This window comes from Corvus kubaryi, unplaced genomic scaffold (assembly GCF_017639235.1).
Source record: "Corvus kubaryi isolate FWS band 111438036 unplaced genomic scaffold, C.kubaryi_AGA036_p1.0 37394, whole genome shotgun sequence".
In the NCBI taxonomy this organism is placed as follows: Eukaryota; Metazoa; Chordata; class Aves; order Passeriformes; family Corvidae; genus Corvus; species Corvus kubaryi.
The window spans coordinates 13,525,473-13,628,414 of NW_024581133.1; the positions used below are offsets into that span (position 1 = coordinate 13,525,473).

At 38.1% G+C, this 102,942-nt stretch overlaps 2 protein-coding genes across 15 annotated transcripts in view; both read left to right on the plus strand.

Moving 5' to 3' along the window:
* Positions 1-465, plus strand: part of TCF12 (transcription factor 12) — a 160,690-nt gene extending 160,225 nt beyond the window's left edge. For all 8 annotated transcript variants that reach the window (XM_042039741.1, XM_042039743.1, XM_042039742.1 and 5 more), the window contains one exon: positions 1-465. This exon is cut by the window's left edge and continues 1,828 nt beyond it. The gene's annotated coding sequence lies outside the window, so the exon portion shown is untranslated.
* Positions 466-35,934: 35,469 nt separating this feature from the next.
* On the plus strand, positions 35,935-91,503 carry CGNL1 (cingulin like 1). 7 transcript variants are annotated; one of them, XM_042039453.1, is made up of 20 exons: positions 35,935-36,201; positions 37,092-37,129; positions 50,553-52,152; positions 52,677-52,771; positions 53,700-53,793; positions 54,698-54,799; positions 55,179-55,327; positions 55,816-55,951; positions 57,755-57,967; positions 72,603-72,809; positions 73,129-73,233; positions 76,457-76,609; positions 77,241-77,411; positions 79,184-79,345; positions 80,156-80,245; positions 85,853-85,936; positions 87,086-87,210; positions 87,757-87,865; positions 88,751-88,914; positions 89,258-91,503. In XM_042039453.1, exons 3-20 carry the CDS (start codon positions 50,572-50,574, stop codon positions 89,400-89,402), a joined length of 3,885 nt encoding a protein of 1,294 aa, XP_041895387.1. In that variant the 5' UTR covers positions 35,935-36,201; positions 37,092-37,129; positions 50,553-50,571; the 3' UTR covers positions 89,403-91,503. The 7 variants fall into 7 exon arrangements, with proteins under 7 accessions (XP_041895387.1, XP_041895386.1, XP_041895390.1 ...); XM_042039452.1 differs by lacking the exon at positions 37,092-37,129 and adding an exon at positions 49,582-49,718; XM_042039456.1 differs by lacking the exon at positions 37,092-37,129 and having other exon boundaries at positions 50,553-51,233; positions 51,405-52,152.
* The last annotated feature ends 11,439 nt before the right edge of the window (positions 91,504-102,942 follow it).

A 102,942-nucleotide genomic window follows, 5' to 3' on the forward strand; every position in this document is an offset into this window, starting at 1 on the left:
TTTTCACTGTAGCTAGTCTTTTATACAATAATCTTGTAAGAAAATTTCTTGAATTCTAAATATTACTCTTTCTAGATTTTTGAAATCAAAAAAAGTTTTCAGTAAAAAGTTTCTTACTTTATTTTACTATATTAGGTAGTAAAAATGTAGGGTTATTTACCATAACCTGTTCATTAATATCAGAAATTTACAATAGCATTGTAAGACCATAGTAGGGTTCTAGCATACCGTGTAGTACCTATGGAGTATTGTAAGAGCTAATTGTCCGAGATGAATTGCTTCTCATCTTGTTCTCCAGTTTCCATTGTTGGTTTATTGCAGATTTGTACCCTGTGTCAAATTTCAAGGTATTGCTGATAAACCTTTCCAACCAGCAGCAAGAAGTTCAAAAAATTTCTGTCAATGTAACAGAAAACACTATGTATATAACATTTATGTAGCAATAAATGTGCCATCTTTTTTTAACATGGTAAATCAGTGAGTTTTTTACATTTCTCTCTCCTCATAGGCAACATGTTGTTTGAAAAACAGTGGCAAAAGTCTCTTCTGCCTTTATCAGAACAAAGCCTGACACATTCTCAAGGAGCAGAGTACGTTGCAGGCACAAGAAGTGTTGTTGCTCCTCCCTGTGAAGCCAGGCCACCAATGCCCAGTGCCTGAGGAGCAGCAGTGCCTGAGCTGCGTTTGCTGCTGCAGGGCAGAAAGGGGATTGCACAGGCAGACAGCAAACCAGGAGCAGCCGATCCCATAGGCACAGCCTCTTCTACAGCTCACTCCTTTCCTTTGCTTGTCCTGAAGACAGGTTGCTTAGATCTGAGCTCCCTTGTGCAGGGAAGTTCAGTGCCAACTTATTTCTGAACTGATTGATGCATCTGTGTATGTTTTGTGGGCAGGGGGGAAAAGTCTGTAGTTCAAGCACATCAAAGACAAAAGCGTCTGTGTGCAGTGCTGATGTTTGAGTGTGGGGTGTCAGTACAGCTGCTGTGCTCGGCACCGCTTCCGACTCCCGACTCAGTCCTTGGTAACCTTAGAAACTGCTCTGATCCCACTGAGATCCAGTGCCCAGCATGCAGATCCAGGCACGTGTTTGTTACAGCAGCACTTCTACCAGAGACAAAGCTCTGACATGGTCTGGCCAAACGGGGGGTCAGACCCAGCCATGTCAGGCTGCCTTTTAGAATGGCTTTAGCAGCAGCAGTGCAAGAGGTGCCCAGTGCCTTCCCCAGCACACATTCCCAATTTGAACTTTACTCCAGTAATAATTCTAAATCCAGCCTTTGAACATCCATCAATACTCATTTTCCCTTTTCTGAATTAGACTTACTCATTTGTCAACTCTTTCAGAGAAGTAAAAATGGCCATTTGCCCATCTTAATCTTTTTTCTACCACACTTCTGCTGTCCTATTTGCATATACTTTCTGATCACGAGTCCTTCATCTTTTTTTTCCATGTTTCCTTTATTTTTTTCATTTTGTTTGTGTGTGTGTGTGTGGAAGAGATCTATGTTGGGATACCTTTGTTAAATACAGTTCTAGAATTAGCATTTGGAATATTGTAGAAAAGCTCTCCTGTAAATCTAAATCATTGGGAAAGTCTTGAAATGGACTTTCTTTTTTTCCTCCAGCTACTGAGTAGTTGCTGCTATTTAAAGGATTCTGGATTCTTCATTAATTAACATTTCCCCAAGAATTAAACATTTTCCCCCAGCATCTGGAAATCATGGCAGACCAAAAGTAAAATGGAACCATCTGTAGAAGACAACCAAGATAGTGGGTGCTAAACTTGGCTGTTTGTTTGTAACACCAATACCTTCTGCCTCCTAATACCCCTTGCCTGTGGATACTGAAATGTCCTGTAAAAGGAAGAAACTTTAAAGCACTTTAAAGCCTGGCAGCGTATCAAGAATGGGTCTCCAGCAGGCCCAGCAGGGAGCAGGCTGGCACCTTCCTGCCTCTGCACACAGGCCCTGCTCTCAGTGCCCTACTCCCAGGGCATCACCAACCCAGGGCTGCAGGGGTGTCCCTGGGGCAAGGCAGGCCCAGCTCCTGCCTTCCTGCTGCTCATCTGCCCAGTGCAACGAGGTGAAAGTTTCCCGGGCTGGGGGAGAATGGTGCTGAGAGGAGACTGCTACAAATCCTTTCTTCCCATTCTGCCCCTCAGGTCTGTGCTGCCACAGAGCAGGTAAGTCAGGTGCCATTCGGGAGCTATTTTGTACTGTTCAACCTTCATTTCTTTTACTGAAGTTCATCCCTCTGTCAACCTGGATGCCTTGGCAAAACAGAGAGCTCAACTGCTACCACAAGCACTGCGTGTGCATGTTCAGTACTTCAGCTGCTTCAGCAGCTGACTGCAGTCACCTCAGGTTCTTTCTATCAGTCAGAAACTGTCCAGACCAGGCTCTGAAACTACAAATTGTCTGGGCTGTAAACAGAATCCCTTTCAATTCTCTCCTAATCCCAATTTTTTAAATGTTTTGATGCAATTAAAAACACCTGTTAAATAGAACCTGATTTTTAAAAACATACAAAATTATACCAGCTGAGATAAAAATCTTTCCCAAAATATTGACCATAACTGATCCTGGAGAGACAGATCTGTTAGAAAGTCAGTGGCTGGGCTAAATACTTGGAATTCTGGTTATTTCAGGTGAACTAGAGAAACAGAAAAACCAAGGCTGGTTCATTTTCAGGAAGGATCCACTGTAGTTCTAATAGTATCATCTAAACATATAGAGACAAAATGAGTTAAATGTAAACTGTATCAATCAGAGCAGTAACTGCTGTCAAGTGAATGGATGAGAAAATAACTGACAATGTAACTCAAAGTTCAGTCTATGTTAGATGTAGAGCCCTGCTAGTCATGGATTTCAGAAAAGCATACAAAATGCAGATCCTATAGCTGGAGCAATTTCTTTTCATGAAAGCACTGAATACCATACCAGGTTTTATTTGTTTTGGAAAATTCTACATTTTAGCTCTTAAAAAAATAAATCCAGGAGGAAATTATTCAAAGTAAATGGAATCAAACTCTTGTACAAAATGGACATAGCAATGTCTTGATAACCTAGTAGTGTGGATTTTGGCTCTACTTTATTTTTGTGCTGATGCTTTTTCACTGTATCTTGATGTCAATGGAAGACTTGGAAATGCCAGAACAGGCTGAATTACCAGTTTGCTGGATTATTTTTTTGTATACGAGTAAGTTAAGTGGTTCCTTATGCTCATGGAAGTTCTGACACACAACATTGCATTAAATGCACAATCTCTCTGTCTACAATGCAGAAAGGAAAAAGAAATACTTGTGATGGTCCAACACAACTAAAGAAATTTCATGAACTTGAATGAGTGTGTATCAATTATAAAAATAAATTCTCCAAACTTGAAATTATAAACTCATCTGTAGAATGAAAAGTCTGAGGAGTACAGCTGTGGCTCTGCATTTTACTTCACACCAATAAATGAGCAGAGATGATCAGAAGCATTAGTTAATCACAGAAGCAGAATTAATCACCAGCCCTAGTTGTGTTTGCTTGGAAGAAAGCAGATAGCCAATTGTTTGCTGCACAGCCAGATCAAGTGCTCCAGACTGCTCCCAAATGACTTTCTCTGACTGCTGAAATAACTGCTTTCACAATCAGGTTCTTTAGGACATTCGAGGGCTTAATATTTCCTCATCAGCTTTATTTGCTCAGACTAGAACCTGGATGTGCCAGAATGAGAGTCCACTTCTCAAGACACTGAATAGCCACTCTGTGGAAGAGAAATCTCCTGTGTGTAAATATGAAATGATAAGGTAGGGGAAAGTTTAGAATGATGTTTTGAATGTTCAGTTCACACCTGCAAAAGCTAAAGAGAGTATCAGTATTTCCTTTTCAAGGCGACAAAGAAAGTAAGTCTTGCAGATGCATCTCCCATTCTGTTTGTACAATACAGAGCAGGAGAGAGCTCCTATCTGAACTCATCTTCTGTGTGCCACAAAGACACAAATGCTAATGCATTTGATTATGAATATAACAGTTAAAGTTCATTAATCCCTAACACTACCTGACTAATTAAGATAAATGCATGCAATATTGGTTTTAAAGTCGATGGACTCTGCTTCCAGTTTACCCATTTAAATGGGTAACATTTAATTAGATAAACATTTAATTTGTTTATGTGTCTAATTAATAGCTGAAAGTTTAATTAAACATAAAGGTTTTAAAATGCTTATTCCTTTCCTAGCACACAAGAACAGTAAATGTGAGCATCATAAAATGCAAGTACAAGAGGGCAAGAATGCTAAAAATTAAAAGAAAAAAAGGGTAACAGCCTACAGAATCTGAAGGTAGTAACTGTCATTATCTGTAGCCAGCTGTTTTTCATTATCCTGTCATATAGAAGTAGAACAAATGTGTCAATAAAGCTCTCATTAAAAAGTGTTTTGGATATAAATGCAGATTCTGCATTTACAGGAGTATCAGGGAAAAGAGTGTGAATGACACCAAAATTGACACATCAGGCTTTGCCGTCTGTTTTTTCTGGTGTGGCCATTTTGCCTGTCTGGGATAACTGATGAAAAATAACTGCACACAGGTTCAGTCCCATGTTTCTGTACCCCTCGACTTTTCAGCTGGAAATTTACTTCAGCTTTTCAATTTACTTTTCAATTCTGTAAATTGAGCTGGCTGTGCATGCTTCCACAGGCCCTCCTGAACTTCCTTCCTTGGCCCTTCCCTGCCCCACCCCATCCCTAGTTTCTGTTGCACGAGATATGGTCTCCAAACTATGGGTTGTAAGCAAGTTTAAATCTTCTGCTCCTCCCAGGCCCAGTGCTGGGGCTGCCTCAATCAGGTAAAGCAGCAGCCACCTCTTCCACAAAGAGCAAGGGCTGGAGCAGCTAGCTCTCCAGTGCAGACAGGCCAAGAGAGCTGGGGTTGTTCTGCCTGCAGAACATTACAGCACCTTCCAGTACCTAAAGGGGCTCCAAGAGAGCTGGAGAGGGACTTTTTCAAGGACATGTAGTGACAAGACAAAGGGTAATGGGTTTAAACTGACAGAGGGAGGTTTAGATTAGATATAAGGAAGAAATTCTTCCCTGTGAGGGTGGTGAGACACTGACACAGGATGCCCAGAGGAACTGTGAATGCTCCATCCCTGGAAGTGTTCAAGGCCAGGCTGGATGGGCCTCTGAGCCACCTGGTCTAGTGGAAGCTGTCCTTGTCCATAGCAGGGAGGTTGGAAGTCAGCCCCTCCCAGCTCAAATCATTCCATGAGTCTATGAGTGACAATAATCTGTTCATTGGAAAAAAACCTGTAATTTATCCCACATTTGTTTTTAATTTATTTCATATTGTTTAGTAATATTTTAAGCTCCATATGGAATAAGAAGGAAATCTGAAGGAATTTTCATCTTAGATCTGAACTGTTACATTATAACCATATAATTCTTCTCTTCTGCACATTTGCTAGAGTAATTTTTTCCTCCCTAGCCTATTAAAATTCCCTCTGCCCAACAGCCCTTGATCCTACAAAGAGATATGCAGTTTATGCACAGGATAGCCCTTCTCATTTCAGTGGGCACACTTCTGTACTTCATACTGGGTTTGTATTGTTTCTTCACAGGTCATGAGTCTGATGCTTGCAGATTTTTCTGGGTTTTCTACCGCACCCAAGGTAGGAATCTGTGCAGCAGAAGCTTCACTGCTTCTTTTCTGTTAGAGGCCTGAAGCCAAAACCGCCAATACAGCTTCTTTCTGTACTTCTCTGAAAGTGAAGCAAACCCAGTATTTTAGAGTAGGAGGCTGGGTGTGGAACGTAAGCACGTTGTATCTGTGCCTTTATAAAGCAATGTGGACACATCTATTTTGCAACAATTGGGAAGAAACTGGGTGGGTGGTGTAGAAGAGGGGAACTGTGAAGACCAAATGTTTAGCTGTATTCAACTGTAAACAGAGTGATAGTCAGTAAACAGTCCCTCTGAAGAGAGTAATTAATAGGCACATGTGAAGAGATGGAAAGAAGATGTATCCTTCCTCAGCAGACATCAAAGGGCAGGCTGGACAGTGAGAAATTGCGCATACCCCAAGGAGGCCACACAGCTGTATGTACATTCAGCTAGGAAATGTGATGCAGTGTAAGGAGCTAGGAAAAAGAGGAGCGAGGGGTAAGACAGGCAGTGAAAAAGGAGCCCGACAGTAACAAAGGAAGGAGCAACACGCTCTGTGGGGATGGGACCAGGAATGGAGAAGCAGGGAGGTCTAAGCAGGTCAGCTCTTTCTGCAGAGGGGTCAAGTTGCAGAGAAGTTTTGCAGGATTAGAAAGAGTGATAAGACAGCACAGTAGGTAGCCTCAAAATAAGATAAGGAAACAGAGGAGGAGCCACTGAAATGAATGGTTCTTCATTGTGATTCTCCTGCATCGTGCTACATCTGAAAGCAGAACCCTGTGGCAGTTGGCCAGTTTGACAGGGAAGGCGATAAAAATAAATTACATCCTCTGTTTCCAATACAGACTGAGATGTTTCCAAAAGAATGGGGGAAGGGAACTTATTTGCAGGGAGAAAAGGTACTCAAAAGATCCAAAATTCATTGTCTGTTCTTTATAAAGTGGTGTCACCACTGACTCCATAACGTACGTACTTGGCTCCAAAATGGGATTTTGGAACATTCCACCTCTGGGACCAGCTGCTTGCATGAATGTTTCATTGGAAGAGAAGTACTAGTTCAAAATGAAGGAAATGCTCTTTTCTGTCTCAAAGAGCACAAATGAAGCTGGGAAGAACAAATCAGAGAAACTGAGGCCAAGAAGTTTGAAATTCCCAGTGTCCTGGGTGGTCTTTGCTGTTTAATTCTGTTTGTGTCATCTGTGGAGAATGTTTCCCTTCAAAACCTGACTAACACTTGGACAAGATAGATTTTCCCAGTGAATTTGATTTACAGTTGAGCAGAATACATGCATGTCAGCAGTGTGGTTTTGGCCTATTTTTTCAAATCAGGTTTTGTGCCCCAAATAGAGCCTAAGGAAACAGGCTATCTTCAAATGTCTTGGCCCAACTGGACAGGCATTTTTGCTGTAAAAGCAGCCTTAGCAAGGACAAATAACCTCTCTTGGATACAGCACTACAGGAGTGTTTTTGCACAAAACAAAACAAAAAAAAAAACAAACAAAAAACCAATGAGAAGGCTGGACCCAGTATCTAAGCTGAAATGTTTGTAGCACTGTTGTGATAGGACAAGGGGAATGGTTTTAAAGTAAAAAAGGGTAGATTCAGACTAGATATAAGCAAGGATTTTTTTTACTATTAGGGTGGTGAAACACTGGAACAGGTTGCCCAGAGAGGTGATAGATGCTCCATCCCTGGAAATCTTCAAGGTCAGGTTGGATGGAGCACTGAGCAACCTTATCTAGATGAAAATGTCCCTGCTCACAGCCAGGAGGGTTGGATTAGATGGCTTTTAAAGGTCCTGTCCAATCCAAACTATTCTATGATCCTAAGAAACACCCCCTGTCCTCTTGCATGGGCATTCGTCTTGGGTTGTGCTCTGTGCAAAGTGAGGACTGCCCTGCCTTCTCTGATACTTCTGGCTGATGTGTCAGGTGACACATGGAGGGGAAATGTATCTTGCAGGGACAGTAACTGTGGGTCATGCAAGGCAGGGGATACTTTGCACTCTACCCTGTGCTTAGGCCATCAAGGCCATTAGGCCCAACCGAAATCAACCATTAGGCCCAGGCAATTGCCCTGTTAGTAATTTACTCTCCCATTAAGAAAGCAGTCCAAGTTCTTTGTTTAACCACTTATTGTGGAATAAGCCATCAGCTCCCCATGAACTGGAAATCAAAATGTAGATCTCTCCTTACAGATTCAGAACAAATATATTATTCATCTTACCTGGATATTGGTCCCATACCACTAGTGATTTTTCCAGAGAAAGATGCTGCATATGACTAATGGCATTTTTTGAGAGTTAGACATTCCAAAGATGTCTACTCAAGGGAAGAAATTTCATGTTCCAGCAACTTAGAAACATTGGCTGCAGTTACTGCTAAGAACGGAATTGCAATTAGTCTTCTACAATCTTTACAGGCATGCCTAAAAAACAGAGATGTCAATATTGCAAATCTGAGAGGTCAGTGAGGCAGTGTCCTTTGCTGATAGACAACAGACCATTCCACAAAACTCCCACTTGCTGGGCTGGTGAAGATAACATTTGGTGTGAGACAGAGCAGCTTTAGTTTTAGGGCAGGGGTGCTGCCTCTGTGGTTCTTTGGAATCCTCTTTGCTGGAAAAGAACGTTGTATTATCCTCCAGAGATCAGCCAGGGCTGGTCTCCCATCTGTTCGTGTATCTGCACCTGTTTTTCATTTCACCAACAGTGGCCACATGGCCTAAGATTGTGGGGAAATACAGAGAAGAAAATGAGGGGAAATACAGAGAAGAAAATGAATGTGTGGCTCAGGCACTGGGGTTGTATTTAGAAGTTCTGACTTTAAATCCTGACTGTGTAGCATAACCTTGGTAAATAATTTCGTTTTTGTCTGCCTTAACCTGCTCCGTAACGGAGACAAAGGAGTGAATATTATTCTGGAGCCTTCTCCTTACCTTTTTTAAACAAGAAATTGGAGAATTTTTTTTTTTCTTCTTTGCTTCTTTCTCACCCATCACAGAAGTCTTTACAGACTGTATAAAACCTGTCACTTATGATTAGGAACACCAAACATGTCTCCCATCCATTTCCTTTGCACTTGGAAAATTGAAGGGAAGTTCCTCAAAGAAACTGCTCAGTTTCTGCCTGTGTGAATGACAATGCTGCTTGGAGATTGCTCCAGTAGCAGAGAACCAGAATACAGGTGTTTTGAATGTTTTTTTGCAAATGGTGCATGGGAATCCAGAGTAGCCCCTGTTTGTTGATTTGAGACTGAATACATTCTAGCTGCAGCCAGCTTCAGAGACATAGAGAGGCAGGTGTGTATCAATTCCCTGCCTCTCTCATGTCTTGCACTGGGCATGCCATAGATGTGGCACTGTACATTTCACAGTCCTTACACTTGCTTAGAAAAAAGAGGCGAAGTTGTTGCCCCTGCTCTGCCCACTCATTCTATTCATTGCTTCATCAACCACACTCTGTGTGTTTATGCTCCAGTACAACAGTTTGGCTGCAGCTTTTGTTGACAGTCTGGAGATTGCTTGGGACTAAATAAAGAGGGTAACTGCTGTCAGGTTCCATGTAAGTTCTCACTGGGCATGGCAATACCATGAAACCTGGGAACATGCTGACCTTGCCAAATCCTATCAGCTTCTGCAAGTGTCCCTTAAAATGCTCAGTGTCACAGATCCTTTCAACTCACTCTTTGTGAATTCTCAACTTGTGCACTGCTGGCAAAAAAATTCTCTCACATTTTTTCTGTCCTAACTGGGGATTGAGTTGATTATAACTGCTCTCACAGTTGTTTCTCACCTTGAGCCTCACTCAACTTCTGTTGAAATCTGCTGGGGTTTGTCATTGACTTCAATGGAATTAGTCTTAGGCCTTTATCAGAAAGTTTGCTGCTTGCTGCAAGTTTGATTTCCATGTGATACATCTGGAAGCTTTCAGTTATCATGCTGCCTTTGAAATGGAAAATTGACAAACTGTTATCTCTGGGAGCTTGTTGGGTTCAGATTTGTTCTGTCAGATCACAAGTAAATTGGCACCAAGCAAGGTTGCTATTGAGTTCTTTATGTTTGATCCTCAAAAGCTACCTGTCTCGTTGGTGTGCACTTGAGACTATCAAGTGCACTTGAGACTAGCTGTTTTTTTCTGAATTTTGCAACAATGGAAAGGGCAGGTCTTTTGCATGACCCCTGGATTAGGAGTTTTGTGTCAGCTTCAGAAAACCTCTAGAGGTCTGAGATACAATGTTATGCTGAACACTGCAAATTTGCAGGTGCTGTGGCCAGAAGAGACAATTATGATAATTTATTTTGACTTTCTGCAAACTACAAAAGTGCTTCCTGTAGTTTTTATAAAGGACTATACCTATCAATTTAACCAGTCATTAGAATTTTAGGTTGATTTAATTTCCTCCAATCATGGAAAATTGGTTGCAGTCTAAGGTTTCTTTTCTTAGTTTTTAAAATTTGTTCCTCATCTCTCGTCTGAACGTGTTAATTTTATTTCATGTAACTGGATGTTGCTGGATGCACATTCACCTGTGCCTACTGCTGGACTCTGGCTCTGTAGTATCCCATGTAGACCCTGATGCACTGCAGTCAATCAACTTTTTCTTCTCAACCATTTTCAGAGTCAGGTATATATTTCAGGACTCCATTCACTCCGCACTCCAGTATTTATATTTTCAGAATTCCTATTACACTATTTTATCCAGCTTCTGGTGGCCCAAATCACCATACTATTTTTAAATATTTTCATTGAAACTCTTGTGGTTCACACTCTCTCAGCAGTTTTGTAAGGCCTACTATAAAATCAGTTCTTTCACACTCAGATGTGTAATCTACATTGGACTCTGTGGAAACATCCTTTTTACCCAGGAATGGCAAGACCAGACCTTAAACTAGCAGGCAATTCCAATATGGTGCTAACCATGAAGATGTTAATGTTGAAAGAGCCAGCTACTGAGATTTTCTCTCTATTTCATGACTCAGCTTTCTTTTATGGCCTACCTTTAAGTTAATTCCATTACATCAGGTTTTTTCAGAGAATGCTATAAATGCATTTGCTAAAAGGTAAACTAATTTGGAGCCAATGCTCTCAAGGTATGGAGTAACTGAAATGGAAAGGAACCTTTGGATGTCACCCTGTATAAAACCCCATTGAGAGCAAGGTGGAGTTTGAAGTTAGATCCAAGTGTACTCATACGTACAACTGCAACTGCAGGAAAAGGTTGAATTCACCTCATAAAATTAACCATTCATAAAGGATGGGACCTACAAATACTATGGCAGATTATTGCAACAAGGATGTTGCTATTATATTTTGCTAGGCACCTTCTCACTGTGCATCCTTAACATAAATTTTGGAGCAAAACTCTACTCATGACTCTGGAATCAACATAAACTCTCATGGAAGTGTAAAAATTACTTTGAAGTCTTCTGTCTCATCAATGGCCCAAGAAATAACCCTTATTTTAACCATATAATGTGCAACAAGCTGACTTAAAATGTTTTCATTATCTATATGCATTTGTATTTTAATTCTACCTTGTGGGAAAAAAAAAAAGAATTAGTCTTCCCCCTTATGGAATGATCTTAGTAAAATTAGACTTTTGACAGAAATCTGTAAAGTGATTTTTTTTTTTTAATATAAAATACTGTTGTAACATTTGCTCTTCTGGTCTTATTCTTTATTTACTACAGTTTTTCGACATCTGTCCCTGTCTCTTTTCATCAAATATTTATCCGCAACAGCTGAAAGAGCCTCATTTGTTTTAATTAAGAATAAGACCACCAAGCTGGGATCACTTCCTTGGCTCTTCCATGGCTTGCACAGACAGACAGTAGATCTTGTGAGGTTTCCTGAGGGTGGCCCACTGACAGGCTTTCCCCCCCTCCCCATATCCTTTTCTTTTGCACCATGTTTATTTTGGGATAGAGAAATGTAATCAGAGCCACATTCCGAGCAAAGAAACTTTTTACAGTTAACACGCATGAGAAAGGAGCAAGATCATGTTGTGTTTCATTTGGTGTTTCACTGGAAGAGACTATTTTCTGATTTGTGACTTCTGGGATGGAATTATCATTGCCACATAAACACAGGAATAGCAATAAGGCCTCTAGTTCAGCATGTCAATACTGACAGAGGCAGCAAGTGCATAAGGAAAAATTGTAGAAATTCAGCTGAAGAATATGCTACGGACTAAAAACATTTTTTGCACTTTTCCTCACTAGCTGAGATCCATTACATCTCTTTTGTTTTTCCCCCTGTTGATTTAAGAAGAGGAAAAAACAAGGAAGCGACATAAAATAACTTCTTTGTACAAAGTTAGTATTCTAAGGTAGTGGTACAGGCTCGTGCCTATTGCTACTAAAGTGTTCTAAAGAGTATTTGGGACAGGCTATTTTCAGTTTTATGTATTCTAGAGAAATACTTTTGGAGTACATAGACTGCTCATGACTTCTAGAGATGGTCAGATGTCTTCTGGCCTTGGGATCCCAGTTAAGTTGCATATATAACAGACCTTTCTCAGCCATCTTAATTATCTTAGTCCTTGCTAATGAGACAGTTTTTTAAAGTAAGCTTTTACATTTATTTAAGATGAAGGAGACTAATAAGAAAATCTTGGTTTTTTCATACCCCATTTTCACTTCAAGTTTCATCTTACAAGAAAAATAAACATTAAAATAAGCCATCCCTGTGAATCAGCAAATTAAGGCTGTAGTATCCTCACCTGGCAAAAATTACCTTCAAAAAAGATCCTGCTCCAGTCTCCCTTGGCAATACATTACAGCAGAGTCATTAATGCTTACACAGATATTTCTTACAGTTGTTAGTTAGATACAAAACACTGATTACCTTTAAGATGAGACAATCTCCTTTATTTGTAGATTTAATCAGCTTAAAGCTTTACACTCTGGATGTTGGAATTTTCTCAATTCTGAAAAAAAACTATCCTATCAGACTGAAAGCCTGACAGTAATTTCTGCACCTCTTAGTTGATTTTGCAGGCAAAGTGGAAGGAAAGCTAGGCTGATGTGATCTTAAGTATCAAAAATTACCTCATTACAGCTATTTTTTTCCTCATAATACACACATGCAACAGGCATATATACACCACATTTCCTTACACTTATATAAAAGTTGTTGACTTACCAAGAGGTCAAAGGAGATTTTGTCTCAGCACCTTTTCCAATTCACTCCTATTCCTATTATCTCCTATTCCACAGGACGTGGTAACGGGGCTGCATAAGGTTCTCATGTAGATTGGTTCTGGATTTGAGACATATGGGTAAAACTGACATGGAATTTTAAGGGCAAAGTTTTCAGAAGTATATTATGAGTATAAATTAAAATAAGAAGTTGATCCCTACATTGTCCTTTACTGATACTTATTCTTTAAGTAACTTTTACAGTCAATGACTCACTATATTGTATTTACAGTACCATACCATAGCTTTCTAAGATCTTGATATTGGCATAAAGGAAAAGAATCAATTATGTAACTTGGAATCAGAATTTAATCCTTTCCTTGCAAGATACTAAGACAGGAGACAGCACCATTGCTTAATCAATTGCACAACAGACGGGCATGCAGGAACCTGGATTTTCTTTCCAGCACTGCCACTGGGTTGAGGGTGACCTTCATCAAATACTCTTTCTGCTCTGTAAAAGCTAACTATAAATTCTCCTTCTAAAGACATCTGAAATTAGAAAGTACTGTTAAGTACTCTAGATTTGATACCGATTGCTTACAACAGTAAGTGAAATCAGAGTTAAACTAATTTAAGGGAGACTTTATTAACTGGAAAGATTATGAGCTTGTCAAAGAGATATTAATTAAAGTCTGGGGACTGCTTGCCACTGTCATTCTAAATTAATTGCTAATAGGTTACTCTTAAAAGTGGAGTGCAGCTGCAAGAACATCAGGCTCAAAGGAAACTGGATTTTGTTTATCATTCATCTTTACTTTGTTTAGCAAAGGATTTCTAAATACCAAAGAAACCTGAAACTGTTTCTGGCAAGGATATTTTCAATTACAAAAGTATTTCTATAATCCAAATGGCAGGATTCACACACTTACTATAGAACTTTCTACACTTTTCTCTCTTTCTGTAAATTTCTGATCATATAAAAACCTTTAGGACTGTATCTTGTGTGTCTTTTAAGAGGCAAAGAAGCCAAAAAAGCTAACATAAAGTTAGCAGCACTTCTAGTGACCCCCAAATCATGTGTGGGTGGCATCATTCTCTTTGGGGATAATATTACCCATGAGAGCAATTCAGAACAGGCCAGGAATTTCAAGGCCTCCAGTCTATAGTTACATGTGAAGGCATGGGGTGGGCATGGGGGTGGGAAGTGGTTCATGCCCACTTCTGTCCTTATTTCCAGGCTGTGCGTTCTAGCTTTCTGTGTATGAGTTTTGCTGCATTGTCTCACAGAAATAAGTGCTTCAGGAGGACAGATAGTTAAAGGCTGTATTCTGATCAGACTTAAACTGGGGAATTTCTTTGAAGACAGTATAGCTCCACTGGTGAAAAATGTGGGAAAATAGAACCTGAAGAGTGCAATCCCTGCTGGCAGGCTGAGGCTGTGCTGGCAAAAGGCCTGCCCTACACTGAGCTCCCTTTCTTGTCAGGGATAGAGACTCCCTGATTCTGACTCTTGGACAAGACTTAGTCAGGCTGCCTTTCCGGTCTGGGCATGCAGAGGGCTTCTGCAGGTACTTTATTTTCCATTCAACAGTAGCGAGCAGCCACCCACGATACAGAAAAAATGTACCCCACTGAACATCTGTTGAGTTATTTATTTCGTTATTTTATGCTACCTGATAATATAAGCATTTTCATCAGTCCCTGGGTTAAACAGAAAAACAGATCACTGTTTTAAAGGAAGTTGGAGAGCTCTGTGCTACCTCACACAGGAATTTTTGAAAGAGTGGGAGTTCAGTGAAAGCATTTATTTCTTTTTTTTTTTTTTATATATATATATATATTTCATATATATTTCTTCTATTACCAAAGAAGGAAGTGATAAACTGTTACTTTTTTTATTCCTACAGTTTCAATCTGAAAATACGAAAGCTATGACTACATATAATTCTGCTTATTCAGGTAGGTTAAATCCTGACAAGACTGTCAGACCCAAAAAACACAGTTGGGGCTTTGTGGAAATCAGTGACAAAAATACCAACTGATTTTAAAGGTGTCAAAATTGTACCAAAGTGCTTTGGTTTTTGACCCCAGAAAATAAGAGTGTGATTTACACCTTCCCATATTGATCTTTCTGTTTAGACAGTCATGATCTTCATTATACTGGGACACTTCAGTGCTTTGTCTTTTATTTTGGATGCTGCCATTTTAGCAGTGTAAATATGAAGTGATATGGGAATATAGTACTTTGAAGTGCTGATGACTATTCTGTTAATGGCTTAAGAATATGGCTAGCACAGCTGTCTCCATATTGCTTGTGAACAGAAGTCCTCTTCTGTTCGCTTCACAAAATTAGATGACAAAATACTACTATTAACTTTCAAGACTCTTTAATATACTAATTAAAAGTCATCTTCCTAATAATTACAAAACCATCTCAGGAAAGAGCAATGTAGTACTGTTACATTAACTGTCCCATTTGAAACATCCAGACTCTAAACCTATGGCTTCAGAACATCTAGCAGAATCTGCCAGACAATTCTGTTCAATACTGACACGACCAACTTCACAGCATTTTACTTAAGGGGGATTTGAACCATGGCCTGAAGTTTCCCTTCCTATCTGGTCATCTATTTATCCTTGAGCCATTGCTTCTCTACTTGTACACACATACACTTGTGGTTTTCATAGCTGATACGTGCAGTATGTGGTATGTTGAACCAAGCAGGGGGAGCACCGGCAGCTAGAGAAATCTTTATTGACAGAAACTTTAAGGAGTGAAGTACTAAGTCTTCCCTGGAAGTGAGATAAGCTGGAATGATGGAATAACTTTCTGTGTGCCATGTTTGAAGACTCCACACTCGCTATTGCACTGAGAAGAAAAGAGGAGCACCTGTAGTGCACCATGTTGTGACTCAAGAGACACTGTACAATGCAGAATGAATTGACAACAGAGTAAGTCCTGTAAGAATGCCATAAAAAAACATAGCTGTGCTTACTGATCATAATGTAATTAAGTAATATGGACATGCTGCAAGGTGGATGCCATGCAGTGTCTGGTTGGTATCAGGATTCCTTTAGATCCCATGGACAAGAAAACTGCATGATTCACAGACTGAGCTCACAGGAGATGTAGCACCCTGGCTACATGAAAGTTGGCAGCTGATCGTCATGAAGAAAAGCTACCAAGTTCCTTAATGTTAAAAAATGTATTCAAAAAGAAGGGTCAGAGAAAACACAGTTAATATGTCCATATTGTCCTACCATGAAAGTATCTTTGAACAAGTGCTAAAACAACTTACACAAACCTTATAAGTGAGGTTTATAGATACATCTTAACTCAGATTCATGAGAAGTCTTACTTTACTGGATGCTCCAATTTAAGATTTCCAAGCATCCCATCTAATATTCTAATCCAATAATCCTAAAATCCAGCAATTAAAGAATGTTTTGACAAAGCAACCTGAGGCTCATTCCTCTAATCATGCTGCACAGTTTAGGCTCACTGACTTCAAATACTCAGGTTTACTCATGTAAAATATGCATTCTTTGTGTCTGGATTCACTGGAATCACAGACACTTCTGCAGAACTCAGCCTATTAACAGCTTCATCCAAACTGAGACTGTATCAAGGCTCTGAGGGAAGCGTTAGGAAATTCTGTTTCCTTGCTGAGAGTTAATGCAATTATACCTCTAACACAAAGTCATAACCAAGACCCAACAATGTTTAAAAAACCCCAGAATTTAATAAGCAGCTTTTAGAAATCCCTCTTATTCTGCCATGTGTGTTGGATTTCTCCTTAATATCTGCCATTTTGCTGGTGTTTCCTATCAGAGGGTGCAGAGTCTGATGATTCAGAGTGACAGACATTAAATGTTGTTCAAGTACTAAAGTAATGGAGAAATTGGAAACTTCAGCGATGCAGGGAATTTATATTATGTGTTGTTTGATTTAAGATAATAATGGAGTGTATAGGGTTTGCCCCAGAAGCCAGAAGAGAAATTAAATAATATATTGAAGTTGTTGTAGCAAAAACCTGTAATAGAATCATAGAATCATTTAACTTGGAAAAGAACTTTGAGACCATTTGGTCCAACTGAGCTGTCTTTTCAGAATTCTAAACAGGACTCAGGTTAAATATGAAGTCTGCACTATCACAGTCTGATACAGTATGTGTCTCCAGTAAAGTACTAGTTTGCTAGCAAAACAAATTACAATATTTTCTTTGTGAGTTCTGTTGACCTTCAAACTGGTAAGAGGATAAAATGTTAAAAAGCACAGAAATAGACAAGAGTGGTTTTTACAAGTGGAACCTTTGTAATAGCAAGACTGTATGAACGGAAGGCTTGGATTATTTGTTGTTTGTTTTGGGGATTTAGGGGGGTAATGAACAAAGCACTTACAAGAGACAAAGATATGCAGCTTTTTTCTTCTCCCAACAATCTAGAGGAATTGAATCCACTGGCTGCCTGAAGTTCATTCTTATAATCCCTTCCTTAACCCTTTCATTTAGTGAGCTCTCAATTTTCCACTAGATGCAACTACTATTTGCTTGCGTCTCTGCCCAGATTCTTGCTTCATTTTTATGCTGGGCAAGAATCCTTCTCTGTCGTGTTTGGTTCCTTTTACATGCAGTAGTCTATTCTCAGACCATGTCCAGTTTTTCCGGTGTTGGCAGCATTGCTATCAAAAATACAGAGTACGGTGACATTAGTCATCTGTTCACATTGAATCTTTCATATTTTCCTAATGATCTCCCATAACTTCACAGATTTATAATTTTTCTATTGATTTTATATATGCTTTTCACAATCCTTAAGCCAGGAGCTAAGGGGTTAATTGGTTTTTCATCATATATATATTGTACAGACCAAGATGAAAGCCATGGCTCAGCAAAGGCTTGCTAAAAAAGGTTATTAGCATCAAACATTCTAAAGAGGTGTTGCTATGCACCTGCTATTTTAATGTGTATTAGGTTTATTAAAGTCAAAACAAAGTGTCAGACTAGAAACAGAGCAGTGCTACGATCTGCCAGAAGATATAAAATATAGACAGATTATGAAGTCTGATACGGCTACTGAATAATGTCTTCATTTAGACTAGTCTTTCTGTGTAAAATTTTTGGGTAATATCCTCAGCAGAGATAATTGGCACTGAAGCCACAGTGTCTATATCAGCAAGATCTCGATCCATTTTTTCTTGCATAAAACATGAATTAATAGCTTTTATGCAGTTGTCTTGCCTACTGTGGTTCTCTAAAGAAGAGGTGCGAAGGAAATAGTTTTTCTAAGTAAAAGCTGAAAAGCGTTTCCCTCTTGCAAGGCACCCACCCTTGAGCACTGTTCACAACAGGATACTGAGCTAGATGGGCTTTTGGGTTGACCCAGCACTGGCGCCCTTAACTTCTTACATATTCCCTCCTGTCACCTGGAACAATGCCTGTTGTTACTCTTTTGCTTCTAGCCCTGGTCAGACAGAATCAGGGACGCAAACAACTGTACTGCAGTAACTACGGAAAGAGTCTGCTGGGATCAAACCCCTTGTGTGAGGTACTGAAATGGATCCTTTCTGCCAGAATTCTCACTACCAAGTGAGAAGTTGGTAGATGTTGGTATGCTTTGGATCTTCTCTCTGCCAACAGGAGAATCATGCATTTTTAAATTACAGAGTGGGGTACACAGTTTGCCAACTGGACACTTAAAATACCGATCAGGAGTTATTCCAAGAAGTTCTGACTGCCTGTTGGAATTGTATCTTGCAATGCTGCTGACATCCTGCTCTGTGTCCCAAAATATGAGATAATAATATGTATTACCTCAGCTAGGAAAGATGAAAAAGAAAACATTGCTTGTCAATAGACATGGACGAAACTGTTTCTCAGAAATCAGGTGACCTGAAACTCTGCTATAGCAGCTCTAATTCTTCAAGATTGCATTAATTTTCATAATTTGAACAGCACATGAATAAAGAATTTTAAAGACTTAAGATGAGCAAAGAAGACATTTAAAAAGTATAGAAGTATCAACCAAGCCTGGGGATCCAACAGATGCTTAATTGCAATGAGAAAAGGAATGAAATATAAATGTCAAAGCATACATACAGAATACTCTGGTAGTATCTGTAACTACTTAGTGAAAAAACTGAATAGATCAGATCTTTCCAAGTCTAGAGATGTTTTAGTACACAGATGGCCTAGAATTCAGTGGAAACAAAAGTATCACATCATAAGTCAGTTGTTTAACATACTCTGTGTTTATATATACTATGAGTAGACACAGCATTACTGTAATACCGTGGTTGAGCAATCAGGCACTCGGGGGTCAGAAAACGCAGCACAGGTCAAACCACAATCATAATTCTCCTCTTTTCTTGCTTATGCATAAAAATATGAGTCTGGATGTTCCACTGACTTATGTCAGGGGGGCTGAGTGAACCAATAGGGTTTAACAGCCCTGACCAACCTCACCTGGGGCCTCTACCCATACCCCTGCCCATGGGCCCAGGGGCTTAATTTAAGCTCAGCCATGGATATTTAGTCTCTACCTGAGCCACATCTCAAGTGTGCCTGTGCTTGGCCATTGAGCCTGCTGATCAGATCATGAGCTGGGCTGATTTTCCAGCTTCCTTTCATATGTATAGTCCTGCCTGATGATTCCTGACTCTGTGATGAGCTGACTCTCCGTGCAGACTGCCTACCTTGATGCTGGACCTGCCTTGACACTGCAAACTCGCCTGGTACCTGGACTTTGCTTAACCCCTGCTGCCTCCCCTACTCTCTTGTTCTGGTATTGTGGGACAGGGCTCTGGCTGATGAGCCCTCTGCCATACTGGCTGTAATATTATGTTTAGCTTCTTTGGTGGGAGCCAGCCCCTGCTGTTACCTGAACACTTTATCTTACTATTTCTTAAGAGCGAGAGTGTGACTTTCCTATCAAATCCTACTTCTCCAGCAAGACTTGGAGGCTAAGTCGGCATTCAGAGTTTGCAGCTATGGATTACTGGTTAAAGATGAAATTCAATTAGTAAAATCTTACAACTAATGCCAAGTGTGGTAACATAATGCTAATGACTTGTACATTGAAACAAATTCAGGTATAATTTTCTCAAAGCCTTGAAGACCATTTGAATGACATTTTGTAAGAGATTTCACAAAACCATTTTTTTTGGCCTACTAAAATTTGGCTCTCTCTTTGAATTTGTTTTCAAAAAGTTCTAGATTTCAGTTATGAACACTAGGATTTTTTTTAACAAAAAAATTTAATTATTTGGAGGTTGTTGTGTCAGAAATACAGGAGTGTTCCACCTCTGCCATTAGTTTTTCTAAGACCAACAGTTCCATAAAAAATATCAAGAGAAGGCTGGAGCAGTTTCAAACTGGTGAAGCATTGCATGTTTCTAGTCTTTAGTGGTTTTAAAGAGAAGAGGTGCAAAATTCTAGTATCTTAGAATTTGGTGGCTCCTGTTGATTTTAGGGGAAACAACATCTTGCCCAATGGCTAAAACAGCGAGACCACTCTGTTGAATGAAACATTGCCAGAGACAAAATAAAATAAATAATAAGAAGAAAAAAAGTTAGGAGATGGCTCCTGGGAAGATTTACAATGCACAAGAGAAACCTAACTGACAAAAGAGATACTGCTCATGGACAAAATATGTGCTTACTTTGTGAAGCCAAGGAAACTTCAAGTACTTAAGGGTGGGGGTGTGTGCATGTGTGGAGATCTTAACCTGTTGTATCTCAGCAAAGTATGGTTAGAAAGCAACAATCAGTGGCTTTGGCATTGGAAAAACTCAGGCCAGTACCTAAACAGTCTCTAGTCTGTTAAAGTTCATTTGCCAGTTTCAAGATGAAATTGCAAAGGCTTTTTCAGAGCTGGAGAAATTTGAAGTCAGAAGAGACTGGGGGGAGAGGAGGGGAAGCAATAGATAGGGGAAAAACAGTCTTTTGAAGTTTTGTATTCAAGGCAAGACCTGGATTTGTGCCTTTAAAGCAAACCTTCCTGATGTTACAAATTCCAAAAAAATCATTGTGGCCAAAAGCCACATGGCACACACTTATCTTTGAGAGGAAGGGGGAGGGAGAACAGTTCACAAGCAGGAAATGGCTTCCAGGTGTCTCCCTACTCCACTGCACAATTTGATCGCTACAAACCAGTGATGCCAGGTTTAGTAGTCCCAGCTGTCTTGCTTCTTCTCAGGGATTTGGACTAATCATGCATTATCACAGCCTTTCTCCTGGTGACAAAGCATAACCCTGGCTCTGGAGCTATGCTTGAACAGCTTACAGGCTGTGGGTGATTGAAAAAGTTACAGGTAGTCCTTCTCAATCAAGTATGAGCATGTGGAAATAAGCAGGGTACCTATACCTCAGTCTGCATAGGCACTCAGGCCCACGTGCATAGAAATTCAAACCACATCTGTTTATGAAAGTGGACAACAAAATCAGCTACTCTGCTTCTTGGTGTGTTGTGAAAGGAAGTAACTGAATGTGGCGCTCTCTTTCCATCACTGAGCTCTGTACAGCTGGAAAAGAGGCAGGAAAAGATACACTTAATTTCTTCTGCCTCCATGTTGGTTTTAGGTTTTTTCCCTCCCTTCTTTCAACAGCAGAAACATTTCTTTGTTGGGCATTATTCTTTCACTGTACAAATGTGGTAGGAGGAGCTTTACAATGCCTCATTCCACCTTGTTAGTTAAGAACATAACAAAAAATTAATTAGCTTGTATCTGACAGAAAGGAAAGTTAGTTTTAAGGAGTACTGTTTAAACATTATTTTGGCCTTTTCCTCATGTAGAAGTTCGAACTTGTAGCATTAAGCTGACGGAAGAGTGCTGTATCCATTCGACTCTATTATTTACATCAGTAGGAGATCATGGTGCAGTAGAACAGTGTTGTTCTATTTGGCAATGCAGTTTTTTTCCCAGCTGGGTAACTCTACTGTTTTCTGGTTAACCAGAATAAATGTAATATTCAACAGGGAACATGACATCTTGAGGAGGAAAAAGGAAAAATAAAGAAAACTAACAGTAATTTTATTTTGATTGAGTATATGGTGTCACAAAATAGTGATCATCTACTTGGCTATAGAAGCGATGAATATTTGTATTCTTAGTGCTGGTGAAAGCTTATCCATTGCTTCCCCAAGAGAATCTGTTTTCAGTGTGTTCTCTGGAGGACCATTTTGAACAAAACTCTTGAAATTTGCATTTAAATATAAAATTTTTAGTGACTATTTCCCTTTCAAAGATGAGTGAAAGTATAACAAGCAGTTCCTTGGTGTGGAAAAGGCTGTACATAATGGCATTTTTCTCAAGATACAACAGCAGTTTCCCCGTGCCAATGGATGAATCGATTAGTGAAAAGCTTAATGAAGTAAATATTTTAGCAAAAAGCAGTCTGAAGTGCAGGAATTAGCACTGTATTTTCATGGCAATACAAAAGGTGAGATGGATGGCATGACACCAGCCAGCACCAGCCACACTCATGCTATGCCTGTAGGTAGTGCAATGGCAGTTGTTGCAAGCCTGCGTTGTGGCTTATGAACAATTATTTAATGTGACAGATTGCATTATATTGGGCACATAAGGAGCCAAGCAACCACCTTCTCTCCTTCTCAGTCTTTGTTTTCTGACAGTAACAAGCACCCTGATGATAAATGCTCTTACATCACTGTGTGCTGGGTCTATCAGCACTCAATATTCAGCTGATGATTTAATGAAGCCCTGAGATATTTCCACAGAGGTGTAGGGTCATGCTTTTGTTTTTCTTGACTCACTATTTAATATTGTAAGTTTTAAACTTTATTTTTCAGTGTGTGAGAAACCCTAAAAAGCTTTAAGCTGTAATCACAAATTCTATTGTCAAAACAGGAAAACTCTGACTCTGTATATCCAAGGTTTTATTACCTACTTTTTGTCTAACTGCCTAGTTTCTTCCCAGATCAGTCTGTTTCAAAATTAAGCAGACTGCTCCTGCACCAGATGTCCAGATGCTCCTAGGGAGAACGGAGTTGTTTTTCAATTGGCTCACTGTCTTTTAATGAGGCAGGGGACTTGTGACCTCAGTGCATTGTGGCTGATAAATGGTAGGACGTACCCACACAAACTCACAGAAAACCTGCAAACACAAATGAGTTGTGGGTAATCTCTAGACTTGCCTAGGGAAAGGCAATCATGTGGGCAAACACTTAAGCAGAAAGCTAATGCTTAACAATATGTGATTTTAAACTGCCAGTGCACAAGCCTGTCAACATTTATTTCCAGGTCCTCTGATCCCTTTTATTAGTTTCCTGTCTTGCTTTCATCTTAACCAAGTCACAGAAAGGAATGATTTTCTTTTGTTAACAAATATTCAATTTTTTTCTTCAAATCTGTTTGCATTTCTCAAGGATCTGAACAGGTTAAAAATGTTGTTTGTGCTGCTTGAAAGTAAAGTATGCTCTTAAACAAAAAGTTATGTAACTCATACAAAATAATATCACATGCTAGACCATTATGCTAAAATCTGATCAGATAAGTAAGCTTTGCCTTCATTAAGGGCTTTAATCTTCACTATACTCAGGGCAGCCTCTAAACAACTTTGGAGTTTTTCTCGAAAGGATCTTTCATGCTTTGGTCTGGAATTTTTCAAGTAACTAACACAACGTTTTGAGAAATCAAAAGCAACATTTTTTCCCCTTTGCTTTCAAAAGTAACAGGGTGATGACAGAAAAACTTCCCTTTGGCAATAAACTGGGTGTTATAAATACCCAAAAGTTAAATCCTAGTCTGGGTTGAGGGGTTTTTAAAATTTTATTTTATTTTAATTTCTTTCTCCAAGATCTCTTTTCTGGAGATGAGTTTGAGCTTTAGATCTCTTTGCTTGCATTGCTACAGAACTGATGAAAGTCTGAGATCTCAATCAAAGGCTTAACAAAACAATAATCCTCTATTGCCCTAATTCTTCTCGGAAACATCTCTCTCTGACAAGAACAGTCCCTAAGCTTTTACATCTATTTTTCTGCTTAAAATTACTTTCCTAATTAGAAGGAATTGTTTCCTTCCCAAGTCTTTGTGCCTGAAGAACACTGTATTTATGGGAGAGATCTCTCAGACTCTTTAGCTCCCTGCCCTCAAACACCATGATAGTGATCACACTCTACATCCTCCAAAAATTCCAACTTCCTTTATAAATGAACAGAAGAATTCAGTAACATTCTTCATAATCAACCCAGTTTCATTTGAAGCAAAAATCAGAAATAGCAGGAATAATCATGAATCACATAGACTTTGTGCATAGTGTAAACACTAACTCTCAAGCACAACTTTACAATTTAAAATTAATTTTCTTTCCCAGATATACTTACTTTTTACACTTCCATATTAATCCTGACTGAGTTTTTACACATCATACTAAATAGGAATTAGATTCAGAGTGTGTGAATGCAGTATAGGTAGAATTAGTTAAGTATTGGACATTAAGAGAATGTAAAACAGATTTCCATACCAGAGGGTTTTGGTTTTTTTTTTTTTGTTTTTTTTTTTTATCTCAGCAGCTGCCCATCCTTACGGGTGATAAAGGCCCCATTTAAAGAAGGTATTTCTGCAGGAATAGAATCAGTAGTTTCAAATATCTGAGTAATTCTGTCCACCTGGGTTGGACACATGCTCAGATGTCATCCTGACTTGGTTTGTCATAATAAATTTACCTGCCAGCAAATTTGAGTGTGCTAACTGCGGACAGGGACTATGCTCATGGAAGAAGTTCTTGACAAGCTGCAGCAGGATTTGGAAGGTCATGAACAATCAATTAAAGCAGCTGAATTTGAGTACCGCTGAAAACCAAATAATTTATACTGAATGAGATGACTACGTAGTGTGGTTTGGAAGAGCACTGAATGAAATTTGTTGGTGCCTTTATGAGGATGTATTCAATGTGAAGATATAATGATGGCCATGGCTCCTGCATCTAAGTGGTTATTTAAGCATCTATCCAATAAGCATGGCTGCACCTGATACTCTTTTTTCAGAGGTGAATGGAAATAGCTGCTCTAACAGCTGACTGTCTCTTTCTATGCCCGTGAATACCATTGTTTAAATGTGAGAGGAGTGTTGAAGCTGGAGAAACGATCTGTCTTGCACTTAGCAGGAACCCATGTTAGAAGGGCCACCACTGACTCATGGCAAGGTCTTAAATTCATGTCCACTGGATATCGAAATCTGGGAATGGACCATTTTTCCTCATTCAAATTCACATCTCAGTAAGCATGCTGCAATCACATAAAAATTCCAGATGTTGAGAGTGATTAGAAACAGTCGGAAGAGACTTTTGTTATGCCAGATTTGTGAAAACTTACGCTACTGAGCTGAGACAGAAAGTAACTAAGATCATGAGGTTGCATAAAGCAATGAGTATCAGTACCAATGTTTTCATTGCTGTCCTATTGAATAAGAAAAGAGCATACAATAAAAAAGATCAGATATTAAAACAGGGTTTTACAAGTATCTCTTTCCCTCATCCAGGTAGCTAAATGCAACAGGACATTAATCTGATGGGATTAAAAATATGACTAAATAGTTAAATGAATTACAATATCATCTTCTTATGTTCACTAGGTCAAGTAACTTTATTTTTCAGAAAAATTCTTGATTATTAGTTGGGAATGGAAAGTGCTGCATACTTTGGGTATACATCATCTTTTTAATTAAAAAAGAAGTTCTAGAAAATATTTTTTTTCATTCTGAAGTTACTCTCCTTAATTAATCCTAAAATTGCCTCTGAAAATCCTTGAACACATGGATTTAGACCCTAGAATTTAAAGTTCTGTTTCTGTAAGAGATGCTACTTATGCCCTTCTTTTGACATCAGAGGATGAACGTGGAAGATGTTGCTTTTGTTGGCATTGTTACTGCTCACAGCTCTATGAAGAAGTTATATTTCCGAGTAAAGTTTGAGATGTGTCATTAATGATAAACATGCACATCTATGCTCTAACAAGATCTTCTAAATGAAGGGTCACCCCATAGTTTGTATAGTTTCACAGGTATGCAGCTGGAATACAAGAGAAAGTAGAGGAAGGATTCGTCTTTCTCACAGTTTGAGTCTGCCAAAAGCTGGCAGACTGAGAAAAGAAACTTGTGCATCTGGACAAGCCATATCAGAACAGAGAAGTGCTGAACTGACCTGAAAACAAGCAAAATCTGTGAAACAGATCTGATCTTTTGAAGAGCCAGTGCAGAGCAGCAGAAATGACAGAGCAGAGGGGCCATACTGAAAACTGACTGCATCATCAGCACTCATGGCAATGGGAAAACTCTTTGGATTGACAACAAATAAGCTGATCAGGCAAAATACACTCAGCTGCTTCACAGGTCCACATGCAAACTTGGAGGAAGCTGAAATGCACAGCAGAGCCAGCTGGCTGTTCCCGAGAGTGGGCCCACTGCCAGGCAGCTGTGACAGGGGGAGCCAGACTCGGTAGCTACCCCCTGATGACCTGGGCTACCCTGGGATTGACTAATACTTATTTATTAGGAAGGGAGAAGCTGACTACACTTCATGAAAATAGCCATTGATTTTGTTAGTTATTATTTAAAGATCTCTATACAGCCCATGTCCCACAGTCTGAGTTTGCATTACAAAATAATGAAGAGCAGAAGAACATCTCCGTAAAAGCACAAGAAAAGGTTTAATTCACTTTTTCCCCAGAGGGAAGTTAGAAATGAAACTCTAAGCAAGAGCTTTGAGACATTGCTATCTTGCCAAGAAGAACTGTAGATATTGAAACTGAACCTCTTCGCTGCCAATTCAGAAATTTAAGTTTTGATCCTCTGCTATGTTTTTTTTTTAATTTTCTAATGTGATTGATTGTTTATTTTCTAAATATTTAATGCCTCCATTAGTTCTCTAGTTTCACATGTGGAAAAGTGTATGCCTGGATGTGGCTGGATAAGGACACGTTTCAAAGACAGGGTAACCCTGATCACAGAAGGAGGCTGTCAAAGCCACTGCATAAGCGCAGGTCAGCACATTTGCAAACCGAGATATTTGTCTTTCTTCAAGAATTAGGGGTATCCCTTCAGTGAAGTACTAGAAGATGCATAAGTGCAAACACTGCCAGCTGCCCCTGCTATTGCAACAAAACAAAACAAATATTTTCACTGTACCTCAAAAAGGAAACATCACTGACACCCCCTACCACTCTTGTGTTTTGCTATAGGGTATGAAAATACAGGCAACCACAATGTATGTATGAGGATGCCATCCCTTCTCACCTTCGTGGATTTCAGAGAGGAAAAAATGAGTGTTTCCATATATTGTTTTTTCACTCCAGAAAAAAGAATGAAAATAATTTTCTGCACCCAGTGTCTGCACCTGGGGCCTAAATGAAGGGAAGTAGGTAAATAGTTCCAAGTAATTAATGTAATGACTCAGAGGGGCCACAGAAGGAAAGGGGAGTTTCTCCAGTTTAAATGTTTGCATTCATGCATTGCCTAAAGGAAAACAAACTGTCTGTCTTCTGGTTTGCATTTTCCCAATGAAAGCTTCCATTTGTCTTATTGTCATTCCAACATGTGCATCATTTACAGCTTTCACTGCTCGAAATATGCAAGTACTGTACAATGCAAGTTTTTTTCTTCCTGAGCTTTTAAGATTTTCTAGAATTGTAGAATGTGCTGTAAAAAGTGAACCAGTAAAGGCAGACTCAATGTAGAATGTGATGGGTATTTTTTGTAAGTGGCTACAGCTTACAGGTACTGTGATATTTGCTGTATAGTGGAGTCTCCAACCCAGAATGAAATGCATTGGTCTTTTCACACTTCAGGAAAAGAGAATCCACTACAGGAATGACTAAAGTTGGTAAGTTACATCCAGACTGGCCATTATAAAGAAAAGATGATGGGTCTTTAATTCCATCTGTTTCTGATATTCTGGTCCTTTAATGTGAGCTGCAGAGGTGTGAAAATCCACAAAGTACATTCCTGAACTCTCTCCTAGAGTTAAAAATTTATGCCAACTTTTTCTTACAAAATGGGAGGAAAAGTATTATCTGTTTTATCTAATAGCTCAGTGAAGAGAGGAGGGGGTCTGTGTTCGAGTCTTGACTCTGAGCATACAAGATCTGCATTTCTAACTTTCCATTTGAAGAACCTCAGCGTAAGGGATGTTTAGGGGAAACACTTCTCCTAGGGAAGTGCAAACACTGCCCACCAGAAATACTGTGATGGAAAGAGAACTAAGCATGACTATTTGTCTTAATAGTTTGTGTACTTAAGGTTGAAAGAGGCCTAGGTTTTGTTTGGTCAAATCGCTACTTAAGCCTGAGGAAGGAGAGCTCTATGAGACAAAATCCTTGTCTCTGGCCAATCATTGCGTTCCCCTATTACATGACTTGCAACAGAAATATTTTCTACTATCAGACCTCAGGCAGCACCATTTCTTCTGTTGAAGAGACTTGCCTGATGTGTGGGGACAGTAAATTTTTTCCAGCTCTCACAAAGAGAGATTTTCATTTGACTATGGCAAGCCTGCAGTCACAGTCCTAGGTAATGTCAAGTCCCCTTTGTATGACCGAGGGACATGCTCTAACCTGCAAGTTGCTAGTGATGAATTTGATGTGGAAGATGGAGATTGGAACAGGTTAAGTCCATCTCAACAGAAGCCAGCAAACAGCTATTAAGCTTGGTCTATGCTTGCAAGGTTTCCTAATGTAGTGGTCTTGGCAAAGTCTCCCTAGAATAGATGCTGCTGAAATTGGCCAAAAAATGCTCAGAGGGCTTCCCCAGGCAAAACAAGCTACACTGACTTGTATGCACTGAACTGGGCCTACAGTAGAGCTGCTGTAAAAGTGAATAGTCACAGCCTTTGTGACACTGAATCTCAAGGGAGTGATAACTGGTGAAGTCTGAGAAAATAGACTGAGTTCGCATCTAAGAGTACCTTCTCAGGGTAAGTATATAAATGCAGTGTAAGAAGCAGAGTAGCTGTTGTTAAGAAAAGTTTGAACTGGGAAAACCCTGCTTCTGTAGTATCTGTTTCGTCTCCCGTCAGTATAATGACCTCCTAGGACAACGGGCTGTTCTGCTGTTGCAGTGCAGTTCCGGCAGAGGTTTTTGACAGCCCGGTCAGTCAAGGATCACACCTCCCCAAATCCTGGACTCAGAGCAGGGCTGGCACAAGTCCGTAGACTCATCTTGGTCTCACAGTAAAGGTCTTGACCTAGGGAATGTTAGTCCTCCTTACACTGCTTTAAAATGGGCAGTTCTGATTTTTAAAACAAAATTCTTATCTTTCTGAAGTTTATAGACTTCACTCTCACTGGAAAGAAACAACATTTCTTAAGCACACAGGACTAACTCAACTGTTTATTGGCTGTACTGAGGGGAACATAAAATTTTATATTTTAAAAAAATATTGTATTGTTGAGAGAAGAGTATAGCAGGATATATTTTGGTTCAGTCTATTGTATCTAGGATTTTTTTTTCACTTGCTAATTCAATTTAAAAAGTATAAGAAAACAGATAGCTTGGGAGTGTGGTAAGGCAATCAATAAAACTACAGACAAACTAAAGTAAAATAAAGTTAAATCCCTCCCAACAGAATACCAGATAGCACAATGTGGAAGCATCAACTTCATGTAACTAAAGATATTTCTTAAAATATTTAAACGGCTTATTTGGGCCAATAAGCTCTTATTCAACTCTCAATGGCCTTGCAACTAAAAATACACTCTATTTAGTATTTATTTCAACTTGTTTTAGAGCACATCAATAGTTTTCTCAGAAGATACTATCACTGTTTGGCAGAAACATACTTGCAAAAATAAACTAAATCCAGAAAAGTTTCCAGGGATGTTTTTGGATGCAAATGTGGATAGTGACTCTTGCCCACATCAAAAATAAAACACACTAGCTCTACAATGTTCTTTGCTAAATATAAACATCCTAACATTGATAAGCTTTACAGAAAAAGAAACTGATTGCCATATATTATTACCATCTCCAGTATTTTAAGAGCACCCTCTACAGTCACAAAACACTAACGAGGAAGAGTTGTTCCTCCTAAAGAAAACAGTATTAACTGAAAACTGGAGTAGCAGTTTAGTTCATCAGCATATTGTCAGATCTATATGAACATATCTCTCCTGGTAAAAATGAGCAGACTTTGCATTAGTGCCAAAGAGAATATATTGCATCACCAAAGCCTCCATATTTGAGAATTTAAAATACCTTATATATTCTGTACTGACTCATAATTAGGCTGTATGCTTCCTCTCTTAAACTAATGGATGGCTGTGGGATCTGAAATGGAAACACATAAAATACAGTTTGTTATTTTCAAAGGAAAGTGAGGAACAAACCATGGTAAAGGTCAGGATGAACTAGTTCCCCTGAGTTCATTTGATTTGTTTGTTCAATTCTTTCATAAGCGTTGTGAAAATTGAGTACTTAGTTCATATGTGGAACTTAAAAATTTCAAAAAAATTTAATTGTCCATGAAATGCTTATTATACACATGTACATTCTAACGTTGAAAACTCCAGTCCTCTAAAACCTGTCTTAGTTGTCTTTCCGTGTTTTGCCTAGATTCACAAGATACAGTTAAAGTCTCCAATGCATCAGTAGCTAAGTTACTGCAGGTGAATAAGGAGTGATTTTCTTTCAAGGAGAAGGTTTAGTATCTCTAAGTCGATTCTTAAAGTAATTGGACATTACTAAAATGCTTACATCTCTTCGAAAATATTGCTTCACGAAACTGTTTAAATGGTTTCCTCATCCAATTAAGAAAAGTGGCTGGAAATAAAAACAAACGTAAAAATCTCAAAGATGATCCTTTTCCCCGGTCTTTTATTTTCAAGCTACTCGGGAATGTGTCAAAGCACCAAACTGTTACAATTACCAAGGCCACCAGGTGGTGCTATTACCCCACAGCACAAAAGGACCGTGGCCATTCCCCCCAAACTCAGCAGGAGAAAGGGCTTGGATCGGGTACTGCTTTAGGCTTTCACAAACGTTTCCTTATCTTTGTCCAAAACTAAAAAAAAAACCCACCCCAAACCGTAATGACTAAGACATCCATGCATGCCTATAAGAAAAAAAAGAGTTAATTTTTACTTGGGATAGTGATGCTTAGGTTTAGACCCAGGTAATTTAACGTTTCACCTCTGTACTGAAATAAATAAGAGCTACATGCATAAAGAGCATAAAAGCCATTTCATTTACTACATTACTATTTCTGTGATAAATTAATCAATATTTACATCTGCAATGACTGAAACAATATACCCTTTAAGCTTTCTTCAAATAAATACATTGATAATGCCAACAAATTACTAACTTTATGTATTTGTGGAAACAGAGGCTCAGACTATGCTACTCTTAAAAAATAATTTCCTGCAGCCTGGACACAGCTAAATCCCAGCAGCCCGGCTTGGCCAAGGAGAGCTGCACAGACCACAGCTGAGCAGGTAACAACTACAATGGTTTCTGGAAGCTTAATGTAGGTGCATTTGGTAGTACTTAGGCTTTTTACAGGCTCCTGGAAAAACACTTTTTTCATTGCTAGGATTAGTGAAATAAGAGTAGTGGGAGCAAGGCTGTGTCACTAAGGTGAAGGAAAAAATATTGCTTTAGCCAAAAGTTGTTCAAGGAGAAGAATGGGAGATCAGAAAGCCTCATTGTGGCTAGATGCTGAATAGTGTCCAAAATCTTCAACTTAAAATTCATATCAGTATTAATTACTTAATTACTTGATTGTGTATTTTTTCTTAAATGAATATTGAAACTATCATATTATTTGTGATCAAACTTTGTGTTGCATGTGTTTTCCCCTCAGCAGCTTTTAAAGTCAATGGTACCTTCATCTCACTCTTGATTTCTATGTGCATAAGTAAGGTTAATAATTGTACAGTCTTACATTCAACATGAAGAGTATTTGTAAACTTGAGCTAACCAAAATGAAATTAAATTCTATAGAAGACAAGTTACAATTTAAATCTTCATCTCCTAAGTTTTTCCTTACCATGCATTAGCTAATATAAAGCATTTTCCAGTGTTGAAGTGATCTGAAAATATTAAACTCTTGGTTTACAATTTAATCTTTTTATACCTTTTATTTAATAAGTCTTATTCTCCTGCAATGTAAATATGTTCTTGAATATATGGCTAGGCCTAATGGCTAGGATTATTCAGGCTGTTTTAGAGCACACTGTGTGCTAGGGTTAGAGGTAAAGAGAACCCCGTGCTCTGGGTTCTGTCAGCAGTACTTTGTTTGACAGCTGTACGTGAGAGAATAGAGAAATGGGAGAAATGTAAAAGATGGGCTACCCCCAAACAAAAAGAGGGAGGGGGGGAAGAAGGAGGGAAGAGACAGAGAAGAGGAAGAAAGAGGAGAGAGAGAAGGTCCTCTGTGAAAAGGGGGGGGGGGTGTGTGTGTGCAGAATATAAGAAAGGTGGAAAATGAAAGACCACCTTTTTTGGTTAGTTGTCTTTTGAGGAAAAACCAGAGATCATACATTAAAAAGCATCTGATAAGAGTGTACAATTACATTTCTTCAAATACCTCATCTCCTTCTCTGAAAGTAAAGACCTGAATTTTTAAGATTGTTTCTTGAAATAAGAAATAAATTATAATAAGAAGTAAGATAAAAATGTCTATTTAGTAGCTTATTGAATACAGTAGTAAGAACGGTAACTGTTATTTCTTAAGCAACAGACATCTAATCTTTGATAATAAAGAAAATTTCCAACATATATTGTAAAAAACAAGTCAGAAGCAGTGCTTCAATGGAATTATATACCAGACTTTTTTTCTCCCCTACTTTCTACTGTGATTATTGGATTAGATCCTTTCCTGAAAAGGAAATCAGGGACTATAACAAATTGCCAAAACTCAGTTAAATATGTAGTGGAAGAGCAGAGAGAGAGAGGTGCATCCTGCTAGGAGCCAAGCACAGCTCTAATACACCAGCCTTTCAACACAGTGGGACTCACTGCACAAGCAGAAACGAATGCAGGAGTACTGCTCAGTTCCCGAGGTGTGCTGGAGTAGCCAGCAGCTGGAATTAATCTACAGCACAGGCTGCTAGGGCATTACTGTTTGTTTTTGCTTTAGCTGCAAACTCCACTTTGTATCGTGTTTCACAACTGCCTGATAATACACTGCCTGAACAGAGGGACATCAATCATTGTGTCGAGCCAGTTTTGTAAACAAGGACCAAAACCTTCACTTAAAAGCAAGGAAAAGAAAAATAGGTGGATGAGGGGTGGGAAAGGAAATGGCAGCCTGCACAGAGAAGATATTCTGTATATGACCTAAGTCTGTCCTCAGTGCAATTTTAGCTTATTGCTGGGTTTGTATACATTCCTTCAAAAAATTCTTACCTCACTGGATAACCTTGTACTTTTGCAGTTTTCCAGCTGGACTATGGCTCTTACTGAACAATTCATGTTTGCAGCATTAGTATAATCAAGTACTTGTAAAACTCATGTTTAGCATATGCCAAAGATATGTAAGAAACTGTTTGACAAAATGTTTGACTTAAACTACAGTTTTAATGAAGTATTAAAGGTTCAAAGGTTCAAAATAAACTTTCCTTGAAGGCTCAAGAAGTGTTGGATGGAGCTTTGAGGAAGCATAGGACAGAGCTTGTGAAAATCCGGTCAAAACTCTTCGGTGTGGATGCTCACAGCCAATACAAGTAATTTAGCAATTGTGCTTGTCCCACCTTTTTCTTTTTTTTCACCCCCCCATCTTTGATACAAAAAAAATAAATGAAAGAAAGAAAAATGCCTTGGCATATTTTTCTGAAACTCAGCACAGAACAAGAGAACAGTTTTCTGAGCTGTTTAATGCTGAGCATGACAGATAGCAACTGAATTGTCTCCTGAGCTGTTACCTGAGAGGTATATAATGAAAAAAAAATTAATTATAGACTATAGAGTAATGACCAGAAGTCATAATAGCCTGGTTGTTCTAGCAAGAAATTAATCTTATGTTTTTTCCTTTTTCTGATTTGCTTCTAAATGCAATGGAAATGTATTATTGTACAGCATCATTGATTAATACTGTTTTCATTAACCTCTAACAACAATGTGAAAATTATAGGTGTATACACCTCTTTAATGAAGCATTTTGTTTTCTATTAAGTGCAATTCTTTCACGTTACAAAACTACAATATGAGGCTGAACAAACTGTCAGCAAGTTTCTTAATACTCTAATTGTAATAAAATACAGCCTTTACAAATGTCTGTATAATATCTGTGAATTCAACTGAAACGTTGTCACGTAATTCATGTAACTGAGGGGAAAAAAAAGTTCAATTACTTTCTTTTCTATTCACTGTTTCCCAGTTTTTTCAGTTGGGGTGAGGGGATAAACTTCGTGTGCTTTCTTAAAAACTACAGGGAAAGGAGCTAAGCAAATGATATGCATCTTTTACCTAAACAGTTCCAAGATTATGGGGTTATGTGGAAAAAATGCATATGAAAAGCAAATGTTAAATGGTAAAGTATGTAGAAGATCAAGATGGCAGCACAAATTTGGGCTGTTCTGTCTCATAAACACTTTGTTGTTAATACTAATGGCAGAAAAGTCCATATATCTATGACTTTCCTCTCAATAACCATTGTGAGGGAGAACCAACTTAATGCTTTATGTAGACATGAAACAGAAGTCCACAACAGAAGTCTTTATAGATCTTGTCACACCAAGTACTTCCATCCTCTCAGCAAACAGTCAGTTGTCTGCAAACACCTCACTAGCTGCCTCTTTAGTTTATAATTGGTGCAATTCCTACACTTTACAGTTCTTTCTACTGATTAACCAGCAGTATAGTATTTTACCACAAGCAGTTCCTGTCAGACACTACTCTCTATCCTTGTTTTGCTTTTGACTGTTTCGTGAAGAATCAGTAGATCCTTTTGGAATACTGACTTGTAATACTACCAATATACATATTTTTTAAAAATTATTCCACTGCATTTAATTTTCTGGTGTGAATTTGTGAGAACTTTACCTTTTTTTTTTTCCCAACACAGAACCCAAAGCTGGATACAGTGTCCCAGCAGTGTTAATATTGATGTTGTATCTGGAACACTGCCTTTTCTAGTTGAATCTCTTCTGTTCATACATTCTAATTAAGAAAGGGCCATTCTCTACAGAAAATTAATACAATTATACAAGATTCCATATATATATACACAGTAGTGTTTGCTTATTGGGCTTGTTTTCACAGACGTGTAACAGGTATCAGAGCAGCTCTGATAGAAATTTGAGCAGTGACCTCCAGCACCGCTGGATTTGAAAAGAGGATGTGTTCCTATTCATGCTCCTCCTGTTGAACAACTTTGACATGGCTTTCATGACTCATATACTAAATTTTTCCTTCTCATGTTCACTGCCCAGCATTTTTCTATTGTAGACAAGGATGTATCACATTTTGCTGTGTTTTTTTCCCCCTGTAGATTCACTATAACCTTTCTTCTGACAATGATCCTTGGTTTATGTTGTTCAAACCTTGAGAAACTTGTAAGCATGGAAAAAACTGTCTGAGGCCCATTTCTTGTGACATGGTTGTAGACATTGGTTTTTGCGTTTTTTGGACGACACCTGTAAACCCCCAGTCTGTACCACCTACCTTTCCTTCACTGATGGATCAGGGAGAGAGACACGCCACAGTATGGCAGCAGTTCAGTTCCCACTCTACGTGTAGAATATTCTGGAATCACCGTGTTGTGATATTTCTAGTCTAGCTGAAGACAGTGTGGAAATCACCCAAAGTGCCCGAGGCACCAAGGTGTGCCCAGAGGTGCTTGTGACGCTGCTCTGGGAGCAGCACGGACACGCTGCCTCGTTTGAGCGTTGCAGCCCCGCTCTCCGTGCTTCCCTCACCTCCTCCTCACGCCCAAGGGCGCGCCCGCCCTGCCCCATCCTTGTGCCGCCTCAGCCCTTCCCGCCGACCGGGCGGCTCGCCAGCCGCCTCCACACGGCGAGGGAAAACAAACCCGACTGTCAGGCGGTCTCGAGCCGACACCACCCGGGCCCAGGGCTGGGTTTCTTCTTCAGAGGGTTGTTGTGGCCACCCCGTTCCGTCCCGGCGCGGTTGGCCGCAGCCCGAGCTGAGGAGGAGCAGGGCGCCTTCCCCTCTGTTTGCAGCTGTAGGTGTCTGTCGGGGGGCTCCGGGCGCGCCGCGCGCTCCCTCAGGGAGAGCAAAGGTCGCGGGCGCGCGGGCGGGAAAGCGGCGGAAAGCCTCGGGCTCACCTGCGGGAGCGCCCCCCGCCTGGCTCCTCCCCGGCCCGGCCGCGGCGCCCCCTCCCCCGCTGGAGGGGGCGGGCAGTGCGCGCTCGGCTCCGGCGGCGAGCTCGGCTGGTAGGGCGGCGGAGAGAGTGGCGCGGAGTTGGCGGGGATCCCCTGCGAGAATCGGCTCGGGACGGGTGAGGAGAGCGAAAACGGGCGGTCTGGGAGCTGAGGGGGGCACCGCGTTACCCATTTTTCCCTGCCGCGTTGGCTGGGGCCGGGTGGGCACAGGACTGTGGCGCGACCGGACAGAGCGCGCGGGCTCGGGGGACGTCGCCGTGCGCTGGAGCTCGCGGCTGTGGCGGTGGCTCCCGGCGCCGAGGCGCCCTGGGTCGCTGCTTTCCTCAGCTCCGTTAAACACGCGCCTTTCCAAAGGCCGAGGGCGCCGGGGCCTCCCGGGCGTGAGGAGAGACCACGGCGGCTCTCCCCGCACGACCGGCGGGTGACGCGCGGGGAACTGGCGGAGCGCCGACCGTGCCGGGGCAGCCCTTCCCCCGGGCGCTTCTCGGGGCTGCGCTGGCCAGCGGAGCGGGGCCGCCCCGGGGCGGGCGAACTCAGCGGCCGAGGGGAGAGGGAGCTGCCGGGAGAACAGACTGCGGTAAGATCGGATTCCGTCTTCGGAGTCCTTCTTCGTAGTCTCTGGGGCTGTCAGGAGCGGGGGTCTTCCCCGCGAGCGGGGCCGGCCGTGGCTGCCCCGGAGCTGCGGCTGCGGTGCCGCAGCTGGAGGTGCTGCTGCCGGCCTTGGGTTCCAGGTGGGCGGGCGGGGCCTGGAGCCCCCGCGGGGCGCCGAGACCGCCTGCTCGCACGCATTCCTCCGGGGATTCCTGGCATTCCTGGGCAGAGGGCACTCTTGACTTCTTCATCTCCCTTTTATTCCGGGAATTAGCGTATTTTTTGCGAAAGGGTGTGTCCGCATTGTGTGTGTTCTTTTTCATGGGAAAAGTTTAGAATGGCAGTTCTGCCATTTGTTCTTCTTCCAATTAACTTTGCATCTGATATAATTTATATCCTTCCAATTTGATGACAGCTTTATGGGGAGATCAGTGCTGCGATAAAACTTCTGTGGTGAGTTTGCATTAGATTTGCAGTTAACCGTTGTTGCAGCTTTTATCTTTCCTTTTTTTTTAGCATGCATACATTTTTAAAAAACTATTGCAGTGCAAGTCAAATGATTATCAAAATAGAAATAGTGGAGAACTCTTGTTCTATTTTTCTGAACATCTGCACTGTGTTTATCTTGTGTGGACTCCTAGAAGTGAGTTCTGTAGGTGAATTAGAAATCCCCATAGTGTATCCTGACTTGTATCCTTGACCATGGGAACACCCATGGGAACTTGATAGATTCAGTGTCTGACGCCTCTGCTGACAACTGTCATATGTCTCGTAGTTATGAATCTCTTTATAGAGCTGGTTTTAACACAACTTTAAGATTTCTATAAAAATATAATTAAAATGGCAAAACCAATCTACTGTTTACTTTTTAAGGGTGGTTTGTAAGAACTTGTTCGACTAGCAGTTACAATTTCTGCAAGTGTCATAGTCATTGAATTGTCTTGGGGTTTTTTCTCATGTTAGACCCAGGAGAAATTTGCTTATGCTCACATTGTGTTCTAAGCCAGATGTGGTTACTGATGATTAATGTAAAAGTGTAACAAGTTGCTATGATTTTTTTTTTTTTAAATAATTGGGAGTGTTAGTTTGAACTTCAGTCTTTGGAAAAAGATAATAAATTGAAATGAAAACTTTCATACATTATTGAAGCCTACGATTAACTGTGTAGTAAGCATTAAGTTTTAGAAGTTTGTTATGTTGTGGAAGGCAATTATACTGAGACAGCTGCACTTTTAAAATGGAAAACTGTAAAATAGGAAAACAATGCTTCTAATTTTTGTTAAAATTCTCTTAGGGTATTAAGATAATCTTTCACATAAGAGAAGATGATGGTTTTTAGCAGACAGTTTGTTGTTTAATATTAATGAGGTTTTTTTAAATTAATCTGAGATAAACAAAAATGCAGTGCTTCAAATGAAGTATCTTATAAAGGGACTGATATTTTTACATGTGTGTGTTTACAAGTTAGAGGTGTTTCTGAAATATGTCAATCATAGGAAAAGTGTTCGTAGTTGGTTTACATACACCTTGAATTGCCGCTAACATTAACTGTTTCTAAATGCCACCTAAATGCAAATACACACTACAAAGGTAACTAGTGTTGTGACAGTACTAAAAAGGCCTTATGTTGCTAACCCCTTGATTTCTGAGTTTGTGGTGATATTTGGAAGAGCCTGTCTACTCCAAGAGTGTATCATACAACTGTTTGGTGTTTTTTTGTTTTATTCTCATTATCTGATTTAGTTGCATTTTACTTTTAAATCTAATGAATCTAGACTGCTTAGGCTGCCTGAATTGCCTCTAAGCAAACCACCTTATTTTAATTTTTGTTAATTGCATTATTAGATCTCACTGTCATTACTAAAATGTCTGAGAACACACTTAGGTTCCCCTGGCAGGGTTTATATGGGAGATGTGGAATTTAATTCACTGTAGAAATAGTCTGTGGCATGTCGTGTATAAGGAATTTTACCTCAATAAAAGGATGACAAAGTTGAAGAAAAGAATTGGTGACAGTTCCTTCTTCTGGTCTACATTGTGTAATAGGAAGTTGATCTTTCTGAGGGTATTGGTGAAACTGGTTTGTCTGGGTTCTGCAGTGTCATCTGAAATGTGCCGGTGAAATGACATGACCCCAAACGTGGGTTTTTAAATCTTTTGTCATGGAGCAATGCAAGATGAACATATGTGCTATGAATTTATTCAGCCTGGATCATAGTGGGAAGGTTGTTATTTAAAAATAGCTACTGAAGTATTTTGAGGCCAAATAATTCTGCAGATGTAAAAATTTAAAACAAAAGTAGATCATCACAGATTCATTCTGTAGTCTGCTGTTTTACTATTTCTGCTTTTTGAAGTCATAGTGATGATGATGATGTCATTATTATTATAGCCTTTTGACTATGGAGGTAACCTGAAATCTGTATATTAATATCGAGCACATAAACACGGAACAATGTTCAGCCTATGGCAGTATCTACATATGTTGATGGAAAGGAACTGGCAAGAATCTGGTCGACATCACTGGTACTAATAGATTTCTGAGAAATGGCAACAAAAGCTAAAATAATGGGGCATTTCTTCCACTTCTGCACCCTCTCTATGCAACTCTGAATGGCAGCAGAAATGTTGTAGCTACCTACTGGCCATGTGTTCAGATAAAACAGGCTTAAGAAATTTGTATTTCTTTTATCTGTCCCACTTCTCCATCTTTTCTTAGGGGTAGGAGGAGGTTATCTTCTACCTGATCAGTTCAGTGATACCATTCAGAGGCAGGCTCTGCAAAGGATTAGATCCTTGCAATGTTGAGATTAACAAATGTTTTGAATGGCCAGGATGAGAAGAAGGTGTTAGAATTTCTCTGGTTTTGTTGCTAGGTCTCAACAAACTGTGTACAGAGGAAGGTGGTACAGACTTGATGCATCCTGAACTTAGGTTTGGTAATTCTGTTTTTAATGCATCTTGACTGTTGTGTTGGAAGGATATGCAAAAACACAACAAATAGGTTGGTTTTGCTATTTCTGTTCTTAATTGGCAGAAGAATGGAGAATCCACTCACCGAGAATGCTACGTTACCAGGTTATTGTATGAGGGAAGGTGTTTCACGTGCTTATGGAGTGTTTATGCCAGGCATGTTTATCTGGAAACATGAACGCATTTCAGAAACTGCTTTGACCTTGACTCTGAATGGTGTTAAATCAAAATGGTAGTATTTTTCAGTATAGCCAAGTATGAAAATTTAATCTTAAACTCACAAAAATTAACATGTTAAGAATGCATGTGCTAAAGATTTAGTGGCGTGGTAGTCATGGAGTTGCTGTTGTTTGGGATTAGAGCTCACTGTATTTGTTCTGATCTTGTACCATCTCTGCCAACAGACCTGGCAGCCTCATTGGAGGATTTTATTCAAAGGTAGGTTTATAACCTTTCATTTTATGTGAAATAAAGTGGATGACAAAATCCATAACCAGACGTTTTAAGTATATAGTTTCATTTTTCCAAGAATGCCTCTAAATTTTTAGCCAAATGAAATGTTTTGATTTCTGTTGGTCCATCTTTTGTATTTATGAGTTTCATTAATCAGGCTAACAGTATGAGATTTAAAATTAAGATTCTGTATTAGCTTTTCACATTCTTCTTGATTTTGGTAAAAATAGAGAGCGATGAGGAATAAATGTAATTGGAGAAATGTCTCAGAAAGCACTTAGACTGCAAAAAACCACCAGGGAGATTGGTAAGACTGGAAGATGCTTCAGTGATTACCACAGTGTCCTCTTTCTATGAGGGTCCCCAGGCAAGCCAGGAGTCATTACCACTCAGTAATGACTCTCAGTAGTCTGAGCATGACCATATTTTGACTCCAGGCATTTGCAGCAGTTTGTAATACTTTAGTTGCATGTGCATTGCACACACCTTTTAAAAGTAGCTAAAATGTGGATCTGGACACTAAATACAGTGTGAAAAGGAGATACATTGTCCAGGCTGCCCCTGCTTATTTTTTCATACCAACATGTGTTTATGTGTTTGTGTGTGTGTATACATAAACTCTCATACACACTTGCAGAAGCCTGAGAAGTAATTACCAGCCATTAGCAATGTTTTAACCCTATTTTAAATTCTATTGAAAGATACCTCTAAGACCTGTTGGAGTTTATTAGAATGGAAGATGTATTTAATGTACATAAAGATACACAAAAGGGGGTAGTTATTTGCATTCTATTTCAACATAAGCATAATGCAGAAGTAGGGTAAAATTTAAACTTTTATATAGAGATGGGGGAGTGTTTTCAGTGATGTAAATAAAGCTCAGAATATTTTGTAGGCCTTGTTGAAATTAGTTGGGGTATGCCTTCACACGTTTATTTGCACGTTATTAGCTGTTATATGCAGGGAGCAATGTTCAGCAGTAGCAGCCTTTATTTACAAGAACAATTGGCATCTAATGTTGCATTATAATTCCACAAACACTTCGAGCTTCATAAGGAAGCAGCCCTGCCTCTCTCATTTCCCCCAGTAATTATGCTATCCCAGTGTGAAGGTGAGAAGTGTGGCAGTGTATGGGAGCTGGTTAAGCCTGTGCTCGCAGAGCCCAGACCAGGTCACTTTGGCTGCACAGGCCTTATAAGCCCTTTTAAGTGATTCAGTCCAGCGCACTATGGAGCTTCTTTCCTCTGTGGGGTTTTCTAACCTCTCTCTTCTGTACTCAGCTTATGTCTCTCAGACAGAGTGTGATGATATCATCTTGTTCTCTGGTGGGGCCTGGGCTCAGGGCCTGCAGTTCTGACTGCATATTTAAATTTGAAAACGCATGGCTGAGTTAGTTGAAAGAAGCTAGATGGGTATGAAGCCAAGTATTTAAAGAATACAATGTAATTAAGACAAAGTTTAACAGTTGAAAAATGGGAGGCATAACTAGCTTGAATACACATGAAGCTGTGGCCTTACATTGGCTGTATAAATATGACTCCTACAGCCTATTTTACATGTAGCTTTTGTACTTAAATACTTGCATCTCCATAGAGATTAACTCTGCTCTGTGTCTATATAGGTGAGACATTGGTCTTCGCAAGCAGCTGTACTCATAGCTCATCATTAATTTTGTTCAGGAATAAGTTGTGCACATATAATCAAGGTTATGCAAGTTGCATCTGTCTGGTTGCTGTAAATGTAACTCATGTAGACAAGATTATAGTTTTTGGTGGGAATAAAGAGAAGAAGGCCCAGTGAAATGTCACATTTAAAGTGAAGGAAAAACGTTTGGAGTATAGGAACCTTTTATTATTTAATTATGCTAGATAATTTTATAAATAACTGTGTTCCTGAAGCACTTGTAAAACTTTTTAACAAAGGTTGCCCTAGCTGTGTCCCTTCCTTTGAGAAGGGCTTTCTAACAGACTTTTAACAAACCTGACATTTTTTGCTCAAGCCTCTAAAAATATGAACAGGATGCTCTCTTCTATTTAAACAATAATGATATCATTGGGATGTACTAAGATAATTTCCTTTGGAACAAAATACAGTTTCTAACACTGACAATTGGAGGAAAATGTAGTGAAACAACACATAATCTCTTGTGGAGTGAGTGTAATCATGTCAGATGTTTGGATGCAAACCAACTATTGTATTTGAAATCACAAACCTCTTTTAGAATCTGTAAGTATCCTTGTGTCCTCAGCCATCATTTCTCTCAACACTTAACACATATGAACATTATTAAGAATTTGATAAAGTAGAAGAGAGTATATATAATAACATTTCCTCTTGATGACTTTATTTTTTTTTTTTCCTTGTTTTTAACCTTCTTTGCAAGTTTGTAAGAAAAATGAGGGAAAATTGAGTGTGGTTGTATCGTGTATATAGTCAACTCTGAAGTAAGTATTTATAAGGTTCTGTTGTTTGCTTGCATTTTGTATTTAAAGTTTATAAATATTAATTGTAGTGCTGTAATGTCAGGATACTCACAAGATAACCCCAGTAATTGGATCCTGTTAGTGGCAAGACCCAACTTGTACAGGAGCTTGTATCTGAACCCGTATGATGAGATGAGACAGTAGCATGGCACAAATACACTCGGGCAGGTGTTTATGTCCATATAGAGCTTGTACCACAGTAACCATGAATAAACAAGTGCAGCTCTCCATCTCCCTCCAGTGATTTAACTATCACATTCTGCAGGACCTGCGACTACTCACTACAGATCACATGAATTAGTTTCTTGGAACTGTGTTTCAGATACAGGTAGATTTCTGCTTTAGTATACTTTTATTATGTTTGGTTTTGTTTCTGATTCCCTTTTATTTATGATTTGGGAAAATCGAAAACATTCCTTCAGTAAAGAAAAAGAGAAGTTTTAAATAATGATGCAAAGTATATAATGCAGTGGTAATAGTTTAGAACATTACATGAGAAATTTGGGGGTTTCTTAGCATTTTCATCATAAACAAAATTAAGCCTTTACTTTGCACTCAGTAAGCGAAGTTATTAGGTCATGTGTTACTTCCTCTGGGGATAAATCCTGTAAAATTATGACCACGTGAATTCATACATAGCAGATAAAGAAAATTGGATATATATATATTATGTCCTTGTTTTTAATAAAACTCTGAAAATTTATGAGACCTGAGGATCTGCCAAAATGTGGTGTTGTTGTCTTACAGCCATTGAAGCAGATTTTCATTTGGAAAAAAAATAAAAAACAGCCAACAAATAAGCCAACAAAACCTGCTAGTTGTCACACAGCTCAAGCATTTGGCTGATCTGTCACATACTTTCATAGGACTAACAAGATGTTCTACATTTCAAACGTGGAGACTTCCTCACACACAACATTTTTCAGCCAGAGGGAGTATGAACCAAGTTGTAAGCAAGTGAACAGTATCTTTTACTCTAATTGCTTTTAGTTGTTTCTTCTACTGACAGTCTTTATTAAATACAGCCTCTTCCTGTCCTTGGAAAGGTGACTACTAATATTCTGTTTTATTGGCTGGCTATCTGAGTAGGGTTGTATAATACTTGGGGGGAACTGAAACTGAAATTCTCCTTTCTAAGGCAGCAAAACCAAAGATCATCCACTTTGCTCCGCTGCATTTTGGGAGAACTTGATAAAATAGTATCTGTAGTGCATACTAACCAAAGCATGGCTGTTGGCTTTCACTAACAGCTATGGAAGAAAAGAATTACTTGGAATTTTCATCCTGCAGGAGGAAGTTCTAACTTGTCATCTATAGGCTGCCATCTGAAATCAGAATAGAGAGTGGTATTTTTCACAGAATAAAAATGAAAGCAATTAATTCAGAAATGTTGACATACTTCCTATAAAAAAGTATTTCTCTGGGTCAGTGTTCCTGGCTGGACTTCATTTTTCATTATGCACCCAAAGCTATATGACTACCGTATTTAATCACAGCTTGTCAAAGGAAAAAAAAACAACTCACGTTGCATTTATGAAAGGCACAGACCTGCATGGCTTCTGGTGTGGAGGCTGGAATTACTGCTTTTGGAGGGAGGCTTGCATGGCCCACTTGCATTGTGGGTGTGTGGTCCTCCAGTATTTACTTCTCTTTGTGGGCACTGTGCATAGTTTGGACTGGCAGTGGGTGTGAATCTCACTGCAGGGAGCAGTGCAGTGTTGGATGTACAGCTCTGGAACCACAGGGGATGAAGCAGGTCACACCTGGTCCTTTCCTCTTTACACTGCACCAGTTGCTAATACAGGTGCGTGGGGGGACTGGAGCTAAGGTGGTGCATGGCATCTAGTACTAAGTGCATTTAGATGGAGTGTTTTTTGAAGAATATAATTTGCTAGCTTTTTATGAAATATGTAAGGCTGACTCTGCCTATAGCGATAGGTCAGCCCTGTCTTGAATGCTGAAGATGCCTTGATTTGGTCTTGTGTCTGTATGATACCAAGCATAAGTCCTTGCAGTCTAACACTGGTATATGGAATTTTGAAAAATACGTGCCGTGTGGCCTAGGTTCACTGGAACTCCTGATTGTTTTCAAATATAGAACTTGTCACAGTATCTTTCCTTCCAACAAGTAGGAAGAAGAGGTGGGACATTAAGCTTTTTGGGCTGGTTTAAACGGGAATGAATATTTGAAAACTCAGTGGTTTGTTTTCCAGTTCTTCATTTATCGAAATTTTAGGTAGGTCTTTGATGCTAACATCAGAAAAGCTGACCAATAATAAAATAAATCTCTGAGTAGTTTTTTTTTCCTCGCTGATGCCTGCAGATATAGTATGGCATGATATATTGTAAAGAGTCGTTTGTTATAGGCCTTTTGAAAGTTTTGAATTTTGACCACTAGACAGAGAGTGGCAGTTTACAGACAGTGCTGGGGAAAAACAAATGGTGACAGTTTCATTGTATACTGTAACTATCATCATTTTCTTTCTAATAATTGGGGGGAATAACTGCCAGATGTGCTATAAATACAATTTTATATAGACAAAAAAACCTCAAGTAGGAAAAAATCTTAAATGGGGATAAGGAATCTGTTGGAAAGATAGCAAACTTGTTTCAGATGTCTTTCTGTTGCTGGATATTGTCAGTTTGCTCTTAAATGAGTTTTATTGTCTTTTTTTTACAGTCCCATATATAGAATTTTAAAATTGCACTTTTCTCCCTTCTGCTCTCTGTAAGCAGTAGATGAAATACACTTATCCTACCCCAGAGCTATCTTCCACATGGACTAAAAGGCGCAGCAGCCCAGGCCCATTTTTCTTTTGCAGAAGCAAATTGTAGATAGGGTTGACAATGATGAAGTTTCCCCTCATACTTGCAATGTATGTTTGTGACATTGTTTTCCATCAAGTGTAAAAACATTACAGTTTTGCTCTTACCATGAATTATCCTGTCTGCTTCCTTTTCTTTACCCTCACAGAATGTAAGTTTTCCTTCCTCTTCTCTCCTAAAGTTACTTCCTGTCCTTTTTCCGTAACGCTGTCATTTGTTATTGACCTAACACCCACTTTGTGTGATATTGCTGATACTTTCTGAATAGTCAGCTGCACAGAGAATCCATTATTTAGCTTGGAGAGCAAGCTCAATGTTATGTAAGGCTGGAGAACAAATTTTATAGTTCCTTCCTGGAATTTTGCTGTGCATGTGAAATATCTGGAGTAAACAGCCATAAACTGTTACATCCTGCTTTTTCAAAAAAGACACTGATTAAATAATATGGGCCATGAGGAGTTTTTTTTTCTTATGGTAATAAAATCTGGAAATAAATTACATGGAACCAAATGTCATTTGGTAATTTAGCCTCAAATAGCTAAACATTTTCAGAATTCCAAAATATTCAGAAGATAATGAGGTATGCCCTCATCTTCCTTTAATGAAAAATCTTCAGGTGATCCAGTCTGAGGAGACTCAGGATTGGGGTATTGGATGTGGGGGAGTTTCTGGTTTTTTGACATTAAGGGAGCTAGGGAGGAGTCCTAGTGCCATAAGAACAATGAGATCTCTTTCATTTTTCCATATTCCCTCACTAGATGTATGCAAAAGGAGCATATGTGTAATGTGAAGCAGTACCTTTGAAGCATGTGTGGCTCTTTCAGGAGGCCAGGGAACATATCCATTGGTGGGGTAGTGTGTCCCGCCACGCTGGTCACCATCTCTGCCTGGACTGTGTGTCCCGGCAGCCCTGTCTGTCTGTCTGTCCGTCCAAGGCAGGTGGTTGGCTCAAAGGCTGGAGCACAAAGCCAGAGGTGCTTTGTAATGAGGGTGTGTGGGCAGGATACAGGAGAGCAAGGTTCTCATGCAGAGTTTGGCATTTAACAGAATTGGGAAAGCAATTTTTGTGAATAAATCTGTCATGTAGATTTGGCTAAAGAAGAACTGAAATGGGTAGTGGAGACAATTCCATGCCTTTGTAATGCTGTAATGTTAAGAAGGGAAGAGACCTGTCTGGCACAGGGGTATATTTCTCAAAGGCACTCTTTTTTGCTAATGTTGTCAGGGACAGCAGCCAGGGTTCCAGATGACAGAGGTTTTCTTTTTTGTCAGGCAGGTCTCACATAACTCCTGTTAGCTAGCTAGAAAATAGCTGTGAAAGGAAATGTTTTTAAAGAATTTAAACAAAAAGTTTTTGACCTGTTAAACCTTCGGTGCTCATCTCCTGTGGCTCTTTGCAGAGTATCATATCACCACCGAACAACAAACTGCTACAGAAGAGCATGCAGAGTATTGGATTTTCAGATATGAAAGCCTCTGCTGACAAGTTCTCTTTATAAACAAAAATGTCATAGTTTCTATTTTTGGCAAAAAGAAGTTGTTCCAAAAAATGAAACCATTTTTGAGTAATGATAAAATAATGGGACTTCCATACCCACTGAAGTCAGTAGTTAAAATGAGTGTTTAAACACCTTTATGAAGTCTAATTTTAGAAGTCTCAAAAGTGAAAGGCTTGAGCAGCTTTGAGTGCCAGTTTTGTTTGTTTGTTCATAGAAGTTTTTAAAGGTTGCTATCCCTGACAATGAATTTAAAACACAAATTCAGTTTGAAAGTTTCTGCTCACCTCAGGCAGTCCAAGGCCATGTTGCTGACAAAACAGGTGATCCCATCATTCCATGGTGCTTTACTGCTGACCTGATTGCAAGATGCTGATGGTTGTGTGTCATTGACTGTATTATCTGTTTTAGCAAGTAGAATATTTTCAAAAGAAACGAATTTCTTGAAGCAGTCTTTTCTTATGTTCTGATTAATTTGTATATGATGTTGTAATGATACTTGTTTCACAGATATGAGATAGGAATTGATTTTATAATAGAATGATAGTCTTTCACCTAATTAAAACTTTAACAGTCATTGCTTCTGTTTTCTGAAAATTGTATTTTTAAACTCTGAGACAGCAATTAAAATTACTAGCAAGACCATATTGTTTAAAATTTAAAGTAGTAGCTTGGTAGAAGACCTTGAATTTGGATTTATATCCCTCTCTATTTAAAAAAAAAGCTTCTTTATTTTTTTAAGTAACTACAAGTATGTAACAAGGAGCTACACAAACAGGGAAATTGCCTTCCCAGCTGTCATTTAAATATCTAACCTCTTTTCATAAGCTGAAGAGTAAACAGACTGTTTTGTCATAGCATTTGAGGGCTTCAGCAGACTTACAGAAGATTAAAACTGGGCAGTTGTAGCTGTCAGGGCCCCCAGCTGTCAGCTCCTGCACTGTATCAGATGTCAGGATTTCAGGCGGTCACAGCATGGAGCACAAGGCTGATTTCATTTACCTGAGTATGCCAATCTGCAGTTTTTCATGACTGAGGTATGTACTCAGCCATCAGAGTTTTCAGATGTTTTCATTTTTGCAATGGTGACATCTGTCAGAGGAATAGGACAAACAGATGGGAGAGGAACAGCTTCAGTCCTTTTATCCTCCTCTGTTGCTGTAACCCTGCCAGAGCCTGAGATGTGACTGTATGATGTGTGTGCAGGAGAATGACTGCAACTGTAATTAATCAATTAACATAGTTTCAGGATTTCCTCAGAAAGGCTGTGTGTGATGAAAGCCAGTAATGCTTTTTCTTTAATTTAAAAATGCTTACAAAATTGCAAAACCACTTTTTTTGTGTATTGTAAAACAGCTGTTTGATATAATGTAGTTCATGTGAGTATTACCCAATGCAGCTTGACATCCTACAAAATAGAAATTCTAAGTAAAACCTTCAAATATTTGAATAGTAGAGTCATCTGTCTTTTTTCTTGTTGATGTCATGGGAATTTATATGTGTAATTTTTTTTTTTCCACAGTTCCAGAAAGATAAAATGTGTTATTTAAAAACCAGTTGGTTTAGCTCTTTTATTTCTACAAAGTTTTATCCTTTTGTACAATAAAATGTAAATATAATAAAAAATAAATGTAGAGTTTTATTAGTACAATGCATGTGAAGGAGACAAATACACATACTTCTTTATGGTTTTAAAGACAAATTAAACATATTAATTTAAGGTAGATTATTCACCTAAATATTGCTTCCTCATATAGAGGAGAGTTGGTGTTTTGTGGTTATTTTTGAGGGGGTGGGGGTTGTTTGGTTGTATTTTTCTGGTTATTTAATATTTTTAGCAAGTTTGCAACAAGTTTGAAAGCACTGCTTTTGCCGTCACCCCTAATAGACATATTGTAATGTATTGCTTATCTGTTCCTTATACTGATTGATATAATTTATGGTTTTTTTAGCTTTTAGGTTTATTTTTATTGACTCCTTTTTATATTTTTTAGTTGATACCATTATTGATAAATTCAGATAAACTTTACTCTCTTTATAGGACTGCTAATACAGCTTGAAGGTGTAGTGTAAAGTTTCATATGCTGAGCAGTTTGTCTTAGTGACATCCATAATCTGGCTGGAATTGCCAGGTGTGGAGAGCCTTTTGTAACGATGTTCACATATTCATCCACTACAGATGAGTGCTACCAACTATGTGTAAATCATGGGTTTCTCTCACTTGCACGGTCACATGCAAATGTGCCATGTGTGACTTTAACTTACAAGCCTGCTGTTGAGGAGGAGCTGGAGTTAGTTGGTTTTTAGAGAGAGAAAGTGGTTTTTGAGGGGAGCTATCCTGGTAGAACAAAGAATTGGATGGAAATTAGTATACTGTGAATATTGAGCCAAACTTTTTCATTCACTGTCAGGAAAAATGAGAACTCTGCTCTTGACTAGAATATCTGAGGGAGGTGGTTCCTGCTGAGATAGACAGGAGAGTGAAACTGGCTGCAGAGGTTTGTTTTTCCATGAGATACCCTGTTGTTTTGGTTTCCTCCTGCTGATTACCATCATTTAGTAATCTTGGGTTTGTCAGGCCTCAGTGATGACTCAACTCCCCAGCTCAGTTCAAAAGTTTATTCCCTCCAGGTTTTGTATCAGTCTCACAGTCTTGTGTTCCATTCTTTTGTAGACACAGCTCCTACTGTCACTGCACTGCCTCTGCCTTTAGACAGTTGGCTCATAATCTGCCACAGACAGTAAAGTAAAACTGCCTGCAAACCCAGCTGTTAGAGAAAGAAAGAATGGCATTTAACATTAAAAACACAGGTAGGGTTGAATTTATTGTTTTCTAGATTGAAACAGTTTTGGCCCGTATAGGCTGGAGTTAGCATTCCCATTGCTTCTGAAAAAGGCACTGTCAACCTTGGAAATACTAGCAGTGTTTTTCTATTTTTGTTGCTCAGCAAAGTATCTTGTTTTAAAATAGCAACCAGAGTTTTTTGGAACAAGTTTACATTTGGGAGATTGTTAAATTAATCTGTAGGAAAGTTTATTCTTAGGGATGACAAGGAGATAATAAATGAAAAAGTTTATTTTCAGATGTCATTAGAAACAAATGTTGAAAGCCAAGTACCTAAAAACCACAACTCAGAGGAATGAGGATATTGACCTTCCTTGCAGTGCTTTAGTTACCTGAAACTCATAAAACCTAAAACTACCTGGTTGTGTTTTGTTCTCCTGGGCTTATATTTAAATGTTAATATGGCTGGTCCTAAATGCTGGCTTAAAAATGATCATTGGTTTGTGAAGGGTACAGTCTTTCAGTAAATATAGTGGAAATACCCAAAAGTCATGCTTCAATTCAAAAAATTATACCAGAGTTGCTTATATTTGAAGTCATTTGATCACAAAGCAATGAGCACCAACTGTGTGAAGGTAACATTCATAGAATAACATTACATTGATCCAGAATGTGTCAGTCTGGCATTTGTCTTTGTATCACAGCGTATTTGCTTGGGGCTTGGGTAGAGCTTGGATATTGATTTCCCTGCATATTGCCATTAGTCTTCATAGTTACATTGAATGGTGGAATAAAGTAATTAATGAAATAATCTAACTTACTTAAAACAATGACAATTTTGTAATTTTTCTCCTTTTCAGGAATAATCCTCTGATAGACATGGAGCCGTATTTTGCTGGTTTTAAGCACATGCACCAGGACTATGAAGTCACTCTTGAACTCGCAAGTGAAGAGACTCAAAAAACTAAAAATGCGCAAAATTCTAGGGCAGGGTCTTATGGTGTCAGCATTAGAGTCCAAGGAATCGATGGACATCCTTACATAGTACTGAACAATACAGAAGGATGTTTGTCAGAAAATCCTCCTCCTCCTGGAAAAGAACAGCAGGTCATTCCTCAGACTGTAAACAAACCAGCCACAGACTCCAATACTGCTTTTAAGTTGGAGGACAAAATCAGTGAACGTACAAAATTTGCTGGAACACAGCACATGCAACCGTCTATGCATAAAAAACTGAAGATAACCAATGTGGCTGAAAAGGAAAGTGGAATGCCAGATTTTAGAGATGAAACTATGAAATCTTCATATTTGTTGAATTTTCAAAGACATCCTGAACTTCTGCAGCCTTATGATCCTGAAAAAAATAACTTGAACTTGGATAATTACCAGTCTTCTGTGTGCAGTAAATCTAAGTCTTTTGCAGATGAAAAAACTGAAGCAAAGCCTTGGATTTCCTCATCTAAAGTAGCATCCCTACAGAAAACAAATAAGTACCTTGCAGAGCCAACCAAAGCAAATTCAAAAAAAATACATCTGAACAGGTCAGTAGAAGATTCAAATCAGCAGCTGCTGGATTGTCCCAGTAGCGGTATCAGCCCCAGTGACACGTGTGTTTCAGAGTCATTTTCACCTGCAGGAGGATCCCCGTGTGTTAGCCCTACTGCTTATCCTGAGACAAAAAAACCTAGACCAGATGTTCTTCCCTTCCGCAGGCAAGACTCAGCTGGGCCGGTATTGAATGACTCACGGAGATCATCGTCCTCATCCGCTACTCCCACTTCTGCAAATTCCTTATACAGATTTTTACTGGATGACCAAGAGTATGCCATCTACGCAGACAATGTTAACCGGCATGAAAACAGGAGATACATTCCATTCTTGCCAGGAACTGGTCGTGATATTGACACTGGTTCACTTCCAGGAGTGGATCAGCTAATTGAAAAGTTTGATAAGAAAGTTGATGCTCACAGAAGAGGCAGGTCAGGAAAAAGGAATAGAATTCATCCAGATGATCGTAAAAGATCAAGAAGCGTTGATAGTGTCTTGTCATTAGGACTTGATGTAAATTCTGATTCTGTAGGTGAATTCAGTAAAAGCTTGGGTAAGTCAACTGAGCACTTGCTGAGACCATCTAAAGTTTGCCTTCACAAGCAGTTATCCAGAGATCAAAAGTCACCTTCCAAAGAGATGAAGATTTCTGCTCGAAGTATTGGAAAATTGCAAATGCCCAATAAAGACACTCAGAGTGGCAGTTTCAGCTCTTTGCAGCACCATAAACGTACTGGAGCTGATACCGAGAGCTTGACGGGTAGGTCAGCTACACTCCCAGGACAGAGTAAGAGAGAGGAAGTTAAGACAGTAACTTCCACTTTGTTGTTGCCAAACCCAATCACAAGTACACCTGAATCAGGAGCCAAGAAGATCTCTGTAAAAACATTTCCGTCCGTCCCTAATATACAGGTAATTTTGAATTTGTTCTTTAAGCAGTCCTTTGCACTCTAGCATATGAAAGCTGCCATATTGTTAATTGTGTATTTTTCTGGTCTTCATTAGCACAAACTCCCATCATACAATACTTTCAAATGGGACTGTTCTGGAGAAATGTAAATATAAATTTTTTGTTGTTGTTGTAAGTATAGAAAACCTGATTTGTAACAAAACTGATTTTTGTATGGGTAAAGGAAGGTGGTGAGGCCAGACAGATTCTCGTAAATGATGTTATGATGATTCTTAAACATAGATGCACAAAAGTAGAATGTGAAAAGATATGTATGCAAAATCAAGTTGTTTTCTTTTTTCTTCTGGTGTGAAGTGTAGTTTCTTATTGTAGTAAGCCAAAATTCCAGTGGCTCTTTCAGAACTTGAGGTCCATAGTACATAAAAGTTTTCATTAATAGGATAGAATGGAGAAGTCCAGTCATACCGTTTGTATTTATAACTCTTACAGGATTGTTGTCTTTTGACATTTTACTTTTATCTTTTAGGCAACTCCTGATCTCTTAAAAGGCCAGCAAGATCTTGCACAGCAAACTAATGAAGAGACTGCTAAGCAGATACTTTACAATTACCTTAAGGAAGGGTCAGTAAACATATTTAACTTTTGGATAGGAGACTGTATTTTCTCGGTATTTGTCTTCTATTACACTTAAAATGTGAAACAGTAAAGTGAAAGCTATAATTAAATTAAACATCTTTTTCACAATTCTGTATCTCAGCTGTGTCCTCTAAGGACTAATTATAGGATCCCCAAGTACCCAGGCTATCAAGACTTACATAAGGTATTGTACAGGATATGATTAAATGCCCTTGAAACTTGTGAATCAGATTATGGTTTGTCTTTTAAATACATCTGGAATTAAAGTTTGTATAATACAGAGGTTATTGGAGAATCCAGATCATACCTCATGGAAGTTTAAGCGTTTGGGTTTTTTAAAAACAGCAACAACAACAAAGTGTTATTTCCTAAGGTTTGACAGAGGCCCTCTTGTTGCTGTGCCTTTAATCCTTTGTGCACCTGTAACTCTTGGTATTTTCTACTGATAACTTACTGAAATATAAAGGAAGGTTTAATTAAAAATACATGATACATTTAAATTTCTTTTCATTCCTGATATAGCAGGTTCTGGGGCCTGTTTAAGTGTTATTTTATGGTACAGTAGTCGGGGCTTGTAAAGCCTAGTACAACTACTTATTTTGGTCTGTTCGAATAATATACGTGCTGAATATGTCTTTCCACAGCCACAGTCTTACAGAAGAGATTTGCACTTCAAGAGTTCAGTGATCTTTTTTGTTTGGTTGCCTTTCTAGAAAACAGTTGGAATACAAATTTTTAACTCCTCCCTTTAAAGATTTTAATAAATCATAGTTAAGATAATTTCTGATTTGTTTGTATTATTTTGGATGTTTTTGTGGAGATTGTAATTAGTTTGGACACTCCGAATTTGGTTTCATGTTAACAAAATAGTAACTTTGATCATATAATTGCTTATTTGTACTGTCTGTTTTAGAAGCCCTGATAATGATGATGCAACAAAGAGGAAAGTGAATTTGGTTTTTGAGAAAATTCAGACTTTAAAGTCAAGAGCTGCTGGAAAGACGCAGGTAAAGAATTCTTAATTTGCTTTGATGTGTTTCAATTGGTGCAGTATTCAGAGAGGGCTTGGAGAATCTGAATCCCCTTACTGACTTTAACTAAGCTATTAATGTAGTTCCTCAGGAGTATAGCTTAATTTTGATGGCATGAGAAGGATTAAATGCTTATTGTTTATTATTTTATCCTCTATGAGAATTAAAAATGAAAATTTTTTTCTTCATATTCTTCTTAATCTAGATATACCTGTGCTTTTTCAGAAGATTTTAAATGTAGTTGCTGACAGCGCAGTTAACCTTTTTAAGAAATCTCTTAGTATTTGAGAAGGAGTTGGAGCAGTGAAGAAAAATGTTAGGCACATTCACATAAAATTTCTTGGGTAAAGATAAAATTTCTTGGCAGAGATAAATGTTAGTCTTTTGACTGCAGTGAGACAGACATGGAATGAGAGACTCATGTAGCTTTTGTTATTAATGACAGCATTATTTATTTGCAAAACACACCCTAGGAAATTACCTAAAAAAGGTATTTGAAAAATCTGTCTTAAGATAAGGACATGCTTTCCTTTGATGTCCATTTTGCATAATTAGTGGTATCTCAGTACAATTGGCCCCAAATACACATGATTTGATTCATACGTTGCTTAATTTGAATTTTTCTTTATATTTGTATATTTTCTGTTCTACTGTCAACCTGCCTTGAGCAATTACCAAGAAGTTTTATGAAAATGAAATCATGGTTTCTTTGAAAATCTTAGCTTGGCCTGACCCATATGAAAAATCCCTGGTGAGCTCAGGCAGTTGATGGTACACTTTGTTAGTCTTGCTTGTAATTTTGCTTTAGATTAAAAAAAAAGAAACTATTCTCAAGGAACATCTTGGCTTTGTGGGAATAAATGTCTATATTTAATTGTAGGTTTCGGATTCTTCGGCTGAAGTAAAAGCATTGGTGGAACAAAAAGCAGAACTTGAAAGGAAAGTGGAAGAGTTAGAGAAAAAACTGGATCTGGAAATTAGGGTACAGCACTTTGTTGTTATAAAGCTTCTGACTATTTCAAATACACTTTTAAAAATAAGTGACAACTGATCCTCCAGCTGAACCCCTTTTGCTTCATATTCTTCTTAATCCAGTTATACCTGTGCTTTTTCAGAAGGCTTTTTATTTAAAGTGTGGTTGGTCATAGCATTGTTACCCTTTGTAAAAAAATCTCTTCTCAGTGTTTGAGAAGGAGTTAGGAGCAGTGACTAAAGCACATGCACAAAGAATTTCTTAGGTGTCTGCAGAGGTAAATGTTAATCTGTTGGTTGCAGCCAGACAGACATGGACTGAGAGACAAACTATTACTCAATGTAGCTGCTGTCTACTATTTTGCTTAACTTTTGGTTACAAAATTCAGAATCAGCAAAATTCCAAAGAAGAGAGAGAGGCTACACGAGCAAGCCTGAAAGATCTTCAGTTGCAGCTTGATCAAAGTATATGTGAAAAGGAAGCCTTAAAAAAGCAGCTGGAAGAAAACGAGAAGGAACTCAGGCAAAACCTGGAGGAGTGAGTTAATTCTAGAAAAGTTATCATTGAAATTTGTACCTTTTCTTAAACCTTTTAAATTAAAAGTACCTGTGTCTCCAGAATATGTTGATGGAACCAGATGAGTGACATTTGTTACTGTAGGAAGTGTGTCTACATTTAAAAGAGTTACGCCTTTAGAATATCTAGAAGGAAGAGAAAGATTGCTGAATTTAGTTTTCTTCTTAGTGCAAATTGCTTTAATATTTCACAGTCAAAATATATAGTTCAAGTCTTTGAAATGTGGAAACGTTTGAATGGCTTGAGTACCAGGTCTGAAATAAAACACAACTCCCCACTTAAATACCTTAGAAGATTTGTCATTTTTACCCCTCTGACATTTAATTTTTCTGCCTCATTATATCCCATTCTCTTGTGGGCAACATGGGAATGTGTGTCTTTTTAGTACTTGAATGAACAAATTAGTATTTCTACAAATTAAAAAATCCTGTCTGATTTTTACTGATGAGGCTTTTTCAAGTGAAGATGGAACAGGAGAAACACCAGACTGAGATCAGAGATCTTCAAGACCAGCTCTCTGAGATGCATGATGAACTGGATAATGCAAAACATACCGATGAAGGGGAGAAAGAGATTCTGATTGAGGTTAGTTACAAAGTACCAGAAGGAGGATCAGAAAATCAGAAAAATTGCATGAGAAGAGGGGATTAAGATACTGGTGGAAGAAATACATGCCTTTGCTTTTCCTATTCTATTAATCCAAACCAATGTACCATTATTAGGTGACCTAAGAAAGCATGTTACGATAACTGCATTAACCCTAAAAGGAATACAAAGTGTAAGTACCATTGTTTTGTGGAGCAGGAGAACAGATATCTTAATGGTTGACACACAGGTGAGTTATCCACTATTATCAGATAGTAATCTCAGTCAGTTTTAGCAGTTAGGATTTGTGTCAGAACAGGGAAGATCAGTTCAAAGAAGATGTATATATTACCAAGGCCAGATGAGATTCAACTAAGAAAATTAAAAGAACTCAACAGAGCAGTCTCTAGATTGTTGGCTTTCTATTGGGACCAGGGAGAAAAGAGAAGGGGTAAGAGTCTGGAGAGGAACAAAAGAGTTACAGGGTTTCTGTCGCCTTGGGATGAAAGAGGAATTGTCTGTAGCCGTGGTTATACTAATAAACTGATGATGAAATAGAAACACAGCTTATTAAATTTGTTGATAAGGATGTGTAAGAGTATCAGTGCAAGAATGTTAAAGATGTTTGCACGCAAGGTCTGCTGAGTAGAATTAACTACCTTGTTTTGTATGGGTGAGATTTGATTACTCTTAAATTACTCTCTTAAATCTCAGGCACTGTAATTGAAAGTTGGACACAAGTAGGGGAATGTCACAAATGATGGTGCTAGTACTGAAAAACATTACCTATGAAGAAAGACTTCAATCTGAATGGAGAAGTGAGGGAAGAGTCAAAAACACATCTTACAGAATGAAAGGTGATAGTGATCAATTTTTCTATGTTGTGTGGAGATAGAGTGAGAAATGAGAGACTTAGCTGCAGAGATTTAAAGAAAGTGTTAGAAAAAGTTTCTGATACTGATATTTAAACAGATACTGGTAATTAAACAGAGGAAGATACTCTCAGGGATGGTGGTAGCATCGCTTCCATTCTAGGCTTTTAACGGCAGAGTAGGTGATTCTGTCAGGAATGGTTTAGATGTACTGATCCTCCTTCAGTGCAGGGGAAGCCTACATTCTCTTTCGAAAGTACAATTATTCACAGTTTGAGAAATACCGAATTAGAGAATTCTTGAAGGGGTACATTTTTGACTGTTTCTGTTACTCTGTATTTTGTATGCATGCATGTCTTTAGTCTTCAGATTCACTGACTATCCACTCCCTTCCCAGCAATTTGGAGAGGGGAAATGACCTCTAGGCTTTACCCTGGTGGGAGGAGGAAGGGTGTGAAGACATGGACTTGGTTGGGAAGCACTTGTTTTGTCTTCAGCACTTGAAGAAGCAACTTTATTTATTCTTTCCAGCAGAAAAGAAAGCAAAGAATTATTGCTGAGTTTGTTCATCTTGCAACTGGGGGGAAAATGCTTTGTCTTTGTTCTTATCTACCTTATTGCTACTGAAAGTAGGATGTAGGAGTGACTCCTGTATTATTTGCAGATGGCATAACATACACCATTAAAATCTCTTGATAATTTTGCAGCATCAGACGTGTTGACCTATTGTATAAAACATCAGCTATATGTTATACTTCTAGTAATATTAGGGTTTAGTAAATTTTTAGCTTTCTATAAAAGCTGTAAAAAATGTCAGTCAGATGAAACGAAGTTGTCCTTGGGGAGCTTATGTGCTTTCTTTCTGTGAAACATAAACAGAACATTCACATGGGCTATTTGACACACAGCTGTGTTTAATTTTGGGCTTTAGGAGCTGATGCAAATGAAGCAGGATCTGCAAGAAGTATTAATAGCGAAAGATCAGCAAGAAGAGATTTTGAGAAAGAGAGAGAGAGAGCTCACAGCTTTGAAAGGAGCACTTAAAGAAGAGGTATCCAGCCATGACACAGAGATGGATAAACTTAAAGAGGAACACAATAAAGAATTGCTGGATCTACGACAGAGCCTGGAGAAAGCAACAGAGGTACGTAAGTGATAACAATTACCTCAACAGGGAAAGGTCGTATGTTTCTCAGATGCTGTATACCAGATGCTTTCAGGTACTACTATTTTCTTAGCAAAGTAGGCAAAGATTTAGGCTAGGAGATTCTTGGCTGCTGAGAGTAAGTTTTATTTCATACACACCTAATGTTTTGATTGTTTGTCACACCTGAAGTTGTGGTCGTTTCTTCAAGCAGTTATTCGCTGCATTTGCTTAATTGCAAACTTTGAGGGAGAATATATGGGAGTATAGTGCAGAGGACCATTTGCGTGTCTTGGGTTAAACAGAATCACCAAAACCTTGAAGATGCCCTTAAAGAGCACCAGTGTGCTTTGCCAGTCATAGTGTTCATATAACTTCTACCAGTTCTCTGCAGTTCTTTGCGGCCCATTGTTCCTACATTCAGCTTCTTGTGTCACATCCTGTTCCCTGGTTGCATTGTCCCACCTTGTCCATTCAACTTCTTTTTGTGTTTTATTTTGTGTCCTTTTCATTTATTGAACATAGCTTGTTTACTGAATGGTCAAAGGAGTCCGAGCACAAGGAAACAGCAGGGTTTTGGGTGTTTTGAATCAGACAGGAAGAAGACAGAACTGAAGGAATTGCCTCTTCCAGCATCAGTAGGAAGTCTTTGTGAGAGGGAGAATAGGAACAAGTTTCAGATGTGCATATTTGTTACTGTTTTCCAAAAGATGTCCTTTGTGAAATTTTCTTTGTAGAGGCAGCAGGTAGGAATATATTGACAGATTTTTTTGAGATGGGGACAGTTCTCTGAAAGTTTTGAACATTGTTTTTACAGTGACAGCTTTTTGTGTCTTTTCTGTATTCCCTTGTTTTATTTCTCAAATGTTTGAGAAAATTTCTGCAGGCAAACCGTGCTTGACCAGTGTCAGAACTGTAGGCCCAGTTCTATGCTTAAAAATACCCATGCTAATATATGTTTTTTTACCTACACTGGTCTTAGGTGAGTTGTAGTTACCCTGCTGGTTGTGACCTAAAACATAATAAAGAACTGAGGGAAAATTAGGCTTGAAGCTCGAAAGAAGTTTCCAAAGCTTTATATGCTGTGAGCAAAGTAGGAGCTCATGGAAGATGCTGGATAGATATTGTATGATTGAATTCTGACAAAAGATTATCCTTGTAAAGGATTGTTTTTAAATGTGCAATTTTCTTCAGAGGTTAGAAAATTTTATAAATGCTGGTTTGTTTATGCAGCCTAGGACTTGTACTTGAGATTGTTGGGCTTTGCTTAAATGTGTTGTTTCTCTTTGTTTTACATCATCATGAAGATATTTGACTTGTCTGAGCTGCATGAACTGAATAAACTTTTTTCTTTGAGAGAAAAGCAGAACATTTAAATTATCATTTTTTATTACACAGTAATTGTAGTGACAGCTCAACCTCAATGAACCATCTTTCAAAGTTAGTGCATGGTAATTTACTGTATTTCAATTATGGAACTGTAATTACGACTGACAAGAAATGAAAGAGTAGTCTGTTTGGCATAACAATAACACAGTCTGGGAAATGGCTCTATGACTGGGTTGCTGTGGCTTAGAGATAGTTATAAATAGCATTTATTTACTTGCATGACATAGTCTATATAATGGTAAATTTAATAAGATGTTCAAAAGTGAAATTTATTTGGTGTTGGTCTACGTACCAGTTCTCTTCCCATTTGAGTTGAAATTTTTATTTGAAGTAAAACTTGTAACATGTTTAATGGGAAGGTGGTGTTTTGTTTCGCTTTTGGTTTTTTTTTTTAGTCTTGCTAGTATTTGTACTCAGTGATTTCTTGAAGCACAACATTATTTTTATGCTTGCTGGCTGAGATTATTTGTTGAGTTTGATATATCATTTATCAGGAAAGTATAACCATTCTCTGCAGGAAGTTAGCTGACTGATCTGGTGTGATCTTATATATATTGTTAATTCTTTGGATTATAATTAATCTGAAATACGCAGGAGACATATACAATTGAAGCTACTTGGCCTGCTAATTTTTTTTTTTTTTTATATTATTGCAAGGTGGAAAGATTAATACAGGATGGCAGGACACAAGAAATCTATATCAAAGATTAGTGGAAAGGGTCATTCTGTTGTATTTGATGAGGAAAACAGGAGTGTAAATGCTGTAATAGTGGTTTGTCATACAGAAAATGTGGATACTGATGTTCGATAGATGAGGTTGTATCAGGATCTCTATGTACAAGAGTATTTGTACTTAAGTTGCTTCTAAATCATCCAGATTTGTACAATGAATAAAGGTGTTTCGTGATATATAGGCTGTTCAGGAAGTTTTTGCTGGGAGAAAGGAAGTAGTTTTTATGCCAGTGTTAAATCAACAGAATTTTCGTCTGCTGGAGGCCTCAGTTAGATTGGCAAGTAATGTACAGTGCATTTAGTCTGTGTGATTAGAATGCCACATAGATCTGTTTGTAAATAATGTTAGAAACATACTCAAGGTTATCTGGTAGAAGAACAGAGCAGGGTTGTTTGTCATTAGGATTCTGTTCTCATGTTCACTAATGTGGTGCTAGTTTGGGGAGTTTTTGTTGGGTTTTTTTGTTGTCATTATTTGGTTTCTGGTTTTTTTAATAGAGATTTTTATGTAAAGCCACAAATATCTTAATAGATGTTATTTTTCTTTGCTACAGTTTACCTTTTTAACTTACTTTTGTGTTTTGTCTTTTGCTTGTGGTGGTCTTGAGATGGCTGTGACTATTCTTGATTTCATAGCTTGTTTATTGAAACTGAGAGCAGACTATTTTCATTTAACAAGAGGAAAAGTTCTACTCTTCCATAACATACATCTGTGGGATAATAACTGCCTTTAATTTAATAATAAATTTTAAAATTAATGTCTTTCTGATTAAGAATAGATTCCTCCATAATTGCAAGATTAATATGAATTCCATTCCAGTTTTTCATGCCATAGAAGCATTTCTGTTATTTAATCTGACTCTACAACACAGCAGTCCAGAATTGTACTTACTTTAACCATGAGTGCTCTATCACTGTACATGAAGTGCCACTGTTTCAGTAAAATTTGGAAATAGCTTTTGGAATGTAATACTGCAGGTAAAAGGTTGTAGCAGATTGCAACTAGTACTGTTCAAATTCCACTGAAATTGTATCAGCTCAGGAGTGCAGTTGCAAACTGTTCAGCACTTCACATTTATGTCTGTATTTAGAGAAGCAGTCTGAACAAATGGTGTTGTTCAGAAAAAGCTGTAATCATCACGTTAGGAAGAGGCTTATCTAAACCTGACCTTGACCGATTTATTTGGCATGTCGTATGTCTGACCTTGTTCTCAGAATGTTAAAACAGACACTCAGAGTTTAGAGTTGATTAATTTATCAACACATTTAAGAATGCAATGAAGCTGGTGATCATGTTACCATTAACTGACATGTATGTGTTACATATGATTATGTTATGATTAAAGAGAAGAAGGAATTTTACCAGAACAAATGTAGGAACAGTAAAAGACAGTGGTTGCTTTCTGCACATGTTACCAACTACAAGGGTACCCCGTCAAGATAAGAAAATTATATAAAGCTTTGGATATTATACATGAGAAGAAGCTTTGGTTTTAGCTTTTCTCCATCTTGTTAATTTAGGTGAATCTAGCACAAACTGTAAAGACCTTTGAAATGAAAAGTAACTGTTGAATCTTTTTCTACTTAACCTGATGATATGATGTTTCTTCCTCAAAGCTAATAAAAATCTCCCCCATAGAGCAGAAACTTAACAAAAACTAGCTTAAGCATTCCAAATGATACTGAGATATACTCTGTATGCCTTTTTTGTAGAAATGGCTTGGAATTCATAGTTGAAATGTAAAATGAAGCAAAACTAAATTTAGAATATTCTGAGAACCTATTTTGGAAAGTACTGTTCAGTGAACAGTGGTTACCTAAGCTACTTGGGGAAAAGTGAAGGTATAAGTGTGGCACATCGCAGAGCCACTTTGGTACTTTTAAGTGATAGATTTAATGTATGTAACTGTAAAATTATGTTTGTATATATATATATGAAAAATCCCAGTAGGATCCTGCTGCCTTGTTCCACTCTAAGGGAAATCTTGGGGTTGTAATTAATAATGCTAAAACCCATGGTCTTGATAGCAGCAAAAGAAGCAAATGATATAATGAGAATTACTCGGGCATGGAAACATCGTTATGCCCTCTTATGCATATCTGAATCTGCATCCTGAATGCTGTGTGTGAGGCTGGTTTGTTCACCTCAAGCAAGATATGCAACAATTGGAAAAGATTTTAGAGAGGTGATCTAGAATTTGAAATGCCATGGATGGGTATTTTCTTTCCTCTGCCTGCCTGAGGCAGCTTTTGCCACGTTGAAATAACACTTCTTTGTTTCAGTTACAGAAGCTGGTTGGTAACTGATCTAAACTGTGTACAGAGTCAAATAGTGGAGTGACTGGTCCAAGTCACTGTTTCATCTTTCATGACCTAGCCCCTCTCCCCCTTTCATTTTTTGCCCTCTTTCACCAGCCTTCTAAGCCTGGTAAGATTCTGATTGATTTTCAGTGTGGTACAAACACAGATGGAGAGAGGGTACACAGACAGAAGTGTAATGGTGGAAGGAAAGCTGCAGGCACTTCTTAAATAGGCATCATTATTGGAAACATGTATTTTAGAACTGCATATGAAACATTTGGGAGACAGATTTGCTTTGTTTTGCCCAATGTGCCTGTTCTGTGTGTGGAAAGGAAGTTGGTAATAGCATCGTGCATGTTTTTAGGACCCATTAAATGAAGTACCAAACAAAAAAATTATGGAATATTAGTGTTGTCAACAAGAAAATAAAATGTGCCTCTAAAGCACTCTGAATATGTAGCTTGGTGACTGTGTCTTGAAGTTCCACCTCCTCTAGTCTTTCATTTCTGTGCAATTTACTCCTCCATTTATTTGGGGGGTACGTATGTGTGTTTGGGTGCAGGCAGTACCATGAAACTACAGCTTGAGTGGGTTTTATACTGTATGTAGAGTCAAGAAAACCTCTGAGCAAAACTGTCCTGCAAAGTTCTGTTTGAGTTGAATTGGACCACATCTATAGGATAATAAAAATTAATTCTGTTTATCTGTAATAGTCACTTAACTATTGTGAACCTTCCTCTGCTAGGACTATTCCAGTAAGTCTGTGTTGGGAAGGGGGGTCGTTAGTGTGAATTTTTGTTTTTTCTGTTTCTGAACCTTGGCAAGAGCCAGGTACTTCTTTAATGCCATCAGGAGGATCTCTAATCCTTACTAGCAGAAGCCAGTTTATGTATTCAGGTGATTTGTCTCTGAAAGTATATGTTTGTGTGTGTATGTATGGGAAGTGTTTGACTCTGTCAAACAGGAGGGAACAATGTGAACACAGAGTTAGTTAATATTTTACTCCAGTCTATCCAACAACTTCTGACCTTCAAAGGACTGTTAGTATAAGCCACTCTGAGTATGTCATGATACATAGCCAGGGGGATAATATGACATTGATACAGGTACTGGTTAAGAGGTTAATACTTTCCTGGCCCTGCATTTTATAACTTATATAAATGTTAGGTCATGCCTAAATTGGAAAATTTTGTTTAATATGCTCTGTGTAAAAGAGGGCTGCATTCTCAGTCTTAAAATGTAGGTATTTTAATATTTCCTTACATCTAATAAATGGAAACCTAAATAGTTTTGGAAGTAATATTAAGGACATGGTACCATTTCAGTCAGTGAAAATGACCTTGTAAGAAAACAAATCTTTTCTCTAAACTGTCACCAGTGAATTTTTAATGAGTTAGTAGAATGGCTCTAGCTGAAATGAAATGAGAGACCAGTCTGGCTTGCTTGTAAATTTGTGCACTTGCTTACTGAATAATCTCTTGAAGTACAGCAGAGAATTTAAGCTGGTTGCAGTGTACCTCACTAAGAGAGGGAAAAAACACTCACCCTTTTAATAGGTAACTAATAATAGTTAATTTCCAAAGGCATAGCCATGTGTTAAAGTTGGCTAGGCCTCATTTTGAGATGATGGGAAGAATTAATATAACCAGTGTCAGGTACAAAAATACCAAGTGCAGCCATTTAGGCTTTTTTCCAGAAGCTTTGTTGCTTTTGTTGTAACCTTTTTTTGGGGCATAGGGAGGATGGGGTGGGTGGGTTGGTAGCCTAACATTCCATTTTTAAGGAGTTTTCGTACTCCTTTTGTAGACATACGAGATTTTATTATCCATGCCATTCGATGTTACTCTGTTATTCATCCTAAGGCTTCCAACTGCTTTAAGAAATAGTGTCTGGGGTTAGAAGAATTGCCTAAAGGTACACAGTGGGTAAAAACGCCAGAATTACAAGCAGAGGTACAAACAGAAATAAAGACCTGTTATTTGCATACCTGAACTTTGAAAATTAGATGACTGTAGCTGAATAATACTGATTTCAAAGCTCTCTTTACAAAAGAGCTAATAGTAATGGCATTTAAAGCGTTGTCGCTGTGTGGAGAATCACTACGTTTGTCTTTTTTTCCCTCAGATTCAGTCTTTGGGTCTAGAATGGTTTGGGATTTTTTTTCTTTTGTTGGAAATCACCTTCATGTTACCTAAGGAAATCAGTGTCTAGTTGTTTTATTTAAACTATTTTGTTTATATAAAAAAGAAGAGGAAAAGACAATAGAAAGATATTTGATATCTCCATCACTGCTACCCCCTCTGGATCATCTGAGTGAGGTGGGTAGATATGAATCCCTGAAGCCACGTGAAACTTCTTACATGTAGTTCAAGAAGTTAAACTAGTCGAGCATCAACCTAAAAAGGTGGCCCATGAGTCTTCAGAGCTGATGTCAGCAGCCAGTATCTTAATACCTGAAGTGTTCTACACCAGTGTTAGAATGAAGTGAGCAGCACCACCATTTCCTTTTTTCAGAAGATTTTGGAAGATTATTGTGTCATTTACTTAGATTCCACAATTATGAATATAAAAAAAACCCCTGAAAATCTGTTACTTCCATTAAAAAGCTCCACTTTTTGCCCCAGCTCATTTTGAATGGAGATTTGCTCTCAAAGTATGGCTGTTAAAGAACAAACAGTTAATCGGTTGAAATAGTTTTCACAGAATAACAGAATCAATTAGGTTGGAAGAGGCCTCTGAGATTACTGAGTCCAGTCTATGACTGAACACCACAATGTCAGCTAGACCCTGGCACCAAGTGCCACCTCCAGTCTTTCCTTAAAAACCTTCAGGGACGGTGACTTCACCACCTCCCTGGGCAGTCTGTTCCAGTGTCTAATCACGGTTTCTGTGAAAAAATTCTTCTTAATGTCAAACCTAAACCTCCCCTACTGCAGCTTGAGGCCACGTCCTCTCGTCCTGGCACTGTTCCCTGGGAGAAGAGACCGACCCCCACCTGGCTACACCCTCCTGTCAGAGAGTTGTGGAGAGTGATAAGGTCACCCCTGAGCCTCTTCTCCAGGCTGACCCCTCCCAGCTCCTTCAGCTGCTTCTCATCAGGCTTGTGCTCCAGACCTTTCCCCAGCTCCGCTGCTCTTCTCTGGACCTGCTCCAGCACCTCAATGTCCTTCCTGGATTGGGGAGCCCAGAACTGGACATGCAATTCCTGATACTCAGTTGAACTGGATTCTGAAAAGAAATGTTAAGGTTTTTAGAAAAATTTGCTGACTTTTGCCTGATAATCATTGGATTTAGCCAAAATTTAATGATTCTAATACGCGGTGAATGAGATACTAAACTTCCACACACTTCAGATCTTCCTTTATTTTGTAAAAGTACTCTAAGGATCCTGTAGTGTGTAGTCACTGCCAAAGGGGAGTTTCACCAGCCAAAACACTGAAGTCAGCCAAAGCTGTTTTTTAATGATCAGTTACACAACGTCTCTCATCTCTTTGCCAGTGTACAGGGTGTGGTAAAAAAAAAGGTGTGGAGCCACAGAATATTTTCTGCATTCCTGTCCAAAAGTATTTTTTTCTGTATTCAGGTTGAAACTGAACATTTCATTTGCATCTCAAGGACCTTGTTTTCGTGTTCTGTCCAGTTTCTTTGAGTTTACACAATAATGAATGGTGGGAAAGATTTCGATGCCTTTTATACTACCTGTTCACTGCTTGCAACAAAGTTCAGAGTAGAATACTACATAAATGTATTTGCTTTACTGAGATTTCTGCAACAAAGGTGGTGTAACAGTATTTATTATTTTGACTGGGTCTTGACCAAATTTAATGTTTTAAAATACTTGGAACACATATATAACTATATACAAGGACACAAAGCTGAGCTTTATTAGGTTAGTTTATTGTTAGGCAGAACACCTGAGAAAGGAGCAGGATGGAAGATCAGGGAAATGTATTTTACTGCTGATTTTCCCTTATGTTCCATAGGCCTAAAGCTGAAAACCGAATGCCACATCCATATAAAGTCCAGCAGCTGTGACTATGTGGGCTCAGATAAGTAGATCTATGCTAGTTAAAACTTTATAGATCAGGTGTACATATCAAAACAAACAATACACATGTACATATATATGTGTGTGAGTGTATGTGCGTATGTGTGCATGCATTCATTCGCTTCCTTCTCCTCTGTTACAAGTTAAATGGAGCTTGTACACTATTAAAAACCTGTTCTAGAGAAAGAATTATAGAGATTTTTTCACAAACTTTTAATTCCTTTTCTCAACATAGCTGTCATCTTCTAAGTAATGTTATGCCCTGTAATAAGTATAGGAAAGGAAGAAGTAGAGAGATCAGTGTTGAGAGGAGCCTTTATTTGTGCATGTCCAAATTCAAGTGCCTCGGTTAACATTGTTAGCCATTACACAGTCCTTGATATAATCAGGGTACAATTTTTCCTGACTTTAGTCACAACTGCGCACTCAAGTCTATGGAAACCAAACCCAGTGTCTCAAACACCAAGGAAGTTAAGGAGCATGTAGTTATTGATCCTCTGGAAATATTTGGCTGAGTGACTTGCCTCAGGAGGTCTTTGCCATAGACAGGAATAGACTCTGGATTCTCTAGGGCTGGTTTTGGGTAACTTAGCTGTGAAACTGTCATCTTTTTATTGCCTCACTCGTTTCTGCAGTAAACTCTTAACTTCTCAAGCTAATTGACTTTAAGCTTTAGTATTAAAATGTATGAGAACTATTAAAAAAAATCAGTAGTTAGAACATGGATTATTTTCTGCCACATATGATCTATTTTTGTGGTCAGAAAGGTATTTTTTTCAATATATCTTTTTTAGGATTTGATAACTTGTTTTATTTGGTTCGAGTCCACTGCTGGGCTAATAAGTAAAGTTACTGTGTGTGTACTGTGGCACAATGACAACATCAGAATGCAGAAAGCTTATCTTCAGTCAGTCACAGAGGACTTTGTATTGTGGGATCTTCTCCATAGAGCTGCATTTTCTTTCTTCTAGACAAGCTTCTTTTTCTTTATTCTCAGCTTTTTTCAGAAATTCACAACCCATTTCCAGCTCCTTTTACCTAATCTCTGTAGCTTAATTTTGCTGATAAGGCTTAAATCAGGAGTTTAAACATGATAAAATTTGAGAAAGTATAATAAAATATTTTGTGGATTCAAAGGTAATAAATAAGAAGGTGATATGAGTGTGGTTAAGAAGTCTTCAAATGATGTGGTTATTAAGAGAAAGGTATTGTTCCTTCAGAGATGGAGGAGATGAATATCTGAATGTAAAACAGGCTAAAATGTAGGGACTAAGAAGGCACTGAGTGCCCTGGAAGACAGAGCAAGAACAGGCAAACTGAAAGGAAAGACAAAACAAATGCAAGCAAATAAGCACAATAAGCAAAATGCTATAGGGTATTTACTTACATAAAAATAATTCTATAATACAATGCAGTAAATAGTAACAGTAAGAAGTTGGTTTACTAAAACATGCTGCCACAACTAGTAAATGGGACTAAAAAGAAAAAAGTGTGTTTTCTATATCATAGGGAAGAAACTGCAAAATTGGAATTCAGATATGTTACTTTTAAGATCCAAAGATCCCACTTCAATGTTTGATAAAACTGCCCCCCTCTTCTGTTTTTGAAGGGGCTTGGATTTTTGCAGAGGTGTTTTGGTTTTTGTTTTTTCTTTTTCCTTTTGTATGGCAAATACGTCTGAATATACAGGATTTCATTCCAGATTATGTTGTCAAGAATCTTGTTTAACCAGTTTTGTCTGTTTTGTGCTCTGTATGTTTATGTACATAAACTCCTTTAAACTTTCTGAAGAGACTGATCTACAATTCTGTGAACTAAAGTTCTTATATTAACAATGTTTGTTAATGTTTCATATTCAACTTAAATCATTACTTTGTGACCTTCACCCAGTTCTGTTACTGTGGGTTAAATTATAGAAACTTAGTTAAAATAATTGCCAAAACTTTTCCAACATCCCCAAATAAATAAATGTAAAGAATTTATGAATGGGCACCAACAGGAGTCATTAATTGGTGTCATGTCATTAAGCCTTAAGGACCGTTAGTTAACTCACACTGTAGTTAACTCACAGTGTTTATGTGCAGCACCATTACAAACAAGTCATGTCTGGACTGAGGGAAATGGATCCACAGCACAATCTCTTCCTGTCTTTTTCCTCATTTGTACTTACTAGCTCTTCAATGTTCAGTTTTCCTCCTTCTTTCATCCTCATCACTGTAACCCACTAACTGAATGCTTTTGCAAACAGCCTTCAACTCCTGTTTTTGAGTGTGTGAGCCAGTCCCTGAATTTTCAGTGAAAACATGGGACCCTGCTCATGCAGGCAGGACTGCAGAGATTGTCCCTGGCTGTTAGCAAATACTATTGGACAGTTTAAGGTGTCCTTGTTGTTGCCACTTTCAGTTTTAGCCTATGAAGCGCAGCAATTGCCGTTCAGACTTTATCAACATACATGGTAATTTCACTGTCATTTCAATGCAGTGGTTTTCATATCTTCTACTGCCATGTTTTGTTAGGGAAATTCTATGCAGAATATAGTGAACCATCTCTAACGACAGTATTAATTGTACATGTGGTCTGTACATGAGTAATACTGCCTGCTGGCTGTGTGGGACTGCTGGAGCACACTGCCTGTGCGCGAGGGTTCCATAGGCAAAGGGCACAACAATCCTTTTGTGCGTCAGCAGTGGCCGTGTATGGTTTGATAGCTGCTGGCCTGAACCTTACGTAAGTGTTCAATATATGGACAGGGATCTTTCTCCCCTAATGGTGTTGCTACAAGGTCTATCAGAAGTGCTTGTATGCTTTGTGTATGCTCTCCAGTGATACCTAGGTTTTTTGCTGTCATGTTCACCTGTCTGTCCAAGAGCAGGCCTGGAGGGGAGGTAGAAGGTAATGTGGGGTGCCAGATAAGACTAACAGTGGAGAACACAAGAAGGCAAGAGCTATGGAGACTTTTGATACCCTAACTTTCTGTGGTAATGTGTTATAGGATATGGCATGTTGCCAAAAGCTCTTATAATCCAGAAACTTCATTTGTGCCAGTAAAGAGCTCTGCATGAAATTCTCAGTGCTCTGGGGAAAAATGAATATAAGCTTTTTTGTGTCTAAACCCAGCTGTGTAATTTGACTCTTTTGGAGAGGTGATGCTGTGTGTGCTTTCTCTTACACAAAGAACATCTAAACTGTATTTGTGGTTTGACTGTATTTAAACTTCACTATCAAATTGAAGATACTTTTGGATTGTTTTGTCTAGTATCCTCCTGAATATCCTCAGGGTGATCTTCCATGCCTTATATGTGTAGTACAGTTGTATAAGGTAAACTGGTAAGATAGATACTCCTGTGTTTCTTTCTGGTCTTGTCTGAAACAAGAAAAGATGAAAAAGATGTTGAAACAATAGTGTGCAGTGAAACCACATTGTGAAGAAAATTCCTGGTACTCTCCTCAGAATATAAGTAACAAAAATGTTCAATCTCCAACTACAATACAGTGCAGCTCCCTATATATACAAAGAGAGTTTTCTACCATCTTGGAAAAGTATATGCATGTGAAAGAATTTTGTACTTAACATGTTGGAGAATTTCGTTGGGCAGGTGTAACCCTTGTAATGATGCCAAGGTCATTAGACCTGTGAAGATCTGCTGGCTAAGTGCTGGTCACTCAATCAGCTGGAACTCTAGGAAGGTTTTGTTTATATACCTAATTTATTTCCAAGATTTTAAATTAGGTTAATAAAGATAATACTCACAACCTACCCTTTATGCTTCTCTACATTTTACATATACTCACCTATCTTCTTGCTAACTTACTGAAATACATCGTGAAAATGAGAGCAAATAATAGTTTAGTTTAATTTTGAGTCTGTATCCTACAGTATGTACAACAAAAAGCAGGCTGGAGCAGATCTCTAGATAATGACTGCATCTATATAATCTGAACTTAATTTTGACCCTCTTAGGTTAAATCATATATATAGATAGATGTTACTTTTGTGTTTATTTATGTATGTAGATCTCTGGGGTGGGGTTGTTGTGTTGTTTGCTTTTGTGTATGTGTGCATCCACTTTTAAGTAAATACTGCTTCCTGTGTTGGGAAAGTAGAGCAAACCATGGTAGATGTGGTGGAATCTCCAGGTCTCATGTGGGTCTACTGCAGTCCTGTCTTACTGTGCAGCCCCGGGTAGGCAGTTGGATGAAAAAGAACAGACAAATCAACATTCCTTTCCCTGAACTCCCCAGCATGCCTCAGCTGCTTTCACTCAGCTCCAGAAAGGAGAAATGAGACTAAAAGGAGCCACTGGTGGAGTGCTTGCTAATTAGTAAAACTTCGCTGCATGCAGAAAGCAAAAATTAAAGGAATATATACATGCTATTGAAATTTCAGTATGCAAAAGCCTAAAGAGTCAACAGAGATTTATTTCAGAGTGTTTAACTAGTCATGTACTTAGAAGAACAAGTTTTTTCAGTATTTTCAAAAGACCAGAACTTGTCAGCCTGCTTATGCTGCCAGTTTTTGTATAATAAGTTCATTGACCCTGTAGACAGTCTGAGTGTTTTCTGAGTTACCGCTTTATCTAATTTGCATGATTTTAAAGCTGTTGCTTGCTAGAAAACAGTCTAGTGAGGGCACTCTTTATGAACACCCTTTTATATAACTTTGCTTATTCCTTTTGGGTAAGAGGAGGGGAAGATCAAGAGCAACAATCAAAAATAGCATAAATGAAAAGTTATTTTCATGCTTTCATAAAATACTTCACAAAATAGTTTCTGAGTAGTTTGATAGGATTTCTTCTGTTTTCACCTAGATAAATACAATTTCACATGCAAAAATGTTGTGTTTGGTAATTAATGTGTAATTACTTATTGTTATCAGATAATGTAGAGGCCAAAAGGTATAAATGGATTTGAGAAGGATTAGAGAAATTAATGGCTGATACATTCATGGAAGAAAACCAGTGAGAGCTGAGAGTGTTATAATAAGGAAAGGCTTGCCCCATGATTGTTCTTCCTCTTTTTGCCTGTAAGCATCAGCCTTGGCCATGAGAGAGAATCCTGGTCTAGATTGATTCCTATGTCTGTTCTGGTGTTCTTGCTATTGTTTAAGGTCTTGGTGTAGAAGGCAGTGGGGCTGCACTTGAGAACCAGATCTTTGTACAGAGTACTGTTTTGTATCAGCCCCTGAATGCCCAGGAGCAAGAACCACCCATTATGTCTTGGGTTCTTTTATGTTCTTTAGAGGGGATTCTGAATGAGAAGTCAGTGAAGAGCAAAGATTAAATCCTTCCAGCTCTTTACAGAATTAAATGTTTATGAGTAGATACCTGGTCTGTGTTACAACAGTACAGATAGTATAACAATATAGACAGATACTTCCACTCATGGTTTTCACAGTAAATGGTAGGGTGTTTTAGAGGGTAAGTGGTAAAGTGATGATTAGCTCTGAAACATTATGTGCTGCAGCCAGTTGCCCTGCAAAAAAAATTCAGAAATCCATTGCCACAAGTTGTTATGCATGGTTCATTATAATTTGTGTGAGTGCTATGTATTGATTTGAGTTTCTGAAAAAAAACCAAAACGGTATCTTTTTGAATACAAGATGAGCTCAGTATTTAGTACAAGTTGAACCCCCACTGTTTTTTTACTGTCAAGGTCTCTTTATATTATCTGTCATTTACTCTGCAGCCCCACAAATAGTTGCGTGGATGTAGTGTGTTGTATGTTAGTGCTTGGAATCATCAGTGGGGTGAGGCTGCCTAAATTTTGTGTTGCTGTGGAAGACACTCTTCATAAATACGTTCTTCCTTAAAGGTCCATATGGCTTTTCCTATGTGTTATAGGCTTTAGTTTACTTGGAATTACCAATGGAACGGAATTACCAATTACCATTAACAATGGGATTTGGTAACAAAATATTTTAGGGCAATAAGGAGGATGATGTTAAGGTGAAAATATGAGATGACAAGCATGAGACTGTTCAGCTGTCATGTATTACTTTATCTGTAGATATGCCCAAGGAGAAAAAATGCTAAATATTAGTATCTCTGTTGATATTTTAATGTTATATCCTAGCTGTATTTGCTGTGACGCCTTATGAAACTCCTGTTGGAAAACAGCATCAATTCTTTTTTTTTTTTTAAACATGACATAATTTGTTTCCACTAGAGTGCTGCTGCCCTTGCAAGTGAAAAAAATGCTGCACAGGAGGAGCGAAACAGTATAGAAAATCAAGTCAAAGAGCTGATTGAGGAAAATGAACAATTGAAGAGAAAAGTTACTGAGCTAGAGAGGAAAATTGAGGAGTTGCACAAACAAATTGATAATATGAAAGGAGAAGAAAATTCAGTGAAGGAAAAATTAAAGACATATGAGGTAAGTTAAGAAAACAAGCCCCTTAAGTAGTCTTCCTGTTTTCAATAGATTCATTGTAGAATAAAAAGTGACTAAGAGGAGGATGGACAATGCCATAGGAAAGGGTAAGGAAAACCAGCAAGTTGCCAAGAAGCAGTATGCAGTTTACTGACATGTATAGGAAGGATTTTCCCATTGAAAACCAGAGTAAAACCAAGTCACACCTTGGGATTGAGGAAATCAGTGATAGGCCAGAGTGAACAGACTTTATAGCTCAGTTTACTTGTCAGATTAAAGGCCTGGCCACTGTTTCTGAATGTATCAAATTGCATCATTGCAGGAAGAGAAGCAACAATTTGAAGAAGCTTTGAAACATGCTGAAAAGGAGGGAAAAGAATTGTTAGTGTTGAAAGCAGCTTTGGAAAGCCAGCTAGAAGATATGCAGGTAAGAACAAGAATTTGGATAATTTAAATTTTAAATTTTCTGTTTATACTTGAGTCACTATTGCTTTCTGTAGAGTTAGGTCTCATTCTTTTTGAAGTACACTTTGTTTTAAAGTTTAGACCTCACTTCTATGTTCAAATGTGTACTGAAACCATAGCATCATCAAATTAAAGTAGTTTTCTTTCTGAAGTTGTTTTTTTTCTATTTCCATGGATCTAGAAAAATTTCGGGGAAATTAATTGCCAAACAAGCTGCCTAAGGTTTCATATATCTGTTTTATTATTTTCAATGTTCATGCAATTCATGTAGGTATTTACATGTAAAGGAATGAAAAGCTGTACTAGGATATAAACAAAAATATTGTTAATGGATAAATATCAGGATGTTTGCTTCTCTATTTTTATGAACCTGTCTTATTTGCAAATGTTGCATGGAACTGGAATATTTAATCACAAAACCAGAGATGTTTAACACATATCACTAGGATTTGCAGCCTCTTAAATTCTGAATGAAGTCCTCTTTCCACCTTGCTCCTTAGTCCACCCAGTGTTCAGGAAAGGATACGCTTTCTTTCAGATTAGCCCAGAAATTAAACCTGTTGAGAATGCATCTACTTCAGAGCAGAGGAGAGGGATGTTGGCAATGTTGTGTATGAGTCAAGATTGGGTGATTCAGATGGCATGAAAGTTCAGATCTATTTAGTAACAAGGGGAATGTCTGTAAATCTTGAAACTGTTCTCACTGACCTCATATTTTGTGTCTGCAAAAGCTACAAACCTAATTTTTCTTCTCTGATTCACCTTTTACATAAACCAAGGAAGCATTGATTTCAACAGTATCAGTTTAGAATTATCTTAGTTTTGCTTTTAGAAGCTGAGGTTTCAAGTGATTCTATCAAACAAGTCAGACTCAAAAGTGAGGACATGTAAATTGCTAGTGCCACTTCTTTGATTGAATAGATGTTTTCCCCTGTTGTCTTTAACATAAATTTTACTTTACTGTTCTGAAAATCTGAAAATGAAACTTGTCTCTAAGTGGATTAAAAACCAAGGAAAGACTGTGTTAACTAGCATGTTTTCATGGTTCAGTTAATTATGGTAAAAAGAAAAAATAACAACAGCAAGAAAATAGTTCTATGTCTTTAAAATTGAATGTGCTTCAAGAATACAAGGTTTTAACAATATGGGTAAGTGAGTTTTGTTTCCACAAAATGATGTTTTTAAGCTGATGTTCCTTGTAACTACATGAATAAGTGTTCTGAAGCTTTTGGTCAGGCTTGGTTTTTGGTTGTCTTCTTTTATTTTTTTTTTCCCATTTTAAATCTGTTTATCTGCTCTACCTCACTGATTCTCCTCGTTTGCTTGTCTATATCACTGATAGTCTACACAATCACTGCATTGCTCATCACTGCCTTGCATTTAGCACACTCCCCTAAGAACTCCCTTCTGTCACAGTCTGACTTGACCTTCCTGTGTAACATGGATCAATGCACCATACACATCTCCTGCATCTTGATTAGCTTTGGGTCAAGATGCTTGAAAAGTGTGGGGTTTTTTTTCTGTTTATGCATCCTTCAGGTCATCGTGCCAAATAAGGCTGCCTCCAACCAGGGTCTCCAAATGAAAGCATTCTAGGGAAGGTGACAGGAGAGTCTGTCTTGACATTTTATTCACATCTTATGTCTAAATTCTGGCATGCTAAAATTAATCCTTTTTCTGATTCTACAATCTCATCCACTGGATATGAGCACTAACAGACCTCAGGATGTAATCAGTGGCCCTTTTGCTTAGAACAATTCAGCCTTTCTGTCTTTAGAGTTGTTCTACTGAATAATGTTGTGCAGTAGGTTGATTTGGCCTTGTGTTACCATTGACAATTTAGATGACAAACTCTGGCACTGTAATAATGTGTATCCCAGTGGAAATGTAATTCCTGACTGTCCCATCTTGCTTTTTTACATAACACAAATTACTTCTAATGGTGGACTAGCATAAGAAAGACAATGACAATACAAAGAGAACTGTAACAGTTACTGTAAACAGCCAAGTCTATTCCTCCTCCATTGGATTTCTAGTCAGAAAAGTTAAAGCTGGTACGCACTTAATTGTAAGAGACAGTTTGCATTAGTGCTTTCATCTAAAATCACCCTCAATATATATTGAAATTTTGTTTATGGATGGTCAAGTGAGGAGTACTTTTGTAGCATTTTGTGTTGTGTTCTAACCTCTGTTTTAGGGTAGCCACCTCAGGGAATGAAATACATCTCAACACTTTTGCACCATTGAGAAGGGAAATGACTTAATTATTATGCCCCTTAACTATAGCATATATGGTACTGTAATATCTTACAAAACAACAACTACACCAGCATTATGGATGGCAGCATCAAGTAATCCGTGCTTTTTAAATTAAACAATTAGAGCATGGAATCCTTTCATTGGGTGGAAAAATAGGAAGTTTATCTTTTCATTGTGGTAGATAATGGTAGGCACCTAGAATTAGCATTGCAGAGCATTGTAAGTTGAAATACATTCTTAATTTTCAGTTATCAGTTGAGATAAATGACTAATTTTGTATAGAGAACATTAACTACTATTATTTGAAAAAATAGAGAAATATCAGAGTAATCTTCTAGGTTAGTGTGAAAACAAATGACTCCTTTTCATTTCCCCCATTTCATTCTCTTTTTATATAATAACACTTTAGCTTTACAAAGTAATTAATTGCCACTAACAATTGCCTTTGAATTGGCAACTGACAGGCTGTTTGCCTGACTTCCAGTTACACTGTGACAGCCCAGCCATTTCCACTGAGAAGTGCTCAAGGATTTTTGTACCTGAAGGGCACTCAAATTAGAGATTATATGTAAGTTGACCATTGAAGCTGTCAAATTTGGGCATCCAAATTTCAAATACTGAAATTCACTATAGTGTACTGAAAGAGTAGACGCTGAGGAAACTGCAGTATGTGGGTAGTTGGTAACAACACTCCCATTGCATCATGGTTTTAATACCTGAGTTAAGAAAAGAGGTATAAATGGACATTCAGTTGTTTCTAGCATGACGTACCAGTGTTTGTCCTATACTAGCTAGAGAATTGTAAGACCTGAAATTTTTCTTAATTTTACAGCAGCTTCTGATATTATTGTGTTAAGTAACGTTCCTTTAAGGCATTAGAAAAGATGGTCTACATTTCATTATATGTGTTTTTTAATCTACTGCAGGAGAACACGCGTTGCATTTCACAGGAACGGCAGCAGTTAAGTCAGCAGTTAAAAGATGAAACTCAGCAGAAGGAGCAGTTAAAGCAGATAAAGAATGAAATGGAGAATGAACGATTGCAACTGAGCAAGACTGTTGAGAAGTTACAGGAGGAGGTATGAATTCACCCCCAAGAGGCTGCAGGGATCTGAATATCTACCAGACAGAATTAAATGAACTGGCACATTGTAAAGAATTATATATTTTTAAATGTGTAAAAGAAAGTAAAATGCAAAGTTTAGTATTAATTTCTTTAACCTAGAGGCTCTTATTAAAAGCTTTCAGGGCTGGAACAGTGGTTGGAACACCACTATCTCAAAATGGCATTGTAAACCAGTTCTGTATAAACCAGATCCCAGATCTGAGTTCAGCTCTCATGTACAGTACAGTGATATTTCAGAGTTTTACAGCTGATTCTCAAAATGCTTCTGCATCAGATTTATTGTGCCATCTGTGTTTAAACTGTACAGATAATACTGACATACTGAAGTGTGACTGTGCTGTTCATTGCGTCACTCAGCTGGAAGAACTGCTGACAGACCAAAAGAGAAAAGTCTTTCCACACATACTATTAGAAATTACCCTTACTGTTTTGTGTTTTCCTACTTCTGCATAGAAATGAATTTATTTGGGAACATTGGATAAATTTTCTGTCTGAAAATACTGAGCTGAATACTGAACCTGGAGAAAAAAAACCTTTGTTTCATAAGCACAATAGAACCTTTTGTATATGTACTTTTTGCCCAGATGTCTGAAATGGTAGAGATCTCAAGAACATCAACTCTGGAGCTTCAGAGCCAGTTTGATGAATACAAGGAGAAAAATCGCAGGGAATTTTCAGATCTGCAGAGGCAATTAAAGGAGAAAAGCATTGAAGTAGAAAAATCACGCCTGATGAACATAAGAATGCAAGATGAGGTAATAACTCATAAGTTCAGTGACAAATTCTCACCTTTGACCTAGAATTCAGTGCAGATAGTTTTCAAGATAGTGAATGTTTGCTATTATGCTTTTGTGTACTCTCATGTGCATCATGAGAGGCTGATCTCAGCATGCTTTTGAATGTTGTTATTCATGGTAGTGATCAGCCTGTTATTTCTGCTGGGGAAATAGGGTTTCCTATTTAGGACAGATAAATGCAGTGTTTGACAAATGAATGCACCTTAAGTGATATGACAAGGATTCCATTGATGATCTGCTGCTCTTTAATGCCTGCTACTGAAGGAATTGAAAATTTAGAAATATTTTTGATCAGGAAAAATCCTCCACCAGTTATTTAGGAAAAACAAGCAAACAAACATATAGACATACATTCTCCTCTCCTTTTGTATGAGCCAAGTTGCAGATTTAAATGACAAACATGTCTGTGCAAGCAAGAATCAACCAGTCTTGAAGTGTCTGCCTCGCAGTATGTAAATTTTGCCATAAAGACAATCCAGTTTTTTAAAAATCTGCATATACTTGCTCTGCAGTTGGAAAAACTATGAGAATACATTGGTCACAGATATTTTCTCTATATGGAATATTTTAATAGTAGGATTTTTCCAGTTTAGAACTTCTCTCATATCACCCTCTTTCCTTAGAAAGTGTGTTTTAAATTCAATGTAAAACAGCAATAGAAGAAAGAGTACTTTCTGTATATTGTTATGTCTTTTTTCTGTATTTATTCCATTCAGGAGTGGAGAGCCTTTGTAAACAGTCTTGTGAGGCAATATGGGAGCTCTTCACTGCTGCATCTCTTCCAGGTTCTCTGCAGCTACACAGGAGACACCCATCTTGAAAGCTGACAATTCAATGTCATTCTGAAACATTAAATGGATATGAAAGGCTATTAATGTACAGATCCCTGCACTGAACTAGCTGTTCACCAAGTCATGCAGCTGTCAGGACTTAGCAGTAGATAGCAAACTCTCTGAACATTTACTAATACATTATTTTAGCTTCAGTACTAAAATGAGCACTTGAAACAGAGGAAGAATGTGGGAAAACTATTAAAGAAAAAACCCTCTTATCCTGTATTATATATGTGTTACAAGTTAAATTACAAGTGCAAGGAATGGTCATGATTTCACCTAAAACCCATCTCACTTATATATATTTTTAAAGTACCATGAAGGTTTTGGATAATATTATTGAGGACATGCAGTTGTTGAATAGTCCTGAGTTTGTCCTCAGCAGACAGCCCCACTGTACCTACTAATTATACACACACACACACACACACACATGCAATTATGTAATGGGTAAAATGCTGTCATCAAAGTGCATCAGACATATAAACTATATAGTTATTTAAAAGCTAAAGTATTGGGAGCCTGACAAGGAAAGGAGTAATATTGTAAAAGTTCCAAACATTTTGAGACATTTAACCATTTTGAAAATCATCAAAATTTTGGCTTACTGTAACTTGGTAAAAAGAAGTAAATTTTAAGAACCACACCGTGGATAATTGTCAGTGTAAAACATGTAGTATATATGAAGCATCTCATTATAGGTCACAATCAAAGTTTATTTTCTTGGTGCCATCTTGTGGATAAAACAAAAATTACTGTGAAAAGCCAGTAAGTAATTCAATGGAATTCTTGTCATGCTTCCAGATCTGTTGTGTTTGCAGTGAGTCCCCTTTACTGCTATCCCTTGTTTATAGGAAGTACAGCATGAAGTGTATTACCATGATCTTATTGCTTCAGATGCGTCTGATGGAAGAAAACCTGAGGGACCACCAGAGAGCTCAGGATGAGGCAATAACAAAAACTCAGTTACTGGAACAGACTGTGAAAAGCTTGGAGTATGAACTGGAAGCCAAAAACCACTTAAAAGATGATCGGGCAAGACAAATCAAACTAATGGAGGTAAAAGACATTCTTAAGGGTTTGTTTCTTCTTTGAAGAGATGAAAATAATTTTGGTATTTCACATGGATTCTGCTTGGAAGGAATCAAAAAAGCTTCATGTTGTTGAAAATCCATGTAGTACTACTACAGGAATTATTCTGATGTATTCTAAAGGTGATTTGTTAGCATATCTATTTGTAACATGATGTGTTCTAAATTACAGTTTTCTCTCATCATTTTAGTTAACTTCTTTTTAATGAATTTTATCTAGAGCTTATCATGCAAATTTGCATTATTTTCATTTCTAGGCCCATCATTCAGAACTTCAAAAGTATTTAGAAATTTAAGTTCTGTTTAGCCTTTGATACCAGTTCATTTCAGGAGTCTGAATAACATTGTGACTCTAACTAACTTGTTGCAGGGCTTCATAACTGTTCAGTTCAACTAGGCTGTCATTTGACTTTCATAAATAAACATCTCTATGTCGTACTCAGATGAAAAGAAATTTGTCTTCCAAACGTATAATGTAATGCAGACATTCAAAAACAGTCTCTAGAAACATTATAGAATGTCTGTTATTTTCTTGAAATAGTTGGCAGTGATTAAAAAAAGGAAACAAAATGTTTATTTTACTTCCATCAAATAAATTCACTCTAAAGGCTTATCTACCTGCCTTCTCTTTTGCTGGGTGTTTTAAGAGGCATTACAGTTTTCAAGCTTAGTCTTTCAGACACCTTGAGTCCTTGAAGTTTAAGGAAGAATGCCCTGGTAGCAATCTGAAGAGGATTGAAAGTAGTATGTTGAGGTTGCTTTTCTTTGTTCCACTTAGGACAAGTTATCTCACCTGGAACTTGAGCTTGATGAAGAAAAGAATAACTCGGATTTGTTGTCTGAGAGGATCAGCAGGTGCAGAGAGCAGGTACTTGAACAAGTTTTCCAGCTTTTGCTTAATGATTCCATGAAAAAGTTTTATTAGGATCACAATCCATATTGATCAATTAAATAGTTATTAGCAATAGGATTTATATGCTATACTTAGGCAGAGCATGTAAATCCAAAAAACCCAAGGTTCACCAACATGCTTAAATATGCTCCCTCCACATCACCACAGACCAATTTTTTCCTGTTGTTCTAACTGGAAAACAGACACAGGATATAAAGACTGAAGACCAGTAAGCCTGTTGTGAAGAGTCTCTTATATTGAAAGATCACAATTTTAATCTTACTGAAAAGTAATAGACTCATAATAGACAGCATAATAGACTCTTAATTTCAAAGAATGAGGAGGAGGAGCTTTAGGAAATCGTGGCTTTAATTAAGGAAGTCAGCTGAACCAAGGGTGCTAGCCAGTTTCAACAAAGGGGAAGCTTTATTTTCATTACAAGTGTAAAAACTGATTAAGATACATCAAAGACAAGACAATTGGAAAGCATTTTCCACATAAACACATCAGTCTTTTGTTCCAGAAGTGTAATATAAGTTGATAGCCCAGAAAGAGGGGAAGAAGGATTTATTAATGAGGTTGTGTCTCATGCGGCAGAAAATGTAAAGATAAAATGATACTTGCCGAGCTAAGTGAGACCTATCACAGTAACTCAAACAAGTAACAAAAAGGTTTTTGACTATATAAGTAGAGGAAAGAAGTTGTGGAGACTGTATAATGAGGCCTCAGTCAAGATAAAAAGTAATCCAGGTATGCCCTCTCAAATAAAGGAATACTTTACCTCTGTCTTCAATAAGGCTAGTGAAGGTGCAGGTGGGGGGAAGTGGAGTGAATGTATTGGAAATGAGACCATTGAGTTGGAAATGACCAAGTCTTAAGAGAATTAGGAGTTCATTGGTTTGAAGACAGAGGCCTTTATAATATTATTTAAGTTTTCTGAAAGAACTGACGTAAGAAATTATAGGTCCTGTAACAAAGATTTGTAATAAATCAGTAAAGTACAGTATAGGGCCTGATTACTGCAAAAGCAGCCAGACATCCATGGCTGAGTAGTCAGGTCATGCAAATGTTGTATTAGTTCATGGAAAGAAATACAGTGATGTGGCTGTCTTGGAATATCATGGCTTAGATAATGTTCTTTGCCTTCTTTTTGCTTTCTGAAAGATGTGAAACTGATGCATAATTCATTACAGCACATCTGCTACTGTAACGCCGCATGAAGTACTACAGCTCATAGTAATTTCCTAGAAGTTCAGGGGACAATTAGCATTGAGGTACCCACAATAATCTGTTCTGTTCTCATTTCTCTTTCTTCAGAAAAAAAAACCCCACCTGCTGACATTCTTTTGAATAGCTGTAGCTTCAGAGGGAGAACAGAAAGTAAAATCTTAGTTTCTGTGTCTTTTCAATGAAATTGTGTATTCCACTGAGACAGCTGGAGAGTTTAGAGTGAGGTAGAGCTCAGCTTTCTCTCACGCATCCTTGAAGCACCAAGGCACCATTACTACAGAGATTCTATTTGATTGTAATAAAGACTTTCTGCTGTTGTTCACTGATATTTGTACAGACTCCGAGTCAGTGGGTGAAATAGAATGTAAGGGACTCATAATAATGTGGGGTCATGCTATTGTTAAATCAGGAAGCCTTTAATACTGGAGTCTGTGCCTGTATTGTAAACCCGGGATAAAAGTACTATAGTCATAGCTGCACTAGCGGGTACTATAGTAAGTTAATTTGCTAACTGAATGGAAACCTGAAATACCATTTGGTGACTAAAATGTTATATAATGGGTAAAAGATGTGTTTATTTTGAGGTCTGGAATTTCTCATTTCACACATGAGTTATAAAGGTTGCTTTGTTTTGATTTTGTGCCAGAATGACTAAGTAGTCAAATTACTAAAGAGTATTTCAGGGTCTGCTAAGCATTTATAATGACAAGTGAAATAATGGATTTGTTTTGGTAATATCTGTATTCTTCTACATTTTTAAAGCTATTACTATAAATATGTTATTTTAACATACTGATAATGAATTATAATACTGAAATTTCCAGTAAAAACAAATTTAAACAACTGGTTCTATTTTACATAAAGCTGAATGTTTGAATAAACATTGGCAAGACTAATAGTTCACATTTCACTTGCCATGAAATGTTATTCTTTTTTAATTTAAACACGCTTTTGAATCTGAATGGCTGCATGACACACTGTTCTCTTCTCCTCTTGCCTTGTTCTCAAGAAGTACCACAGCAGAGTGGGAACAGAAAAAAATTTTGGGGAAAAGTGGGTCGTATCCTATTAGTTTTTAAATTATAAGGTTTTACTAACTCTAGAAAGACCAAAATGCTCAAACCACACCCACACCCACACACGGAAAGCTAGAGCATTCAGCTGCTCTTGGAGTCTAAAGTGAGCAGGGACAGGACATCTTTTAATACATGATATGTTTTTTTCCTATGAACAAGTGAAATGAAGTATCTCTTGCCATATTGACTTTGTAAACATAATTGAAAAATCCTTAAGATACCCTCATCAATTCTTGTGTTCTGTGAAAATGTGAGCAGGAGTCTATTGACTTCAGAGTCGTTTCCAATAAGTGTGAAAAATGGACTTACTAGTTTTCATTATAATTTTAAAATAAATAGAGAAGGATAAAATTGCACTGTCTGCATCATTTGCTTCCTTTTGGTAAATGTTCCCAGTGGAGATCTGTATACCTGCTCTCTAGCTGTCACTGGCTGTGGAAAGCAAAGAAATAAAAATCTGGATATGAAAGCTGCTTTTCAATTTTGAAGTACCAGAGGGATTTGTTTAGCTTTAGTTTTCTTCTTTATTAATCAATGGGTTTTTTGGTCACTTGGAAATTGTCTAAGGCACGCACGCACACACCCCCCCTTAGGAATTAACAAGAAACATAGGCTGCAAACCTGTAAGATGGTAAACAATACTGATGGCATCTAAGTTATTAGAAATCAAATTGCTTTCACTAGTATTGAACACAACAGCTGCTTTTAATCGTAAAGCTGGCACAAAATGATAAAGCTTTGTAAAATCTGATACAGTTGCTTTTCTCAGTTCTTTGTTGTTAGCATTCTTCAAATCCAGCTGTGGTAAGTGTTGCCTTAAGCTGCAGAAATAGTTTATTCTTTTAACACAATTATAATATATTAGATGTAGGAAAGGTAGAACATGGAACATGAAGTTCCATGTGGTACACACAGAGAGTGTGGAGCATGAAACTGCTACATCTTACTGCTGTGAAATAAGTGGAACTTTGAGCACATTTTGGCAGACAACTGCTTTTCTCCTTTGTGCATGTTAATTATGTGTTTACTGTTGAAAATCACAAGATGATAAAACAGTTTATATCTCCTCCAGCAAGAAGTGTATCTGCTGCCCTTTTCTTTTTACAAGCTCTTGTATATATTTGCACATAGCTTTCTGATCCTAATCAGATACAGCACTTTTGCTCTCTCCTACTACTTTTCTGTGAGGTTGCTTTTATCAAGAGGTGTCCAACAACAGTAGCAGTCATCTTGGAAATATAATTAATCCTAATTAATTATATTAGTCCTCTAAATAATTCCTTAATTTGAGTCTTGGGAAGGCTGCAAAAATTTGTTACAGCCTCTGAGCACAGTAAGAGCACAGTGGAACCTCAGAGTGGTCCATTAAGCAAGTTTTTACATAAAACAAAACCCCATTCTTCAGTTAACAGCTACATTTTTAATTAGTCATTCATTTTACCACAAATTTAGCTTTATTTTTTCCTGTGTCTGTCTTGGTAAAGCAATTACAGCAGAGTAAATTCTATGTAATCCCTCACATTATAACTTTTTTCATATATTTCATTACTAAATACAGCTATTGTACACGTGATTCTAATTTGTGTCTATAAAATAATACTTTACTATATAATATTTTACTATATAACGTATAAAACATTGTTATTATTGGGCTTCCATGTGACAGTGAGAGCTTTTAAGAAGTTACCCAGCTGTTGAGAACACAGTCACGTGCTACCATTGGTATTCTAGTAGCTGTTATGACCTTAGTTTTCAGGAATGCCTTCTACTCTCCTGAAACCATACTGTGACATAACATATGCAACTGCATGCATTGCTGCCATTATTTGTATTCATATATCAATTTCCAAGCTCCAGAAACAGTGCAAATTACTTCCTTTAAACATGATTAACTAAAAATGTATCTTTTAATATTATGATGTGGTTAAAAAATAAGGCCAGGGGTAAATTTTCATCTGCTGTACTTGTTTAACCTTCACATTCTTAGCATTGCTTTTGGATTTTTTTATGTAAGAATTCCCAATGATTTTTGAAAGACCTTTACTGGGATAAATCTGTAACTGAGAGTTGCTTAACTGGGATGGTGTGTTTATGCAAGTTCATTTGTAACTGATGTAAAGCTGGGAGGAATGCTGTGGCCACTGAAATCTTTATCCGTCTTTTTTTTGCAGGTATAGTAATTGATATAGATATTCACTGTGTTCCCCAGATGATACCTATCATAGTAAGCCCTGTGCAGTGTAAACCACAAATGCTGTGGTAACATTTGCTGTGCCTGTAAAGGCATTGTTAAAGATTTGCAGGGAGTCTCAGCAAGATTGGAAGCAAGAAAAGTATTTCAGTAGACTTAAAAACTTTGTCCTTTAGCACCAAAGTTTCAGTAGCAGTTGTTAGGCAGTTCAGAGTTTCTCTTTGAGCTGAGTTTTTTTTCCAATCAAGTCCGATAGTGAGGTAAAACAAACTAATTCTGCATTCTTGTCTTGAGTTTGTATTGATCAGGTAACCTTTTAACATCTTTATACATGGAGAATATAATCTTCCTTGTGGTTGTTGAATATGGAGTGGAAATATTAAGAGATACTGTAGAAAAAGACAAGCAAACACCACCCCCCCTCCAAATCTAGAAGTTGGTGCCCCTCCAGTACAACCAACAAATTGACTGGAGGAGGAGAGCAGTGTTTGTATCCATCATGAAGCAGTGTCTGTTGAAAAACAGCTTTTACCACTCCTATACGTAGAGAAAACCGCAATTGTCTGTGAAATGTTTCACTGAGTTCTAGGCACTTCTTGGTACCAGTCTGTGTTTAATAAAGTGAAACTTTACTTAGACTAGTCAGCAGCTTAAAGGTAAGGTGCTGTTTCAGAGGTTCAGACTTAAGTATGAAGGAGACAACTGGAAAAGATATTTGAAGATGGATGTGATGTTCCAGAGCTCATGTCTTGCCACATGATATGTCTCTCATACAACAGCTTAGAGTTCAGTTCCTTGCTACAGAATGTATATGGTGAACATCAACAATATCCAGTGTGGGTGTGAAATGCCTAGAATGAGTACTGCGAATAACATGGACTTCCTGAAGCAGAAAATTTTGTCCAGGATTGTAGCTGTAAAGCTCATCTGAAATCATGTGTATGTCTTGAGTTCTAAGAAAGAACATATTGCTTATTGCATAGATATATGTAGTTTATATATATATATATACACACACATACAGTATCATATAGATAAATGTAAATTAAGACTCTTATTAAAATCTCTGTTATCTTTCTCTACTAGATTGAACAAATGAGGACAGAGCTGCTTCAGGAAAGAGCTATCAAGCAAGACTTGGAGTGTGACAAAATTTCATTGGAAAGACAGGTAATTATGTCTGGTTGTAAATGCTTTGACTGCTTTGGAGGAGCTGTTCTGCCAAGGCTTAACAGTACTTCAGGAATGCTGTTGAAGATACAATTTCAAGTAATTGTGATTTTAGCTGAGAGTTTTCTTCTGTAGTAGTAAACAATTCTTCTGCAGTTCAGTGGTCTTTGAAAACAAGATTACTTATCATAGCCCTTAGCTGAGATCCAGAGGAAAGCTATCTTAACAAGTCATAGTATTATTTACAAACTCAAGAACATAAACCAGATTGTAATGGGAATTTAGAGAACATGTTTGTACAACACACCTAATTTGGTGCCTTAAGTTAGGTGACATTGATCTCATCTTAATTGTTTGAGAAAAAAGAATGCCACCTATTGGTATATACTGTGTACATTCTTATACTTTAGTTCTGATTTTCCTGTCATAGTCCTTTTTTCTGTGTTTGAGACCTGAGATCATGCTTTGAATTTCTGTAATATAGACCTTTATTTTTCTGTTCCTCATGTAACTTGATTTGTTGGTTTTTTTTTTCTGTCAACTCTTTCACTAGGTCCCCATTGAAAACCTAAATTACATAGCCTCAGAAAAATGAAACTGCAAATCTGAGCAAAAGTCTGCTTTTACAAATCTTTTTCAAACTATTTTTATAGCAGGAGTAGCATCGGATAGTTAAGAAAGGATGGGGGGGAAACCCCAGTAATACCTTTAATAAAGTGGCATTGGATGTAAATAATTTCTTTGTCTACTTGTTCTAGCCATACACCAGTGATTTCCAGGGGAAGAACAGAGAAGTTTACAAAAGAATTTTGTGGAGCGTAAGACAGATCTGACAGAGTATTTGAACAAAAAAATTGGCATATTAAAAAGTACTGCGAGAAGGTGCTTGCACTATCTGAAGTTTAAGAGTCTATTTAATCCTAAAACTTTTAACTGAAGCTGAACAGTAAATTCTTTTCAATAAGGCACAGTAATAGAAAATTTGTTTGTAGTAAACTGTAAAATCTCAATGACTTTCCATGTTTACTAAATAATATACTGATCACTGTACACACTGGTATATGTTTTCCTGGAGACACGAATTTGGTATTAAGGTGATATTTGTCAATCTGAATAAATGTGTATTAACCAAGTGTATTCCAACTATAGAACAAGGACTTGAAGAGCCGAATCCTTCACCTGGAGAGTTCTTACCGATCCAATAAAGAGGGACTTGTTGCTCAGATGGAGGCACGGATCACAGAGCTGGAAGAACGACTTGAAAATGAGGAGAGGTAAAACCAATTATTTTAAGATCAAAACATGCATGTTTATGTTTGTTATTATGGCCTCTTGCTAATATTAGGACTCTATTGCAATTAACTTTTTATCAAATTAAAATGGTTACTGTTTCATAAAAGTATTGCAGATTTTCTTTTTGACTGCGAGCACAATAGAAGTTTGTCTTAAAATTTAAAACTGGGCACAGTGCTAACATGGTTCCATAGCTCCTTATTTTATAAATACCTAATATCAGTAACAGGATTAGAAATATTAACTGTACTGTGAGACATCCAGTTTCATGTTCATTTTTTGTTTAATCTTGGAGGAGTATATTTTTGTTCCTAAATGTTGCTGTGGTGACAGAAGAAATTCTCCTCAGTCATTGCTGGTTTTGAACAAATTTCTCAATATGTTGCATGGAATCAGTAGTTCCAAGCATCGACCTTTAGTATTATTTAATTCTTAGAACATTGCTAAGGAACTGTATTATCAGGATTGGGAGTATTTCAGTTCCTCTTTTACAAACCTGTCTTTTGTTTGTTTTGTTTTTTTCCTAGGGATAGAGCTAATTTCCAACTAAGTAACCGCAGACTTGAGAGAAAAGTGAAGGAGTTAATGTTGCAAGTAGATGATGAACATCTGTCATTGACTGATCAGAAGGACCAGGTAGAGGGAAAGACTAATATGCAAATATCTGATATTAATCCTACTCGCATAAACCATCATGTATAAAAGATACGAGAAGAATGTAGGTAGATTCTGATTACTCTGTAGTTTATGAACTCCCATTTAGTGGTATTTGCAGCTGCCATTGCATCATGTGCTTTTTGTCTAGTACTAATTGTTACTAATTTTGGAAATTATGAGAAGAAAGCAGTTCCAGAAGCAATGCTAATTCAAGAAATAAAGCAAATAACAGACAGTAATTCATCACACCAACAAGTAATATATTCTGTTTTGCCACCATAAAATTCTGTTTAAAGAAAGAAGCTGTTTACTGTTAAATATAGGCTGTAAGTATTAAGCATACACTGATGTTCTAATAGCAATGTGCTCTACCATTTACTGTGGTCTCTGTTGCTTCCTTGCTTAAAACATGGTTTCTTTCAGCACGTGAGCCAACAGCTAATATTCTGCCTGGAGAATGAACAGCATGTTTCAAATTGCAGACATCCATTACGGGAATGATTTTAAAAGATCCTCTGGGTTTTTGAAATGTATTTTATAGTATCTGTCTGTTAAAGTTGCTTAACTTAGACACATGTACAACTCTAGTCTGTCCTAATTGATAACCAGCTCTTGCTATCACGTAATACTGTCTTACTGTACCAAAGCTCTCTTTGCTTGTTGCTGGTTTTTCTTTGTAAAAAAATCATACCACATTATTTTTCTTAAAGTCTAATGCTGACTTTCAAATATTTCTGAAGCAGAGGATTACAGTGTCACTACACTGGCAAAGTTTTGTTTTTATTCTCCCTCTCATAGATGCTGGAAGAATAAAATTCCTTTATTAAAATAGTCCTCTAATCAGATGACATGTAAATATTGCAGTTGAGTTTGCGTTTGAAAGCAATGAAACGTCAAGTTGAAGAAGCTGAAGAAGAAATAGACAGACTGGAAAATGCTAAAAAGAAACTTCAGAGAGAACTTGAAGAGCAACTAGACATAAATGAACAATTGCAAGGACAGCTTAACACTGCAAAAAAAGAGTTAAGGTAGGATGAGTTGTCAGACCTTTCGGTTCTGTATCACACCACTACTCACACGTTTGACCGCTTGCTCCTGTTTAGCCATCTATGAACATTCCAGTGTGCAAACTTTACAGTTTCCCCTCTCTGCCACTTTAGTTAGATGTGTTAGAAAATGTCATTGCTTGATCTTGTGCATGTTTCTTTCATGTAAGATGTAGTCTGTGATAAACTACCCCTGCTGGAGCACTTTGATGTCCTTCAAAAGTGTAAATCCTGCCTGTCAATGTTTTAAGCTTTGTATAAGTGTACTGTGTGTATGAACACAGATGTGCTGTTTTAATAGCAAATATGTGCACTTTTGTTTTAGTAGACTGAAGAAGTCACCAAGTAAAGTGTTGGCTGATTCTGATGATGAGGACGACGACGATGATGATTTCAGCACGGATGGTGATAGTCTCTGTGAAGTACCTTTAGGAAATAACTTTTCAAAAGATGATGACACAAAAATCTAAATAAGTATGGATGCAATTCCTTGAAAGTACTGGAAGAATAACATAAATTATCAAGAAACTGGATATTCTAGAAGCCAAATGACATAAAGGGATTTAAGAGTTGGGAATATATTGTTTCCATCTGTACTGTGCCATTTGCTTATTTAGATCTCCACTGTTTATTATAGAAAACAGGATTTCATTTTAAAACAGCTATAAAACAAGATACATATATATATATATATAACTGCTATTGAAAACATGAGGATAATGTTTCACATTGGAGATGCCATTTTGCTAAAATTCTGTTCAAGTAAAAAGCCATCTAATAGTAATTCAAAATTAGTTTTTAGTTATTAAAAGCTTTTCCCTAAAATTAAAGAAACTATGGAAGATTATTTAATAATTGTAAGTAAGGGGAAATTATGTATAAAATGTAAATATTTTAAATTTGATCTTTTTATTGACTAGTACTATTTTGTAAAGTTTTGAATATTACATAAATCAGTTTGATATGTAAAATCTTTAAAGTTATATCGAATGCTATGTTTGGGTTTTCACTAAGAGGAAAACAAATGAAAATTAATACATTTCATGCATTACAGAGCAGATTCATAGTTCCTGGGCCAGGAAGTACATTTTAAAACCAGTGTAAGTTTTATTGTATGTGTTCTGTATATTAGAGGTCAAATGTTAATCCTGCCTGTTGACTTTAAAAGGACTAGCACATCTGAATGATGAGAGGCTTGCCTTCAACTTCCTTGTAAACTTCATTTGGGAAGCTTTCTGTTCTTAGTGGGGAAGGGTGAGAGTGATGTCAGTTATTACCTGGTATCTTTCATTTCCTGAAAGGAATTCAGTTCTGCCAGAGGCAGAATGTTATAGGCCTGCTGATTTGAGGACATTGGGACAGTCTTATCTTGCAAGTTTCTAAAGAGTCCCACTCGTTCCAGTAAAATTACCTATGGTCTTTGAATTAAGTACGTGCTTAAATCTGTTAATTGATACGAAAATTTTATGCTGCTGGCAAGAAATTGCACCAAGGAATCAGAAAGCATGTATCTGATTTTTCTTTCTAAGTTCTTCTTGACCGTCTTATGGTGATATATTGCAGTGTATGGTCATATGTGCATATATATATATATCTCTCAGTATTTCAGTTGACAGAAGTATCTGTATTTTGGGTTATCCATCTATTCAACAAACTTTGTGGGAAATTTAAAACAAAGAGCATTGAAGATTTTATTTAAAAAAAATTTTCTATTTTGTTGCTAAAAATATTTTTTGCCATTTATATTACACCAGACTGGTTTTACTCCTTTGCAAATCTAGAATCCTAAAGAAAGGGCATTACTACAAAATTTTGTTAATAAACCATACTTAGGTCCTGTCTGTTTATCAGTATTTGTCCTCAGTTACAGGTTAGCGAGCACTCCATCATTCATTTGATCAAGTAATCATGAAATTGTAAAAAATATTTTGAACTGAAGTTGCTGGGAGCTTCCATTATTCCCACAAAGGAATCTGCTGAGGAGAACAAATTTAACAGCTCTGAAAGTGAGGCTGACAGATGTGGTTAAGGCAAAAGTCCTGACAACGGCAGTATCCATTTTCATACAGTTACATGAAATGAAACTCCTGCCTCTGCAAGGTCAGAAATATATTCATGCATAGCAGATCACAGACTCTTTGCCATGTAATTCCCTTCAACTTGCTTTTGATCATTTGAGTTATATGGGAAATAATAGGAATGGCATAGTTGTAATACTTTGTATCTGAATCTTGTATCTTTTCCAGTAGCATACACATGGAATTTTTTGCAGTATCAGCATTACTATTTTGACATCACAGAAACAGCCTTTCGTCCAAGAAGACCTGTGCTACACTGTACTGACAATCATCATAGAAACTGCTGTGATTTATTTGTTGTTTCATTTGCATGTTTATGTAGACAACTTCAAGCAACTGATTCCAGTCCCCAGTACTCTATCCTGTAATGTTCCTAGATGATTTATTTCAAACCACTGGAAAAAAAATCACTCAATACTGCATCTACCTCCAGTTACACTAAACTGTAAAAGAAAAATTCACTTAAAATAAACAGTCAGCGCTCTCAGTTCTACTTTGTGCATATAGCTTGATATGAAAATTGCATGTTTAGAACATAAGAAGAAAATAATTATCTGGGAAATGCTGATGTTGAAAACAAATTTCTGCATTTTCTTCTCTTTGGATAGCTACTCTGTAACTTGTAAAGCAGGTGGCAGGTGTAGCATCTAGAAGATTCCTCATTTGATCTTCGAAGGAGGAAGACGGTATTGTTGCAGACTCCTCCTGGCAGTGGTCCTTCTTAGTAAACCTCCCCCTCCCCATCTGTGTTTTCAGAAAAAGCACTTGTCTTTAGTGCGTTCATTTAGACTTGCCAATGGCATTTCCTCTTTAGAGTTCTCAAATAGTCTGACTAAAAGTCTTAAGACACTAAAAAGGATATTTCAATTAATTCACCAAGCAGTTGGTAGCTCTGTTTCTCGATACATGCTAGCTATGGTGATGGTAAAATAATCTTGATTGCCACAAACAAACTTTATAATAGTTTACAGTCATCTTATTTGTTCACTTCATCTCCTGTTTGCTTTGATCAAAGCTCATCTTAAGTCAAAGTTCAGTTTAGAAAAATTTTCCTGGTTTTTTTCATGTAATCTATTTTAAAATGAATTTCAGAACAAGCTCTTGACCCATAAAAGGAAGCAAGAGGGGGTTATATCTGAAGAAATGTGGTTACAAGACATTCAGTCCCTAGAAATTTGTATAAACATCAGAGTTTCTGGTGTATTACAGAGACATGGCTTGAATTCTGGGCTGTAGAGACCTTCAGTTTTCTTCCATGGTACTATAGTATCTCTTAAACAAACAAACCCAAGCTAAATCATGTTTTCTATAAGCTTAACCTGACTTTTGTAGTGGATGCTTGTCTCTCAGTATAAGTAATCTATGGTGAACAGTGAACTTTTTGTCCTTTCTGAGATTATAATGGCCTTGGTTTTCTGAGTCTGTTTTTGTAGATAGAAGACAAACTAACTTCTACAAGAGCTTTTTTATGTTTTAAATCACCAACATTTGGCAAGTGCTCCAAGATCTTTGCATGGCAGCTTCTATACAGTGCAAAATATGTAAATGTTAAACAAGTGAAGAAAATCCTCCTGTCCTCCATAGACTCCTCACTCACTAAGTAATGAAATTAAAGATACTCATCACAGTAATGCATTTTAATGCCCTTGAGTTTGGAAGGCATCCCTTTTCATAACAGCATTAAGATCTTTCAGGCATCGTATCTCTTGTTAGTGCCTGAAGAAATAAAAAGGAAAAGTGTCATCTTCTTGCTGTCCCCTGTACCTGTTTCCCTGCACTGCACTTTATTTAAGGAATCCTGTACTATGCAAATGCTTTGATTCATCACTGTGCTTTTTACTGTTCAATCACCAGGCACGTTTTCCCCCCACAACTCTTGGTGATGAGACTATAACTTGTTGATTAATCTGTGTATTCCTCTGATTTATCCTCTTTCTTCTCAACTTAATTATTCCCTTTTCCTGATTAAATAATCTGTTCTGATTTATAAATGATTTTCTAAACTATTCCAGAAGCCATGTGTTTTCCTCATTTTTTACAGACCAGCTGTGTGCTTTGCTGAGTGAGCTACGCAGTGCAATAGCTTCAGCTTTTAAGCCTTTTCTGGATCCCACAGCATATTTTAGTAATTAAATGTTGATTCTTTTAGCTTACTGGAGCTTCCTATCCTGTGAGTAGAGCTACACATTTCAGCTGCTTAATTTCTACCAACTGCAGTTATCAAGTAACATTGCAAAATGTTCAAAGACTTTGCTGAAAGAGCAACATTCGTTAGAAATTGCCAGGGTTTCTAACACATTTAATTTCTTCTTTTATTGCATAAGGTTCTGACTAGGTCACATGTTTAACCCCCTGCCCCTACTATGTTATACTGAGGAAAATTTTGTTGTCATCTCAGGATTTACTCATGAGTACTGGGCTATTGAGAAAAAGGTACAGAAATTAATAGAAAGGGTTTTTTCTATTTCAGGTTTTTCTTTTAACATGTAAGAAAAGAAAGACTTAAGAAGAATGGGGATGAAGTTCAACAGACAAGGTCAAGTGCAGTAGTCAGTTTGCCTCAGTAGCAGCATGACAGCCCTCTAATGGTTGGTACCAGTGAACCTTATATGAGGTCAGCAGAGACTGTTTTATATAAGCTGGAACATTTGACTTTTCTCCACTTCTAATAACAATTTACTGCTTTATTTAGATCCTGAAGCTTCATGCCATTAGCAGAAGTACAGGCAATAAAAAAAGTTTACTTAAATTCAGAGCACAGGTGGATGATGAAAGTTTAAGCTCTTCAAGTTGTCAGTAGGAAAACTGTAGGAACACTTCTATGTGAGTGCAGAGGAGGAGCTCATTACAGGTAACCTGAGTTTTGCTTTGCCTTCTGCTTCCTCAGCAGAATGGGCTTTCTGAACAATGCTTCATGTGTAAGGTTACAAAGCTGTTTTCACTAGTTTGGAGTACTCCTTTCATCTTGGTTGCATGCAGGCTGGCTAGGATGGACCCTACCAAAAGGCATAATGGGCAGTAAGGAAGAAATACAGACAGCAGAAAAGATTCAACTCGGGATCCATTTCTGATTAATTTGATTTTGATCTTCCCTTCAGTCTTGAGGATCCTGGCACACATCTGACATTGAGGGTCTTGTGCTGGCTCTGCAGTAGCCAGCAGGCTCTGTGGAGTGTCTTTTCTGCAGAACAACTGCCTTAAGCATAGATTTCCTTGCTTTATGGGGGAGTTTCAAATCTGGTTTTCTTCAAAGAAATGGTTTATTTTGTAACAGGTAGAATGGCTATGAAAAGTGGAAAGAAAGAAGAATGAAGTCCAATAAAACTATGTAAAAGCTGTAAATCAGCCAACCAAAGAAAGGAAGCTTCCTGAATTAGGCTATGTGTACTTTAAATACAGCCCACTGTGCTTTGCTATTTCAGTACGTACTGTGTATGGTGTCCAGCTATTTTAGAGATAAGATCAAATTTGTAATTTAGCTCAGAATGTCCCTCCCAGCTGTGAACTTCTTAAGCATTACTGAGTCACAATGGAAAACTATGGTCTGTGTGGATATAACAAACCAACTCAAAAATGCTCACAAACTTGGAAATCTGGTTTTTTAAATTAAACAGGTTCTATTTAGAGACCCTGCTGGGCCAGCTGCTTACAACACAGCAGCCCTATAAAGGTGCAGGTAAGTGTCTCAGGACTACCAGTCTGTGCTGTGGCATGGTGTGCTTTCTAACACAGTACCTGTCTGATGGTCTCTCTTGCCCTTCCCAGTAGTGGTTCTTCCTTCATAAGTGACAAGTGCAGACTCTGTTGGAAGACCCAATGTGTGGCTCAGATGCATCAGGCCAGAGAGGAAGTGGAGAGACTTGACCACCAGATGTCTGGGAAGCAGAGTTAACATTAGCTTATTCACAGCAAGTACAGGTTCCCAGGTGCTGACAGAAAGGTGTGGCTGTTTGAAAGGTGGCTGTTGGGATATTCTGCTTTTTTTGGCAAGTTTGGAGTTTTGGGGTATTTTGGTCAGAGGATAGGAAAGAAAAGAACCAACTAAAAAAACCAACCCTCTCCTGGTTGTACTCTCCAGGTGTCTGCTGGGTCTTCTCTTTCTTGTGGGTGAAATCTGTACTATATGCCTGGAATTTTATTTTACTTCACTTTTTGCTGACCATGTGTCCGCAAGTACAGCGAGAGGCAGGCAGTGTCTGCAGTGTGCTGTGGTGACATTGCCCGCGTGGTAGCACAGGGAATGTCATGATGCACTGTGGCCATTGAACATTGAACACCTGTCTTTCAGCTTAATTTGAGCAAAATAAGGAGCTTTTTGTACTTGTGCAATATCTGCTTACCTCATCTCTTGGTGAATGTTTGTATTCACCTGGTGGCTCTTACTGTAAAGCCTCACAATGCTTTTCCAGGGAATGCCGGTGCTTATGACTCAAAGCCAGATTAGCCAAGCCTCGGGAGGCTGTGTCTAAACTGCAGCATCCATCAGTGTCAATGTGCCATTAAATGACATGAGCAGCTGCAGCTGAAGGGCATTGCACGTGCAGAGAACTGGACACTGGGAAGCTCAGTGGGTGGTGCAGTTGGCTCAGGTCTGTTCTGTGGGGTGTCAAGCTTAGCACCAGTGCACAGGGTAACTCCTGCACTGAGTAGGTGTCCACACTGAGTAATTAAATAGTAATTAAAAACTCAGTCCACACCGAGTAATTAAATACCTCCTATGCCTGCCAAGCCTAGAGCACTAGATATCAGGTAACTGAGTTTTGATTCCACAAACTTTTGTAAAGTCTTGTCATTTTAGCTTTTCTTTTCAAGTATATAAAAAACCAACCAGGGACAGAGGAACCGTGCCTTTTACCACAGTTGTGAGTGTGTCCAGCTGCCAGCTGTCAGCCCTGGAAGGATGCTCTGAGGATGAACTGAGTGCAGAGAGTCAGATACAAGCAACACGTTTTAACTTTGATTGGTACTTTATCTCGTCAGTGCAGTTTTTCTTATCACCACTATCATTTTTACGAATTAGAAGTAATATAGAGGGAAGATGGGATGTTAACACCCAATTAAATTTGCTGCTGCTCTGAAACTATCCTGTGCTTAGCAGAGCTTGGCAGTTCTGTCTCTTGAGAAAAATTACTGGTTTTCGCGGGAAAACGTTTGGAAATCTTAAACGTGGAAACTGCAACAGAGACCAAGATGCCTCGGAGAAGTCGCGGGGGAGCGCGGCCCGCAGGAGGCAGCAGAGGGGCGGCTCTGGCCGCTTGGGCGGGAGTGGTTTGGTGCGTCCTCCATGGATATCAATTCTCCATTGAAATGCAAGACAGAACAGACGGGTTTCCCTTCAAAAAGTGGTCTGTTCAGAAAGTAACATGATGCTCCACAAAAATCCTTTTCAGTGTAGAACCACAAAGTAGCATTCAAGTTGCCAAGGTGCACAAGGTGACTGATGTGAAGAGGATGGTGCTTCCTGTAAAAATGCTGCTGCTGTAAGTACTCAGATACTGTGGCATGACTCAGTAAGCGGACAGAAAATTGAGTGGTTCTGAGTCTGAAGAAATTAATTTATGAAGGACAGAAAAAGCTCAGAGTATCTAGTCTTGACTGTTCAGTGACACTGTAACAAGGTGACAGTCTCCAGAATAGAGCAGGGATAATAAAAATTGGTACTTTTTTTATATGGCATGATTAGACACACTGGTATTGATGGTGATAAATTACCAAAAACTAGAAGTTCACAGCTGGTAAGAAACCCATTATTCATGAAAATTTGTTGGCTGGAGTTATGCCAGACAAAGATCAATCTAACCATACCATCTGTATGTGTGCTTGCGTGCCTTTCCTGCACTGCAAACATCCAGCCTAGAGATGTGGAAGTTTATGTCAGGTTCCCATCAGAGTCAAAACTTCTGCCAAATATGTTTCAAGTCATTGTTTTTCTAGATGCTTCTCTCCTCTCTGTTGTCAGAAAATCACCTTTAAACTGAAATGATTCCAAATGACAATTAGATCCTGCTTATGGTTATAGCAGATTTATGCAGAAAAGGCATCCTATTAAACAGGAAGACTTGTCTGTCTGGGTAGGATGCAGAAAGTGTTCTAGTTACACTCATCTGCCTTAGCAGTTTACGCCCACGTTGGGCACTGTCCTTTGCATAAGCCAAGGAGAGGAAAACAATATTCTGTTGAGAAATCAACATTGTCTCCCTAAGGAGAGGAATAGAAGTGTTCAGCAGGAATACAATTATGGAGGGCACTTTAACATTTTTTGTCCAGTGTTAAATTCTATAGGAGTTTTTTGTCTAAGTATGTTCTCTTCTCTTGTTAATCCATCAAAATACTAAATGTGTGTATTAACAGAGAAGAACCCCAAAATTCATAGAGACTCTGTAAATCCAGTCATATGAGAACTGGGAAATGTACCAAAATGCCTCATTAAGAGCTTGCTAGCCTGTCTGCTGTCAGAATATTTTGGTGTACTTTTCATTCTGATCCTTTAGCAAAGTACACTGCATGTCATAGGACAGTGGATTACGATTTTGAAAGTGGTTTTTTTCCTCCAGATGGTTTACTAAAAACAAGCTAGAAAATGAACAACCAACAGGTGTTTTCAATGTGTCCAGTGCACACTATTAATATATTATAGCCTTTGTTCCACAGATGTAGAAATTACCGGGAATTTGGCTATTGATTTTAGAGGGAGGAGGATTGGATCTTGTGTTACTATATTAACGATTGGGGAAATGTTTCTCTAAAAGGTAGGAATACAGAAATTTCCAGGGGCAGAGTGATGATCTAACATCCTGTTTTCACAGTGGCCAATTCCCAGGGCCCCATAGGAAGGCAAATGCTCTCCTTTCTTTCCTTCCATGTCAGTTGTGTCAGAGAGTACTATTAGTCTCTCTCAGTTTGTCATTAGCCATGAGGTAAATCTGGCTGATAACTCAGGCTGATTTCATGCCAGGCAGCTCACCATTCTGCCTGACCCAAACCTGAGCTTGTAAAGCCACCCACAATCACGTGTGTATCAACCTCTTCCTTCAGTGCTTCTTCACTCCGTGACCTGTGGCAGCAATGGATCTCCAGGTTACTTATAAAAACCTTTGTGCCACTTTAATTCTATTAACCCACATTAATATCCAGAGCGTCTCCGTTTACTTCTCAGTTATTATCAGACAGATGCTAGTAAAAAATGAGAGCACAAGTAGGGCAATTGTCTTTTCATGATTTTTGGTGTCTTTCTGTTCTTCTGCACCAGGGAGAATTGGTATTTCAGACAGGTCTTTTCTAAGCATTCATTGCTATCCATACCCCTCTTGTATATTTTTTCTGCTTACATCTGAAGAACTGTCATGCATGTGACTGTGTATGTGTGAATTTAAAAAAGCTTTGTGAGTTCTTCTTAGACAAAGGTAATGGGAAAAGAATACCCCTTGCAGAAGCTGCATTTTGAAATAAATACAGCAGACCTATACTGTTTGCTTTCCATGCAAAGCTGCAACAGAGAAGAGTTTAAACACACCTCTTGATATGCCATTTCTGCATTACCCCTGCAAGGTGACAGAATTCTGCCCCAGCAAGAAATATACGAAAATGTGCCCTATTAGGCCAACTCAAGGAGGCTTAATAGAATTCCATGGGTTAGTCAGTCCAGCCACTCCGGTAGCTTTTCAGTCCTTCAGTAACTCCTCTCAAAGATTTCCTGAGGTGGGAATGGTGCTCTATTATCCTATAATAAAATTCTCAAAGAAGTAACTTGGGTAGGCCAGAAGTGCAGCAAAATGCCTAAGCATGGTAAGGTTATGAAAAAAGAATAGCAGCTAGTTGTTCAGGGAAATGGAATTTTCAAGTTAATGCTAATGACAGAAGTCTTTATCTCCTTCTGGGCTGTAGTGTCCTGAAGGATGACACATGGGAAATCTGGGGCGTGGCCATCCAGATTCACAGATACACTGTGTGACCAAATATACAAGTGGTTAGGTGTGTAAATCCATTTCCTTCCTTGGACCAATGTTAGAGGGGCAGTCCCCTAAGTAATATTTAGTCATTGTGGCTCAGCTATTATTAAGTACCTTAACTATTTAGTCCTTCCTACATTCCCTCCTAATAACTTTACTCCAGTTAGACCCAACATTATCTTCTGTATTGATTATGACTTTCTTCTATTATTATGACTTAGGAACAGAGGAAATGAGACAGTTCTTGGTGACAGGATAAGAAAATTCCACTATACTGTAGATACAGATATGCCTGCTAGAATGTTTTTGGAGCTGGAGGAACCAAAATCAGGTCCCTTGATTTCACCAGTCAGTATGACCTGATAATTTTATGGCTAAAATACCTCCCCTTCCTCCTCTTCCACATTATGTTCTTTTTATATGACTTCTAAGAAACATGTCTTTCAGTATGTAGAAAGGAAGTAAGTAATAGAACAAATAGAAGATCTTTCATTTACACTAAACAACTTTTATGGGCAGCTCCCTGTCCCAGCTGTGTCTGTGAACAGGCAGTGGGCTGTGAGAGTCCATTAAGAACTGCTAAATTCCCATGTACATCGTTCTGAGATGGGAGAACATGGAGGTCTTAAACCAGATCTGAAACAAGGGACAAGCCAAATAGCTGAGAACTTCTGTAGCACCTGTGCAGATGTTCTAGACAAATGCCTGGCTTCTTTGTTGTTTTGAAAAACTTTCCATCATCCTCTGCCCTGAAGCAAGGCTCAAGTCAACCACTTGCTATTCTGGTCTTCTATCATAAAGTAGAGCTGAAGCAGAATATTGGTTTTGCCCTTCTTACTCTTCTATGGTTCCTTTCCTGTGGAGAAACAAAGATAAAATGTCTCATCTTCCCTTTTGTAAACTAAAAGAAGTCAGTCAAATACATGTAGTGATTCCCTGTCCTTAATGCTCCCACTCCCTGAAATACGTACATTCCTCTCACTTATGGAAGAACTTGTACTCCACAATTTATTTCTGCGTCTAAAATTTCCTTATTTTCTTCCACAATGACAACGCTGGAACCAGAAGACATCTATCATTTGCTATTATCTCCAGGGAGTGGAATACCATTCTAAACACAGCTACCTGACAATATAACAGTGGTGCTAATGGTGGGGCGTGCCTGTTTTCTACTCTCCTACCTCCCTTAACCAGTTCCATTGCATGACCTGGCCAAGCCACACCCCTGTGTGAACAATGCTGCTGCTCCTGTGCTGCATTATTTTTATGTGACATCTATGCTGAACTGTCCTGCTTGCATGGACTGACTGAACCAAACCTACTGCTGGAGGATGAGTGACAGGCTTCCAGCATTTCACGTGCATCTTGAGCCACATTGCCGTGGGCTGTGACCCAGTTGTGAACTGAATGGGAGACCTACATGAAAAAGGAAGCAGTGAAGATGAATCAGGGGGTGGTAGTTTTTCTGCTGAATCAGAACTGTATTGATGCCATATATGCTTCAGCAACATCTGAAGTGATGCTATCTAGATCCCTAAGAATTTGTGACTGAAAAACTAGAGTGCTGTCTTTTCATTCAGATACAGACACATATGATAAATTAAACTGTCCTGTATTTGTCTCTGTGCATTTCATATTTCTCAGTTGATTTTAAATTCCAGGTTCTTTTTGTTTAGCAAAATAAAAGCCATGGCTGTAGAAGTATAAAATTACGATTTATAGACATGCTTATTGAAAAGCCCTACCAAATAAAGGTAAAAATACCATTTATTGAAAAACATGCCCTTCTAGGGTTTTGCAGCCTTCTTTAAAATCTTAGCAGTAGTAATTTTTTTCTGTATTAACTGCTTTTAACAGTCTGGCTCTACAGATCACATCTGTCAGGTGTAATTCTCATTTTTCCCACTGCTCAGGATACAAACTGTATGAAATGCAGTGACATGGATGCATGAAGGCACGTGGCAGAATCCTGTTACTATTGTCATTACCTGATTGGCTTCAATGGACTTGCTCTGTGTTCATGCCCAGATACAGCTTTTCCTGACTAACCCATTCCCTTTTGTCCTTTCTGTCTGTTCCAGGGGAAATTACTGTGCACGTGCCATTGTATTATTTCTTGAGCTATCTAGCATTTTTTTACTTTGTTGCTATATAGTTAAAAAGGACTTTGAGAACTCAACAGGAACATGGACTTTAAGTAGAAAGTAGGACAACAATTAAAAGCAGAAGGTACTAAAAGAAACATTTTCTGCAATTATAGTCTGTGACTACATTTTCAGTAAAGGTGGAAGCAAGGTCTTATTGCAGGTAACTCCAGGAATTTCATTTTTATTCAATTCAACCATAACTGAAATAATGACATAAAATACATACAGAGGGCTTTGCACAAATAAAATGTGTATTCTGCATTTCTAACTCCTTGTGTGGAAATGCCTAGTTATAGATCTCTGTGTGTGTGATTAACAGGAAGGGCTCTGAGTTTTTGTAGTAATCTTGTATTAGCCATGTACCGAGAGTGTTAAGTGAGAGCAAACAGTTGTATCAACAGGTCTGAGAAGTGATATGATGCTTGTAGCTAAACCGAGCTGGACATTCAGGTAGCCTTATGTGTTATGTCAATTCAGAAGGGTAACAGTAGCTGCAAATGCACCAAAGATGCATTTGCCAGTGAAAGACAAAATACTATTCAAGAGAAAAACTGCACAACATTATATATGGGTTTGTATACGGCATATAAGAACACCTATGGCAACTGACTTTGGGGGCTCAGTTTCTGATATGTGTCAGTCTGTTTTATGACCACTAGCAGACTAAAATTTTCACATGAGCTGTAATACCCAAAAAAGAGAGTCTGATGGTGCTGAGCTAAGTGTGTTTGTAGACTACAACAGTGAGAGCTGGCAGAAAAAAGAAACAGCTTTGAGAAAACATAGTTGATCAAGGCTCCAGTTCTTACTGTCTGGTACTGAAATATTCTACATTTTACATCTGTCCATTTGATAATCTCTGCTATAAATGGATTTCATTCCTTAGGGATGATGAAGGCAGAATAGATCTTAATCCCCCTGGAAAGTGAAGGCTATTAGAAGTTAATTATAACCCATTTTTGTAGCAATACAAATGGGACTTTATAACCTTAATGACCACAGGTGTGAGTTCTTGTACAATTTGTAACTGCAATTATTCCCAAATCTCATAGGATTAATATTCCAGTTGATCATATGTTACCAGAACTTTTCTTTTTCCTCTGGACTGTGTCAGCAGTTAGCCTGAAGATGGACAGGAGATTATAGTAAGACCAGGCTACCTGCTCCTGCTCTTCTAGGAGGGCAGACCTTCCTCCTCCATGTGTTGCATGCTCTGTGTCCATCTTGTGATCAGAGGCTTTTCATAGAAAGGCCTGTTGATTCTGTCACATCCTGTTTCATTTTTTCCCACAGCATAATGGTCTTTGGGCCTCCAGGGAAATAAATATTTCAGTAATGCTGCTGATGGGAAACAGGGTAGTTACAAAAAAACCAAAGAAGGTGCCTACACTTTAAATTTCTTGCTGTTTCTATGTAATTATATTAACTATTTCACAATAACGATTGCTTTAGATATCCATGCTGGAGTGTCATCTTGTAATTAACCTGCTGTGCGTTTGGACCATTGTAGTCACAGAGTGCTGGCAGGTTTTGAACTCAAAGCACAGCATGCTGGTCAGATTATGTTCTGCCACCATGTTGTGTATTGTCTATGAGCAGTCTGTATGATTATGTATACCTTTTGGGCAGTCTGTCCAGCTGTAAAAATCTGTAGAATACTGTTATTTTGTCAAACTAGTTCCTAAGTAGTGATTTACTTTCTATTCCCCCATCTTTTTCAGTAAACTAGTGCCACGTCCCAAGCACAGTATGAAATGCTCACAACAGTGTACAATGACTCTTGCAGGAAAAAAGATCTGTAAACTGTGGCAAATCTACTTCAGATTATCAGAACCA

Bases quoted from the DNA above. Each gene is read 5' to 3' on its own strand.
- CGNL1 (XM_042039453.1), top strand. From the start codon at position 50,572: ATGGAGCCGTATTTTGCTGGTTTTAAGCACATGCACCAGGACTATGAA. The intron at 87,211-87,756 runs GTAAAACCAATT...TTTTTTTCCTAG, and splicing joins CGACTTGAAAATGAGGAGAG to GGATAGAGCTAATTTCCAAC. The intron at 87,866-88,750 runs GTAGAGGGAAAG...TAAATATTGCAG, and splicing joins TGACTGATCAGAAGGACCAG to TTGAGTTTGCGTTTGAAAGC.